The sequence below is a fragment of the Pipistrellus kuhlii genome, unplaced genomic scaffold (genome assembly GCF_014108245.1).
Source record: "Pipistrellus kuhlii isolate mPipKuh1 unplaced genomic scaffold, mPipKuh1.p scaffold_m20_p_17, whole genome shotgun sequence".
In the NCBI taxonomy this organism is placed as follows: Eukaryota; Metazoa; Chordata; class Mammalia; order Chiroptera; family Vespertilionidae; genus Pipistrellus; species Pipistrellus kuhlii.
In genome coordinates, this window is record NW_023425482.1 from 10,223,346 (window position 1) to 10,367,524 (window position 144,179).

The 144,179-nt window shown below is 41.0% G+C and overlaps 2 protein-coding genes and 1 non-coding gene across 6 annotated transcripts; 1 reads left to right on the forward strand and 2 right to left on the reverse strand.

The window, feature by feature from the left end:
• Positions 1-21,085: 21,085 nt before the first annotated feature.
• On the reverse strand, positions 21,086-72,927 carry HSD17B2 (hydroxysteroid 17-beta dehydrogenase 2). Of its 2 annotated transcripts, XM_036440698.2 has the most exons (5): positions 72,577-72,922; positions 41,750-41,962; positions 35,059-35,244; positions 26,488-26,625; positions 21,086-21,520 (listed from the first exon to the last, which is right to left on the reverse strand). In XM_036440698.2, exons 1-5 carry the CDS (start codon positions 72,839-72,841, stop codon positions 21,159-21,161), a joined length of 1,164 nt encoding a protein of 387 aa, XP_036296591.1. In that variant the 5' UTR covers positions 72,842-72,922; the 3' UTR covers positions 21,086-21,158. The 2 variants fall into 2 exon arrangements, with proteins under 2 accessions (XP_036296591.1, XP_045438610.1); XM_045582654.1 differs by lacking the exon at positions 41,750-41,962 and having other exon boundaries at positions 72,577-72,927.
• Positions 72,928-91,478: 18,551 nt separating this feature from the next.
• LOC118721035 lies at positions 91,479-91,611 on the reverse strand. The gene has a single exon (XR_004988607.1). It is a non-coding gene; the product is annotated as a small nucleolar RNA SNORA41 (small nucleolar RNA).
• A 4,587-nt stretch (positions 91,612-96,198) lies between these two features.
• SDR42E1 (short chain dehydrogenase/reductase family 42E, member 1) lies at positions 96,199-125,511 on the forward strand. 3 transcript variants are annotated; one of them, XM_036440692.2, is made up of 4 exons: positions 96,199-96,303; positions 97,816-97,921; positions 115,461-115,554; positions 122,500-125,511. In XM_036440692.2, exons 3-4 carry the CDS (start codon positions 115,487-115,489, stop codon positions 123,608-123,610), a joined length of 1,179 nt encoding a protein of 392 aa, XP_036296585.1. In that variant the 5' UTR covers positions 96,199-96,303; positions 97,816-97,921; positions 115,461-115,486; the 3' UTR covers positions 123,611-125,511. The 3 variants fall into 3 exon arrangements, with proteins under 3 accessions (XP_036296585.1, XP_036296588.1, XP_036296584.1); XM_036440695.2 differs by having other exon boundaries at positions 96,230-96,427; XM_036440691.2 differs by lacking the exons at positions 96,199-96,303; positions 97,816-97,921 and adding an exon at positions 108,211-108,391.
• Positions 125,512-144,179: the final 18,668 nt, after the last annotated feature.

Below are 144,179 nucleotides of genomic sequence, written 5' to 3' on the forward strand. Positions count from 1 at the left end.
ACAGACCTGGTACAGCAAAACAGTCACAGGACACGTTCCCCCTTCCCTGAGGCCTGCCCTGTTTTGCAACCCATGTCCCCTTCTGGCAAACAAAAATTCCTTATGAGCTCCTGAGTTTAGAATCATTGTATCTTCTGGATGTTTCCATAGCCAAGATTTGTTGAGCTTCACTTCCTGAAGTCTGTCTGATTAAAATGTTTGTTTTTTGTGCTTGTTTGTCAAACTGGAAAAAGTCATTTAAAAATCTGCATGCATCTCAGATGGCTTTACTCTTGGCCTTGTGTTTGAGGTATGCTGTCTCCGCCCACCCACATGGGGTTCAGGATTGAGGTTCCAATCAAATACAGGCATCTAATTGACACCCCCACACCCTCCAAGGGCTCCCTGAGCTCATTCCCTGGGGCAGCCAAAACAAAGCACCCACATATCCACTTCCAATCAGTATGTCTTTCCTTCTCTTGCCATATTACCACTTGTTAGGACTTGCAGTTCAAGGTGAAATGCGAGTGGTGAGAGTGAACATCCTTGCCTTATATTCAATCTCAGAAACATGTCTTCTGAAATAGCCAGGACATATCAGCAATGAGAAATAAACCAGAGAACAAGTCTTTTCAGAAAGAAATTTCAAGGGGGAAAACTCATCCCAGAACTTTGGGTTGTTTGCTACATCCTTCCTGCCCAATACACCCTCCATTGACTGTCAGACAGCAACTTGGAAATCAGAGACTGAATAATTTCCAAGTTTTATACATCGCAGCTGGAAAGCAAAATTGAGGAAAACATGAAGTCTTTTTTTCCCCCCCTAATCCTCACTGGATGATATTTTTTCCATTGATTTTTACCAAGGGAGGCAGGGAGGAAAAAAGAGAGGGCAGGAAAGGAGAGAGAGAGAGAGAGAAATAGAGAGAAAGAGAGAGAGAGAGAGAGAGAGAGAGAGAGAGAGAGAGAGAGAGAGAGAGAGAGAGAGAGAGAGAGAGAGAAAGAGAGAGTATGGGAGGTACATTGATTGTTTGCCTCTCACACATGACCTGACTGGGGCCAGTGATTGAAGTTTGCCTCTCACACATGACCTGACTGGGGCCAGTGATTGAACCTGCAACTCAGGTATGTGCCCTTGGTTGGGATTTGAACCCTGACCTTTCAGTGTGCGTGCCAGTGTTCTAACCACTGAGTCACACTGGTCAGAGCTGACGTTTCTTTTTTCATTTTTGTTTTTGTTTTTAATATATTCTTTATTGATTTCATAAAGGAAGACAGAGGGAGAGAGAGATTTAAAAAAAAATCAATGATGAGAGAGAATTATTGATTGGCTGCCTCCTGCACACCCCACACTGGGGATTGACCCCACAATCCAGGCATTGTGCCCTGTCCGGAAATCAAACTGTGACCTCTTGGTTCATACATTGATGCTCAACCACTAAGCTACTCCAGCTGAGTTGAAGTTTCTTTTATAATATTAGTCATAAGATCTTTACTGATTGAAATCTTTTTATCAAAGGTGCTTGCTATTTTGGTATATAGTTTACCAAAATATTATAATTTCATCAGATATAGATATGATATAAACAGACACAGAAGATATAGATACATTTAAGGACATAACTGAAATATGGTAGCAACCATACTTGGGTAAAAACTGCTATTGAATTTTAACCCTTCTAGTCTGGCTCCTGCACCTGATAAAACACAGGATAGTTACCTCAGCTTCCAGGTGAAGACCTGGAGGCTAAGGCAATTGTCCCTTGCCTAGGACCAGAACTACAGGAGATTGATTCCCACTGACTCAGTAGCTTCAGGGGTAGAAACTGTAGATAACCTTTAGAGACTAACCGCTGAACTCTGCTTCTGTATTATCCGCTATCGCAAGATAGGGCCACATTCCAATGTCCAGCAGGATGTTCTCAGCCTTTAGAATTTAGAATTTAGAATTTAGAATTTAGAATTTAGAATTTAGAATTTAGAATTTAGAATTTAGAACAAAGGAAAATTCTTGTGGTTTAGACCTTTAAAAAGACTGCCTACACCTGAAACAGTATGGTTGTGTGGACTCCACCTGCATGTGGTGCTCTCATGGCTGTCCTGGCCAGTTTTTCAATAAATCCTTGCTTACTTTTTTTAATGAATCATCAGCCTCTGGTGGTCTTATTTTGAACCCAGGGTTCGACCCCACAACAATAACCTAACATTTGATTTAGTTAGTGACTCAGGAACTCTCTTAGAATGAAAAAAAATATTTTTGAAAGCCAATAAAGTAAATACAATTCACTCAGTCACAAATATTTTAATATATAATATTTCTGGGTACAAGTATATAATATTTCAGGGTCAAGTAGTTTCCCAAACATTGGCTCTTAATAAGTTTGAAAATAAAAGAAAGGAAAAGAAAGATTTGTTGGATATTTCCCAGACTATTCAGGGCTGAAGACATTACCACATAATTCTCTAGAAACTTCTAGACTGAGGATAGGATGATGGAGAGAATGTGGATGGCTTGTAACACCAGTGCCTTCAAGTGTATCACACAGAGAGGCCTGCTGAATGTGACAGCTCAGCAGAAAACTATGGCCCTAGAACATATATACAAAGTTTTTCAATAGCATCCTTGTACAAACATTTCACATTTGTCAGTGGAATTCCTAGAACAGGAATGTGCTTATTTTTATAAAGCTTTTGAATGATATTACCACATTGACATCCATTATGTTTTTATCAGTATACTTCAAGTCTACTGTATGAATGTTTGATTTTGTTTACAAAAAAAATCACTATTGCCCTCTTTTTCTTTTTTAAGTTTCAAAGAGCATTGGTACTTTATTTGGTGTAGGAACTGTGAATGGTTCTGAAATCACCCATGAAATGGTTACCTGTTGAGCCCGTGTGTAAAACTTTCACATCAACGTAAAGAAGTCTTTTTAATTTCTCCTCATAAATAATCAGAGGTCCAGAGGTTTGTTTTTTAAAACATTAAATAGATTCCAGTGGTTTCAAATACAAAAGAAAACAGTAATCAAAAAGCAAAACAAAACAACAACAAAAAACCCCACAAAACTTTCTTTGAGTGTGAGTTATTTAGGCTGGAACATATTGATTTAAAATTTAAACAGTGAGAATTTGTACTGTATTCAGAAATTTAATTTATTTTAAATTATTCTCAGTACAAAGAATCTAATGTGGTCTAGCTTACTCTATTTTATTGCTGAAAAATAAATAAATAAAATAAAGAAAAGAAAGGGTAGGGAGAAAGGCAGGAAGAAAGGATAAAGAAAGGGAGGGAAAGAAAAAGGGTGGAGAAAAAGTTGAGGGGAGGGAAGGAGAGAATAAAGGAAGTAAACAAGGTGGGGGGTGGGGCATGGAGGAGGGAACCATCAAGAGAGAAACAAAGAAGTCTCATTCCTTCTAGTCTCTCTCTGACCCACAGAATCACAAGAAATATTATGAGGTTACTATTGTACACTCTAAGGTTTGGGACAGTTTGTTGTCTGGGAAATAGCAAAACTAAGAAATGATCTCACAGGGTCTATGCTCTTAACTACTCCAACTAGTCTGCTTCAAGATCCTATGGCTTTTGTCTTGAAAAGAACATCAGGTTGTTCTGGAAACTGGGCCCAGGACGTGAGTATAGCATAGATAAGTTTAACTCACAATCTCAGTAAATCTCCTATGTCAAAGCTGGGCCCTGATAAGGAGGCAGTGGAAAGGGGACATCTGGGTGTGTAACCGGACAACCAAGGAGTCTGGCTGCCTGTCACTTCAGCCAATTAAGTGGAGACAGGGTTGAATCATATATGAGAGTTTATTCCAATAATGCTGATATTATGAGAGAGCAGCAGGTTATCCAAAAAAATCTGCTCTGCACCCCACCATAAGCCAGCTGCTTTTGTTGGGTAGAAGGGCAAGATTACTTGGGAACGTAGGAATTATAGGTATGGGAGTCATTCATGCGGGCTGTGGAGGAGTCACAGAGAGCAGATGCCTCTAGGTGCCCTGAGCCCTGGAGACCAGAATACAGGTAATATCGGGGCTGTGGGTTGGAAAGAGCAGACTCCTCCAGGACTAGATGCCACAAGGTTGTAAATCTTTCTGTAATGATAGGCAGTTCTCAGAAAGAGGATGGGCTGCATTCCAATGTTAGCTCCCAAGTCCCAAGGCGTGTATCTTCCAGCAAGATTAGAATGTGCTTTCTCTAATCAGATCAGGACTATCATGGTTAACAGAGCGTGATTAATATGTCTTAAAATTGTAGCTGGTCTCCAATAGTCTATTTCTGCCCCTAACAGATGTACTTGAGAACATGCTGATTTTCAACTTAAAATGTTAGAAGTTATGCTGTATTTAGACTTGATGTATGCCAAATCACTCTTAGTTCAAAGAAACTAATGTAGCCTAGCTCACTCTTTATTTTCTTGCTAAGAAGAAGGTGAAAAATAAAGAAAGGAGGGCATACAATGGTGCCCCTGGCCCCTTTGAATCTGCAGAATTTATCTATTTATGTTTACTAAGACCCATCTTTGTTTAGAATCTTTCCCTGCCCTATCCTTATTTCTTCACTCCCCCACAGGCTTCCCTGGCAAGTATTCCTAAATAAATCACTTGCACAGGAATCCCATTTCAGTGTTGTGGGGTTGAACCCTGGAGTCAGAATAAGACCACCGCAGGCTGCTGATTGATTAAAAAAAGCAGGCAAGGATTTATTGAACTGGCCAAGATGGCTGCAAGAACACCATGTGCAGGTGGCCACACTCACTACTGCATCGTTCCAGATGTAGGAAGTCCTTTTAGAGGTCTAAAACACAAAAATTTTCCTTTGTTCTAAATTCTAAATTCTTAAGGCTGGGAACAGCCACAGGGTCATTCCCAGCCACATCCTGCTGGACGTTGGAATGTGGCCCTATCTTGCGAAAGCAGATAGTACAAAAGCATAGCTCAGAGGTTAATCTCTAAAGGTTATCTATAGTTTCTACTGAAGCTACTGAGTCAGTGGGAATCAATCTCCTGTGGTCCTGGCCCATAGGCACAGGAAAATTGCCTTAGCCTCCAGGTCTCAATCTGGAAGCTGAGGCAACTACACTTTGGTTTAAGCAAGTAAGCGAGTGCAGAAGCCAGAATAGCAGGGTTAAAATTCAAACAGCGGTTTTTACCTAAGTATGGTTGCTACCATACTTCACTCAGGCTTGGCTTCTGTAGAAATTAATGCTTACGGATCCAGGAATGAAGAGGTCAAAGAAGGAAAAGAGACCCCTCGCTCCATGCCACCAATTCTAAAGACCCACTTTGAGAATGTGTGCTTCCTGTCCTTCAACTCTAGGCTTTCCTGGGCTAGAAGTTCTGGCTCCCAGGTAGAAGACTTCTACTAGGGGTCACAGTAAGTATTCCACTAAACCCAGAGTTACTGCTGCTGGCCTTTGCAAGCTCATCCTGCCTTTGGGCCAGAAGGCAAAGGAAAGGGTTACTATTCTAGCAGGAGAAATTCACAGGGATCATGCCATGAGAAGATAAGGCTGATACGTAACAAGGGCAGGGAGGAGTATGTATGGTACTCTGGGAATTCGATGCGGCTTCTCCTGGTACCTTCATGTCCAGGGAAAATAATAAATGGTAACTTGCACGAACCACTTCCTAACAAGAGCTTGGTAACAAGGATCTCAGAATGTTCAGAGATGATGCTCTGAGTTACTTCACTGGATAATCAACGTAGACAACCAGAAGTGCTGCCAAGTAAAGGGGAATCTAGAATTGGTGTGAGAAAAGAGAAATAATGTATATTCGTTGAATAATCAGACCCAATTGCAGCAGCAGGGTCTCTAACTTGTCTCTCTAATGCTACTAATATAAGTTTTCATTTTGACTGGCCGCCACCGTGAAGAAGTACTGATGGGATGGAGGGAATTAATATGGAGCATGGAAAGTCTGAGTAGTGTAAAGGACAAATTATAGTGCATGCTATTGGTGCCCTGCCCATTTCCCTTAAGTTTTTCCAAAGCATCTTTCCAAATCTGTGGGTGAGCATTCTGACTGGGCACAGCACACTGGAAGTGCCAGAGACTTGACTTCTGGAAGCAGCCCTCAACCAATCAATGGTCAGAATTGATATCAAAACACCCCCTCACCACTCAAGAGTGATTGTTTGGAGTTGTGTGACACTATTTTGCAGAATTTTGCGGAAATTTAGCTCCAGTTGCCCTCAATACTGACTTTTGGTAGCTTTCCTTTCTTCTTACTATCCACCAAGTTTTTCCCTGCACCTCCAAAATAATCTGCTTGCACGAGGATGTCAAATCATATCTGTTTCTGGGGAACTCGAATTCAGATATCAAGTTGGTCCAGGCATTTAAACAATTTTTATTGATAATATAAGAATAGATAGACAGGCAAACAGATAAAAGAGAGATGATAGATAGATAGATAGATAGATAGATAGATAGATAGATAGATAGAGTCGTGGCTGAATGGATAGATGGATAGTTAATACATAAAATCAAGAAAAAACTTATTGGAAAGGACAAGAATGACAGACATTTTATCATAAAAGTTTGTATTTATTAAATTTTCTTTCTGAATGTTTAAAACTTACAAATTGCTTTTGATAACTTTCAAATATTGTTAATGTGAAAAATTTCAAACCTATGTGAAAGTAGATAGAATAATATCAGAAATTCCTATGTACTCATTTTCCATCCTCCATCAATTATTTATTTATAGCCATATTGTCACATTTGTACTTTCACCCACTTGCCCTATTTTATATTATTTTGAATCAAATCCCATATATCATCTCATTTTATCTGGAATATTTTAGTGTATATGTCTAAAAGATAAGAGTTTTTTTTAAAAAAATAACTATTATCACATATAAAGTAATTAACAATTTCTTAAATCATACAATATTCGATCAGTGTTAAATTTTCCAATTATCTAACAAATTTCATGTTGTGTTTGATGTTTTTTTTTTACAATTTGTGTTTTAATTGAGATCCACATAAGGTCTCTCCATTGTGATTGGTGATATTTAAATCCCTTTTTATCTATAGGTTCCCTACTCCAGTGTTTTTCAACCTTTTTTGGGCAAAGGCACACTTGTTTCATGAAAAAAATCACGAGGCACACCACCATTAGAAAATGTTAAAAAATTTATATATATTGACTATATATAAAGTAATTCTCTTGAATAGGAATCAAATAAACACAAAGAAAGTATTTTATAATTACTTTATTATGAAATATTAAGTAAACAAAATAGTGAAAAATTATAAAATTCTTGTCTTGTTTGCACCTACGGCACACCAGGCAACATCTTGCGGCACACTAGTTGAAAAACGCTGCCCTACTCCATCTCCCTCTTTTTCTTGCAATGCCTTTGTTGAATAATTACTTATTTTAATTTAACAAAACATAGCTAAATCTAAAGAAAATTATATTTTTGTTTCCTATGAGTCATGCAATTTATAACCCATGGTTAAGCCAGTGCATTGGCAAGATTTCTTCTTTCCTTCAGACCACTCTTGGAAACTTTTATTTATAATGTGGTAAACATTCTCAAAATGTAAATGCTTGAGGCTGTGGAAACAGACATATGTATATGAAAGTAAAATCAGGGGCTCTCAGAAGCCATATAAGTAAAGAGAATGAGAAAGCCAGCAATAAATGCCAAATTACTTTGCAAACCTAGAAATTGATCATGTCACTTCATTTAAAATGTTTGTATGGTTTTCTACTTCACTGAGAATAAACTCCAAATTCTTATCCTGGTCCCATGTGATTTGGACCTGACTTTGCATCTTCCTATGAGCTCTCCCAATTCCTTAAGATACTACAATCCCAGGGCCTTCTCTCCAAACCTTTCACTATAGTAGGTTTATACATGTGTTATTTTTGCAACCTGGGTAGTGCTATTCCTGACTCTAAATGTGTCTGCTCAAGATGGAGGACTACACAGATGCAGACTACTCCCCACGTTTAAAAACATCTAGCCAAAGCTAAAAACAAGAGACAAAATGTCCCAGCAGCCACCAGGGGAACTTAGCCACAAGAATTACACAGAAATCAAAACTGTGGCCTGGAAACATAAATGGTAAAGCCACTTAGGCAGTTTCTTATGAAATTAAACATACTTTTATCATGTGATCTACCAACCACACTCCTTGGTATTTACCCAAAGGAGATGAAAAATTATGTCCATATAAAATCCTGCACATGGATGTTTATAGCAGCTTTATTCATAGTTGCCAAAACTTGGAAGCAAGCAAGATGTTCTTCAATAGGTGAATGGATAAACTGCGGTACATTCAGACAATGGAATGTTATTCAGCATTAAATAAAAAGAGCTATCACGCTTTGAAAAGACATGAAAGAAACCTAAGTGCATATTACTAAGTGAAAGAAGCCAATCTGAAAAGTCTACATAATCTGTGAGTCCAATTATATGACATTCTGGAAAAGATAATATTATGAAGTCAGTAAATAGATCAGTGGTTTCCAGGGGTAAGGAAAGGGGGGGGTGGTTGGGAAAGAAGGAAGAATAGATGGAACACAGCAGATTTTTAGGGCAGTGAAAATACTCTGTATTAACTGCAATGATGGCATGCACATTTGTCCAAACCCATAGAATATATAAAACTGAGATTGAACACTAAAGTAACCTATGGACTTTGGATGACGTGCCAATGTAAGTTCATCAATTGTACCAAACCTATTGCCATGGTGTGGAATGTTAATATTATAACTGGGTAGGCTGTGTGCTTATGGGGACAAAAGTTATATAGAAAATCTCTATACTTACCTCTCAATTTTGCTGTGAACTTAAAGTCTCTTAAAAAAGTAGTCTTAAAAAAAAACAACCTATGTGGTGCATGTGTGACTCTAAACAAGATAAATCTTTTGAGAACTAGATCTTGAACTCATGGTTAGAAATGGAATCACACTTGATGACAAATAGTTCATTTGAGTATAGAATTTTGGATTGAAATTTGTTTTCACAAACCCAGAGATCAAAAGTTATTATCACTCCCAGAAAGAAGTACTGATGAATGGGCTTAGAAAAATAAAGACAATATTGTCTCATAAGATGAGAATTAGTGAGGTCAGAAGCCAGCAAAAGTTGGTTGGAAAATCTAAATATGAATTGATTGCACATTGTGTAGTTATTTAGAAATTTTAAGTATTTATATATTATAAATAATCTATCAGGTTTTTAAAATAATACAAAAAATAGCATAGAAGGTGGGAAGAGAGCACTTTGAGGGAAGTTAAATTGTGTTAAGGTCCTCATCTTATTCAAGAAGAGACTAGAAATACAAATTTATGTAGATATTATTTTTTAAAATATAACATTAAGTGCATATGTTAAAAATTTGAGTAACCATAGAATATGGACAAGTTAAAACTAGGAAGCAATGTTGTGGGGTCAAACCCTGGAGTCAAAAATAAGACCACTGGAGGCTGCTAATTGATTAAAAAAAAAAAGCAGGCAAGGATTTATTGAACTGGCCAGAATATTCGCGAGAGCACCACAAGCAGGTGGAATCCACACGACCACGCTGTTGCAGGTATAGGCAGTCCTTTTAAAGGTCTAAATCACAAGAATTTTCCTTTGTTCTAAATTCTAAATTCTAAATTCTAAAGGCTGGGAACAGCCTGCAGGGTCATTCCCAGACACATCCTGCTGGACGTTAGAATGTGGACCTATCTTGTGATAGCAGGTAGTACAGAAGCAGACCTGAGCAAACTTAATCTCTAAAGGTTATCTTCAGTTTCAACTCCTGGAGCAACTGAGTCAGTGGGAATCAATCTCTTGTAGTTCTGGTCCACAGGCACAGAAAATTGCCTTAGCCTCCAGGTCTCAATCTGGAAGCTGAGGCAACTATCCTTTTGTTTAAGCAAGTAAGCGAGTGCAGAAGCCAGAATAGCAGGGTTAAAATTCAAACATCAGTTTTTACCTAAGTATGGTTGCTACCATTCTTCAGTAAAACAAACAAACAAACAAACTTAAGCCATCCAACAAGAGACAGAAAAAGAGAAATAAACAAGAAGCATATGGCATTGACATAGCATAGACAGATAATCCAAAAATAGATCCATACCTATATAGTCAATAATTTTTTAAATATATTTTTATTGATTTCATACAAGAAGGGAGAGGGAAGAGAGAGATAAAAACATCAATGATGAGAGAAAATCATTGATCAGCTGTCTCCTGCATGCCCCACACTGAGGATTGAGCCCACAACCCAGGCATGTGCCCTGACCAGGAATCAAACCTTGACCTCCTGGTTCATAGATTGATGCTCAACCACTGAGCCACGCCAGCCAGCGGGGGGGGGGGGGGGGGGGGGACATGACTTAGTCTGGGAAAGACAACTTAGCCTGCAGAAGACAGGAAGGAATGCTGGCTTTCACTGGATTCAGAATTCCTGTAGCATTCAGGACCTTGAGATCCTGGAAGGCAAAGGCAACATGGCCTTGTTTTACAGGCTTCTCTGAGTAGGTCTGAAAAAAAGCAGCCTAAAGACATGAGCCAATTTTCAATCAAAGACCAGTTATCAATGATCAGGGGTACATAAGGGGACAAAACCGATGGATCCAGTGAGCTAAATGTTATAAGAAAATCATTCATAGCCCTGCCTGGCAAGTTGCATCCATTCATTCAGCTTGAACCAGAGATGCCCTCACTCCCTCTTAGGTCTATGCCATCTGGCCTGTGCACAGGTGTCTCAAAACTAATGACCAGCTCTATCAGGTTTTGTTCAGTGGATAGAGCAGTGGCCTGTGGACTGAAAGGTTCTGGGGTCAATTCTGGTTAAGGGGCACGTACCTCGGTTGCAGGCTCAATCTCTGGCCCTGGTTGGGGCATGTGCAGGAGGCAAGCAATTGATGTTTCTCTCTGTATGTCTCTCCTCCTCCCTTCTACTCTCTTTAAAAATCAATGGAAAGCACTAACTGGTTTTGCTCAGTGGATAGAACATCGCCCTGCAGACTGAAGGGGACCGGGTTCAATTCTGGTCAAGGTCACATGTCTGGGTTGCAGGCTCAGTCCCCAATAAGGAGTGTGCAGGAGGTAGCTGATCAATGATTCTCTCTCATCATTGATATTTCTATAATATCTCTCTCTCCCTCTCCTTTCCTCTCTGAAATTAATAAAAATATATTTTAAAAATAAAAATTAAAATCAATGGAAAAATATCCTCAGGTGAGGATTAACAAAAACAAACAGATTTTTTAAAAAATCCAATGACCAAATCAAACAGATTCTGCAGCTTGTCACCTCAAAACACAAGCTCCTCCTGTGATACAGGGCCTGAGGACCTGGGTGCTGCACCCCTATATTGGTGCTGACTTTATGATCAGGCCCAGGAGAACCATGCATTCCTATACTTATTAGAGTGGGGTTGAAGGTGCTTCTGAATAGTCTAGGAAGCGTTAGAGTCAGCTGAACACCCTGCAATGTCAAGCAGTTAGTCAGGGGAGAGCTATTTGCCTTCTTACACCATCGGGTCATAAAGGTTTCTTCTTTACTGGGTTCTTTTAGAAGGACTAGTGCTGGTTTGCTGAGTAGTTGGAGCCCTAGTGAAACAGCTAATCCCAGGAACCCCTTGGATAGGTGTATAAAGATAGTACTTGATAGTACTGAGCATATGTTTATTTTGAAGCATCCATCTTATATAAAAACTGCTGTTTGAAATTTTAACCCTGCCATTTTGGCTTCTGTAAATGCTTGCTTGCTTAAATAATAAGGAAAATAAGGCTACTCCCATTCCAGAAAAGCCATAAACTATGTCCCAGACAGAACTCTGTGCTGGTACCAAGCCAGGCCTTGACATATAGTCTTATGGCCCCTTCCCAGCATGCAGGCCTTCTTTCTCAGAAGGCCCAGAAGTCTCATTCCAAATTTGGGAGACAAAGAATTAGAAAAGTATAAATAGAAGTTCCCTCCATGTTGGGGGGCTCAGGATTTGAAAGACACATTTTTCTCTGGGCCTGCGCCCAGAGAAAATAATTATAATAAATAATTATAATTAAATGTAACTCTCTTTTCTCTAAGCATTGCTTGGTTATTCTCCAATCTTCTGTAACAATATCAAACAACTTTACTTATTTTGCTGCATGTTAATCTTCCCCATTATACTGACAATTCCCAGGAGAACAGGGATCCATCAGTTTTGTCCCCTTATATACCCCTAATATCTAGCACCATGTCTCGTGCAAAACCTTTTAAGTGGGAGAAAGAATTGGAGAAATGAAAGAGAAAACATGAAGTTTGGTGTTGAAACATGACTCCTTTGAACAGTGTGGCTAGGTGGCAAAGTGGCCAGCCATGATCTGGCTTAGCATTTGTACCTTCAGAGCAGATCAGAGAAGGCACTGTGGCCGGGAATCATATCATAGAGCAGAAACATTTGGGGTCCAGTCCAGGTGTGCAGGTTATATAATATATGAATTGTTTCCTCTCTTGAACTCTACTTTGTTGCTACACCAGCTTATGTTTGACTTGTACTTGCATGGTATATCACTTTTGTCTTTTTTTCCCTTCAATCTTGGGGTGTTTCTCTGGTTGAGACTCTCTCGTAATGTCTTTGTAGAGACTGACCCTGAGGTATGTCTTGGTATATTCCCACCACTACCCAGTAACTCATTTCACTTTTATGTAACCATCAAGCAGAAGTCACAGGACACCAAGACACAGAGATGTCACATATTCTACTTTCCTTTTGCTGCATACAAATTACAATGCCAGGTGTTACCTGCTCAGTTTATAGCCTCTGCCTCCTTGTGCTTTCCTTATGCTTTTCCTCAATTGTCTATTCACAGCTGTCCTGACAGGGAAAATGTTCTGGCCCTTCTTATCATTTCACGTAGGACAGAAATGAAAGACCCATGATGACACTAAATTAGTGTTCTTTTACCTTATTTGAAATATTGGTGAGCTATCTTTTCCCCAATTTTGCATAGAAATATAAATGTCAAGTGCAATTTTCAAGGAGGAAATTTTGTTGACAATTTGAAAGCTGTGTAATTATAAGAAATAACATTTCAACAGAGGACATTGGCACACTCACTGCCTCAATCTTCTCTCTCACTACAGATAGACATGCCTTTATGAGAAGAGGCACATAGGGCTTAGTATAGCTCATTTAAGAAACATGTATGGAGTAGTATACCACAAGGCCAGGCCTTATGATCCTTCTAAGGGAGGAGAGATTCTCTGATGGCTTTCAAAAGACTTTGATAAAGCTTGGCACATAATGGATGCCTGGAAATGAATGAAGGATGCTTGTTTCTACTCCTGGGTTCTAATCTTCCAGTTTCTCTTGATTACAACAAGTCCATGTAATGGATGGAGGGACCAGACACTCTATAAGATCACTAAAAGCACCCAGGATAACTAAGAACAAATCTCTCGTCCCTTTGCAAGCTCCTCTCCCATTTAACACACAACTCTCTATATCCAATACAATCAAAACAACCCACTGGAGTAAGCTAAAGGGCTCTGACTTGGGAAAAGCAAGCGAACATCCACCTAGAATAAAAAAATAGAGCTTTCCTTTCCACTTTCTTTGGCCTTTTACTTTCCTTCCATGAGAGATGGCTTCCCTCATGGCTAAGCCAGAGCTTTGACTGAGTCATTGGAATAGCCTCAGCCAGTCACAAGAGAAGCTGTCTAGAACTTCTAAACCAAGCCATGGACATCATTGAGGGCTGGATGACTAATCCCTTTTCTCCCTTGCTTCAGTTTTCATTCATTGGCAATAGCTATGTGGAACACAGTGCTGAAAAATCATCCGAGGTCTCTTCTAGGTTTGATAGAAAAGGATTTTATTGCTTAGAAATCTGTATCTTGGTTTTTATTATAAAAACCATCATCTAAAACTTGGAAATAAGGCAAGAAGATGCCTGTTGTCTTTTTAGTATCAATCCAGAGCACTGTCTAAAAGACTACTCGGGATTACTTAACTCTAAGGAAATGGGACTTTGTTCAACTTACAACTTATATATTAACTAGGACCCAGTAGATAGGAATGTGGAGAAAATGTATAGGGTTCAAATTATTTTTATCCAGTGGAGATGCATTCTAATCAGTAGAGAATGTAAAGCCAAAGAATATAGAGTATTGCTTTATAAGAACCTTGATCAGTTTTGTATCTAATTCTAGCAACCTTTTATTATAAGAGCACTATATTTTACATATCAGTTTCTAAAATCCTCTCTGAAGCCAGCGTTGCATCCTGCTGGCTTTCTCAGTGAGTTAAAGAAAACTTTGATGCATGCTCATTGTGTATTTGCATGAGGTTTCAATATCTTCTGAAAATTATTTCTTGACATGTGAAAGGAGAGGTAAGTGAAGTGGAAGTCATGTGTTTTAGAGACCAGAGGAGGAGAGGGGTTTGAGGATGTTGTCTACACAGGCTTATTTTCTGCAGCTCATCCCAGGCTCTTCATCTACCAGGAAGCCAGCTCTGTCAGTAGAGATGTTCATATATGTTATTAATAGCCTGCTAGGGCCACCCAGTTCTCTAGTGATGAGAGAGGTCATGTTGCCTTTCAACACCAGAGGAAATTTTAGTGATCTGATGAAATCCTACCAACATGTAAATAAGTGATATATCACTTCAAGTCCAACCCAAAGAAGTCAGCTTGAATAAAATGTTATGTAGTCCCAAAACCCCTCCACATCCCAACATCTTTCCTAATGCCCTGTTCTAGCTTCTTTCCCATCATTCCTCCAGCACCCCATAATTACTAGCATGGAACAATAATAACAATGCTTATTGTGTGCCTACTACTTACCAGGTGAGTTCTAAGTACTTATTATACTTTAAATGATTTAATATGATAACCACTCTAGGAAAGAGGCACCATTAGTTACCATCTTCTCCATTTCAGAGGAAGGTGCTGAAGCACTAGGCATAAGTAACTTCCCCAAATCTCATAGCTCATCAATGGCAGAACTGAGATTTGAACCCTGGAAGAATTCATGCTCTTAACCACTACACAATTACTCCTTTTACGAATTAGAAGTTAAACTCAGCTTTAAAAGCTCAATTCTTAGGATGATGAAAAAGTTCTGGAAATGGAGACTGGTGATGGTTGTACAACTTTGTGAATGTATTTAATGCTGCTGACTTGTACACTTAAAAATGGGTAAAATGGTAAATTTAATGTTACATGTATTTTAACTCAATTAAAAAATAACTTTTGGCCTGCACCGGTTTGGCTCAGTGGATAGAGCGTCGGCTTGCGGACTGAAAGGTCCCGGGTTCGATTCCGGTCAAGGGCATGTACCTTGGTTGCGGGCACATCTCCAGTGGGGGGTGTGCAAGAGGCAGCTGGTCAATGACTCTCTCTCATCGATGTTTCTAACTCTCTATCCCTCTCTCTTCCTCTCTGTGAAAAATCAATAAAATAAAAAAAAATAGTTGTGTTTAAAAAACAAACAAACAAAAAAACCAAACTTTTGTTCTACTACATACTGGCCATGTGACTTAGCCTGATTTCTAATCTAAAAATGAAGATGATGAGCTCTGGCCAAGTAGCTCATTGTCCCCGATATGCCTTGATCAGGGCATATATATAATCAACCAATGAATGCATAAAAAAGTAGAACAACAAATTGATGTCATTCTCTCTCTCCCTAAAGTAAATTTTAAAATATTTTTAATAAAACAAAAATTTAAATGGATATGATGATAGCACCTATGCATGAGGTTGCTGTAAGGCTTGAATTGGTTAATCCAAGTAAATTGCTCAGCAAAGTTTCTGGCAGCACATAGGAAGTCATAAATTATTTTTAGATTAAATAAAAGGCAATAGAAATTATTATCAGAAAAAGCAAGAGGTACAAACTTTATTGTTTGCCTGTGAATGACTCCCTATGCTCTCATAGGAGGGAGGGGCATTAGTCAATCAGCAGTGGTAGTCCCCATTTGGGTCAGAGTGTTCTGTAAGTTCTGGCTGCAAAGATTCAGGGCCACACTGGCCTTCCCACCATTGGACTTCAACCTAGAAAGGACATACCAATGTGATCTCGTCTCCACATAAAATGTGCTCAGATACAAAGAAAAAGAAAACATTGATCGTTTCTACAGATATGGGACCCTGCTTCACTGCCAAGCATTATTACTAAATCCTTTGCATCACTATCCCATCTTGTCATCACAACTTTATGAGATTAGCATGACCATTGCCTCTGTTTTTAGAGTAGAAAGAAAAAAGAAAAATAAAAAAAACACCTTAAGATACAGAGAAGTTAAAAATCTTGCTTATGGTCACCCAATTGTTGAACAGAAGACTCAGGATTTGAACCCAAGTCAGTTCTAGCTGGAATAACAAAATAACTTAGACTAGGTGGTTTAAGCAACAACCATTTATTTCTCACAGTGCTTGAGTTTTGGAAGCTCAAGATCAAGGTCCTGGAAGATCTGGCATCTGGTGAGGGGCTGTTTCCTGGTTTGCAAGTGGCCATCTTCTTGTATCCTCACATGGCAGAGAGAAAAGCATGCTCTCTCTCCTTTTGCTTCTTGTAGGGGTTCTAATCTCATCACAAGGGCTCCACACTCATGACCTAATCATTTCCTGAAGGTAACACCTCTTAATACCATCACACCGAGGGTTAAAATTTTAATATATGAGTTTTGGGGGACACATTCAGTTCATAACACTGTGTAACTCCAAAATACCCATGTTATACCACCTTGCTGCTCTGCCACCATGAACGTGATATTTTTGGAGCAAAATTAGCCAGAATTCCAAACACAAAACAAAACACTATGCAGGGGGAGGGGAGAGCAAGCCTTTGGCCTTAAAGCAGGAAGAGATTAGTAGAGTCCACCGAGTTCTTTTTATAAGCCTCTCTGGAAAGTGTTTCCTTGAATAACTTTTTCTCTTTCATTTCTTTTAACCTGTCCAGGTCAAATCTTAGTCTCACCCCTTGGGGCATAGCCCCCAGCCTTCACTCTGAGAGAGGCCACCAAGATCTCTCACACCCTGGGGAATGACTTCCACGTATGAATATCTGGGATTATGAACATGTTTTTCAGTAGAAACAAAAAAGAAGAGATGGACATCCAGGACCTGCCTGGGGCCCCATCCTACTGTGTCCCTATCGGTGAGGCAGAGTCCTAGACAGAGCAAAGAGGAGAAGAGAGCTACTGTGATGGTGCACAGGGAAATGTACTCAGCATCCCTCTCTGTGGAGGATGCATCCTTCTTGGAGCCATTTATATGAATATGTGGGGATGTGTTTCGGGAGTGGATTTGTGTGGTGTGGTGATGAAGATAATATAAATTAGAATGTTGTGGTTGCAAGTAACAGAAATTGAGTTCTGGCTGTCTTTGAACAAAATATGAGTTATTTGAATATATATATTAGAGGCCCACTGCACAAAATTCATGCAAGGGGCTTGACCCTTGAGGCCCCTGCTGCCTTGTGTCTCCCTCCCCTCCTTTCCCCCCAGCCACTGGTTGTTCCAGAAGGTTGTTCTGCCATCCGCTCTAATTAGCATATTAGCTCTTTATTATATAGGATATATGATTCACATAATCAAGGCAAGCCTAGAAGATCAGGCTTGAAAAATTGGATTGTTGGGATCAAGTGTCCCCAAGAAAGAAGAGATATAACAACAACTATTCATGTGAGACTGCCACTAGTACTTTTCATGTCTTTCAGTTGACGTTCCATATTCTAGGAAGATCATACATTTGTTTGTGATGCCCAAATTCTAGAGGCTAAGATATTGAAAGACACGGGATTTAGACCTCTGGCTTCTGTAGTTAGAGGAAAAGCACTGCTTTCCACCAAGATCTCTCACACCCTGGGGAATGACTTCAACATAGGAAGGTAAGTGGATGCTGAACAGAGTCCCCCAAACCTGCCTACCAAATCCAGCATTACAATGCCAGTGACACGTATTGGTCTACCCCTCTTCTGATTTTTCATTCCTGTTTTGCTATTCACCATGGGTATTCAAGATAGAAGTGTGAGTTTTGTGTTGATCAATGGCAATTTCTTGCACAAATATTTGTCTTGCCTAAAAATCATACCCAAATAAATAAAAAATGGCACCTTTTGAGTTAGTACCTTCTCTATGTAGAATCAGTTCATCTTGGATGGTCAGGAGAGAGAACATAGGACAAAGCCAAAGAAAGAGGTTCCATTACATCAAGCAGTGAATAATTGCCTATTATCAAACTAGGAGGAAGAACAGAAAGTGAAGCTAAACAAAAATAAATATGTGGTAAAATTCACCTGGTGACCAGAACACCTTCATACAGATAGAATGACCTGAGAAGAACAAATAGTTTAGGATAAAAGCCTTCAATCGCTTGTTGATTTTCCTGTTTTTCATGGCTGAGATTCTCTCTTTAGTCATCTCCAAGTTTTGCAAGGTGGTAAAAGTTTTTTGATGACTCAAGACTAATTATTCTACCATGCTAGATGCAGTGTACTATACACTGTTATCCTTGCCAAGAATGATTCCAAGAGTCTAGAATTGCCAGAGATCAGCTGAATATTTGGTTTCCACTCTGAGATCATTAAGGATTTTGTTTCACCTTGTTTCAGAAGAGCCATGCTTACAGGCTTTGGGGATAAAGCCCCCAAAGAAATTGCAATTGAAAAAAATGCTAGTCTATAAACTAGGGCTAATGAATAATACTATCACCCACCTTACTATCCCTTTTATTCTTTGGTCTCTTTCTTTCTCCCCTAGGACATTTCTGTCTTGCCTATTTTTTTTCCTGCCAAGCATTTATTTTAGTCTTTATTCTTTATTGAACCCTTCCCTAGAGTGTACATTTGTCAGGAATTAACTCTATTGCAAAAGATTGAAGCCCAATTTAAAATAGTATAAAGGAAAGGTATTGGCTCACACAACAAAAGGGATTTTGCTGATGTGATTAAATTAAGAATTTTAAAATGGGGAAATTATCCTGGATTATCTGGGTGGGCCAATGTCATCACAAGGGTTCTTATAAGAGGGAGGCAGGAGGGTCAGAGTCAGAGGAGATGAGAGGATGGAAGCAGAAGTTGGAGTGATGTAGCCATAAGCAAAGGAATATAGAGGCCTTTGGAAGCTGAAAAAGACAAGAAATGAATTCTCCTCTGGAGCCTCCATAAGGAACAAGCCTTGATGACAATTTGATTTTACCCCAGTGAAACCTTTTTCAGAATTCTGACCTCCAGAACTGTAGCACAATAATTCCACAGACTGAGTTATTGGTAATGTTACAGCAACCAAAGTTAACCTGAAATGCAATAGGGTTGGCCCATGAGAACCTGAATGTCTAATAGGTTCTCAAGTGATGCTGATACTTCAGGTGCATGGACCACACCTTTTTCTTAATTGATTCTAGAGAGAGAAAGGGAGCAAGAGTAAGAGCAAGAGCAAAATCCATGTGTAAAACATGGATCAGCTGCCTCCCACAGGCACCCCTACTGATCAAACCCGCAACCTGGGTATGTGCTCTGATCAGGAATCAAACCCGCCACTTTTGGGTGCATGGAACAACGTTCTAATCAACTGTGCCACACTGGGCAGGGCCCAGCAACCACAGCATCTTCTGCAACACTGGCTAATCATAAAATACACAATTCTCAGTCCTTCTCTAAACTTTAGACTGCAGATTATACACAACCTTCGTCCTCTGTATGTCTGAACTCTGCAAATGGAAGTGTTGGCCTTGACAACTCTTATCTCTATAAAGTGCTTATTTTGGAAATCAATACTTAACTTGACTTTTTTTCTTTTCTTTATGTTTTGTCCTGAAGCAATAGTGGAGAACCACCGAGCAGTTAACATGACCAGCTATTAAAAATGTATTGTATTAGAGAACAGACTATTGTCAGAAGGAATGGGGGTTGGGAGGGCTGGGTAAAATTGGTGAAGAGATCAAGAAGTACAAATCGGTAGTTACAGAACAGTCCCAGGGATGTAAAGCACAGGGATTATACTCAATAATATCATAACAATTATGTATGGGGCTAGATGGGTACTTGAAACATCAAGGGACCACTCTGTAAAATACATGATTTTTCTGACCACATCTGGAACTAGTTCAGAATATTATTAAATGTAAACTGTAATTGAAAAATAAATATATATAATGTATTAATAATTTCCTAACTATTTTTTTCACTATATTGTTATTTATTATTTTCTTTTGGAGAAAATCGCAGAGCACTCTCAGTTTATTTCAAAATCTTCATGAGGATGGAAAATTAAAAAAGAACTTGCATATTCCAGAAAGGAAATGGGCCACAGGGAGTTTACCATGAGCAAGATGTCTGGACCCTTGCATCTCTCATAACACGTTAGTATTTGTTCTAATTCCTTTTATGCCCTCTCTGTTCACCAGATGCTCCCCCTTTGCCTACCCCAGGTGAATTTGGTAATACCTCTTTTAGTATCTGACATTGCTCCCTTCAGCCAGGCTTCTCTAGTAATAAAGCTGGCTTTCCATCCTGGGATGCTCAGATGGAGGTGACAGGTATGGTTACTAGGGACACCACACCAACCATTCACATGTCCTGGGACTGTCAAAAGACCTCTGGGGCTTTGCTTGAGATGGGAGACCTCATCATATTCTCTCTGGGGCTTTTGGTAAAAGAAGAAAGAGGAGCACAGTGCACTGATTATATACAATAAATCTAATATTTTAAATGAAGTAGTTACTGTGGGATATCAGTGCACAGTGATAAAGACTCCATTTGACTATGGTCCTTGCCATTTCATACGTCTCTTGTCTCCCTCCCCCCCCCCCCCCCGCCTTTTTTTTTAAATCGTCACCTCTCTTCCTTCTCTCCTGCCAGACAGTGTAGTCCAATCTGGATTTCAATTCTAGCTCTGCCTTTTGCTAGCTGTGGGACAATGAACTAGGATCTTAACCTCCCTGATCCTTAATTTTCTTACCCATTATGTAGTGGTGAAGATACCTACCTCAGTTCTTTGATGAGAACTAGATGAGAGAATACCTGGAACGTATCTGGTGCAGAGTTGGCACTCAATCAATTCTCTTCATGGTAGTCATTTCTAACCTTCAACCTTCTCACCAGTACATTGGTCGCATTCACCCAACAAAGTTCACAGAAAATGCAAGATAGGAAACCACAACTTTAATGGGAAACTGGCATCTCTTTCATTCCAAGATGATAACATTTTTCACATATTTGCCTACATGGCCTTGTTCTTCTGATCAGGCACGCTTAGTATCCTAGGTGTGCCATTATTAAAGTAACTGATTTTTTTGTTAAAATAATCAAATATGCCAGTTGGGCTAAAAGAAACAAAGCAGAACCACAGGTAAGCCCCTGACCCCGGCGTGTAAAAGGTGAAGGGTCTCTTAGCAGAGATGGCGTGCTGGATGTCCTGGAGCACAGGGGACATGTCAGAGCTGGCGTAAGTAAAGGCTTTGTTCAAAACATTCTTTTGCGCAAGGATATAGTCCAGGCCGTACTCCTCCTTCACGTCAGGGGTCAGGTGGTCCAGGATGTCTTTCTCCAGCTTATCCAGCATTTCTCTCGTGCCTGTGATACCTGAGATGCCAGAGGAAAGGGAGGCTCAGATGCTGCAGGGCCAGACAGGTATGGCCGACCCCCAACAGGAAGCGGGCCCTTGTGAATTGGCTTCTGTTGAGAAGGACCAGCATTCCCAAACAACTTTTCAAATATGTACTTTATAATATTTATTTATTTATCTATTTATTTATTTATTTATTTATTTTACAGAAAACTGCACAGATGACAGGGTTTTCACAAACAGAATAGCCCGTATAACCAGCAATCAGACCAAGAAAAGGACAAACCACCCTATCCGGTTTGACTCAATGGATAGAGCTTCAGCCTGCAGACTGAAGGGTCCCGGGTTGCATTTTAATCAAGGGCACATGCCTGGGTTGCAGGCTCAATTCCCAGTAAGGGGTGGGCCGGAGGCAGCCGATCAATAATTCTCTCTCATCATTGATGTTTCAACCTCTCTCTCCCTCTCTCTGAAATCAATAAAAATATATGGATAAAAAAAAGAGAAAAGGACAAACCATCCTCAAGTCCCTACTCTCAGCCCCCTTCCCAGGAGCCACTGTCCCAATGAACAGAATAGAGTGCCTCATCATATTCTCTCTTGGACATTAGATAAGTGGAATCAATTCTATAAGGAGAGGTTCATCTATGATATTGTGTGGTCATTCTCATAGCTGCAGAGTTTTCCATTGTATAATATGCCATAAATTGCTTATCCATTATACTGTGATGGGTATCTGAGCTGTTTTCAATTTGGAGCGTTTAGAAATTGTGCTGGCACAAACAGTCCAGTATAAACAGTTCATGACTATTATATACAACATATAATATAATGTACAGCCCTGGCCAGTTGTTCGATGGTTAGGCCAAAGGGTCGCAGGTACGATTCCCAGGCAAGGACAAGTACCTCTATTGCAGGTTCCCCAGCCTTAGCAGGGACTCATGGGGGAGGCAACCAATCAATTTCTCTTTCTCCCTCTCTTTCTCTCTTTCTCTCACCCTCTCACCCTCTCTTTCATTCTCTCTAGAAATCAATGGAAAAAATATCCTCAGGTGAGGATTTTAAAAAAAGAAAAAATATATAATGTACACACCATAACATGTACTATATATATATATATATATATATATATATATATATATATATATATATAGCTCTGGCCAGTTTGACTCAGTGGTTGGAGTATTGACCCATGGACCAAAGGGTTGGGTGTTCAATTCCTGGCCAAGGATAGGTATCTCACTCAGTTGCAGGTTTGATCCCTGGCCCCTGTCGGGGCTCATGTGGGAGGCAACCAATTGATATGTCTCTCTCATGTCGATGTTTCTCTTTCTCCCCCTAAGGATCAATGAAAAAAATAGCCTCGGGCAAGAAGGCGTATATGCTTATAAAGTAAATCTCTTGAGGCAACCTATAGTTTTGTGTATCTTTCTACATTTCCCCCTTGTTCATACAAACGTATATACATATAAAAGGCTTTGGGTCAATTCTATTTTATTGAGAATAAACAAAAAAAAAAACAAAAAAGAATTTGTTTTCATGTTTGTTTGCTTGCTTTTGCTTAGTAATAAATCACATTTCTGCCTTCTAAGCAATGGCTATAGATTGAAACCAGAGCAGCAGAATTTCCCATCAAATAGCTTTTCGTCAACCACATCTATAGCAAAGTCCTTCCTAGGTTTCACCATTTTAGGCGGCTCTGCCATAAACTGCCTTGCATATTATATCCTTTTGTATTTCAGCATTTACTTCTGTAGGTTACAGTCCCCAAACTGTGGTCACTTGGTCAAAGGCACATGCATTTTGAATTTTAATTGCTACTGCCAGATTTTTTTCCAGAAAGATTGCTGCAATTCATGCTCCCTCCTGCAAAGTATGTGATTCCTCGGGGATTGCTGTGGGGATGAGCCTTTGTTTGCGAGCTTAGTTGACTCCCCAGTATCAGGACCGTGGGGGGGCCTCACTCTGAAATGTAAGCCAGTGAAATCCAATTACACTCATGGGAATGTAACCAGGGTTTCAATTGCTCATTTCTTTTTATGAAGGCACATGCAGTATTTAAAGAAATGATTACCCTGACAATTATTCTGGAGGTTTCTGAGTCATGAAAAACATGTTTGTGTGAACTATTGTTCCTCCAACTACCTCCCCCGGGTCTCTGCTTTTACAGGCTAGGGGATTCCTCTCCATCTCTACTTCCTTTTTAAATACCTCATGGACTTTCTAGCCACTCTTGTGTGTACTCTATTTTGATTCCCCAAAGCTCTCTTTATTGGTGTCAAAGTCACCAGCCCTTTATTAGCCTTCATCTGCCACTTCTGACAAGCACTCACCCATCCGTTGCAGCTTGGGACTATACACAATGAAATTGTTAAAGCTATCTGGATCCAAAACCCACCTCTGCCTCATATTGCCTCATAACAGCTCTGTGGCTTGGGAAATTCCTTAAATTCTCTGAGCCTCAGTTTTCTTCCTATAAAGTGTGATTATTACAATGCTTGCTTCATAGAATTAAGTGAAATTGTGCATGCCAAGTGCTTAAAACCGGCCATGCATGCAATATGTTTTAGCTGTTTTCATTGCAAGACACTAAAAAAAAAATCTGGTGTGTTTCCTTGAATGTCTTCAGAAGCTCTTTGCATCCCTGAAGATTCTTATTCTTGCTCTCCCCTCTCCTTCAAGCATTATTCTCCAACTTGAGTCCTCAGCCCTCCATTGTCTAGCCTCCTGCCTTCAGAGAGTCCATCAAATATCAGCTTTAAATGGAGGGCAATCTTGCTGAAACCAGTTTGGCTCAGTGGATAGAGCGTTGGCCTGCGGACTGAAATGTCCCAGGTTCAATTCCGGTCAAAGGCAGCTGATTGATGATTCTCTCTAATCAATGTTTCTAACTCTCTATCCCTCTCTTTTCCTCTCTGTAAAAAGTCAATAAAATATATTTTAAAAATAAATAAATAAATAAATAAATAAATAAATAAATAAATAAATAAAAAATAAAATAAACGGAGGGCAATCTGGTAAGAAAGAAAGAATCCAGCACCACATTTATGGATCTGGTTTCAAATTCCCCACCTTCATGGTGTGCCACATACCCATACTGGGTGTATTTTATCCCTCTCACTTCAGTGTCCTCACCTGGAGAATCAGGTCAATTAATAACATGTCCCTTAGAACTATGATGCAGACTAAGACACATAAGACTTATATGGGAAGGGTGAAGCTATACATTGAAACAATATTTTAGAAAACAGTTTGGTATTATCCAGTAAAGTTGAAAATAATTAAACTCTATGATCTGGTCATTCCACTCCTGGGTATGTGTCGTAGGAAAAAAAAAGCCATGTACACATACACCACAGTACAAGTGACAGAAGGTTCATGGAAGAATTCTTCATAATTGTCCAAAGTGACCCAAATATCCCATCAACTATAGAAAAATTGTGGCATATTCACAGAATACTATATAGCAATGAAAATGAATGAATCACAGCTACACACAACTTAGATGAATTGTGGAAACAACATTGAGTGAAAGAAGCCAGACACAATAGAATATAAACATGTTGATTCCATTCAAAGTTCAGGAATGAGTATAGCCAAACTCTGTTGTTTGGTGATGCGTATATGGATATATCATTGTAATGAAAAACAAATAAAATATTACAAAAAGTAAGAGAGCGGGCATGTTTTGGGAATGGGAGAAGGCTATGACTGGAGAGGATCATGTAGGGGCTTCTGGGGGCTGGAAATGTTTTATTTTTTTATCTGGATGTTAAGGACATGAGTTTTTATAATAATTTGTCTGTATGTATGCATGATATATTTCTCAATTTACAAATGAATAAGATCAACAACATCAGGAAAGAATATGTAGAACGTGGCTACTTTCTGAGAAGAACAGCTCCCCCAAAATGTTAGCCATAACAATTTTGGTGAATCCTTACAACTGTAGCTTAGCTGAAGGTTTTCTCTCTGTGTTTTCTCTCTTTGCTGTGCCACCAAACCTTCGATCCTCCTGTCAGATTCAAGGTCAAATTCATCATTTACCCCTTACACTTGCTGTCAGTCAACTTTCTGCTCTTGGTGTCATGTCTTCTATACCAGTCTCTCAGTCTGTCACATTTGGCATTATCTTTAACCCATTCATTTCTCTTCTCCACTCAGAGAATCCCCAACATGGAAAATCCTTTCAATCCTTATTTTTCCTTCATTCATACAGCCCTGATCTACACTTTCGCCACGGGTGGCCCAGGCCTCTTTCTCTCTGTCTCCCTCCCAAAAGAGGCCTTTCCCCAAGTCATGGTCCTCCTGGTTAACATTAAAATCCCTCCCATTTTATGGTCTTTTATTATATGGGCTTTTTAAAGATTAAATGTTTGATGGCTCATAACTAAGCACTGAGCCACGGGGGTGGTCTACATCTGCTCAGAGTTCAGAAATTCAGGAAGAAGAGAGGGGAGGATGGCCATCTCCTCCCAGGGTAGAAAACAAATGGGTCAGAGGGGAGGAGATGGTGTTTATAAAACACATGACATCAAAACGTAACTCCTTCGTGGAAGAATGCAGGGGAGCAACCATAGATTGGAAAAAAGAACCTCGCACTTGCCCCTCTATTCTTTTTCTTTTAAAAAATATATATATTTTATTGATTTTTTTACAGAGAAGAAGAGAGAGGGATAGAAAGTTAGGAACATCAATGAGAGAGAATCATTGATCAGCTGCCTCTTGCACACCCCCTACTGGGGATGTGCCGCAACCAAGGTACATGCCCTTGATGGGAATCGAACCTGGGACCTTTTAGTCCACAGGCTGACACTCTATCCACTGAGCCAAACCGGTTTCGGCCCCTCTATTCTTAAAAGAGGCCCACCAATCCCAATCCCTCTTTAGTTGACCTTTGAGGCATTCAGTTTGAGCAGAACAGAGGACCATTAGCATCCCTCCCAGGAGAACCATTGCAAGGCTCTTAGGCTCAGATACCTACTTGTTCTGAAGCCTCCAGGCTGGATGTTAGAGACTTTAACTTCCCATTTGGAAAGCTCTTGTCTCATGACTGCTGAAAACATGGTCAGAGCTGCCTTGGATGAGCCATAGGCTGCCATCTTTAAAAATGGGACCCCTCCTATGGAAAGAATGGAAGAAAAAAAATAATCAAGTCTGATGTTTTCATTTTATCATCCACTAAGTATTATCTGCTATGGGATCGGGGAGGGAGTAGAAAGGGGGAGAAGGAAGTTTGGGGGAATGATGGACATGCTCACTATCTTGATTGTGTGGTGATGGTTTCCTGAGTACATACATATGTCTAAATTTATCAAATCGTGTACTTTAAATATGAGCAGTTTATTGTATGATATATCAATTATATCTCAATTAAAATATTTTTTAAAGCAACCACCTTGCTTCCAGAGACCATAGACATTTTCAGCAAATGCCAGAGATGACTTCATGGGTATTTTGCTCTGTCTGTAATCCTTAGGACATTTGCACAACTAGCTAGGGTTGGGAGGAGGATCTTACCTTTCCATGCTTTCCAGTTTCTCCAGTTTTCCCAGCTTTGGAGATTCTCACCAAACCAAACATGAGACTAGTTTTGCACATGTGCTTGTCTTTGTTCTCCTAACTTTAGAATTTTGCAAGTGGTTTCTTTCAGTTGGACATATTTTATCCATGGAAGAACATCTTCCTAGCCCCGGGCTGTCTTGCCTGAATCCTACCTCTATCCAAAAGTTAAAGTTTTCAACGGGAGCATTTGAGACTAAAAAATATGTTTCATGCCCATATCTAACATTTATTAAGGATCATTTATTAAGGGATACTTAAGTCAATCCCTTAATTCTGTAGTTGGTAGGACAAACTCTTGTTTCTAAATAGGCTTTCAGCTCCTTCCTGGGCCCCCACAAAACACTGAGCTCATTTCTTCATACAGGGAAAGCATGACTGCAATGACTGTGACCTGGTTTCTTAAAGGGCAATCTTAGTAAAGACATTGTCCATTCCCAGTCACTTAATGAAACCATACTTTGAATTAAACTATCTAACCTTGATCTGAAAAATATCACACAATGCACTTTAAAATATGAGATGATAAAATGTATGAAACCAAATATACACACTATAAGTAAAACTGGAAAAAATATGAATAAAATTGGTGGATGTGCTGATTATAATATTGCACTACGAGAGGCTTGGTGCATGAAATGGCCTGGGGGGGGCGGGGGGGGGCGGGGTGGTCCCTCAGCCTAGCCTGCACCCTCTCGTAGTCTGGGAAGGGGAGTGCACCTAAGCTGGCAGATGGATATCCCTCTCACATTCCGGGGCCCCTCACTCCTCACTGCCTGCTTGCTCGCTGCTCCTTACCTCTTAGCTCACTTTCCTTAATGCTGCTGTGGAGGCAGGAGAGGCTCCGCCACCAGCCACCACCGCTGCACTGGCCAGCTGTGAGCCCAGCTTCTGACTGAGTGGCACTCCCCCTGTGGGAGTGCACTGACCACTAGGGGGCAGCTCCTGCATTGAGCATCTGCCACTGGTGGTCAGTGCGCATCATAGTGACTGGTCATTCTGGTGGTTCCGCTGTAATGGTTGCTTAGGCTTTTATTATATAGATAGTTTTGCAAAAATTTACCATTAGAGGAAACTGGGTAAATGGTACATAAGATCTCTTGTATTCTTCCTTATAACTTAAGTAAACGTACAACAATCTCAGTAAAAAAAAGAGCATAGTGTCTGCACCCCCATATTCATTGAAGCACTATTTACAATAGCCAACACATGGAAACAACCAAAGTATTCATCAACAGATGAGTGGATAAACAAAATGTGGTTTAATATATGCAAAGGAATATGATGTGGCCATTAAACAAAAAGGAAATCCTTCCATTTGCAACATGAGTGAACCTTGAGGATTTTGAGTACATTATACTAAGTTACATAAATCAGACAGAGAAAGACAAATGCTATATGATCTCACATATATGTGGAACCTAAAAACACAAACTCACAGATAAAGAGAACAAATTGATGCTTTCCAGAGGTGGGTAGTAGGAGGTGGCCAAAATGGGTGAAGGTGGTCAAAAGGTATAAACTTCCAGTTATAACATACATAAAATTTGGGGATGTAATATACAGTATGTCCTTACTAACATCATTGATAGGTCTTCAACTGTAAGGAAAAGAGGTATAATGAAACTAATTTTACTATAGGCTAATTGACATGAACATTAGTTAAGTCCCTACAGCATTTCATCACCAATATAATGAAACTAGTTGAATGAAACAATATTATTCAAGAGCCTGCTGTACTGCATGGTAACCATAGTTAATACTGTATTGTATACTTAAAAGGTGCTGAGAGTAAAGTTTTAAAATGTTCTCATCACAAGAAAAAAATTTGTAATTATGTGAGATGATGGATGCTAGCAAAACTAATTGTGGTAATCATTTCATTTTATATATATATATATATATATATATATATATATATATATATATGTGTGTGTGTGTGTGTGTGTGTGTATATATATATATATATATATATATAATTATTTTGTACACTTTAATACAATGTTATATGTGAATTATACCTCAATAAATTTTGGGGTTAGGATGGGGAAGAGCATAGGCATTGAAATAGAAAAACCTAGAATAATGAATGTTAATTATCATTTTTCTTACATTATTATTAAAACTTTGGTATGGTTCACATAATTTCCTTTTAGGAAATACAAGCATATGTCAGTGATATTAAGGGTTTGACTCCAGAACCCCACAATAAAGCAAGTAGCTCAGTAAAACCGGTCATAATATTTTTTGCTGACAGAGAGTCTTGCTTTAAATAAAAAAAAAAATAAATAAAAATAAAAATAAAAATAAAAAAAATCTGGCCCTGCTGGTGTGACTCGGTTGGGCATTATTCCAAATACCAAAAGACTGCCAGTTCAGTTCCTGGTCAGGGCAAATACCTGGGTTTTGGCTTGAATCCCTAGCTGGCTCTCTCTCCTCCTCCCTTCCTCTCTCTCTTCCTCCATTCCTCTCTCTTTGCATGTCCTCGGGTGGGATATTAAAAAAAAAAGGTTGCAGCCTTTGCAGATGTTTCTAAAGCTCTACTTTTGTTACCAGACCCTATTACCAGATGGGTCTAGGCCAGGGGCAGGTCTGCCTAGGGCGTACCGGTAGCTTGTGGGTTATTGACTGTGTGGGAAAGAATACCATTCCAAGTGATTTTGAGAGTATATTTATTGAAGCTCGAGACAGTGAACCAAAGGAAGGACTTAAGGTAGAAGAAGCAACAGGAGAGAGAAAGTCAGAGAAAAGGGGGCCTTGGAGACAGGTTTCGGGGGAAAGCCTGGGTTGAGCTGCCACTGATGACTGTTCCCCTGCTGCAAGTCTCATGGGGTTCCTTAGAGTTTAGGAGAAAATCAGCAAAGATAAAAGGCATGGGCATATTCTAGCAAGAGCACACTGTGGATCCTTTATCTTGAGGCCTTTTTTTTTTTTTTTTTTTTTTTTTTTTTTTTTTTTTAATCTTTCTTTGGCTGACTGGAATCCTAGGGGAGGTCTCAGGAGAGGATCTTTTTTCCCCCTTATTTTCTTTTCCATCACTATTTATCCCCTCTATTCCCTCTTCCACTTCCATCCAGCCCTCAGGAGAGGGTCTTAACCAAATATTCATTAGCTTTTCAGATGTGTCCTTCAATATGCTGATTCATCAAGACATATGTATAAAGGAACCAGGGTTATTTTCTGGTTAGTTTTATTTGTAAAGAACATTATTGAAGAGAGACTGGCCGGTCTGCCTTGGGACAGTCTGGAAAGTGTAAACCATTTGCTCCTAAGTGTCCTTGGTCAGGGAAAATAAAACCTTGTGATTGATTAGCTGGCTGTAAATTGCTCAAATTGTTTGGCCTTGTTTAATTATTTTGGCTCAGTTTCCCTTATTCCACTTGTCAAGGAATTTCCCTAGCTTCTTACTCTCAGCCTTCCAAGAAGGCTTTTTTTTTATATATATATATATATCTTTTAAAATTTCAAATAAGCCAGGCCTTCATTTTTTGGCCTCCCATGCAAAACTTCAAATTTTTTAGTTTTATTTACCAAAACGTTAGGGCCGAAACCGGTTTGGCTCAGTGGATAGAGCATCAGCCTGTGGACTCAAGGGTCCCAGGTTCGATTCCTGTCAAGGGCATGTACCTTGGTTGCGGGCACATCCCCAGTGGGGAGTGTGCAGGAGGCAGCTGATCGATGTTTCTAACTCTCTATCTCTCTCCCTTCCTCTCTGTAAAAAATCAATAAAATATATGTATATAAAAAAGAAAAGTTAGGAGACCTTATGACTTTTGAATGTACAAAGGTCATAAGGTCTCCTAGGTGATTACCTGGGAGCTAGGTAATTCTCCCTCCTTAAGCATGTCTGAAAGGGAGTATTTTTAACTTTTTGTTTGGAAATAATTATAGATTCACAGGAAGTTGCAAAGAAAATGTACTTGATAATCCTGTTTACCCTTAACCCAGCTTCCTCTAATGATAATGTCTTGCATGACAGAGAGAGAGAGAGAGAGAGAGAGAGAGGAGTCAATTACCTCCCATATGGGCCCCCTTTTGATGCACTGAACTATGCTCCAACCAACTGAGCCATCCCACCAGGGCAGTGTTCTGTTTTTTGTTTTTATCATAACCATTCTAGTGGGTATGAAATGTGATCTCATTGTAGTTTTGATTTCTTGTTTTTAAGTATCCCTCCTTGTGATTTTAATGCAAAAGTTGCCTAAGGACAGTAACATTTACTTAGGAACTATTATACAGAGTGTCCCCAAAAAATGTATACACATTTGAACAGCTGATAGCTTGATTTTGAAAATGAAATGTCATTTGAATAAACCTTGCTTTTATAATTATTCAAAGTGTGGGTAAACACTTTTGGGGGACGCTCCATAGAAATCTAGAATCTTAGCCCTACCCCCTTCAGACCTTCCAGTCAAAATCTTCATTTTAACAAAAGATCCCCAGGTGATCACTACACACATTAGTATTTAAGAAGCTTTGATGTAAGAGACAGGCAACCCTAAATTGTTAACACCTCCTAATGATTATTTAAGCACTAAAATCTGTGGTTTTTTGCCCTGTTTACCTGGTTATGTCCTTGTTTGATAGTCTGGAAAACTGAGAGGAACACAGAATTTAGAGTAAAACAAACAGACCAGGTTCCAATCCTGACTCCAGCTTTTACCTGCTGGATAATCCCAGACTAGCGTGTAATTGATATAGAAAAGGATTAATACCTGCATCCTGAAAACCTTGGGATTAAATGACTCCGGGCCTGCAAGGGTCTCATACAATTTAGCGCAGAGGTAGTTGACTCAATCTTGTTCTCTCTTCCTCTTGCCCTACACTAGGCCTGGCTTTTGTATGAGAGTTTCTGGAAAGCAACCCTCAGCTTTGGCTTCCTCTCACATCATGGAGCAGCTGAGGGGCTGGCTGAACGATTTGCCAGATCACTGATTTCCTTACAGCAGCCAGCTCAGCAAGAAAAAATCCACAAATGACTCCACCACCAACTTCTCTGCACTAAGTAAGTCCAGGCTCAAAGCTGGACTCATGAACTCTGCCAGATACCTACAATTTATAGACTTGTAACTATCTCTAAGGCCATTTATTTTTGTATAATGTAATTTTAATACATTTTAACCAGTAACCATGCTAAGTAAGCACTCAGAATCCACAATGCATTTATATCTTTGCATTGTGTCAAGGGCACATTCCCGAGATCAGAGGTTCACAACTGGGAGTGATTTTTTGTGACCCCCTCTTACCAGTGGGCATGTGGCAATCTCTGAAGATTTGTCAGTGCTGAGGGTGGGTGCTACTTGCATCTAGTGGTTTATCACAGATGCTGCTAAAACATCCTACAATGCATCAAACAGCCTTCCCGTGGGGAAAATTAGCTTCTCCCAAATAGCAATAATGCTGAGGTTGTAAGACACCGCCCTAGACTCCTGGACTCAGGTGCTGGATCACCCTCATTAACAGATAATAAAATGGATACATAAGCAAGTGAGGTAACCTGCCCCCAGATCATCCAGCTAATTCTAGAAGAACAGGATTCAAACCACAACTGGCTCAAAAGCCCTGAGGCCCGAGTTGTTTATAAGGCTTGTTTTCAAACATTCTTGTTCAAGTTAAGCTTACAACTGCATGTACATACACAGGTTTTACTCTGCAATTTCTTAAGAAGCAAACTGGCCAGGAAAAGCTTTTATTTATTTATTATTTTTCTTTTTAAATCCTCAGACGATAATATTTTTTCCATTGGTTTTAGAGACAGAGAGAGAGAAGGGAAGACAGAGAGAAACATCGATATGAGAGAAACTCATTGATTAGTTGCCTCCCGCATGTACCCCACCAGGGAGGAGTCTGCAATTGAGGTAGATATGTGCCCTTGACCGGAATCAAATCCTGGACCCATAGGTCCACAGGCCAACGCTTCATCCACCGAGCCAAACTGGCTAGCACCAGAAAAAGCTTTTAAACCTCTCAAACATAAAGATTTTTCAAGTGCCCTTTGTACAATCAGTCTAACAATTACCTCCCAGTTCCTTTCTTCCTTGGTTAAATATTTAGCTAACTGCTCTGCAAGGATTTGGGTTAAAGAGCTATTATTGTGTTTCCATGGTAAGGATGGTAAACATGATTATAACAGATAAAATTCTACCAGAGAAGGTATGGTCAAATCTAAAAGTAGTAAGTGACAGGGAACAGCAGGACGTACAGCAACTCATTGCCTCAATCAGGGGTGGTGATGCAGCAGCTGGCAGGATAAAAAACCACAGATGCATATATTAATAGACCCAGCCTCTTCCCTATTGTCATGGTGGATGGCTTTTGAGTCTCTAACTCACTACATGCTTAATTAAACACTTGTCATATTACCTCATCTCACCATGACCCTAAGAAGAAGCAATGATTAGCCCCTTGGTAAAATGAGGAGGCTGCAGCTCAGGCATTCAGGACTTTGTCCTAAGTCACTCAGGTGTCAGTGGTAAAGATAGGTTCACAACCTGGACAGTTTATCTCCACTTTGCTTGGCTGGCTTTCCTCTCCCTTTTGAAACTGATGCCAACTGTATAGTTACATGACATCTCTGTCGTTCTGTTTCAAGGTCCTTCCTGTAGGAATGGGAAATGTGCAAGAAAAGGATCTATAATAATAAAAGCATAATATGCTAATTAGACCAGACAGCTGAACAACCTTCCAGACATCATTTCTGGACGAAGCTGTGGCAGGGGGGGCTGAGGCAGAGGCAGTTAGGTGTGATCAGGCAGGCAGGACAAGGAATACAGGAGGCTTCTAGAAGCTACCAAAGTCAATAAAATTGATTCTTAGAGACTCAGGAAGGAACGCAGCCCTGCTGACACCTTGATTCTAGCCCAGTGAGACCTCTCGCATCCAAAACTGTAAGATAAATTTGTATTAGTTAGCCATTAAATTTGTGGTTGTCGCTGAAGCCGGTTTGGCTAAGTGGATAGAGCGCTGGCCTGCAGACTCGAGGATCCCAGGTTCAATTCCGGTCAAGGGCATATACCTTGGTTGCAGGCACATTCCCTGTGGGGGGTGTGCAGGAGGCAGCTGATCAATGTTTCTCATCGATGTTTCTAGCTCTCTATTCCTCTCCCTTTCTCTCTGTAAAAAATCAATAAAATGTATATTTTTTAAAAATTTTGTGGCTGTCTGTCATAACAACAGTAGTAAAGTAATATACTTTGGTTGAGGGTGCATCTATGCTTCCTCCTTGCCTTCTATTCCCATCTCTCTCTCCAAAAAAATAAATAAATAAATAAAACAACTGTGGGGATTGACCTTAATATCCAACATGGGCTTCCATACTGAGGCTCATTCTGCCCCAAATTCTCCAAGCACTCCTAGATAACATTTTTTTATCACACTTATGTGATATCACACACAGGGCATTGTTTATGAAAGGGAGATTATTAAACTCCCAATTCAAGTTGTTGACTGCCTGTTCTTGGATATGGAGAGAAATGAATCATCAAATATCTTACTTTGTTCCAATTGTGAAGATTGCAAAATGAAGAGAGGGATCTTATGGAAAACACTAGTAGGCAGCCAACTGAGAAATGGGACTCTGAAGTGCCAACAGAATGAAGCCATTTGTCTACTCATCTTACAGGGAACAAAAGAGTATGCCAAGTTCAGGGAGGATTGAAAGCAGGTTACCTGTACTGCTCACTTTAACTGTACGCAGAACTTTCTGTTCAGATCTAGGAAGCTTGTGCATTGGCTTGTGCCAATGTGAAAATATGCAACAACCCTCAATTCCCAGCAATGAATAGATGAGTTAGAAGGTCTGTTAGAGCTTGTACATAAAAATGTTTTAAAGGAGATAAAGGTTTCATTATTTTAGAATCAATAGTAAATATACAATGTGACTAATCATGACCCAGCCCTACATAAGCATGTCATACCTTCTTATTCAGCCCACAAAGACCGCACGTCTTGCATAATGGGCACTGCACAACCTTGTGGGGAAAGGCCAACTCACCCGCCATGCTGCTGATGTTCACCAGCCTCCCCTTGGATTTCCTAAGAAGAGGCAAAAATGCCTTTGTGACTTCCACAGCCCCGAAGAAGTTCACGTCCATACATCGTTTGTAGTGGATCATAGGAATGAGCTCCCCATCAGCGGGTAAGCCAATAATCCCAGCATTGTTGACCACAGCCCACAGTCCTGAGAACAGAAAGGAACAGCATTGAGGTTGAGCCAGACTAGACAGCAGGACAATTTTTAACACATTAAGTTCTAGAGTCAAAAGGGCCGCTTTGAGATTAAGGACAAATCACTTATACTCTCCAAACTCAGTGTCTTTGAATACCTACAACCACCTGCCCTGAGGGGTTATGTGGGGAGTAAATTTGTGAAATATCAAGCAATATTTTTGGAGGTATTTTCCTTTGCTTCAGAGCACTTTTCTACATCCATGCAGTTTGATAAGAGTCTACCTCATGCTTCTCCCTCCAAGGAATGTGTAGAGACGGTATGGTATCTTTAGGTCAATGCAGGATGACATAAGAGCTTATCTGTCCTTTTCCTTAGACAAGATCTCCTAGTTCTAGGAAACAGGGAAACTAGAGAACAAGTTCCAAGAGCTAAGAAGACTGCAAAGACCCTGAATCCTATTCTTTCTCCCAACCAGCCTGATCCCTTTCATAAGAATTACCAGAAGGCCCTAGGCTGTTTGGCTTAGTGGATAGAGCATCAGCCCTCAGACTGAAGAGTCTCAGGTTTGATGCCAGTCTAGGGCACGTACCTCGGTTGCAAGCTCGATCCCTGGCCCCAACCTGGGTCTATTATGGGAGGCAACCAATTGATGTGTCTCTCTCCCATTGATATTTCTTTTTCTATCTCTCCCCCTCCCTTCCACTCTCTCTAAAAATTAATGGAGAAAATATCCTCCAGTGAAGATTAACAACACACACACACACACACACACACACACACACACACGGAAAAAAAGAAGAAAAAAATAATCACTAGAAGGGCTTATTCAAACACATTGCTGGTCTCTTCCCCCTCCCCTCCCCCCCCCCCCCCCCCCCCCCCCCCCCCCAGATTCTGATTTGGGATGCCTGGAAACTTTAGAATCTACATTTCCAACGAGTTCTCAGGCAACGCTGATGCTAGCCTGGACCACACTTGAAGAACCACTGTCCACAGCTAGTGGTTTTCAACCTTGACCGCACATGAGACTCACTTGGGAGGCTTTTAAAAGCCCTAATGCCCAGGCCATATCCCAACCAACTAGAACAGGATCCTTAAATGAGGAAGAAAGGGGACCTTCAAAATAGTACTTTAAAAATTTTCCCAGGTGCTGAAACCGGTTTGGCTCAGTGGATAGAGCCTCAGCCTGCGGACTGAAAGGTCCCGGGTTCGAGTCTGGTCAAGGGCATGTACCTTGGTTGCGGACGCATCCCCAGTGGGGGGTGTGCAAGAGGCGGCTGATCGATGATTCTCTCTCATCGATGTTTCTAACTCTCTATCCCTCTCTCTTCCTCTCTGTAAAAAATCAATAAAATATATATTTTAAAAAAATTTTTCCCAGGTGATTCCAATACACAAGTTTGAGAACCATTGCCATAAATAGTAGTAGAGAGGTATCAGAAAAACTCCAGATGTTTTTTGGGGATGAGGGATCCAAAGCAGAAGTGAGTGACCTGGGTCCTCTTTATCTGAGAGAAAAAGAGATGGCAGGACCTAACATATGTTTAGATTGATGGGCCTGAAGCAGAATCTCTGAGTTCCCTGAACCTTGGCATGATTTAGAACAGTGGCTCTCAAAATGTAGTCTAGAATCAGCAGCATCTTATCAACTGGGCCTTTGTTAGAAACTCCAATCTGGAACCCCACCTCACACCTGGTGGATCAGAAACTGCCTATCAGAAATTGTTGAATCTCAGCACCTAATACAACCTGCCTTCTGGGTGATCCTGCAGCACGCTCAAGTGATAGAACCTGCATTATGTATAGGAGATAAACCAGCCTCAGTGCTGGCAGAGTGCAGAAATGGCAGGAGGCACCAACCCTAGCATCTAGGAAGAAGGTATGTGAGGACTGGATGGAGCCTCGGACATCTCCACAGGGGCCAACATGAAGCATTGACAATCCAAGATGAAATGTCCCATCCCCAGGAATGTAGATGCCACTACCCCAGGGAAATGAGATGAAGTTGAAAATGACAGAAATGCTTTTTGCCACATGTCAGAAAGATTGCTCAAAATAGAAATTGAGTTGAGTTGTAGAAAATAAAGTTACATGTCTTGCACACCTGAGTTGGTGACATTTCACACATCATAATGTTAGGAAAATCCAGAGAGAGGGTGCCTGGCATGTATTGTAGCAAGAGCTCAACAGCTATTAGGATGGTGAGGGGTGATGAGGATGCCTCCACCAGTGTCCTCTCACTCAGTGAGGGTTTTAATTCATTCAGCCTGTTGCACACCTTTAACCAGTCAACATGCAGATTCGGCTTGAGAATGCCCTTGAACAGGGCTCAGCAAACTTTTTATATAAAAGGCTAGATAGTAAATATTTTAGTGTTGCAGGTCCTACTGTCTCAACTCTTCCATTATTATGTGAGAGCAATCAGATTATATGTAAGTGAGTGGGCATGGCTGGGTGTCAATAAAACTCATGTATAGACATTGACATTTGAATTCCATATAATTTATGTGTCAAAAAAATTCTTCCGATTTCTTTTAACTATTTAAAAATGTAAAAATAAAAAAAATCCTTAGCTCACAGGCTACGCAAAAATAGGTGGCAGAGCTACATAATAGACTTTAAATGATAAAGTTAAAGAGAGAGAAAACAGATGAGTTATTGTCAGGAATTAAGGATGAGAATATGGCTCTAAAAGGTAGCCTGGTATTGATGAAACAGTTCTGCATCTTGATTGTGGTAATTTTAGCACAAGCCTACACATTATGATATTGCAGAGCTACACACACACACACACACACACACATACTTGCACATATGAAATCTGAATAAACTCTGGATAATATTAATGCCAATTTCCTAATTTTTCTATTGTACTATAGTTGTGCAAGATGTTGATACTGAGAGAGGCTTGGCAGATGGTGCTTAATATTTCCCTGTACATTTTTTGCAACTTTCTGTGAATCTACAATTATTTCTAAATAAAATGCTAAACAAAACAACAACAACAATTTAAAAAAAAAAAAACAGGTAGAGCCATAGTTTGGCAACTCCTGTCATAGAACTCCAAACTGGCCATTATGCCCTTTATACCTATAGGACTTTAAAATAATTAATATTCATTAATAATTAACCATATGCTAACACCAAGTTAATAATATATTGTATAGGGACACAGCTCAGCTGCTGGCCCTCATCCAGGAGCATCAGTTTTCCAGAGGGTTCTTTAGCAAACATCATTCTTTCTGATTTTAAACTCTCCTGTTTCACTGCTCCTCATTCTCTTTGATTTGAGAGGCTGAAGTTGAAAGAGACCCCTGGGAAAACAGGCAATGATATATTGGTAGTTCTGTCTCAGAAGAGGATTGCCCTCTATAATGCTGGCTCCCAAACATCAGGGGCTCATACCTTGTAAAATGCACTCACCACATCCCTTCCTCCCTGGACACTGGCATGGTATTTCTCCCTACTTTATTGGCCAGTATTGCTCCTCTGGCCTCACTAGACGGATCTGTATAGAATATCTCCTTGAATAAGATATCATGAAATCAAACTTACTAGAGGAATAAGCTCAAACTGGTAAGATAGCAAAAGAACAGGGCTGGAAAAAGGTACCTTTTTATAAAATGATAGCACATTGCTAAACTTGCTGAAAATTGATTCCTGGTAACGAACAATCTATTTTTCTCTCATCCTCTCATTTCTTGGATGTTTGTTGAATATTTTCTATATGACTGGGACTGTCCTTAATATTGAATGAATGAAAACTAAGAGCCCTAACTGAATGCTTTCCTCATATCAGGGACTCTTCTCAGTGCTCTCTTTGTAATAACTACTAGAGGCCTGATGCACAAAATTCGTGCAAGGGGCTCAACCCTGATAGCCCTGGCTTTATCTGAAAGATGGTCCTGAAGGTTGTTCAGCTGTCTGGTCTAATTAACATATTATATTTTTATTATTATAGATTACTTCAAATAGCAAATGAAACAGATAACATTACTCTCTTGGTGCTGTAAAGAGAAGTGTTTGAGGCTTCCATTGAAAGCCCTATATTAAAACCAACACAGGAGAAATCAGAGCTAAGAAATAGGGACTGAGTCCTGATGACATTGCTTAAGTTCCCGGATCCAGATATGCCTGAGGCCAACTGGTCTTCTCAATCACATGAGCAAATACATTCCCTTTATGTTTCAACAATTTTAAAAAATATTTTTATTGATTTTAGTGAGGAGGGGGGAGAGAGATAGAAACATTAATGTTGAGAGAGAATCATTGATTGGCTGCCTCCTGCATGCCCCCTTACTGGGGATTGAGCCTGCAACTCAGGCATGTGCCCTTGACTGAAATCAACCTTGGACCTTTCAGTCCACAGACTGATGCTCTATCTACTGAGCCAAACTTGGTCAGGGCTGCTTCAGCAAATTTGAATTGGGTTGTGTCATTTGCATCTCAAAGAATCCTGGTGAAAACATAGTTCTGGTTCTCAAGGAACCTAATGGTGAGGAGTGGTAGATGGACAGATATTTATAATAATGCGGTGATACAAATGTCTGCAAAGTATAATGAGTAAGTGTCCAGAAAAGGAAGTGAATGATGTAGCCTAGATTATCAGAAAGGTCGTGCAAGAGAGGTTGTTTGGGCCAGGACTTCTGTGGGAGTAGAGTCTGCAGTTGGATAAAGGCAAGAGCCTTAGAGAAAGGAAGTGGAGGCCAGAAGAGAATTTTGGCAAGAGGAAGCAGAACATGCAAAGATACAAACTAGCAAATTCTATTCTGGAAACCATTCAGAATTAAGACTTTGGCAGGGGCCACTATACTGAAAGGCCTTAAGGTATTTAGGTTTTATTAGAGAACCACTGAACTATGGAATAACACATAGCAAAACACCTACCACAAAGCTGGCTCATGGGAGGAACCCAAGACAGGAAAACCCTGTATGTCAAGGGATTTTTAGATGACATTGTAAGATGTGCACATTATAAAGATTACCCTCCATTTGGAAAGTAATGGGAAAGGTAAATGAAGAGGGGTCATTGTGGGAGCCCAAGTGAAAGATGAGGGCCTTCACTAAGCCATAGATGCCTAGAGATGGTTGGAAGGTCTGGGATGATAAAGATCTAGGGGGTATGATTGACAGGGCTCCAGACCAATAAGATGCAGGGATTACAGGTAGACACAGGTTTAAGGGACACCCCCAGGTTGCTGGCTTGAATGTGGCAGTGCTAACACCTGAGCCAAGGGGTACAGAGGATAAACTGGTTTGCAGACTGGCAGCAGAGGTCAGATTTTGACAAATCAAGTTGGGATGTCTGCTAGATAATTTTATATACATGTAGTTTTGGATATTGAAAAGAGGGCTAGGTTGGTAATACAGATTTGGAAGTTACTTAAATCACAGTTGGTTCAATCTCAGTGTTTCTAAACTCAGGCAGAATATTAGCATCGCCTGGGAGCTTTAAAATATACTGATACCTAAGACCCTGCATAAAATCTTCTTTACAGCTGACATTCCCAGTAAAAGGATAAAAACATTTCCAGCCTCGTAGCTGAAGGATTAGCTGAGTTATTGTAGATAGATATTGATGTGGTTGGTTGGGGGAGGGGTTCTCAGGCTGGGTGGGTATCCAGAGTGTTAGACCGGTGCTTCAGAAGGGCTTCAGGCTTGGTTGAATTCCCTGCTGGGACCATTTAAAGTCTTAATCATTTTTTAGACTAAAAGGGACTCACATAATTTTCATTTTGCACTGCCCACCCTCCCCCCAACATATGTAGCCCATCCTGGGACCAAACTTGGATATTTTCAAAACACTCTCTGATGCAAATTCCTGATATAGGGAAAGAACAATATAGCCCAAAAAATGTGAACTGAGAAGTTTGGGATAGATCCTCAGTAACATTCACATTTATGGACAGGATTAAGGGGTAGAAGTAAAGGCTCAGATAGATGCAGAAAGAATGATCAGCGAACTACAAGGGCAATAGGGGTCTGGTGACACCAAAGCAGGGGAGGGTGATCGCCACATTTAAACACTGCAGAAGAGTTAAGAGGTTGTAGTTTAGGATAATTCTGATTAGCTTGGCCAGATCTGGGTAGGGTTCCAAAGAGCTTGGCTTTGGCCATGAAGGAAGGGAACAAGAAAGGACAGTGGCTAAGGAAGGACCATGATTATGAAGCTTTTTAAAAATCGAATACATGTTAGTTAATATTGGTGTAAGGAGAGACATGAGGAAGGGGTGAGAGGCAGTGATTGATGGAAGAGTGACTGAGCAGATGTTGGAGGAACCAGGATAAAGAATTCTATAAGTACTGTGAAGACAGACAATGCCCGACTCATTCCTAACGCACTCATGTCTGCGAGAGGCCCCTGCACGTGGCAGCTGCTCCGTAGAGGTGCCTTCAGATGTGGTCAGCAGCCAGAATGGACTAGAGGGAAGCAGTAATTAGAGGCTGGAACCCATATTGGGCATTTGCAAGGAGGTGGAGGGCAATGCAGGGCATGGGTGGCTGAAGGCAGTACCTCTGTTCTTCACCTTCTGCACCACTTTGCTGTAGGCATCTTTTATCTGCTGTGAGTCGGTGACATCCATCTGGAGCACAGAGAAGCGCTTGGAGCAGGTTCTTCGCAATTCTTCTGCTCCTGATCCATTTTCATTCAGAACTCCAGCAAACACAGTAAAGCCCAGCTGGTCCAGATACTTGGACAGAGCATGACCAATCCCAGAATCGCTACCTGCAAGGGGTCAAAGCAAGACAAAGTTGCTCTGGAGAAAATATTTAATAAGGAAACATACCACATGCTATTTATAATGGTCCATATTCTCTGGACAGAGTGGATCTTGAGGAATTTTCTTCATCTAAGCGGGAAATAGGCAGAGAACCCAAAAATAGATTATTTTTTCTGTATATAAAAAGGGAAATGAGGGAGAATTTGGGGTAGGAGAAAAGCTGATGGGAGGATGTCCAGGAGTAGCTGGTGGCAAAAGAACTTAGAAGGGAATAAAACTTCTCTTTACTAATTCTGGATTTGTTTTTGTTCAGATTATTATAGTTGTTCCTCTTTCCTCCTCTCCCCTCTCCCCCCGCCATAGCTCTCTTCCTCCCACCTCTGCTCTTCCCTCCCCCCCTCACTGTCCTCATCCATAGGTGTACATTTTTGTCCAGTCTCTTTCCATACCCCACACCCATTCCCCCCGAGAATTGTCAGTCCACTCCCTTCTTTGGCCCTGATTCTATTATATTCACCAGTTTATTCTGTTCATCAGATTTTTTATTCACTTATTTTTAGATTCACTTGTTGTTTTTTAATTTCTTTATTGATTAAGGTATCACATATGTGTCCTCAATCCCCATTCTCATCATCCACCCTTCCCCACTTAGATTCACTTGTTGTTTGATTTGTATTTGTTGTCACTTTGTTGTTCATAATTTTTATCTTTACCTTTTTCTTCTTCATCCTCTTCTTAAAGAATACATTTTAGCATTTCATATAATACTGGTTTGGCAGTGATGAACTCCTTTAGCTTTTTCTTATCTGTGAAGCTCTTTATCTGACCTTCAATTCTAAATGACAGCTTTGCTGGGAGAGTAATCTTTGTTGTAGTTTTTTTCTATTCCTCACTTTGAATATTTCTTGCCACTTCGTCTGGCCTGCATAGTTTCTGTTAAGAAATCAGCTGACAATCATATGGGTACTCCCTTGTAGATAATTGTTTTTCTCTTGCTGCTTTTAATATTCTCTTTTTGTCTTTTGCCCTTAGCATTTTAATTATGATGTGTCTTGGTGTGGTCCTCTTTGGATTCCTTTTGTTTGGGGTTCTCTGTGCTTCTTGGACTTGTAAGTCTATTTCTTTCACCAGGTCGGGAAAGTTTTCTGTCACTATTTCTTCAAATAGGTTTTCAATAACTGGAGTTCAGAGCAATGGGGAGCTTGTGTCTCCCTCTCAATTGAAAAAGACAACAACGTACTTAGTTGCCAGCCCCTTTCCTCTCGCGTTCCTCTATACCTCTGCACTTCACTTCTGCACCTCTTCACTTCTTCCGAGTCTCAGTGTGCTTTTCTCCTTCCTTCTAGAACACATGTGTCAAACACAAGGCCCGCGGGCCAAATTCGTCCCGCTAGGCCTTGCAATGTGGCCCGAACCGCGCTGTCATCACTGCACTCCGCTGCGTTTCCATCACAATGACAGTTTATGACTGTTCAGTAAACCATTCGGCCCGCGATTTAGGCTGGATTTTAGATTTTGGCCCCTTCTCTGATTGAGTTCGACACCCCTATAATCTAGAAGATGTATAATTTCTACTAAGACAGCCTTCCTGTGGTTCTGGATGATATCCATTTTGTCTTTTAATTATAGTTTTGAAGTGTTTGTGTGAATCAGTAAAGCCAAAGTTGAAAGGAGGCCATCTCCTCCATTTGCTTGTACTTACTTATGAGGAAGAATAACTTAGAGGCCTGAATGTGAGCTTGACTCCCAATTCCTACCTGTGCAACCTTGGTCAGGTTATTTTACCTTTCCATGCCTCAACTTCATCATTTGTAATAATGCTGCCTACACCAGTTAATATTTTGATGTGCTTAACAGTGTCTGTTTCAAGTAATTATCATATAGGTGTTTTTTGTGTGTGTGTTTTTAACAAAACTATGCCATCCTTCCTGATTTTCAAGCCTTTACATGCACAATATTGGTAGATTGGGATTTTGCCTCAACCAACAGTTAGCTAACATATCTGGATTAAGATTTAAACTCCTTGATTCTGCCACTTCCATGTCTGAGCCTTGTGAAATTTTATATATAGCTCTTTTGAAACTCCACTTCCTCATCTGGGAAGTGGGATTATAATAGTATCTCCCTCCTGAGCTGAGCTTGAAAGTCAACAAGACAAAGGGTATTTTTGCACAAGGTCCAACATGTCACGTGTGGCTGTTATCAGTCTAGTGGCTCTAACCCAGACATGATTTCTGATTTACAGTGTTAGAGATAAGGCTGTGTTAGCCCTGGTGTCGCAAGGCTGTGCGTTTGTGCAGGGTCAGAGGGCCTTGGGAAAGTATGTGGCTGGAGAGCCACTCCCTGCCTGGTAGGATAACCTTGTGCATTCCAGAAATCCAAAAACAAGGCTGGCGCCTCTGTGAAAAGGCAAGGTGTTTCATCAGAGTTATTCAAAATGTAGTAGCCTCTGAAAATAATCATGCCTGATACCAACTGAATGCTCACCAGCTTCCAGCCAGCTTCAGATATATCAACTCATGGAATCTTTCGAACCAACCCTTAGAGGAGGAAACTGAGACACCGGAGGATTAAGTCATTCGGTTGGGACATGGCAGAGGTTGGGTTTGAGATATAAACATTTCAGGCATGAACTATTCACTTCTTCCTGAGCACAAGGCTTAACGTAAAAGGTGGTCACTAAAAGGTATGTGTTGACTAAATAGGCATTTAAGAGGGCACTAAATGTGAGTTCCTTAAGGAGAGAGAGAGAGAGAGAGAGAGAGAGAGAGGGAGAGAGAGTCCTAGTTCACTGGTGTTAAAAGTACATGACTCAAAGTAAGTGTTCAGCAAACTGCTGAGCTGGATGTCTACCCCAATAGGGGAAAAGCTGGGGTTGGTTTTAAGCTGTACCTTTTGAGATCATTCTATCTGTGGTGGCCTGGAAATCCATCAACTTGGAGTAAGCAATTAGGACTAGAATCCCATTCATGCAAGATTGGAGTGAATTTAAAGTAGTGATTCATTCAGATTTATGTGCAAAATGGAAACAATGTAAATCACTTTAATTCAAAAGACTTAATAATTGTATAGTTTCAAAGCTGGTGGGTTAATTGTAAGTTGATTTATGCCGTAGCCACGTCAGGGTGCCATATTAGCTGGTGAACAGAAATACGTCTCCTCATTTGCTGGGTCAAATCTTTAATTAGGTGAGTTGTGAATAATTAGATCTCAGGAGTTCTTCAGGGGTAGGTCCCTTGCAAGCAACACACCCAACCTGCAAAAATAAGATTGTATGTGCAATTTTGGACACAAGGTGGAAGCTACATTCAGAAAAAGAGATGAAGGTAGGGTCGAAGAAGAAGAGGGAATGCAAACCTATAAATGGTCTAGTCATTATTAAAACATCATATAAGAAAAAAAACTGTATGATCAGCAATGAAATAAATAGAAGAAATTATCCATAAGCTCACCAATCTAGTATAACTTCTATAATTTTCATGTTTTTCTTCTATTCTTTTTCTATACACTGCTTGACAACTAATTTTAAGCTAATATTATATAAACCAATTTTGCATGTTCCACATAATCCTCAAAATCATAAAATTCTCCTCATTAAAATGTAGCAAAAAGAAATGGTGAGAGCCTGGATTCTGGAGCCAAGACACCTGAGTTCAAATCCTGACTGCCATTTACCAGTTGTGTGACTTTAGACAATCAGTAAACTCTCCGTTTCTCAGTTTCTTCATCTATAAAGTAAAGTGATAGTAGGATCTGCCTCATATGGTTGTTAGAGAATGCAATGATTTGATATATTAAAGTAACAGGGCCTTGTACATGGCAGTTGCTACCAAGGTATTTATTAGGTTTTTATTTACCTTTTTAAACATTCTTTTATTGGTTACTTCTAGTTCCTGCAATCAGAAGGGCTTCAGTTCAGTCTGGATCTCTGAAGGTCATCACAGCTGTTCTAACTATACAATGATGAACTAGCCAAGGACCACAGTTCTGCTTCCTGCCAGTGATCCCCTCTTTCCAGACCCTGTCCCTAAATTCCTCTAAGTCTCCACTTTGGGTACGCTGTATTCAACAAATAGCAGCTTAAAGCAGAGCTTCATAGCAGGTGGGCATCTTCTGAGGTACCAAGGCCCTTTCTCATAGTGGAATTTCACTTCTGATAGTAGAATGAATAAATAAAAATTGAGGACCAACTATGTATTATTAAGAAGACACATTTGGAATATGCGTTTTTCATGGCCCACACTGTGTACTTTGTAAAATTTAAATACTTCAAATAGGGTGATTTCACATGAAATTCCAGGCCTTTTATTTTTCTTGATTAAACAGGAAATGGGCCAACTCTGGGCCTACATTCCTACAAAGAACCCATGTACTGAAGCTGAGAATCCCAATGGCTGCCCCTTAGATAAGCCATTCTCTCAGAAAAAAACTCATGCTCCATTGTTTGCACCCACATTTTTATTGCCAGCACTCCTCATTAATATGACCTGCCCCACCCCTGTAGCCTTTGAGCCCAAGACCCTTGACATACTTTCCCATTTGCACATGTCCTCTGGCTCAAAAGTTGTTTACCTGGAAATCTGTGGAAAAGTAAGGAGAGAAGGACTTTCCTCTCCCTTATTTAAGACTGAAGCAATAAATCAGGATTGAAACTCCCAGGTTGACACTGCTTGTTCTCTATAAAGTATATTAAGTTATGATAAAACTAGAGGCCTGGTGCATGGATTTGTGCACTAGTGGTGTCCCTCGGCATAGCCTGTGGGGATCAGGCTGAAACCAGAGTCCAATGCTGTCTGCCACTCCTGCCTCCCACTGCACCTGCCACAACTGCCCCTCAGTACACTCGCTGCTGCTTCACTACAGTCTCTGGGCTATGTTGTACTCCCACTGTGGGAGTGCACTGGCCACCAGGGGGCAGCTCCTACACTGAGCATCAGCCCCCCTGGTGGTCAGTGCATGACAGAGCAACTGGTTGGCCAGTCATATGGTTGCTTAGGCTTTTATATATATAGACTAGAAGCCTGATGCACAAAATTCATGCAGGTGTAGGCCTTCACAGCTATGACTGCCTCAGCCCTCACAGCCCTGGCTTCATCTGGAAAGTCATCTGGATGGTTGTTCTGCTGTTCAGCCGTTCAGTCGATTTGCATATTATACTTTTATTATTATAGATGATAGATGGATAATATAAAACTGTAGTGCACTTCAGACTTCTCCAAGGGCTGTGTAAAACTCGGCTCCTAATTCAGGAAAAGCAAGTCCTTGACAATTGTACAACCAACACCCCATGTCCCTTGCCCATGGCAATCTAAAAGGACAGTAATTATTGTAGTAAAGTCCTGAGAAATAGCTAGCTAGATCTTCCTTGTCAATTTTTAAATAGAAATCAATACTTTTTCCTGGAATATAACCTTCATGAATCTTTCTCCCATACTATTTTCATTCCTAAGTGAAGATAGGCAACTGAAATGCCAAGATATTAAATACTTGTTCAAAGATTCACAGGTGGGATGTTCTAGAATCGGGTCTCAAAAACCAGATTTGCTCTTTCTAAAGCATGTTTTTTTACTGCTATGATTCACTGTCTCTTTCAGCACTTGAGCAGATAGAAAGGAGATAGACAAACTGGAGACACCAATGATGGGAGCTCTCTGCTGAAGAGAGGTCCCCATCACTGGTGCCAGCTCCCTTCACAGAGGATGGACTCCCATCATCCATGAAACAGCACAAACTAATTGCAACTGCTCTTCCAAGAGGGGAAATGCAATAAATGGATTTGTTCTTAGTGGTATACAATGAAACAACTCCTAGTCTTCCTGAAAAGTAAGCAACCATTCAAAGCAGCCCTCTGGGTTTGAACAATGGCTGGATTCCCACACCATAGTCCATTCCTGATGACTCTTCTGAACTACACCTGTTTCCACCCAAGCTCAAGCACAATTCATCACCAATTGCCCTCAATTACTTCCTCCTGTAATTCCTTTTTCTCTTAAATGGCATTTCTCTTTCCAACACCTTCTCTCCCAATCTTCATCTCCATTCAGTATCCACACTTTCCATCCCAAGATTTTGACATCTAGCTCTGCACTGAGTGGTCAGATTATTATGATCTCTGAATGCATAATAATCTGGCCACTCAGTGTATGTATGTATGTGTATATATATATATATATATTTAATTTTTTTAGAGGCCTGGTGCATGAATTCGTGCATGGGTGGGGTCATGGGCATTTGGCCAGCCTGCCTGCTGATCAAACTCCTGGTCAAGGGGAAAATTTTAATATTAGTCTTTTATTTTGTAGGATATACAATAAGAGGCCAGATTATTATGCATTCAGAGATCATAATAATCTGGCCACTCAGTGTATATTCCTTTTCTGAACACATGATATTAAAACTCAGCTCAACTCAACTCAGCCTGCCATCACATTGCCAACAAATTGGGGATGTACATTCTCAGGGAATTCTCAGCAGAAAATGACATCATAATTATCCAAAATTTCATATTACATCTGTTGAGAATATTCCAGTTAAGAAACATTGGAAATGATTCTCAATACTAACATCCTAAAATTAATGCCGATGGGGATGATATGCAGTCAGCTGTTATGGCCAGAATTTCACAAATCTTCAGCCAATAGATCATTAGAAAGAGGTGAGATAAGTATTCAGAAAACTCTCTTTGGACAGAACTTAAGAGACTCGTCCAAGATTCCTCAGCCCCTTTTCCTCTATGGGTATCTTTGCAGATACTTGGAATACTTTTTTAAAGTCTATTAAATGCCCACCCCAACAAAAAGAAACAAAATGGTAAGAGTCTATCCAATAGTTGGTATCTATGACCATAAGAAAAGGTGGTGCTCTGGCTTTCCCCTAATGCCTCTTTCAACTTCTGACACTTCTTCCTGTCTCTTTTCATATTCATTTGTTCATGCATTTATTCATTTATTCATTCATTCAGGAATCACTGTGTTAGGTCACAAAAATATCACCAGTGCCCAAACCTGCCCTCAGAGTCTTGTTTGGTTTGTCTGGATGGAGCCAAGTATTGGCAACAGTTTCCAAAGCTCTCTAAGTGATTCCATTGTGTGGACAGGGTTGAGAAACACTGATCTAAGACAAGGATCTCAACCAGGGGTTATTTTGTCCCCCAGAATATTTATCAATGTTTGGAGATATTTTGGTTTTCACAACTCTGAGAGGGTTATTGGCATCTAAGGTGTAGATGCCAGGGACATTGCCAAACACCCTACAGTTTACAAGGGAGTCTCCACCACAAAAAACCATCCCGTCCCAAATGGCAGTAGTGCTGAGGTTGAGTAACCCTGGTCTAGGGAAAAGACAGATATTTTAAAAACATTTTAATAGTGAAGAATGTTATAAATAGAAAAATTCTAAGAACTAAGGGCCATAATTTCTTTACAGAGCACTCAAGTTCCATCCTTTAGTGAATACTCCATGGAGGAAAATACGAGCAGGAAAGGGAAGGAACTAGGTCATTTCCAACAGGGTATAGACTTTATTGGGTTGTCTAGTTTAATGTCTATCCCCTTTGCCTAAAACAGTTCTGGGTAGTTGCTCAGTAAATTCTTGTCCAATGACAAAATGTCCAGCTGATTAAATGAAAGTCTCCTAGTCCAGGCACCATCATGTTTCTCGTCACCTTGCACTACACTGATCTCCTGGACTCACTGTTTCCCCTCCCTGAGATGCCTGCCCTACCCTGCCATCTATCTGGTCCCTAGTGCCTCATTCTGCATCTCAAGGGTCTTTCAAAGTCTACTTTTTTCTCTGCTCCACAGACTCAGAAGTTTTCATTGACCCTGGGTTAAACTTCAAGTTCTTAAGTCTGGTATCAAAGGATGCATGATGAGATTCTAATCTCCGTTTCCAGATGTATCTCCCACTGTCTTTCTACTGCTCTCCTGAATGCCACTCACCACCATACCTAAAGTTTCTTTTGTGCTTCCTTACCCACATCTTTGGTCACTCAGATTTTCTACCTAGAATGCTCTCTCATATCCCTTTAGCCATTCCTCACCATTTTAACTTTCTTTGTTGTTGTTAGTCCTCACCCAAGCATATTTTGTCCATTGATTCTTTTAGAGAGAGTGGGAGGGAGGGAGGAGAGAGAAACATCAATGTGTGAGAAACACGTCGATAAGGTTATCCGTTAAATGCACCCTGGTGCTAAGGTTCAAACCGGCAATCCAGATAAGTGCCTTTGACCAGGAATCCATGCCTTTGACCTGTCAATATGCAGGCTGATACTCTAACCACTGAGAAACACGAGCCAGAGCCATTTTAATATTTTAAAAACTATTTTCCATAAGAGATCAGAGGACTCTGTAATGAATTATCAACATTTTATTTCTTCTATTTCCTCCACAGACACTTCTTCTTTTTTTATTGTATTTTAAATCATACCCCACAGTTAATTACATGTTAGCCATAAATCTGTAAATATGCATCAGTATACACCAATAAGAAATAAGAACTTTTTAAGCCTGACTATATTGTCATTATAAACCTGACAAGATGAGCAATTCTTTAATGTCATCTAATACCAAGGAGGCATTCAAATTTCTTAGTTTATTTCAGAAATGTCTTCTGACAGTTAATTTGACTCAAGGTATAAACAAGTTTTATACCTCACATTTGGTTTCCATGTCTCTTAAGACTCATTTATTACATAAAATTCTATTCTCTCCATTTTTATGCCACTTATTTGTTGAAGATGCTAAGGCATTTATTTGTCCTTTAAATTATCCCACATCCTGAATTTGACAAATGGCTTCCTTGTGCTGCCAACTTGCTCCTCTGTCCTCTGTATTTCCAGTAAAGTTGGATTTAAAGGCTTACCGTATTTTTCGGGGTATAAAACAACCCCCCTAATTTTTACAGTTAAAACCTAGGTTTAGGCCTATATTCGCTGTATAAGACTACCTCCCACTTCTGAGGCAACACCAGTTTTTTTTTAATAGACCGCCTCTCTGACTCTGGCCAATCTGAGCAGGCTTTTTACTAGGATACAGTGTAGCTTTGGATACAGAACATGTATTCTAGTAAAAAGCCTGCTCAGATTGGCCAAAGTCAGAGAGGCGGTCTATTAAAAAAAGAACTGGTATTGCCTCGGAAGTGGGGGGTAGTCTTATACAGCGAATATAGACCTAAACCTAGGTTTTAACTGTAAAAATTAGGGGGTCGTCTTATATGCGGAAAATAAGGTAGTTATATATAGGCTCTTTATCTCAAGGCAGCCTGATAGGCAGCGCTGGGTGCTTCCTGTTGCATGATGCCAGGAGGTATAAGGCTGAGTCATGCTCCACTTTAATAATGTCAATCAGCTATCCTATATAACAAAGAGGTAATATGTGAGCCCTTGCATCACAAGATGGCCACCCCCACATTGTCACAAGATAGTCACCCCACATTGTCGCAAGATGGCCAGCAGTGGAGGGCAGTTGGGGCGATCAGGTTGGCAGGGGAGCAGTTAGGTGTCAATTAGGTCAACAGGGGAGTGGTTAGGTAGTGATCAGGCTGCCAGGCAGTAGCAGTTAGGGACAATCAGGCAGGCAAGCAGGCAAGTTGTCAGGAGCCAGCAGTCCCGGACTGTGAGAGGGATGTCCTACTGCCGGACATATGCAAATTGACCCTTGTAGGATCCAAACTAAACAGGCAGTCAGACATCCTCCAAGGAGTCCCAGATTAGAGAGGGTGCAGGCTGGGCTGAGGGATAACCCCCCCCCCCCATTGCACAAATTTTGTGCACCAGGCCTCTAGTTAAATGTAATGTTCTCCATTGATGTTTCACATGAGATTTATTTTTAGTTTTTTTAATATATTTTATTGATTTTTTACAGAGAGAAAAGTGAGGGATAGAGAGAGTTAGAAACATCTATGAGAGAGTCATCGATCAGTTGCCTCTTGCAAACCCCCTACTGGGGATATGCTCACAACCAAGATACATGCCCTTGACCGGAATCGAACTTGGGACCTTTCAGTCCGCAGACCTACGCTCTACCACTGAGCCCAACCAGTTTTGGCAGCCAAACTGGTTTCAGCTCACATGAGATTTAAACTACATTAATGACCATTAATGACATGGTTGTTGCCTCCATTCATATTTCATTCGACTCAAAATTAATATTTTTTCTACTTCTATAATTTATTCTGCATTTATTAACTAACATTGTGAAGAGTGACAAAATTTAAACTGCATTCATTGTTAGTAATATTATTGTTGTTGTAGCCCTCGCCTGTTTTGCTTAGTGGTTAGATCATTGGTCCAAGGACTGAAGGATTATGGGGTCTAATCTGGTCAAGGTCACATACCTCAGTCAGGATGTATGAGGGAGACAATCAATCAATGTGTCTCTCTTACATCAATGTTTCTCTCTCTGTCTCTCCCCGCCCTTCTACTCTCACCAAAAAATCAATGGAGAAAAAATATCCTCAGGTAAGGATTAACAACAACAAAAAATATTATTGTTGTTGTAAATATTATTATTTTGAACTGTCAAATGTATATAGAAAGTAAAGCAAATGTTAACAACATTGAAGACCAAAATTTTTTAGCCTAATGGAAAAGAGGGACAAGTCTAAAGTTGAAGAAGTAAAAGTCCTGTCATCTTCAATTTGAATTCAAAGTATCAATATGAATTCATGACTTATTTTCCTCCTAGACATCACATATTCCCTAGTTCTGAGCCCTGAAAAGGCCTAGAAGCAGTGATAATGCCCAAAATTCATAAATTGAAACTCTAATCCTGAGGCGATGGCATTAAGAACTTGGACCTTCAGGAGGTGATTAGATCATGAGGGTGGAGCCTTATAAATGGGATTAGTGGCTTTAATCAGCCATAGAGGTCTTCTCTCTTTCTGCCCTGAGGATACAAGGAAAAGTTGGCATTAAGCAACCTGGAAGGGCTCTCACCAGAAGTGAACTGTGCTGGTAACAGAACTGTGAGAAATACATTTGTTAGTTAAAAGCTGTCCAGCCTATAGCATTTTGGGCTAAGACAACTTTTAAGGTTTCAGTGGTTTAATAATCAGCTTCAAAAAATCCTGCATATTCAACAATTCACTCTGTAGAACCTGTACAACACAACACCAGTACACCACTGGAAACATACAGCAGTTTGAGGAAACATGAAGTTAGTGCAAGTGGTTCATATCTGAGGTATCAAGTATTAAATTCATCCCTACCTCAGGACCTTTGCACATATAATACTTTATCTTTTCTTTGCCTTGCCAGCTCATTCTCATGTTACCACCCCAGAGAGACATTTCTGATTATTGTTTAAAGTAGATGTTCCTGTTCGCACAGTGGACATCTCTGTGATGTACCACCCAGACACTTTTCAAGGACGGATTTGCCCCATATGCTAGGAGTGCTGTCAGCAGACATCTTTCAGAAGTCAGCTCCTCCAGGAATTGTCTCAGCTTTAGAGAGCCACTGACCTCAAATGTGGCCCACATCCAATACTGATCAATACAGGACCACAAAGGTCTGACTGTTTCAGACCAACTTGGAAGAAATCAGAAGGGTCATTCCAGTCTGAGAGCTCCCACAGGGTGCTCCCTTCCACGGGTGCATATCCCAGAGCACTCCTTAATAAGCACCTTACATGCCTAACTCTGACTCAGAATCTGTTTCCCACCGGACACAACCTGCAACATTCCCCATCCCAAATCTCATACCTAATTATTCTTCATCTCAGCCTTTTGGTTGTTTCTTCAACCCAAAAAGTAGTGTATTTATTAATCAAATTGCTTTTTACTTATTTTTCTAGTAGAATATAATCATATATGTATAACACTATTTTTGGTCTTATATTTTCTATGCTATCATAATGCTTGACTTATAACAGGTATTCAATACACTTTTAAAATAAATTAAAATTCCAGAAAGTCACCCTGGCAGAAAGCCAGGCAGGTGTAGGGCTCACCTCATATGTTTCCCTTCCCTCGAGGATTATGCTTCTGCTTTACCTTTGTTCAGGTCAAAAGCAGTTCCCCACACATTTTGTCTAAATTCACTGCTGTTAACTATGGGAGAGTTAACAACTATGGTTAACTATGGGAGAGTTCCCTACCAATTGCTTTGCCATAGTCAGAAGCAGAAGCTCTGTGTTTATTTTATTTACCTTCACCTCCTCCATCATTACTGGACAGTGAGGTCTTTGAGTGCATGGACTGCAGCTTATTATCTTTATAATCCCTGATAGGCCCTCAGTAAATAAAAGAATCATTTCCCATTGTTGACCTTCTTAGCAGCCTTTGATAGTTAATTTTAATAAAATGTTAATCAAGTAAATAAATAAATAAATAAATAAATAAATAAAATAAAATTCTCAAAATATAGGCAATGTTGCAATGATGGGCCACAAACAGATAAAATTCAGATCCTCTTTTAATGACCACATTTATCCATTCATTTTTTACATGCACCTAACTTACTAAAAGTTTCTCAGACTTTATATTTGCAAATGAAACTAGAGTACACAGATGACTGCTTCACTCAGCATCCCATTGAGATCCAGTTCCCATGAAAATGTGCATTTTCCTTAGGGCACGTGACAATCAACACAGAGCTTATATGGAAATGGGTGGGATAGGTATGTGCTAACAAACTTTGCCCTCTATAAGGGAACTAGGTTCCAAAAGTTTAAGATCCTGGTGCTTATTGTTTGTAGTACTTCATTTCATGCCAGTGGTCTCAAGGTAAAATGAGTCTTTTTTTTTTTTTTTTAAGATTTTTAATTTTTTACAACAGTTTTAGATTCTCAGAAAAAGTATAGTTTCCATATGCCAACATACAGTTTTCCATTATTAACATCTTACATTAGTATGCTACATTTCTTACAATTAATGAACCAAAATTGCTACATTGTTATTAACCAAATTCCATATTTGATTCAGAATTCTGTACTTTCTACTTAACATGCTGTTTCTGTTAAGCACGTGACTATAACACATTACATTTAGTAATCATGTCTCCTTGGGCTTCTCTTAGCTATGACAGTTTCTAAGAATTTTCCTTGCTTTTGCTAACTTTAATAGTAAAAGACTACTGTTCAGGTATTTAGTAGGATGCGCCTTTGTTGGGATTTGTCGGATGTTTTTCTTATTATTAGACTGGTAGACTGGGGATGTGTGTTTCAGGGAGGAAATCACAGAGGTGAGGTCAAGTGTTATTTCCGTCACATTATGTAAGACTACATACATGATTAATGATTGTTGACATTGCCCTTCACCTAGATGAAGTGATATTATCAGGTTTCTCCACTGTAAAGTTCTTCCCCTCCCCCTTCCAAACTGTACTTTTTGGAAGGAAATCTCTGCCTAGTTCACACTTGAGCGAGGAGTTATCTTCTCCTCCTTTAGAATGGAGTATCTACATAAATTATTTGGATTTCCTTTGCATGGAAACTTTCTCTTCTCCCTTGTTTATTAATTTATTCAATCATTGACTCATATCATTATGGACTCATGAATATTAATTTTATATTTTGGGTTATAATCCAATACTACTGTATTTTATTGCTCAAATCGTTTCAGCTTTGGCCATTTGAAGCTCTTTCAGTTAGCTCTTATAAAAGTAAGTACATCTTTTTATTTTCATTTTGCAAATGAAAGACTATAAATTTTCAAAGAATCTAAAGTTTCCACTGTCACTTAATGAGCAAGAGGAGAAGTGTAATTAGAATCATAAGGTTGTAAAGCACACATTTGGGAGTGTTTCCTACTCAACAAGTTCTATCTGAATATACTCAATCTTTGTAAATCAACAACTAATGTGTGTTTTGCATGATGGTTATCTAAACTTCCTTCATTATTTTTTATTTATTACTAGAGGCCTGATACACAAAATTCATGCAAGGGGCTTGGCCCTGGTCACTGCAGCTTTCTTTGGAAGGTTGTCAGGAAGGACGTCTGGAAGGATGTCTGGTCTAATTAGCATATTATGCTTTTATTATTGTAGATTATTATCGATAATATACACCACAGAGTAAATCCACTCATGCAGCCAGCACTCAGACCAAGAAACATCAGCTCAACAGAAATCTCTCTTGTGCCTCCTCCCAGTCATCCCCACCCATAGGTTATCACCAGCCTGACTTCTAACAAATGGGTCAGTTGTGCCTGATTTTTACTTTAAATAAATAAAATCATACATTTGTACTTTTTGAGGCTGGATTCTTTTGATCACTCTCATGTTTTCCATGTGTTTGGAAAATTTTTTAAAAGTTTAAACCATATATTTTACAGGAAGGTTTACAAGCAAAGTAACACTTGTAAAAACATGTTCAGCAACTACATAAAAGAACCACACACCTCACTGCTATATAAAAAGTAAGTTTACTTAAGATGAACATAACACAAAGACAAGGAAACCTCCTAGAAATGTAGTTAAATTGTCTCATTATCCTTAAGTGGCTTAGTTCTTCCTCCCTATTATTATCTGTAGTTTCATCTACAAAGAGCTGCCTTAAGAATGTCTCTGTGGGTCTTTTTCATAGAAAAGTGGTTCCTGGCCAACAGGAAGTCATTCTTGCCAACATATAGCCAAACACTTGGTTGCTTCTAACATACAACGGTGCAAGACGCTACGTAGCCTGTCAAATTTGACTGAAGTACTGCCCGGAAATCCAAGAGAGCTCTGTTTTACAAAAGTTCTCTATTTTCCATTTCCTTAGTAATCCCTGCTAGTGATAGTTAATCTGATCTGGCTCCTTTCAACAGGGATGGCAAACGCTTGACACACCTGTTACCAAACACTTCTGATGTCACCGTGAGCATTGTTCAAACACAGCATTCTCTCCCTCAGAACCTACCTGCCCCAACACTTCTAACCAAAAAGAGATGGCACAAGGGAGGAAACCATCCCACACAACCACAAAACATTGTTATTTTTTTTTATTGGATCCAAGTTTCCACTGCATTGTTTTCTAGTTGGACTCAGGCTTCTCATTTCAACTCCTCCCCTACACTATCATTCCCCCACTCCTGAACCTACTCTGGCTCTCACCTGTCCATAGGTAATGGATGAAGTTCCCTACCTGGGTTTCAACAATCTCGATAACTTGTTCACACCCAGCCAAGCCCAACTTCAGGATCTGCTTTTCATTCCAGTCAGGCCGGTTTCTTCATTATCTCACACATGTCCTGCCTTTTCCATCCTGTGTCTTCCTGTCAGTTCTCCTAATAATCATATATTTATGAATTCTTTCATCCAACAGCTATCTATTAACCAACTACTATGTACTATGCACTCCTCTAGATCATGGTGACAGAGCAGTGCACAGAACCATCAAAGTCTCTGTCCATGGAGCTTACATTGTAGAGGGAGATTAGATACATTCAAAGGACAAACAAATGCATATAGTGTCAAGTAGTGTTGAGACAGAATAATGACGGGAAGGAGGATTCCATGTCCTTTATGGAGGTCATGGATGGCAACTCTGAGCAGGGAGCAGCTGATTAGATATCCCAGGGAAGTCTGCACCAGGCACAGAGCAGGTACAAAGGCTCTCAGACAGATACATAATTGTTAGAGGAAGAACAAGGAGGCCATTTTTGACCGGAGCAGAGTAAGGGAGGAAGAGAATAATAGGAGGCAAATCAGAGCAGTAATTCAAGGCTAGTTCATGTAGGGCCTTTAAGCCAATGGTTTTCAACTCAGGAGATTTTGTCTCCTAGGGGACCTCTAACAAGATAAAGAGACACTTTTGGTTGTCACAAGTTGGGTGGTGCTACTGGCATCTAGTGTGTAGTGTATAAAAATGCTGCTTAACATCTTAACATTGCACAGGACAGCCCCACAACAAGCAGTTATTCAGTCCCAATGTCAACAGTGCCAAGGTTGAGAAACCCTGCTTGAAACGATAGTGAAGTGCTTTTTATTCTAAGTGTAATGAGATGTCATTAGAAAGTTTAAGGGGGGTCCATAGGAGAACAGGAGGGACATATGTAATACTTTCAACAATAAAGATTTATTTTTTAAAAAAACAAAGAAAGTTTGAACACAGCCCAGCTGGTGTGGATTAGTGATTGAGCATTGACCTATGACCCAGGAGGTCATGGTTCAATTCTGGTCAGGGCACATGCCCACGATGCAGGCTCGATCCTTAGTAGGGGGCGTGTAGGAGGCATCCGATCAATGATTCTCATCATTGATATTTCCATCTCTTCTCCCTTCCTCTCAAATATATAGATAGATAGATAGATAGATAGATAGATAGATAGATAGAGAGAGAGAGATTGAACACAATGACATGAACTGACTTAGATTTTTTTATTGATTTCAGAGAGGAAGGGAGAGGGAGAGAGAGATAGAACATCCATGATGAGAGAGAATTATGGATTGGCTTCCTTTTGCATGCCCCCTACTGGAGATTGAGCCTGCAACCTGGGCATGTGCCCTGACTGGGAATCGAACCTGGGACCCTTCAGTGTGGCTCAATGGTTGAGCATCGAGTCGTTTACCCAGAGGTTGGGTTTGATTCCCAGTCCTGGCACATGCTGGGTTGCTGGCTCAATCCCCAGTGGGAACCTGCAGGAGGCTGCTGATCAATGTTGATGTTTCTCTCTCATCAACATTTCTCTCTCTCCCTTCCTTCCTTCCTTCCTTCCTTCCTTTCTTCCTTCCTTCCTTCCTTCCTTCCTTCCTCCTTTCTTTCTTTTCTTTTCTTTCCTTTCTTTCTAAAATCAATAAAAATATATTTTTAAAAATATTAGTATAATGAAATATGCCTCACTAATAACTTTTATACTGATTATATGTTGAAATAATAACATTTTGAACATATTGTGTTAAATTAATTAGTCAAATTAATTTTACCTGTTTTGTTTATACTTTTTAAAATGTGACTACCAGCAAAATTTAAATTATTTATGTGGCTCAGCACTGCTGTTTACTATTCCCTCCTGCTAAAAACACTAATGGGGAAGGAGAAAGGGTAACACCCCAAAGAGATGAAGTGGCACGGGGAGGGGGTGGTGCTGAAAAGCATCGTGTCTAGACTTGGGAAGTCAAGTTGGCAAAAATGACTGACACTTTAAGAATAGGGCAGCCTACTAATGGTTACAGGTTTCTTTTGGGGGTGATCAAATTTGGGATTAGATAAAGGTGACAGTTGCATAACCTTACGGATATGCTAAAAAAACACTGAATTGTAAACTTTAAAGGGTGAATTTCATGGTATGAGAAATATATTCCAATGAAAAGTAACACACAAAAATGAATAGGGCAGTCTAAAATCTACATCATCTGCTATAATAGAAGACCCCTGAATGTCTTCCAAAAAGGTTACTGCTTTCAGCTGATCTATATACCTAGCTTGTAGGGGCAAGGAGAAGGTTGAGGGTAACTAAAAAAAAGGGGGGGGGGCTATTATATGTTTTGACTAAAAGTAGATGGATAAGAGTTCACCTTCACTAGAAATCAGACCTGGAGAAAGATGAGCTTGGGAACTGACAACCATGTGTAGGGCATGGATAGACCTCTTACTAGTACAAGGCATATAACAGGGACTCAAGCATATGGTATCTTGACCTAATGGGGCAGGGTGACCCTTTTCTGATATCCGAATTATTTTGATTATCAGAAACAACTGATAAATTAAAATAAAAATGTGAACTTCTATCTATGATTATGAGTTCTGGGTTAGAACCCCCTTTGCATAATCCAAGGGGATACCCTGCTCATCAGGCATTCTCCATCTAGCCTGGTGCTGGTTCCCCAGGAGCAGCCTGAGGTGAAGCTTCCTCTCTGCAGGCAACAGCGCCTCAGGTCCTTTTCTCTGTGCACAGTGTCAGAGTTGAAGTAGAACATCTTTAGAAACCAGCCCCAACCAAAGTACCTCACTAGTGAATTCACTCAGCTTCTCTCTGCTCCATCCTGAGCTGGGTTCTGGGAGTAAAGTACTCTTTGTTAGAATGATTTTGAAGTCATGAAGATTCCCTTTTCTGGTGAAGGAGGAAGCAGGGAGCATTTTTGCTCACACTAGGTACCCTAAGACATTGGGACAATATCATCATCAAATTTATTATTTGCCAAGCCCAGAGAAGGAGGAGGAAACAGAGAGGTCAGAGGACCTTGGCACACTTTCCTGTTTTCTGCAAGAAGCCAGAATTCCCACCTGAACATAGGCTCACCACAGGCAAAGGGAGGGGTGAGCACAGCCGCCTTGCCCCTACAAGCCAGTCTCATAACCCACCAAGGAGGGCCTGGATTGGTCATTTACTTCCCAGGGTCTGGCCCCACAAGAATCATCTCAGCTCACCAGCCACGGTGCTGTCATTCAAGTACAGACAAGGGCAATTTGGCCCCTGGTCACTGCACAGAGGTCATTGGCTGAGCATCTCTGATTGGCACCAAGTAAGACACTGAGGGTACAGTGTTGATTCCTGTCCTTGGTGAGGGTGAGCTCTGGTGGAGACCTGCACCAGGTGTCAAAGGAAGGGCTACAGGAGAGAGCAGGGAGGATTACACACTCCTGAATAGTACCCCCATTTTGCAGGTGATTAAATTAGGCCCTGAGACTGTCCCAGGACACAGAGCTAGAAAGCCAGAACTCATTGACTTCTGCTGTGCTAGATAACCTCTCACCCTGGAGGACAGTACCGCAGGCCCCACAGTCCCCAGCTCCATGCATGCATTTGTTCAGTGCATGTTCATTTAGTATCTCCTGCATGCCAGCAGCTGTGTCAGAAAGGAGTGAAAGAGTCCAAGTAGTCTAGGGTGGAAGGGACCACAGCTACTTACTAGGTAAATAAATGTATATTAATTTCAAGGTGAGAAACATGCTATGAGAGTAACAGATAAGATAGGGAGACTGAGAATAATAGCTGGAGACGTAAAGTCTGGACACCAGGGAACATCTGCTCAAAAAGGTAATATTTAAACTAGTAGTATTTCAACTGTCCAGCGATGTTGCAACCATAGGACATTTGACAATGTCTGGACGTTTTTTGGGTTATCACACCTGGGGGGTGGGGAGAGTGCTGTCAGCATTTAGTGAGGAGAGGCCATGTTTTCTGCTAAACACCCTACAATGCACAGAAGAGCCCCAACAACAAAAAAATTTCTACTCTGAAATGTTAATGGTGTCAAGACTGAGATATGAAGGTGAAGAAGAAACCAATCATGTGAAGGAGCTCCACCCCCCCTTCAAGCATTCCAGATAAAAGGAACAGCATGTACTAAGGCTATCATTGCCAGGAAAAGGTGTGAGATGAGAGGGACAGATCCTTCAGGGCCTCAGGTCTTGGGCAAACTTGGAGTTTTTTATTCTCTACAGTGGAAAGCATTTGAAGGGTCTTAAGCCAAAAAGGGGCACCCTGGTTACCCTTCGGAGAATGGGTGGAGTGTCAAGAGTAAAATCCTGGAGGCCAGAGCAACCCAGGAAGAAATGGCAGCAGCTTTGACTAGAGCAGAGGTAGTGAGGAAGCGGAGAAGTGGGTGTAACAAGATGCATTCTGAAAGTAGCAGCTACATACAGCACAGCGGGGGAGAAGGAGAAATGGGGATCAAGGCAACTCTCAGGATTCTGATCACACAGTGCTAGGCAGGGTGGCTCACCAAGATGCGGAAGACTGAGCCAGGGATAGGTAGGACAGGGTCCCAGATCAGGAGCTTAGATTCAGACATGTAAAGTCTGTAACAGACTATGGAATTGGGTAAGTTGGTGTGGAAGAGAGGAATTGGTTATGCAAGGCATTGAGCTGTGGTTGACTTTCAATGTTGAGCTATGCATTAGCTTCACCTGGGAAGGGAGTACTCTAAAGATACACCAACACCCAAGTCACATGTCTTAGAGTAGGTAAAATTGAGACCTGGAAGTGGACTCCTAAGCATCAATAAGTTTTGAAAGGTGTCCAGGTGATTCTAATGGACAGTGATGGTTGACATCTACCACACTCAAGGTGCTCGCCCAACGAAGGGGCCTCTGTGTGCATGGCAGCCCACAGTGGGCTGAGAAGCCTCACCTTTGTGCATTACCAAAGAAGCTCTCATTGCTGTTAATTTAACATCTGTCTCTGCTTTTTCCGGGGTTGGCTGAATTCTGTCTGTCAAAACAATGAACTGCTCCTAGTCTTGGGTGTTCTTGTGTTACCTGCAGTTCCAGACCTTTTGTTCTGAAGCTCACTTGTTTACAGAAATATTGGTCTCCTGGGGAAGCCCCATGGCTCCTGTCTCTTCCATCCCTTTAGGGATAGAATATTTTCAATCTCCTTTGTGAACTTTGTTCCCAAACAACTCCCAGCATCCTCTGCCTCTGTGTACTCAAAGTGAAAGAAAAATACATTCAGACTTGTATATTAAGATCCAGCTTAATTCCTACTTCCTTTTATTATTTTTGGGCACCCATCATATAACTGGAACTTGGGCATATCATGATCAATGAGAATGATATGGCCCCTGAGGTAAAGAATTCAAACCCTAGGGCAGAGTGTCTCAACCTCAGCGCTATTGACATTTGAGATGAGGTAATTCTTTATTTGAGAGACTGTCCTATGCACTATAGGGTGCTTAGCAGCATCCATGGCTTCTGCACACAAGATGCTAGCAGCCTGTTTCAGTGGCCCCAATTATCACAACCCAAAATATCTGGCAGGTATGGCTCAGTTGGTTGGAGCATCCTCCTGTGCACAGAGGGATAGCTGGTTCGATTCCCAGTCAGGACATATATCCAGGTGGCAGGTTCAACTCCCAGCCTGTGTACATGCGGGAGACAACTGACTGATGTTTCTCACATCTCTCTCTCTCTCTCTCTGTCTCTCTGTCTCTGTTCCTCTCTCTCTCTCTCTCTCTCTCTCTCTCTCTCTCTCTCTCTCTCTCTCTCTCTCTCTCTCTCTCTCTCTCATTGTATGTATATACATATCTTTAGGCATTGCTAAAATGTTCCCTGGGAAGCAAAATTGATCTCAGTCATGAACCACTGCTTTAAGAGGAAGGAGACATTAAACAAATACCCATAAAGGATGATAAAGGTGATGAAAGGAGATCTAATTTAACTTGGCAAGAACAAAGAAATAAGAGCTCATAATGGAGACTACCTGTTCCAGCTCAGAAAATAGCTGGCATTATTTCCATCATCATGCTCTCTCTGATTACTGTAATGTCTTTTGTCTTCTCCAATGTCTTACAGCAGCATTCACCAATTGTGTACTATTCAACCAGGCATGGTGTTAAGCATTTGGCATGCCTTATTTCATTTTATTCTCATAACTACCCCTATAACCATAACTGGCACCCCAGACCATTGAAGATTCTCTATATAAGTAAATTGCCTTTTTAATCAATAGCTTTGCATATTAGGCTTGTGAAATAACTAGAACGGAAAAGCTGAGCCATGCAATGGCTTCTACTTTTTCTTAATCCCTTGGACAATAATAGCCTCTTATTTCATCAATGACCACATACTTTTGGTACTGAAAATGCCTTCAGATTTAATTTCACCTCATTCATTGCAGTCTGGTTTGTACTGCTCAGATCAAGATGGCACACAATGTTAAATCTGAATCCACATCTCAAAGGAATGTCAAGAAACTAAAAATAGTCCAGAGGACACTTAAAAGAATGATAAAAATTCTGGAAAGCAGGTCACGGGAGGGATGAGAATGTTTAGTTCAAGGCAAATTTACTGGTATATGATGCAGTCTTTTCATTTTTCAAGGGCCATCTTACAAAAGAGTGCTTTCTTTATATCAGGTGACTTCCAAGGGCAGAAGTAATGCGTCAATAATTGTCAGGGAGGCCTATTTGGGCACAATATAAGGAAGATATTTACAACTGTTAACATTGTATAAAAGTGGAAAGATTTCCCTGAAAAGGTAGTGAGCTTTCCATCATTGGTGTTATTTTAAAAAAAACCCACTAGATAAAATAGATAATCCTGGAAAGGGTATTCAGGCATTGGGTTAAAATAAAGTTCATCAATAACTATGTAACCCCCAAAGTGGCAGAATGAGATGTCTTTTCCCCCTCACTACTTTTCCCTCAATATCACAACTGACCTGTAACAAGTGGAGTGGGCCAGGGGAGATCTGTGCATGAGGCCAGGCCCTGCGTGGAGAGCAGGATGCAATGAAACCCCAACCCCTGCACCTTTGTCCCTACCACAATGTTCCCCTAAGATGACTCTCTGGTTATTTCTGAGTGAACACCAACTTCTTATGGCTTATTATAGAAGCTTCTCTCAAACTTTAAGTGGAAAAAGGTGTGGGTGTTGGATGGGAGAATTCTGAGAAAGTAACTCCCTCCATATTCCAGAGCTTATTATAATCATGCTCAAAATCCTCTTTCAAGAGTTGGGGGCTTTTTTTTTTAGTAATCACATCTTCTGACTGCCTACCACCCCCATGCTGCTCTGTTTGGCTAGGAATGGAAGGTACCATCTAAGATGACCTTTATGTGTGTTATTTCATTCCATCCTGGCAACAATCCCAGGGAGATCTATATAATGATTATCTCCATTTTACAGAGAAGGAGTCTGAGGTTCAGACAGGTTAATTAGCTTGCCCTGGGTCAGAAAGCTAATGAGTAGCAAGGCAGGAGCTGGTAGCCTGATGAGTCATTGTCCTCAATGTGTGGTCTTAACCCCCACACCTTCCTTCCCACCCTGAATGACAGAAGCCAGACCTCACTTCGATGCACATATGTTGCAGCCTTGTTTCCAGAGAGGAACGCAGTTTTGGTTTTGTTTTTAATCCCCTTCTTGATGCCCAGGTTTGGTTTGACTCTCAAGGCCACGAGATCTCAGTAGACATGAATCATTAGAAATAGGTTTAATTAGAACCAGTTGACTCATAAAAGTGGAATTTGGGTTCTATTTGACCTAAGACAGTGTTGGGCACTGCCTCAAATTAAAATGTATCTGGCCCAGTCCCTGGACCTTGAGTCCTCTGTACAACTACTGTTCAGAGGGGGAAAATATCTTCAGGTGAGGATTAACAAAAATAAATAAATAAATAAATAAATAAATAAATAAATAAATAAATAAATAAATAAAGGAGGGAAGAGATTCAAAAGGTAGAGAAAACTCACTGAGTTATGAATAAATGACTGGTTGGATGAGGCAATGAAAGAAGAGAGTCAAGGGCTCTTAAGTTCGTGATTGGGGCTAACTGAGCAGAGGATTCAAAGATGGCTGTGGCATCTCTGACTTGGGCAGATGAGGTAGACAGTGTCATCAACAAGGTAGAGAGTACTGGGCCTATGACAGAATCTAAGGGAAAGTTAGAGAGTGCAGTCTGGGACATGTGGATCCTGGGACATTCAGGAAGCAATGGGTAGGTAGTCCAGAGTGCAGGCAACAAGTCTGGGTGAGGCATTAAAAATTGATCATCACCAGAACAGGAGGCAGGAGATGCCATACCTGGAAACAAGAGCGCTTCACCAGAGTGTGAGGAATGTAAACATATCCTAAAGAAAAACACAGAGAATTGGGGCATGGGAGAAGAGATGAGGAATACTGGCATCAGGAGGGTAAAAAGCAGAAGATCAACCAATAAAGAAATCATCAATAAGGGACCAAAAGAACCTATGGAAAGTGGCTGGCATAAAGAAGTGGAAGGAGGGATGAGAAAGGAAGGGAATAGACAGAATTTGGGGAAAGGTGAGAACCAGGAAAGTTAAGAAAAGAAAAAGGATTTGGAGGGAGGATAAGCTTGTCTTAGAAATTCCAAGTTTAAAGTTTTCAAAAATATGAGTCAGAAGTCAAAAGACTGTCAGGTCTACAAAACTTCAGACCTGCCTGTCCTCATGTAGTTCCCTCAGGAGCAGGAGGGATTTAAATGGTAGATAATGTGGCAAGATAAGGGAGTTAAGGATGGAGCCATCTTGGGGATGGGTAGGAAGAAAAACCGGATAATCAAGGGACAAAGAAGTGGGAGAAACACGTGGAAATGCAATCTCCTGGAAGGTAGAGGAGGCCATGTCAGAAAGGAAAATACGGTCAGCAGTGCCGAGGTGGAAGTCTCACTCTGGTGGCTAGGAGGGTGCGGTGACCCATGGGAGAGCAGTTGCAGCAGCCTGCTGGGCACAGAGGATGTTCTGTTTGTGCCACATCCTGGGCATGCAGAAGCACTCTCAGAACCAAGTCTTCACAAAGCCCTGTGCAGAGCAAGCCAACAAGTTAGTCACCGCAGAACAATGGGCCTGGACAGCTCAGCCAAGTCACTCTGCCCTTTCTACACAGGTGACCTCAGCGAAAAGCACCAGCAGAAATAAGTACCTAAGGAAGTGGGCAGATTGGGCAATGACCAAGTTTTGTGCAGCCTGTGACCAAAAACGGGGGGAGAACACATCACTCACTGGCTTGGTTCATTTACTCAGGGCTCACACACTCATTAACACTGTGCTGGGACTAATGTGCTCAGAGCCTGTGAAAGGGGGACAGGGTCCTAAAAAAAAACCTAGTCCCTGCCTTCAAATAGCTTACAATATACAGCGGGTGCCTTTTCATTCCAGGGGAATTTTCCCAACCCAAAAACTGAAACGCACAGTCACAGACGACAGCATAGCAGTTACCAGAGGAAAGGTGGGGAGAGGGGTAGTAAAAGGTAAAAGGGACCACATATATGGTGACGGAAGATGATTTGACTTTGGGTGGTAGGCACACAATGCAAAATACAGATCATGTATCATAGAATTGTATACTTGAAACCTATATAATCAATATCACCCTAATACATGTAATTAAAAAAAAATCCCACCTAAAATGCCTAATAAAATCACCATTCAAACTTTTACAAAATGACCCGGGTTAACATCAACCATTTTATGATTCTCTGCAAAGACCTAGGTAAATCTTAAACTGAATGGAAAATAAAAAGAAAGAAAGAAAGAAAGAAAGAAAAAAAAAAAGAGGATATGTACTCATTAAAAAAAAATTCTGATAGACTGGCTGGATTATAGGCTTACTATGGACTTATATTGATTATTATATACTTCAAGGACCTCTTTCCTCTCAACATTACCCATCACTTTGTTCCTTGTGTTTCTCCAGTCTTTTCCTCCAAATTAACCAGTGTCTGCTTCTCTATTTCCACCTGCCCATGACTTTCCACCTATACTGCCCCCTTACTGCCCTCAAAAATCAAACCTGAAGTCACACTCACCATATGGCATAGCTCAGATCATCATCCCTACCCCCTGTCCACAGCACTTCCATTTTCTCTCCTCTCACCTGCATCTCATCCAATCACCAAGTTCTGTATCAGCAAAGTCTATGCACATAATACAGGGTAGGGCAAAAGTAGGTCTACAGTTGTTTACATGAAAAATAATGTAATAATTAATAAATAATAATACAAGAATAAATTATATTTTGCATACTCACAACTGTAAACCTACTTTTGTTTCACTCTGTATATGTTCAACATGCACTTGCCCATTTCATGGACAAATTTCATATCCTGGACACCTTTATAGGCTACTAGTAACCATGGCTATGACACTAATAATTACAGTGGTTAAGAGCATGCCTTTGGGTGGTAGATGGGTCTAAACTGGGTTTAGTCCCATCTTTGCTATTTATTAGTTCAGTGACTTTAGATACATAGTTTATTTTTTTTAATATTTTTATTCATTTCAGAGAGAAAAGAAGGGGGGAAAAGAGATAGAAACATCAATGATGAGAGAGAATCATTGATTGACCCTCCTACAAGCCCCCTACTGGGGATGGAGCCCATAACCTGGGCGAGTGCCCTGACCAGGAATCAAACCTCCTCCCTTCCCTTCCTCCTCTCTTTCTTCTTTGTCTCTCATCCACTAACTCCATCTATAAGAGAGAAAGAGGGTGTGTGTTATCATTTCCAGTTTACAGAGGAGAAAACAAAAGTTCAAAAGTCCAAATCTGGATGCCAAAGATCGCGCCGCTAGGAAGAGGTATGTGCCAGATAAAGTCATATTGCCCCAGATCCCTCGGCCATTTTTGTGCTCTCTAAGCAATAGCGTGCTTCACACCCAGCACTAGCCCCTGCAACTTTGTCCAAGGGCTGTCTCAGGGTGCTGGAGCTCACGCTGCTAGTTGCCAAGGAGAGCCAGAAGCTTCTGGAGTTTAAGCCTCCCCTCATCACCACCCAGGGATATGGGGTTAACAGCCCTTAACTAATGACTGACAGGTGTGAGTGTATAAAAACCACAGCTCCCTGACCCACAGTGGGGACAGCTCTCATGTGTGACCCCACTGACTCCAGATCTGCCCCAATGGTAAAGCCAAGTGACCTTGATGCTGCACTTCACATGGCCTCCTCCTCTTCCTGCCCATCTTCCCTACTTGGAAACTTTCCCAATAAATCCCTTTCATGCTATAGGGGGTCAGTATAAGCTTCCCCAAAATGCTTTCCCACTTTAGCATGTGAATTATTGTGAGCTGAAGGCAATCAAGATTCTGCAGGCTCACAAGAAACAGTTACCTCACCCTTAAAGAATTTTCATTAGGGACCTTGCCCATAGTAAGAATTGTCACCAAAAAATAATGTTTTATGACCTAATCTATAGAACAGGGAAATTACAGAATTACTGGACATCCATTATACTTACTGCCATGGAATGACCTTCCTCTCCTCAGAAGCCTCCAAGGCACCCTACCTGATCCTTAGCTCAAAATGTCATATCTACTTTATTTAAGGTTTCTGTCCCTGAACCTCCTATGTGTGTGGGTTCCCAATGTACCAGGTAAATTTGGTTATTGTCTCTTGTAAACCTGTCTCATGTAGATTGATCCTTAGGCTAGCCAAAAGAACATTGAACTATAAAGGGGGGAAGAGGGGGTTCTTCCTTCCCCACAACATAAATCCTCATCTTGAGCGCTGCCCTAAAAAACCCAGCCAAAGGCAAGCCTGTCAGACTTCAAAGTGTTTTCCACTGTATTGTGCCCAAGATGCTATTGCAATCATGTGGGCCTGCTCATTATTAATTTTAGAGTCATTTTATTTCATTTTAAAATACATTTTTATTGATTTCATAGAGGAAGCAAGAGAGCAAAAGAGATAGAAACATCAATGATGAAAGAGAAACACTGGTCGGCTGCCTCCTGAGTCCCCACACTGGGAATTGAGCTTACAACTCAGACTTATGGCCTGACCAGGAATCAAACTGTGACCTCCTGATTCATATGTTAAGGCTCAACCTCTGATCCATGCTGGCCAAGCCAATTTTAGAGTCATTTTAAAAATTAAATAGCCCCTATAGCTTCAGGTATCTTGAAGACAAATATGTGTTCAAACACTCTGTGCTTGCTTATTTCTTCTTTATACTATAATTACATGTTTCTGAGACAAAAGACCTTTGAATATCTTAGAGAAATGAAATAACTCAAAGAAAAGAAAGTTGTTTTTTAACTTGTCTTAGTAATTGTCCTACAACTGGGTCCATAGATAAATGGACTTAATCTTTTGAATGTTATCCCTTTTAAAAACAATTAGCTAGTCAGAGAGAGACAAATACCATATGATTTTACTAATATATGGAATCTAATGAGCAAAATAAAACAAAAAATAGAAGCAGACTCAGAGAACAGACTGACAGCTGTCAGAGTGGAGGCAGGTTGGGGGACTGGGTGAAAAAAATGAAGGGACTAAGCAAAAACAAAACAAAACAAAAAACACACCTTATAGACACAGACCAGATGGAAAGGGAGGTGGGGGAAGGTAGAAGAAGGTAAAGAGGGAATAAATGGTGAGGAAGAATACTTGACTTGGGGTGGTGAACACACCAAATGATATACAGTGATGTATTAGAGAATTGTATAGCTAAAACCTATATAATTTTATTAAACAATGTCACCCCAATACATTTAATAAAATTGTTTAAAAGGGAAATATATATTACTGTTTAAGTACTATAACTAATTAGAGAAATTTTAGGGGAAATATCTAGAGAAAAAAGCATCCAAGTACTCTAATCCAAACATTACAAATCATTTCCTTCCAGTTTTTTGTTGTTGCTGTTTTGTGTGTGTGTGTGTGTGTGTGTGTGTGTGTGTGTGTTTTAATTCATATGACATGGTTGCAATCTTGTTCAAACACCTGGATCTCCTGCATGTTTTTCTTTAGCCTCTTTTTCCATGTTATAACACAGTCCTGTGGTTGTTATTTTTAAATGTTACCCACTTTTCTACCTAGAAGATATACTACAATTTGTCAACATTTTTATTGCTTTTGATACTTCTCTGTTGCCAATAAGACTGCACTGGACAACTTTGTGAATCTGACAATCTGTTTGGCATCTACTCTTTTTTATGTATTTCAGATTATCCCTGTAAAAGAAATTTCCAAATCTTAAATTATCAAATAAAGGTATAAAACTTATGTGCATTGCCACATTTCTCCCAGTCACTAAAATGTTTACCAATTTGCAAGCCATCCTGAAACAAAATGTATTCCAAGTTATGGTGAGTTATTTTTTTTTTTTTTTAGTAAGTTCTGAGCTAACTAAACTAATTCATTTTAAATTTCTCCATTTAATATAAAGGTCTTGAAATCTTTAGAATTATATTTAACCTATGGTACTCCTCATGACAAAAACATTTCAAAGGGATGTTCCAATCCCCCAAAAACAAGGGTGGGGAACGTGTGGCCCACGGGCAGTATAAAGCCCGAGAAATCATTTGATCTGGCCCTGCCAAGGCATTACAGATTAGTTAATTAAATGTTTGATGAAATACAGCAGGCTGATTTTTCAGTTGAGAATGTGTATGGCCCACAAATGATGTTATAAATGTCCAAATTGTCCTTGGCAGAAAAAAAATGTTCCCCACCCCAGCCCTAAAATGTATGTCCTTCCTTTATTAATTCTCCGTTTTCTAATTGTTAAGCATTTCATTGAGGGATTAGTCATTGGGCTTGAGTTGCCTAATTGAATCAGTCATTTTCCAAACCACTAAACACAAGTCAGGACATTTCAGTATTTTGTGAGCTTTTCTGCTTGCCTACTTCTGCAAAAGTAGAGGGTAAAAGAATGATGACAAGATAATGAAGCCAAGAGAATTCCTGTTTTCTGTTTCCTTGAAGTTTGCCTGGGGGTATCCTAAGGTTTAGCATTCTTATTTATTCACCTCAGAAGCCCCGCTCCCTGAAACTGATTTCCCCAGAATGTTTGGACCTCCAGAAGGTCATGTCCCATTAGTGTCAACTGCAGCGTGGCTATTACTTTTTTAGCATGCTTAATTGCTGTCTTCTTTCACACAGTGGAAAAAAGTACAACAAATAAATTCGACCTGGAATTAGTCTGAAGACCTTGGGTACTTGCTATTGCGCACAGAATGGGAGGATTGACTGTTATTATATCTTTCCCCAGCCCCCTCCAAGGGAATGCTAGTGAAAATGTAGAAAATGCAGTCAGTCTTCTAGATGCATGATTCCAGGTGATACCGGACATTCATGTAAACATCCCATTGATCCACTGAGTTTTCTACCTTTGAATTGTCTGAGGTTTTTAGTTTTGTTTAGTTTTTGAAGAAACTTGTTTTCCGCCACTTCAAAACGCCAACAAGTGCCAACTTGCGTTACATGTTAAGGGAGAATTTCATCATTGGATTAAAGTAAAAGACAATATAGACAAGCCACTTTAGAGGCTATTTTTCTGTGAATTGGGAAAACCTCTATTTACTTCCATCCACACCCTGTGTTTGCCTTCACCCCTAGCTGGTGTAGCCACAGGGTGTGGGTGATGACATCCCAGCAAATGATTCTGTAGCTAATGTTCGTTGTTGGCAGGGTTTTTTCTGGGTTAGGATAATGCTGGGTAATCCCAAGTAAAGCCCTGTCCAAGCTCAAACTTCTCTACCAAACAAACCAGTTTTACAAACCACAAGGGTTTAATTCGGACTCACACTTGCAGCAGAAAAAGAAAAGACAAATGAAGAAAAAAGCTGGCAGCCCAGCTAACACACAACTGCCTTCAGACACACTGCCAGCTTAATCCAATTGAGAAGCACTAGCGGTCTAATGACAAATATAAAGTCAAACGCTTAGATGAGACAAGGTTCTTGACAGCAGTCCATCAAACTGCCAACTTGCCAGCCTTAGTAAGTCTCTTCTATACAGGGGTGGGCGAGAGTAGGTTTACAGTGGTTTGTATGGGGGGGAAAAACAAAACAAAAAAACATGCAGGTTATGATTCTTACAATATCTCTAGTAACTCAAAAGAATGTCACAATGCAATTGTAAACTTATTTTTGCCCACCTCTGTATTCAAAAGGGAAAAAACAAAACACAGCAAAGCTAAGGAATAACAGCCAAAATCTAGAGCACAGCCGAACATTAATCTCAGAGCAAAATTGTGTTTAAGCCTAAAGAAGCCTAGGGGACTTCCCTGGCTACAACGAAACAGATGAAATGCCATGGATTTGCTTATTAATATTTATCCCGGGAAATTAACAAAAGCATGGCTTAGATGTACTTCATCTTCCCAGACCCTCTATGAGTACACCTCCTGAAGAAAACAAACCAAAACACAGTGTCTCGAAAACCACTTGGAGATGTCCCTTCATTTACTCCACACCAAGCATTCTCTCTTTAAACCGACTCCGAAAACATCTCTCTAAGGCAAAGCAAGTGCCAGATTCTGCCCTGAGTGAGAATCGCAGTGTCATCCACTTACCTGTGATTAGCACAGCCTTTTGGTCCACAGGTAACAATTCTTGGCCAGATAAGTAAATATACAGGAGGAAGCATGACAAGGAGAACAGGATCAAACTCCAGAAGAGGGACAGGCTTAACAGGCAAGCCCCTCCCCAGAGGACCACCAGGCAGACCACCTTCCTCCCCACCTGTCCTGGACTCTTGAGTTTGCAAAGAACTAGTCCTCCCAGGGCTGCCGTGACAGCCAGGCAGAGCCACGCTGTCTCAGAGGAGAACGTGCTCATTCTCAGAGATTCCGCTGCACCTTTTCGCGCTCAGGACAAGTGGAGAAAAGCTGGCTGGAGGCAGCCTGGGTTATATGAACGGAGAGCCAAGAAGGGAGGGGGGAGAGAAAGCCCTGACACATTTTGAATGAGCCTGGATTAATCATACTCATACAGACACATATTTCCTAGTGGGTAATTTAAACCAGCATACAGTTGGATATAAATGCCAGAGCACTTCCTATTTGATTGCTCCACACACACACCCACTGTGTGCATGACATCTGCACGTTCACACCCACAACAAACACGCATTCGTTTTTTAATGATCTCTGGAGAGATAGCTAGTTGGATAATTATTGACAAAATTCAGTCTGAATGGTGAATTACAAAACCTCTAGCACCTGGAAAAATATGCTTCTCCAGGAGCCTGTGATGTGTCTGTTTGTCCAGCTCTTTTCCTGACTCGTGTGTGTGTGTGTGTGTGTGTGTGTGTGTGTGAGAGAGAGAGAGAGAGAGAGAGAGAGAGAGAGAGAGAGAGAGAGAGCGAGAGAGAGAGAGAGAGAAATAAATCCAGACAACCAGTGAAGTTTGGAAAATGAACCCTGGAAGGGGAAGGTATCACTGCCATCTGTCCATGTCCCTGCCATCTCCCACCTGAGTCAGGCTGAGGGTGGATGGAGAGGAAATAAAAACTAGAAAAAAGAGATTCATGGCAGAGGAGAGATATGCCTGGGTGAGATAATGACAATGATAATACAAATAATAATGGCCCATACATTCATATCAGTATGTATTTATGCCAGGGATCATATTTAGCTATTTATCCATTCATCCTTTTAAATATATATATATATATATATATATATATATATATATATATATATATATATATATATATATATATATTTAACATATATTATATAAATGATGAGAGAGAATCATTGATCAGCTCCTACTGGGGATCGAGTCTGCAATCCGGACATGTGCCCTTGACAGGAATTGAACCCGTCACCCTTCATTCCACAGCTGACACTCTATTCACTGAGCCAAACTGGCTAGGGCTTATTCATTCATTTTATTGAGACCCTATTCTCTGCCATGCACTGACTGTTCCAGGCATTGGCATTCAAACAGTCAAAATGTTCAGTGTTTTTGAATATAATATCCTCATGATGGTAGATTCTTTTATTGTAGTGATTTTACAGGGAGAACACCGAGGCACAGAGAGGTTAAGAGACTTGCCCAATATCACACAACATTGGAGTCCTGCAGCCTTTTTTTTTTTTTTTTTAATATATTTTATTGATTTTGTACAGAAAGGAAGGGAGAGAGATAGAGAGTTAGAAACATCAATGAGAGAGAGTCATCGATCAGCTGCCTCTTACACACCCCCTACTGGGGATATGCCCGCAACCAAGGTACATGCCTTTGACCGGAATCGAACCCGGGACCTTTCAGTCCCCAAGCTGACGCTCTATCCATTGAGCCAAACCGGTTTTGACTGCAGCCTTGTTTCAGAAGTGTATGTTCTTCCCTACTCTCCTGTACTTCTCATCTTAGGTAACAAATAAAAGGTAGTATGTAATGTACTAGTGCTTCCTTACCTTGGCCTCATTCTAACCTTAGGAAACATTTCAAGGTGGATAGTATTGCCCCCATTTTACAAAGAGGAAACCGAGGCTGGGAGAGGATTAACAGTGGGTCTGGGCTCAGACACCTTACTGACCACCAGCAACAGCACTGACTGCCCCAAGAGGGCGCCGAACACCTGAGCTTATGGCATGCCTTGTGTGTTCCAGGCACCAGAGTTCCCACAAAGGCTGGGCATTGCTATATTGGGAGAGACAAGAAAATTTCTCACTCAGAGGTCAGATTACTTATATTCAAATCCAATTTTAGCTCTGCTGAGATAGGGTATGTGGCAGAATAGCTGCAATCAATAAAACCCACGGGAGCTGTCAAGAAGATAGTAAGACACAAGCCCATCTCACACCCTCCACACACACACTCCGAGTTTATGGCTTAAAACCAACAGAGACCAGCTCAATCCAATATGGCAACTAATTTCACCTAATGGTAACCCGTAGTCTTATTATATGCTTATTATAGTGCATTAGCATGCTAAACAAGACACCCAGAGTTGCCATGATCAGAAATAAAAAATCCTTAGAAGAGCACAAAATGACCTTTGAGCTATGGCCAGTGTGGCTAAGTTGGTTGGGCATCCTCTCGGGCACCAAAACGTTGCTGGTTGGATTCTGGGTCAGGGCACGTGCCCGGGTTGTGGGCTCAACCCCCAGTAGGAAGCATGTAGGAGGCAATCAATCGGTTGTCAGATGTTTTTCTTTCTCCCTCTCCCTTCCTCTCTCTCTAAAAATCAATTTAAAGTTTTTATAATTGGTTGATGAAACTCCTCTGAGATTTCTCAGAGGAGAAATCTCCTTTTCCTGGAAGACCCTAAATATTCCTCCCCCTCATTGAATACCGCCCTCCTCTTCCCCCCATTAAATGAACCTCAAAAAGGAAGCAAATTCCACTAAGGGGATCTGAGGAGTAGCCCATTCTCTGTCTCACTGTTTCACTAATAAACTCGCTTTCACTGTAACCTCTATGCTGGCTCAAATTTGAATTATTTCCAATGGGAAGCCAAGAACACAGTGGGTCACGGACACTCAAATCCCTGGACACCCCCCCCCCCCCCCCGGACCCCTGCATCACTGCTACTTACTATCTAGGTCATCTTGGGTAGGTAACATCACCTCCTTATACCCCTGCCCCTCAGCTGTAAAGTAATAAAAATATCAAGATAAAGCACTTAGCAGATCCTGCTTGGAACACCAGGAGTTTCATAAATGCTGGTAATTTGTGTTTTTTAAACAGGACAGTGTAGGGGAGGAAAAAATAAAATTTGCTCCCACCTTTCTAAGTTCTTCTGACTAGACTATTAATCAAATTAACATGAGACAGATTAACAGAAGAAAATAACCAAATGTATTACATATACACATTTTGGGGTTCTTTAAGAATACGAGACCCCGGCCAAAACCGGTTTGGCTCAGTGGATGGAGCATTGGCCTGCGAACTGAAGGGTCCCAGGTTCGATTTCTTCGTTGTGAGCATATCCCCAGTGGGGGGTGTGCAGGAGGCAGATGATCGATGTATCTCTCTCATTGGTGTTTCTAACTATCTCTCTCCCTTCCTCTCTGTAGAAAAATTAATAAAATATAGATATATATATATTTTTAAATATGAGACTCTGGGACAAATCAGGTAGTTGAGACTTATATGCCATCTCAGCTAAGGAAAGCTGTGGAGGGGGGAGGGTACTGATTTGGGACTTCAAAGGGGAGGAAGGCAATTCACATGGAGATGGAAAAGCAAAGGTTTGGGAAATAAATGTTTAATGGACCATCTTTAAGAATGGAACACAGAGAGAACTTCGATCAAATAGGCTAAAGAGCAATCTAGGTCCCCCCGTTTCTAGTTCACCTTAAACTGTAGTTATCTGTGATACCTCCCTTCTTGGAGCAGGTCCTCTAAATTCTTTTAGGTAGTCAGGGTGGTCAGGGAGTCTTCTGTTTCTTGAGAATTACAAGAATCAATGTCCCAAAAGCATATTTTGGGGTGGTAAACTCTAGTTTCCCTCACAGGAAGAATGAGAAGAATACCCAATGGGATGTTGACTTGTCCCCAAATATGGACGAAGTTGGCAAATGTTGAGGGGCAGGAAGGAGAAAGGGATTCCAACAATGGATGATCCAGGGGAGGCAGGGCTATGGAGAAAATGTACCCAGCTGCCTATCATGTGAGAAGGTCCAGAGCACTTTGGACAGGGAGCCTGGGAAGCTGGCTCTGGTCTCAGATGAGCCTTTGGTGAGTCACTGTCCTTGGCCAGCTCAGCTGTAAAAGGAGCCTACCTGGGATCAGGGCTATCTCCAGACCCAAGGAAGACCAGGTATGACACATATTATGTACTGGGATGGCGAGGTATGATGACAAAGTCATTTTGGGGGTCTCACATGAGCCATGACACCTCTTGTCTGCCCGTCCCGCCACTTGGACACCTGAGGTGGGGAGATGTTGCCAATTCCAGGTCAGGAAGCTTAGGGGAAAGGATCTGGAATTCCCTTTGGGTAAACCTCATATTGTCCCCCTCCACACACCCTGTTTACTCCTCTCCGTCCTGGGCACACCCACTCCAGGTGCAGGTACCACTCTCAGGCTTCTTGGCCCCCCCAGCCAGGAGGATTCAGACAAGCTAGCTCTCATGTCAGATGGTTTTCCAGGGGAAGATATAGGATGGTTCCTGCTCCTTACAGGGGGGCTTGGCACTTCGTCAGCGGCTCCCACACTAAAGCTGGGCCAAACGCCCAGGTGAGTACCCTGATGGGTGCAAGCCACTGGAGATGAAGTGAATCTTCTCCTGGTGGCAGCCCATGTGGCTTCCCAGCTGCTCAGTTCTGGAACTCCCAAGGAGAGGACAAGCACTCCTGTGACAGGAAAGTCCAGGTGATCCTTGCCTTCTGATGTGGAAGGAGATGCATAGTACTAATAATATGGGCTTGAAAATCTCACAGAACTGAATTTGAATCCTGACTCTGCCTCTTACTAGCTGTGAGGCACTGAGCAAGTTACCTGCCTTTCATGAACTCAGTTTCCTTCTCTTCATAAAGGAAGCCCAGCTTCCCAGTGTTGTTTTTAAAAGTGAACGACATAATTCTTGCATGGTGCCTGGCAATGACAGGATGATGGCCACTTGGCTCACTGTTTAGGAACATGCACTGCTTTAGGAGGGCTCTGGGGCAGATGGAGGGTTCTTGCCAGCCACCACCTTATTCATTTATTTCTTCATTCAGTTCATCACACACTTATTCCCCCTGTCATCCTACCTGAATATCTTCTGTCACCACACCCTATTTATTCATTCTCTTCACTGCACTTAGTTCAATTTGTAATTCGGTACTTCATTCATTTTTAGGATTTTTCTATCTCCACTACTAGGCCACAAACGATTTGGGCAAGAACTATATCTGTTTTGTTGTTGTTTATTCACTCTGCACAAAATAGTGCCTGGGACATTGCATGTACTTAATATTTGTTGAGTGAATATCCAGTTCCTGACCTTGGGGAGCTGAAGGAGGGGCTGCCACCTGAGCAGTGACTAGTGGGAATAGATGGTGGTATAAAGGAAGGCTTTCTACCAATTAAGAACACAAATGGAGCTGCAAAATTTCAAGGTAAGAATTAGCCCCTTCTTAACAGCATATCTCTGCCTCCCTTTGATAAAGGACTGCAGGGTCTAGTCCACGTAAGAGCTGTTCTGCCTCTGAATGAAGACTTCCTCCATATGACTGAGCTGGATTGTGTCTCTTCTTTGTCCCCATCGTTTTGTCCTAGAGCTATCCTTGAGGCCATCCTTGCTGGCCAGTCTCCCATTTCTGGCAAGCCTTTTCTTAGCTTTCCAAGGAGGAGCCAACTGGAAAGTGAAAGAGAGAGGGGAAGACAGAAAAATATCGATTTGAGAGAAACACATAGATAGGTTGCCTCTTGGATGTGCCCCAACCAGGGCCCAGGCTAGGGAGGAGCCTACCACTGAGGTAAGTGCCCTTGACCAGAATCAAAACCAGGACTCTTCAGTTCACAGGCTGATGCTTTATTCACTGAGCCAATCAAGCTAGGGCGGTATACTCGTTCTTCCTCGTGATGCCAGTGAGCCCATGTGAGGCTTCCTCCCTTTTTGAAGGCAGCTTCTGAAGACAAGATATTTTACCCAAAATAGGGAATTTCCCAACCTGGGCAAAAATAAAAAAATAAATGCTGAGAATCCTAGAATGTAGATTTTTCTTAGAATCCTTGGCTTTTGGAAAAGAATTTGAAGAAGTACCTTTCTATCTGAAATGGAGTTTCTCTCTGTAACATCTCCACCAAGTGGTCATCTTGTCTACTGCCAGTTCACATGACTTTCCAGGTCATGATAGCTTGGCAAACTAGAAAGCTCTGCTCTAGAAAAAGCTTGCTTGTGGCATTTGTCCTTCCTGTCCCATTTGGAGTCACTCAGACCACATCTTATTTCTTTCAGATATCTAAAGATTATTATTACGTCTTACCTTCTGCAGGCTAGTCGTCCTAGACTCTCTGCGTTGCCCCATATGTACAGTAAAATATGGTTCCTCTGGTGCTAAGTGCCTGAAACAGTAACATTTTTAAGAGTTCAAACATTTTAAAAATCATGTTTTTGCAGTAACCAAAGAATATGTTGTTATGATGAGTGTAGCATGGTGATAGCATAATTCACTAAGTAGAGAATGACCATGTGTTGATGTCACGGTGACCCAAACTTTAAGATATGGACAGGGCGGTACGGGTCATAACAGATAATCTCAGGGATATCAGGGTGGTCTTTCTGGTAACACAGTTTTATAATGTTTTTCAAGATTTGAGGTGATAACTAATATTTTAAATGTTAAATTGTAATTGAGTAAGTATTGCATATGTCATTCTTTATTTCATACATTCGGGGGAGGGTTGGGGTGGGAGGTGAGCAGGAGAAAATAACCAGAAGTTAGGGTTGGATCAAGTTGTTTTACTGTCATTGAAGTGTTTGAGGGTAAATATATCTAAACTCCGTAATTATCTGGTGGAGTCAGATTCTAAATAGATCAGATTTCATTTATTGTACATAGGTTTTAAAAAATCCTTCATGTGGATGGAAAAGAGATTCTATATAAGGTAACCTCACAGGGTTATATGATCATAAATCCCTAACTGGGCAGGTCTTGGTGGATAGCCACTCCTTGAGGCATATACCCTTTTAGAGAAAGGAGCCCTGTCCCTTGATTTTGTGCATCTAGATTAACACACCTTCGAAATAAGAGGGCACATAATCTTGTTAACTGTCCTGTAACCCAATATCCACCTCACTGTCTTCCAACTTCATATAATCTTCCTTATGTTTTCTCCTTATTTCCAAATGGATGAAAGAAACTGCAAACTTATTCTTGGAAGCATTTGAGATCTTGCTTACAGTAACTGCCATCAGTTTGGGCTCAAATAAACTCATAAAAATTCTCTACAGATTTGGACATTTTTATATCAACATAGAAGCCTGGCCTTCTTAGAATGAGATTCAATTATTTATATCTCCCCTGGAGAGGTAGGGTCCAGAGGGAGCACAGTATTTTCAGTAAAATTCTATATAATAAAAGCCTAATATGCTAAGTGTCCAGTCGGTCATTTAACCAATCAAAGTGTAATATGCTAATGATATGCTAAGGCTGCTCAACTGCTCGCTATGATGTGCACTGATCACTAGAGGTTAGCTTGCTGCTGGGGTCCAGCCTATCAGGACTGATAGAGAGGGGCTGGACAAGTCCTGGAGCCCTCCCCAGCTGGCCAACCTCCTGCATCCCTCTCCAGCTCCAATTGTATACTAGTAGGGTTCCTTGGCCTGGCCTGAACCATCTCGAAATCTGGAACCCCTCGGGATATGTTGGAGAGCCAGTTTCAGCCTGATGGCAGAATGACTAGTCAGTATGATGCACACTGACCACCAGAGGGCAGACAATCAATGCAGGAGCTGCCCCCTGGTGTTCACTACACTCCCAAAGAGGAACAATGCTCAGCCAGAAGCTGGGTTCATAGCGGAGGGCTAGCAGAGTGGTGGTGTCAGGAGTTCCCTGCAGGCCTATGCTGTCAGTCAGACATCCCCCGAGGGCTCCCAGACTGTGAAAGGGCACAGGCCAGGCTGAGGGACCCCCACTGAGTGCACAAATGTTGTGCACTGGGCCTCTAGTATTATATATTTGTTTCTATCCCTTTCTCTTTTCAGCACTGACACAGCAAGGGGCAATAACCATAATAAGAATGAAAAGGTCAAATGCACACACACACACACACCTTTCTTTAAATTCAATAAGTATGTTTAAGCACAAATTACAAGATAGTTCTCTAAGGAGGTTTATAATCTCAGTAAAACAACAACAACAACAACAACAACAACAACAACAAAACACACACACACACACACACACACACACACATTTAAATATTGGCCTAGCTGGTTTGGCTCAGTGGATAGAGTGTTGGCCTCAGGACTGAAGGGTCCCAGGTTTGATTCCAATCAAGAGCACATATATAAAAAATACATTTTAAAAAAAACATTTAAATATTCATCTATTACCCTGGCGGCTTTATGTAGACATAGATAAATGACCAGAATACTCACAAGTCTTTGGCTTTCTGGGGCTTTTCTTCTCTCTCATAATGTTACCAGAAAGGAGAACCAGCCAGGTGCAAGTCTGCCTAGGGCCAGCCAGTAGAGTGTGGGTGCTTGACTTGGACAGGAAAGATTTCACAACACAAGTCCAAGTGGTTGTGAGAGTACTATGTTTATTAAAGTTGAAATCAGTGAGACAAGGAGGGGCTTAGGATAGAAGAAGCAACAAGAGAGAGAGATGGGGTTAGGGGTGATGCTTTGTCTCTCTAGAAACATTATAGGAAAGAAGTAAGTCAAGGTGGGCCTGTTGTCAGCTCACTGGAGAGTCAGAGAAAAGGGTGCCTTAGGGACAGGTTCACGGGGTTAGCCTGGGACCAGCTGCTGCTGCCCATTGCTCCCTGGGTTACAAGTCTTGTGAGGTCCCTTAGAGTTTAGGAGATGCTTGCTTATAGGGGCAGATGAAGAAGAAGGAAAAGGTGTGAATGTGCTCCTAGAAGGGAGAGTGAGCACTGGATCCTTGTCTTGAGGTTTTTACGGGCTAGGGCTTTAGGGGAGGGCTTAGGGGCGGATCTTAATAGCATATTCATCAGCTTTATGCTGATGCGTCAAAATGAGATTTTTTTCGCCCAATGTCAGATGTCATAGTCCTTGGGTGTGGTTGGCACGAATGGTACTACAGTGGAACCTGGGTTCTCAAACTTAATTTGTTCTGGTAGGCTGTTTGAGAAGTGATTTGTTTAAAAACAGAGTCATTTTTTTCCATTAGACATAATTTAAGTTGAATTAATTCCTTCCAGACCCCCAAATGATTTCGTTTTAACCTTCCTTATATACAGTACATGTCTAATGTACTGTTTAATCTATAAACAAGAAATTTTCTTAAATTTATTGAACTACTCCTTACTATCCTTAAAGAAACATTTTCACATTCGTTCCATGAGTGTCTTTCAGGAGGTCAGTGTGCAGCATCTGCACTCTTTCCCATGTCACTGCCTCTGAAATGCTGTCGCCAGCTAACTGCTTTTCCTTTATCCAAATCAACAACAGTTGTTTTTTTTACCTCTGCAGTGGTCTGTGATGTTTCTTTTGCACAATTAGCAACATTAACACTCTCGAAAGCCTCTTTATGTTTTAAAATTGTGTTAATCTCGCCAGGAACGAACAAACAAACAAACAAAGAACTTCCAAAGTATTCACAGCACAATTTCTTGAGATGTTTACAACATGAGGTTTAGGAGTAATATGACTCATACTGGTACATTCTCTCCTTTGTTTGTGGCCTGAGAGATGCTTTTTGTCATGCTGATACATTAGAAAGGGTTGACAAGTCCAGAACCAAAGTTTGTTTAACTGTGGCATTTTTTTTTTTTTTTCAGTGAACAACTTGATAAAGAACCAAATTGTGAAGTTTAAGAACCAAGGTTTGACTGTAATTGGATTTCTGCTATCTTCTGTCTTCTGAGCAGGGTTATTAAAACTAGTTACCTTCTAGTTGGGGAGGGAAAGTGGAGAATTAAAATATTTTTTCCTATCTGAATGATGGCCATGGGATATCACAGTTTAGTTGTTGTTTCTATTTTGATACTCTTACTTTGCAAATTTAAAAATTGGCGCATCTATACATCTCCCCAAATTGTGATCTGAAATCTTACTGTGGTAAGCAGTTAGACAGACCTGAGCAGAACAAGGACAATTGGCCAGCTACAGAGGGTCACCTGGCTGGAAAGCCCCAGGTATCCAGCAAAGGACAATTGTAAGGTAAGACCTGATCCTAGGATGAACTTTTCTTCACTTAGCATATTGCTGTTCATGCAGTTTGGATAGTTAAAAATAATGACCAAACAGTTGACACCCTTTAGTAAATTACAAAATTCCATCTTCCCTAACCAAGGATATCTATAAGTAAGTGATTTACACCTCTCCCCTCCTCCCCCATCGGGGGATACTTAGCTTAAATCACTATACTCAGGGAAATAAGTCACAAAGATCCCATTAGTGCCATTTGTGCCAACCACACCCAAGCACTATTAAGTCAGTGGAATAAATTTCATTTTGGTATATCAGCATCAAGCTGATGAAATTCTATTGAAAACCTCACCTAAGTCCTATCCTAAAATTCCCGCCTTTAAGAAACAGATAAGAACCCTCAAGACAAAGACCCAGCGTGGGCTCTCTCTGGAGCACACAGACCTTTCATCTTTCTTAGGCTTACATCTCCACTTTTCTCTCCTAAAGTCTTAGGGTCTCTGAGAGTTGCAACCAGCAGAGCAATGGACAGTGGCAACTCATCAGGCTAATCCCCTGAACCTGTCTCCAAGGCCGCCTCTTCACTGACTTTTCAGCAGCCCCGCCATGGCTCACTTCTTCCCTCTAATGTTTTAAGAGAGCCAAAGCAGAGCATGGCCCAGGCTCTCTCCCATTGCTTCTTCTGTCTGAAGCCCTTCCTTTAACAAAACTGTACTTTACTGTCCCCACCTTTAACAAACATGCTCTCAACATCACCTGGACCTGTGTTGTGAATTATTTCTTGCACAAAATCAAAAACCCACACACGACCAGATGGCCGGAGGCAGACCTACTTCAGGTCCAGTTTCTTGCCAGCAACATTCTTACCAATATTGCGGCAATAATGGATACTGATTATGAAGATAACCTATTTAAATGGGGGCATATCAGAGTTTTCAATGACAGTCATTATCACAAGAATTATTTTGGTCTCAATGAAAACTCCTGCAATGTAATTCTTTCAGTTTTTGTCCCTTCTTCTGGGGACTACAAATTGAGAAATAGGAACTGAAGGCAACCCATGCACAATTTGGCATGGCTTCTCTCTGATAGTTATGACTCCCAGCCTGAAGGCTCACAGAAGGAAACACACTTGCATCTGTATTTGTAGAAGGGAGGTTAAGTCTAGGATTAGTCTATTAGAAAGAAGACATTCAAAATTTGGGTGCACAGCTGAATACGAAAAATAAATTGCACTATATGCCAGATGTTCCAAGAACTTCCTCTCTATTTTTTTTCCTGAAGGAAAATTCTAATTCATAAAGACAACAATGAGCAGAAATTGCTATTGCAAAATTGTTCATTATTATTTAAAATGAGCCCATTTGAAAATAATCAAAGATGTGTACAATGATTTATAGAGAAACTTGTTCATTTCAGTGTTATTTATCATATGTAAAACATAGAAACATTCTAAATGGCTTAGCATAAGGATTTGTTATATAAATTACAGTACTTTCATTTGATGGACTGCCATACAAACATTAAAAATCATGTTGTTGAAGAATATTTAATGACTTGAAAACCTGTTTGCAATATTTTCTGAGCTAGGAGAGCAGGTTAAAAAATAGATTTTGTAGTATGATCATATTTTATGTCATTATGACTCAGATATCAGCTGGAACTTTCTAAAACTTTGGGATTCAGATAAGATTAACTCAAATTACCAACCCCATGGCCTGGGGACATCAAAGCTTTGCAAAGATTTCTTTAAGATCCTAGGAATGCAGTTTCTTCTGCCCCTTGTCAGTCACCACTTTTGTCTCTCATTTTGAACTCTGTGTGAAGCTCAACCTCACTTTTCTCTTTGCAAAGCAAACGTTATAGCATCAAAGTCAATGTTATCAAAGTTCCTCCTACCTTTCATGATTTGGGAGTTGGGGTAAAGAGATGGAGAGAATGGAAGAAACATAGTAAGATAAATAGTGACCCCAAAAAGATATGTCCATATCCTAACCCCATGAATCTATGAAGGTGACATTATTTGATAGGAATAAAAGAGAGTCTTTGCAGATATAATTAAGTTGAGAATCTCTTAACTAGAAGGGATCATCCTGAATTAGCATGGACCTTTAATCCAATGATAGGTGTACTTATTCTATATAATAAAAGGTTAATATGCAAATAGACCAAGCAGCGGAACGACCAGTTGCTATGACATGCATTGACCACAAGGGGGCAGACACGTAACACAGGAGCTGCCCCTGGTGGTCAGTGCACTCCCACTGGGAGAACACCACTCAGCCAGAAGCCCTGAGCCAGGTTCACTGTTGGCAAGTACAACAGTCATGGCAGGAGCCTCTCCCATGGGGAGTGGGCCTAAGCCAGCAGTTGGACATCCATTGAGGGCTTCTGGACTGTGAGAGGGCACAGGCTGGGCTGAGGACAACCCCCCCTCCGCCCCCGCCAAGCTCACAAATTTCGTGCACCAGGCCTTTAGTTTTATATAATAAAGAAGTAATATGCAAATTGACCCTGACACCCTCACAAGATGGCCACACCATGCTGTCACAAGATGGCTGCCCTCATAGTGTCACAAGATGGCCAGCAGAGGAGGGTAGTTGGGGGTGATTGGGCTAGCAAGGGAGCAGTTAAGTGTCAATAAGGCTGTCAGGGAAGGGGTTAGGGGATGATCAGGATGGCAGGGAGAAACGGGTTAGGGGCAATCAGGCAGACAGGCAAGTGGATTGTGAAAGGGATGTCTGGCAAGGGGTCTCAGATTGGAGAGAATGCAGGCTGGGCTGAGGGACAACCCCACCTCAGTGCACGAATTTCATGCACCAGGCTTCTAGTAAGAGATTAAAAAAAAAAAAAAAAAAAAAAAAAGGATAGAGGGAAGCATAAGGGAAAAGTCATGTAAAAATGGTAGCAGAAATTAGATTTATGACACAGCCAAGGAACACATGGAGCTACCAGAAGCTGGAGGAAGCAAGCAAAGGTCCTCTCCTAGAAACTTCAGAAGGCACATGGCCTTGACACATCCTAACATCAGACTTCTGGCCTCCACAACTATGAGAAAATAAATTTCTGTTGTTTAAACCACAAAGTTTGTGGTAATTTTGTTATAGCAGCCCCAGGAAACTAATGTAATCATTGAAGAGCATATAACATTAAATCAAACAAAAACCCTTGACTTACTAACATGGCCTTTTATTGCCTCCCACTGCTGCCACTATGGAGTTTGCCAATCTTATCGATGTTTCCTTGAGCTTTTTTTTTTTTTTTTTTTTAAATCCTCACCTGAGAACATGCTTTTGTTGACTTTAGACAGAAAGGAAAGGAGAGAGAGAGAAGGAGAGAAACTTTGATGTCTGAGAGAAACATTGATTTATTGCTTCCCACACACAGCATGACTAGGGACCTGCAATCTGGGCATGTGCCCTGACCAGGAATCAAACCTCTGACCCTTTAGCACTTGAGACGATGCTCCAAGCAACTGAGCTACACTGACCAGGGCTCTCACTCTCTCTTACATTCCTCCTCTTCTTATTGTCCCATGAGCTCTAACTTTTCTTCCACCTATCCTACAGAGCTATCAGCTCACAGCTCACTCTTCCCCAACTTACATGTTCCAAACTTACTTTACCCACAGCTTTCCCCATCTCGGTGAGGGCAACTTCATCCTTCTAAGAGCACATCCTACAAACACTGAACTCCCCTTGTCTCTGCTATTGACTCAATCCACATCCAATCCATCAAGAAATTGTGTGGGCTCTACATTCAGACTTGACTACTCCACTGCTACTAACTTGGTCCAAGCTACCATCACCTCCTACCTGAATGGCAGCAAAAGCCTTCTAATAGGTCCTTCTGATTCCATTTGTCTCCCTACTGTTCATTCTCAACCTGACTCCAGAGAAATCCTTTTATAAACATAGTTTTTTCACATCACCCATTTGCTAAAAATCAGGCAAAGGCTTCCCATATCATCCAAAATAAAAGCCAAAATCTTTAAATGGCTTCAAGTCTAGATGATCTGGCCCCTGTAGCTCTTAGTCCACAGACACACCTGCTCTAGCTTTTCCCTCTGTCTGGAATCCTCTTGTTTACTTGACCAATTCCCTGAACTCCTTTAATTTCCTACTCAAATGTGTTCTGCTCAGTGCACCCCAGTCCCTTTTCTTCCTCTTTAACATGCTCTGAATTTTCCAATAAAAATAATCTAAGTAAAAAAACTCATGGCAGCAATAAGAAATTCCACAATCAATTAGTCAATCTACCTACCAAACATGAACTAGTTGTCATAAAGGTGTTATTATATTTATGTGAACTGAAATATGAAGTCATATTTTTTCTAACAGCTAATCATTAAATACAATTTGAAGCATAGAATTAAAAAAGAATTCAAATCATTTGATCTGGCTGATTGATTTGAAAATGTGAACTAGCTGGGTCAAGTATATGATAAATATTTTCCATAAGTTGCATGAGGTAAACCTTTAGTTATGAAGTTGTTTGAAAATATATTTAAGATCCATGATAGCCCTCGCTGATTTGGCTCAGTGACTGGAGTGTTGGCCCATGGACTGAAGGGTTCCGGGTTGGATTCCCAGTAAACGGCAAATACCTCAGTTGCAGGTTCTATCCCCGGCCTCAGTCAGGGCATGTGTGGAAGGCAAGCAATTTATGTGTCTTTCTCATGTCAATGTTTCTCTCTTTCTCCCCCTCCTTCCTTCTACTCTCTCTAAAAATGGGGGGGGGGGGGAAATATCTTCAGATGAGGATTTTTTTTTTTCAAGATACACTATAATATTAAAGAATTCTAGTAAAAAATACTGGATTCACAATACTGTATTTGTATTGAAATTAACAATTTGACCAAATTTTGAGTACATGTAGCTAAACAAGATGCCTCTAAGGGAAAGAATAACAGCCATTCTACAGGGCCACCCCACCAATAGAAAGGAAATCTTTCTGCTGGCATTTCTCTCTCTTCTTCTTCCACATTCCTAAGGCTTTGAGGTCCACATTGTGTGTTTGGACCCCCCATACCCTCCCCTGCATTGCCCCAGTTCATGACCTCTTATTTAAGGCTCTCTCTCAGCTTCATCCCATTCCACAGGACTTAAGGGAGTGGTGCAGGGATGAAGCTTCTTTGGAGCCTGGGAGTTGAAGAAACAAGTGGCCACAGATTGGATTGTTTTAGAGATTATCAAACCTTACAGAATTGCCAAGATTAACTTGCTGACCCTCTTGGGTATTACTCTAGTCAGAAGGCTATAAAAAACAACAACAACAACAACAACAAAATCCCAGAGTGAAAGCAGAGGAATAGAAAAAAGAGTGAGTGAGTCCAAGAGGCTTTGCCAAGGCAAAAATTAAACTAATATGAGAATGAAGGGAAATAAGGGAGGCCAAAGCTAGGTATTACTGGAGATAAGAAATCCACTTCTGGGCATTAGGTTAAGATAAATGGGCCATCCCCATAAATAAATCCCAGTGGCAGATTCATATATATATATATATATATATATATATATATATATATATATATATATATATATTTAGGAATCATCAACTCATGGTTCAGAGTTCAAACCAAGAGAACTGAAGAGTTCTTTTAGGTGAAGGATGTAGACAGTGGAAGAAAAGAAGGCTGAAGGTAGAATTCTGAGTTTTATCTAATTAGGAGCTCCAAAGAAAATTAAGGAGGTGGGGGTGGGGAAGGAGCCAAAGAAAGGAAATGGAGAGGAGGGATGAAGTAAAAGGGAAAAGAGGAAGAGGGGGAGAAGGTAGAGAAGAGCATAAATATGTAAGTGCTCGGTAAAAGAGAAGGGATTCCACAGGGTCCTGTCAGTGACAGAAATTCAAACACACAGCTAAAGAGAAGAGGTTTTCTGCAAAAAGGAAAATCTAAACAAATGCTATTAATTTGTCTTACCTAACTGAATCCCTAATGAAACATCTGTGCCAGAATTGCATTCAATACATATCATGAACTCATAGCAGTCACAGCACTATCTTTCGTTTCTTCGATTCATCTGAATGGCATACGTGTTGCTTTTCAAGAAACACCACCAAAATGTTCCTTCCAAATAAGGATGGAGAAATTAAAGCAGCTTCATCTCTGTACAGCGTGCCACCTATTCATTTTATACTGCTCTGCCAATGGTCTCTGAGGGGGGGAAACATTTGGGTACTCTGTGGGTTAGGTAAACACCAATAAATATTGATGCATGCATAATTAGAATGACTAGAATAATCCTGGCATATAATTACCCTTTTGCAATTAGAGGAGAAACAAAATAAATACAAGTCAACTCTCAATTTTCAATGCAGCAAATTGAAAACCATTTATTATTCAAAGCTCACTTTCTCTCCTGGTTTGTACCTTTTTCTTCTTCACCTGAGAAAGTGAAAGGAGAGTCCCAGGGGCAAAGCAGTCAGACTGAGATGGTGGAGCAAGAGAATTATGCTTTTTTTTTTTTTTAAGACAGTGGCTCCTAAACTTTACCTATATTGGTTTTGCCAACTATGACACAAGTTCCTTAGGCTATCCTATCCCCTTCCCACTCAAAATACATTGAAATTACAATGGCAGGTTGCTCTTGTTAATCCTCACCTGAGAATATATATTTTTTTTTTTTGAGAGAGAGAGAGAGAGAGAGAGAGAGAGAGAGAGAGAGAGAGAGAGAGAGAGAGAAAAGGAGGGAGGGAAAAGGTGAGGTAATGGGGAAGGAGAGAGAGAGGCACATGGATTTGAGAACGACTCATCGATTGGTCGCCTCCACATGCAACCTGACCAGGGCCAGGAATAGAACCTGTAACCCAGGTGCATGCCCTTAACTGGGAATCAAACCCAAGATCCTTGGATGTGTAGGCCACCGCTCTAACCACTGAGCATACCAGCCAGGGCAAAATGACATTTTTAATAACAAATTTATCAAGATATAATTAACATATCATGCAGTTTACACACTTAAAGTATACAAATCAATAGTCTTTAGTGTTCACAGAGTTGTGCAACCATCACTACATTTCATCACCCCATTAGCTGTCACCCAATTTCGCCTCAAACCCTCATGCCACTGGCAACCACCAATCTGCTTTCCGTGTCTATGGATTTGCCAATTCAGGACATTTTATAGAAATGAAATCATGTAACATGCTGTTGCCAATAACTGGCTTGTGAAACTGGCTGATAAAAATATGAGCTTATTGTTTTCTAGGCCCATCCATTGTTGTAACATGTATTACACCTCATTGATTTTTATGGCTGATTAATACCAACATGTATGGATATATCACAGTTTATTTATCCATTCATTCAGTGGTGGACATTTGGGCTGTTTCTTCTTTATAGCTATTATGAATAATGCTGCTGTGAACATTCCTGTACAAGTTTTGCATTTGTAATATTTAAAAAAATATTTCTTTTATTGATTTCAAAAAAGAAAGGAGAAGGATACAGAGAAACATCAATCAGCTGCCTCCTGCACACCCCTCACTGGAGATCAAGCTCACAACCCTGGGCATGTGCCTTCCAACCTGGAATCGTATCATGACCTCTGGTTCATAGGTCAACACTCAATCCCAGAGCCACACCGGCAGGTGTGCACATGTAATCTTAATATTGATCTCTAACAAATGCAGCTAACACTGCCCAGGGAATGTCAGTGAGGGACAAAGGCATCATCTTATTTCATCATTTAGAAATCTTTTGTGCAAAACCAGGGTTCAAATCTTTATTGCTCCTACTCCAAAATCCATGCTTCTAGTCTCCTTGCGATGCTTCCTCTAAGTATAAAGATTAGAAAGGTAAGTCATTCGCTAGCTCAAGTTAATTACTATACCACAGATAAGACATTAATTAAGACAACTCTTAGGTAATCATAGCACATCCTATTAAAAAGCCACCACCCCTAGAAGTGTGGCTCCCTGGAGAAATTATCTTCAGGGGTGAAAGGAGCTCCTTAAAATATATGAGGACAGTATTTTCAGATACTGCAGTTCCCCATCACCCCAGCAGAGCTCTAAAGAAGTTTCCAGAAGTCATCAAGTGAGTTAATCTGAGAAAAAGGATATGTCAGGGAAGGGGTGGAGAATGGGGATCCATCCACATCATGCCTTCTCCTTCCCGTAGACTTGGTCCATCTTGCTGCAGTGTACTACACAGCCCCAACACATAGACAAGGTCTTCTTCAAATTAATTCTTCTGAGCAGTACACAGAATGGTATCTCCTTTTTCCTCCCAGCACCTCTTCACCCCTCAGACACATGGCACTCAATTCTGACTCTATGCTTTTGCCCATGAATTCTTCCACCAAAAGGTGTGCTTCTTCTCTTCTCTCTGGAAAACTTCTATGCATTCCATAGGACTCATGTCACAAGCCCAAGCCACTTCCTCAATAGAAATTTCAGGAGTTGTGCCCTAGGAAATGCCTGGGATAAGAGAGTCACCGGATAATAAGTTCAATATAAAGAATCCTTAAAAGGCAAAGCTTTATAGGATTTTGTATGTATCAGATGATACTGGTGCCCCATTGACATCTCCTTTCTCCTGCCACATTGGTGTCTTCCTGCCCTACTTCCAATTGCCAACATCTGCATTGTTTTTGCATTGCTCTGTTATGGGAAGACCGGCAGTGATAGGGAATAAATACACCCACACACCAGGCCCATAACATATTCTTTTTTTTAATTTTTTTTATTTTCTCATGTTTGTCACATATATGCCCACTTTCTATTTTGCTAAGAAAGAGGTGTTTGATCATGTAACAATTTCTTTCCCACAGAGGAATGCCACAGCTGCCACCAGGAGAACAGCTGCAGACCAGTAGCTGTGGAACATAACATATTCTTAACAAATAATCAAAGGGTGGCCCTGGTGGGTTTGGCTCAGTGGCTAGAGTGTCAGCCTGTGGACTGAAGGGTCCCAGGTTTGATTCCGGTCAAGGGCATATACTTTGGTTGTGGGCACATCCCAATATGGGGTGTGCAGGAGACAGCTGATTGATGTTTCTCTCTCATCGATGTTTCTAACTCTCTATTCCTCTCCCTTCCTCTCTGTGAAAAAAAAAATCAATAAAATATATTAAAAAAATAATTGAAGGGTGTTAGTAAGTATCGAGCTGCCTTGCTCCTACCCCCCACCCCAAGTGAGATGCCTGAGAACATTGTTTACACTGGGTTTCAGACTTTTCCCAAAAGGAGTAAGTAAAAGTTATCCTAGGAAGAACTGGATTTCTTTTCCTTCCATGTCTGATTTCCTCACTTCCCTACTAGTATTTCCTGAGGTTACTTCCCAAATAAACTACTTCCACTTGACTCCTTGCCTCAAGGTCTGCTTCAGGGGGAGCGAAAAATAGAATGTAGTGGTTTTCTTTTACAATTCAATCAGCAGAATTCCTTGCAAAGCCTATTCTCAGTTATATCGCCCCACCTAAGAGGAGGCCCCCACACAAGGAAGTTAGTGGGCTTTGCTCTTCATTTTTCTGATGGAGGTTCAAAAGAAGTAGCTCTGGAGCAGATCCGCTGGAGGATCCAGCCATTGTGAAGATGAGTGTCTTTTATATCCAGGTTGCTGCATAGCAATAGGAAGTAGGCAATAGAACAAATTCCTGCTGCATGATAAACATACCCACCTGGGCTGTCATTTGCATTGCTTCAAACTTGACATGATGCTTGGTACCCAGCCAGTGCCTAATACATGCTGACTATCACGTAATAAGATATTATTTCCAGATAAGGAATGCAAAGAATATGGCCCAATCAACAGAATATGCGGATATGCACAAGACAAGGAAACAAATTATCTTCTAGAATCTCAAAGATAACAGACCTGCCAACACCTTGACTTTCACCTAGTGAAATTTATTTCAGATACATTTCAATATCCCCTGCCTTTGAATACATCATTCTTTCTTGGCATGTGTTTTTCAACTGTCTTGTATTAGTATAAAGGCTCAGCTGCTGAAAAAATAAAGCAAACCCTCAAATCATAGTAGCCTGATACATAAACTTACACATGAAAAAAACTGTAAAGAACAAATACATAAAATACACATAAACACAAATGAGTACATATAAAATTGAGGAAATCTGAATATGATTTGTGGGTTTTAAACTGTCAATATCTTGATTGTGGTATTGTACTATAGTTTTGCAAAATGTTACATGTAAATCTATAATTCTCATAAGAAAATATTAATTAAAATGTATAGTGACGTCAATAAGTTATAGTGCAGCTAATCTAGATTGGTGAAATCTATTCCACAAGGACATTCAGGGACCCAGGTTCCTTCTGTCTTATAGCTCCAACATCCCATAGTGCACCATCCTAACCCACTGGTTGAAGCTGAGTTACTGACCAAACTGAGTTATAGTCTACACAGGAAGGGAGAAAAGAGGGCAAAAAAAATTCTTTTAAGCATGTGATGCAGCAACTGGACACACCATTTCCATTCATACTGTATTGGAAAAAACTTAGCCACATGGGCACATCTAGCTTCAGGGGTTAAATATAGTTTTTATTCTGGTTGGTCATGTGCTAATAAAACACTGTTATTAAGAAAGAAGGGAAAAATGTATTTTCAATAACAACTAGCAGTGTTCCACAAAGCATATATTGGTTTTGTTGGTTGCTTGGTTATTGGTTGCTTGGTATGCTCTTTGGTTATAAAGAATCCTTTCTTTTGAGCAAATGTGCAAGACACCTGATATGTTCTATAATAATTTTTCTTTATGCAATGGTTTGGTGGGACTGGATCCCATCTTTGGTAGGCTAAATATTGACCCCCAAATATATCCTTGTTCTAATCCCTGGAACCTATGAATGTTACCTTCCACATCTGAAAGGGCTCTGTAGGTGTGATTAAGTTAAGGATCTTGAGATAAGAAAATCATTCTGTATTATGCAGGTGGGCCCTAAATGTAACTCAAGTTTCTTTACAAGAGGGAGGCAAAGAAAGATTAAACTATAGGTCACAGAGCAGGCCATGTGACAACAATGTAAACAAAGAGAGACTTAAAGCTGCTATGTTACTGATTTTGAAGATGAAGAAACAGGCTATTAGACAAGAAATTCAAAGAATATAGATCATTAACTGCAAAAAACAAGGAAATAATTTCTCTTCTAGAGCCTCCATAAGGAACCAGACCCACCTACACCTTGATTTTACCCTAATAAAATTGATTTTAGATCTGTAGCGTCTAGAACTGTAAGAGAATAAATGTGTGATTTTTAAGCTACCATGTTTGTGGCAATTTGTTACAGCAGCCAGAGGAAACTAATGTGCTATGTCGGGTAAATAATAATCCAGTCTCAGTCAATCAGAATATATCATCTTCCAGCTATGGTGTTTGGTTAAGAGATGGTCACAATACTCCTAACTGTCCAATCAGAGTCTTCCCTGAGACTTCTGATGGAAGTAACAGAAAAAAAACTCAGTCTTTCTCAAGGATCCCATATATTAGGAAGTTGTTGACTTTGACTGCCAATGATCCTATATTGCCACAGGAAGATTACTAACCAAACAATAGCATGAGGAGATGAGAGATGAAGAGACAGAGCTCTGATGATGTTTGAAGCCCTAAAGCTAAAGCTACCTTTTGGGCTTCCAGTTATAGGAGCCAATGATTCCTACCAATAATTTATCTATAGTGCATGTATTTCTATGATTTGAAACCCAAGGAGATCTAACTAACACACTTGGTATCCACACTTTTCAATCTCTGAAAACAGTAAAGAACAAAAGGAGCAGAGGTAAGCTTTACTATTTCAGCAGATTCTTTGTGTCCTTCTAAGAAATCTTCCATGCTTGAGTTCTGAACAGAAAGCCTTTGGCCAAGATACTCAAAATAACATTTAGTTTTAACCAGCATTACTTAAACACTTAGTTTAATCAGTTACTGAGAAAGACATGGGTCATAATAATGAGATATCTCAAAAATTTTTATTAAATGAAACAGGAAAAGCATTGACCCAAATATGATGCTTGATAATTCTGAATCAGTGCTACAAATAATTATAAAAGAATATTAAGATGCTTAATTGCTGAGTAAATGAAATATAAACATTCATTTTGTTACTTGAAGAGTTCTTTAATGTGTAATGGGGAAAACATTTTATCAAATGCACTATAAGTGATAAATACTAGTTTCTCTTTCTAAAACAAATCTTGAAACCATTAACCACCAATTAAGTGTAACTTTAATTTTTTTTATTTATTTCTCCCTTTTATTTATTTTTTTCACTAATGGAAGAAAACATATTTAACCAGAAAATAGAGCAACATAATGGAAGGATTGTGGAGGATAGAGGGATTTGGAGTTAGAAACCTTGGCGTCTGTCAATTAGTGACTTGCTCTGTGACCTTGAGCAAGTCACTTAAAATCATTTGGCTTTTCAGTGTAGCATATGGCAACTATTAATATAAGGAATCTCTTACCCACCTCTCATCAGTTGTAGTAGTAAACACCTTTTAGGGCAATATCACTCAGCCTTTACTATATTAGTACATAGGAATTCCCTGGGTAATTTTACATTTTGCTAGAATTTTACAGATTCTTATTAGGTTTGGAGTAGAACCTGAGATCTGTATCTACACCAGTGGTTCTCAACCTTTCTTATGCCGCGACCCTTTAATACAGTTCCTCATATTGTGGTGACCCCTAACCATAAAATTATTTCTGTTGCTACTTCATAACTGTAATTTTGCTACTGAATCATAATGTGAATATCTGTATTTTCCACTGGTCTTAGGCAACCCTGCTAGCGGTTCTCAACCTGTGGGTCACACGCCCACAACTTTTAAGCAAATTACCACACAGAGCCTAAAATTTTCCATAGAACCAGACTCCTGATCAGGAGACAAAAGATGGGCCTCTCAGGAAAACCTCTGAATGAGGATACCAACCTTCCTTTTTACATGGGTTTTTGTTTCCTTCAGCAACAAAGGTTAGTCTTGGCCTTATTGCCTGCTCAGTGACCAGAAGTGGAACTGGGGGGGGGGGGGGGGGGGGTAGTGAAAATCAGGAACACGGGAAAACATGAGCACACAATCAATGTGGGAACTCGGAGATAAATATAAACTTTAAAAGATACATGGAGACTAAAATATTTAGGAGTGTCGTAGAGCCTCATCCACCCTCCACCCATCCATCCATCCAAATCTGACTGAGCTGAGCCAGGGGCAGGGAGACACAGAAATGGAGATGGAACTCTCAAAGCAGGAACTGGAGGTGGGGATAGCCGTAGATGTGACTCTGTAAGGGCTCCCACAACGCTGAAGTAGAGGAATCGGGCACGCCGGAGAGATTCATGGAGTGAGTGAACCTGTAGCCCCAACACACAGGTGAGGGTGGACCAGAACCCTGCGCATCATAGAGATTCCAGGACCTCCGGGCTTCCTAGAGAGGCCAGGAAGTGGCTCTTGGAGGCCCGTTGGAAGGCTTGGGAGCCGTCGAGACGGGCTGATACCCGGCACACTTGAGGTCTGCCCTCCCCGTTCTCGCTGTCGCGGCGCCTTCTGCCGTCGCTGTGAGTGGGCCGGGGTCGAGAGGGCCGCCCCTGCGCGGGGACCCGGCCGGCCGGCCGAGCTGGCGGGAGCGCCGCGGCTCCAACGCGCGCGGGGGCCGCCGAGGGCGACCCTGGCTGATCCTGGGTGGGTGGCCGCCCAGGGACCGAGCCCCTGGCAGAGGGTCCACAGCGCGGGGCGAGCAGCGCAGACCGGGAGGAGGGGGGAGGGGGGGGGCCGGGAAACCCTTCCCTTTTCAGTTCTTTAGGATTCCAGAGGTCCTGGTCAGCGTGGCTTTCTAGAAAGTCTCAGAGACCTGAAACTCTGGATAGCCGCTGTTTTCTTTTTTTTCTTACTCTTCTTTCTTAACAGCAGCCCCAAAGTTCAGAGCTTTCAACAGGTTCTGTGTCTAGCTAGACTTCACTCACATCTTTTCCTTTTCTTCTCACTTTTTTTGGGGGGAAAGATTACTCACTCTATGACAAATGATAGTGATTTCCCATGTAAGTGGCAGCATAAAGTTTCCATTTAACGTGGATGTATTTTTGTGAAAAGGCAGAAGGTTTAAATAAAACATAATCGGTAAGTCATAGTGCCAGAGATACCAGGAGTGACAGAAATTGTGAAAAGTGCCAAAGCGAACACCACTGCGTTGCATTAGCCCAACCCACGTGGGAGGCCCACAGACCTGGCCTCAAGCCCTGGGAAGCTCAGCCACCTTAAAGGTGTCATTTGTGAGCTAGTTTCCTTTATTTTTATTTTTTTCTACCAGCTTTATAGAAATACTAGAGGTCCACTGCACGATATTCGTGCACAGGTAGGCTCTCTAGGGGCCTCTGGCCAGGGCCTGCATTCTGCACCTCCCCCTGGTGGTCAACGCATGTCATAATGAGCAATTGAACTGGTCTGTTGAACTCATGAATTAGGCTTAGATAGATAGATAGTTGGCATGTAACCTGTAATTTTAAGCTGTACATTGTGATGATATATACATGCATATATTTTAAAATGATAAGGTTAATACCTGCATAACCTCCCATAATTAGAATTTTTGGTTGTGGTGAGAACATTAAAGATGTCTTTTGGCAATTTTAAATAATATAAAACAGTATTGTTAACTGTAGTCACCATTTTGAATATTAGATCCCCAGAACTTATTCTGTTTATATAATTGAAAGTTTGTACCCTTTGACCAACATCTCATCTCTCATCCTGACCCTCCACCCCCCAATCCTGGTAACCATTATTCTAGTGTTTCTATGAGTTCAACTTTTATATATGTAAGTGACACATAGTATTTGTCTTTCTCTGTCTTATTTCAACTAACATAATGCCATAATGTTGTGTTCTCTCAAATGGGAGGATTTCCTTTTTGTGGCTGAATAATATCCCATTGTGTGTTTTTGTTTATTTATTCATCTATTGATAGACACTTAGGGACACTTAGGTTGTTCCCATGTCCAGACTATTGTGAATAATGCAGTGAATGTGGGAATATAGATACCTTTTTAAGATAGTGATTTCATTTACTTCAGATACATGTATGGGCAAGTTTCTTATCCTTCAAGCCTTTATCCTCAACTGAAAAGCTGAAGATCATACTAATAACTACCACAGAAGACTGTTCCTGAGGCTTCAATGGTAAATCTTTGTGTGTGTGTGTGTGTGTGTGTGTGTGTGTGTTAATCCTCACCCTAGGATATTTTTCTATTGATTTTTAGAGAGAGTGGAAGGGAGGGATAGAGACAGAAACATTGATGTGAGAGACACATCCATTGGTTGCCTCCCACATGCACTCCGACCAGGGCTGGGGATCAAACCTGCTACCAAGGTCTGTGCCCTTCGCCAGAATCCAACCCAGGACTTCAGTCTGTAGGCTGACGCTCTATTCACTGAGCCGTGATAAATCTTTAAAGCCTCTATCCTATAAAAAACAAGAACTGTAGCTATTGTTGTTGTTCGTTTCATTTCAGCAAAGAAGAAATAGGATCAGAGAGATTAGTGACCGCTTAGAGTCACACAGGGAATTGGTGGGAGAGTCAAGTCTACAATCTAGGTTTTCTAATTTTCAACCTGCATCCTCATTACCTCTGTCTCATGGGTGGGAATGGGGCACCTCTTCCCTCCCCTCCAGGAAATGGAGGGGCTCCTATGAGGTTGCAGATTATGTCAACTGTGAAAGCCTCCACAGGACTCAAGTCAGTAAATTCGGAATTAACAAATTAGTATTCATCATTAGGAGAAATAATTCCTAGAAAGGGCTTAATACAATGCCTGACACACAGTCTATGCTTAATAAATGGCAGTAGGTATTCCTTGGATATGTAATTCAAGTAATCCAGACATCCTGAGCTAGAGAGGGAAGTACAAGGGTAGTAGTACTCTGCAGATCTGACAGAAAGGGGCATTTGGAAGGGTCGCAGAGCACTTGTTCCATTTGGATTTATTGGGCCTGTGATCTGCCAAAAACCCCTTGTCCCTGCAAATACTTCTGTAGAAATGGCCTGTGCCCACATGGAGATTGGGAATCAGATGGGGAAAATTGTAAAATTATGTCATTACTTTTGTCATAAGCATTATGAAGAATTGCAAGAATCTTGCGAAACAAATAATTGAGAAAAAGGAGTTTGAGGGGATGGCTTGACACGGAGATTTGATACACCTAAACTGATAAGAATTAGCTGCCTTGACACCTTCGGTTATATTCAAAACAGTGTGTGCAAATACCCCTATTTTTTATGAGTATGTCGACTTTTTACTTGATGTTGTGTCCTTAGTTAATTTCCTCTCAAATGTGTTTGGCCTTTTTTGTTTTACACCTCAAATCCCTTTGACCTGCATCAGGGTTACTCTCCTTATTGATCTCTAACGACTTCTTTAGTGCTTCGGCTGCTTTATATTAAATACAAATAATTTTCAGTTCAGGCATGGAATTTGAACAGCACCATTTTTAAGCCCTCTAGCCTCAGTGTATTTTCCTGCTCTCAATACAGGAAGAACAGTTACCTTTTGCCTCTAATCAGTACGTAGGCAATCATTTAAAACACATCATCAACCCTGACCAGATAGTTCAGTTGGTAAGCAGATCATCCCAACACGCCAAGACCGTGGGTTTGATCCCAGGTCAGGTCACATATAAGAAACAACCAATGCATGCATAAGTAAGTAGGACAACAAATAGCTCTCTCCATCTCCTTTCCTCTCTAAAATAAATAAAATATTTAAAAAATAAAACATTATCATAGGGTTAAACTACCTGACAATATTTTTATCTTCCTTAAAATAAATTTAGTACATTTTTATTGTTAAGAAAGCAGTCTTCAATTCTCTCTGTTCCGTACTCTAGTGGCACCTAGATTTGTATATTGCATCATAATACCAGAGGGTTAGTAACATCATCTTGAACTCAAGGAATGAAGGAACTGTGTGTATAATCTAAGGTTCTTATTACTGATCCTTAGTATTTAATTAGGTCTTTGTAAATCTAAAGCACTCGTAGTCATTTTTATGAGTTTCTTCTCCTAACTTTCCTGTGAGATGTCAACTTTATTACCCTCATTTTATCTTCACATTATCAGGAGGTCAGGCAGGCTTTAAATTTCTTTTCCCCCTCCTCTTTGTAATTAAGATTCCTTTTTCTTGATCATGTATTTAACTTTAACTTGTATCTGCTGAAATGACTTCTCCAGTCAGATGTGACACTCCCCCGCCACCCAGAGGAAAGCAATTACTGAACACAGCCACGTTTGGAAGAGCCTTAAAGCAATTGTGATTATCAACGCCAATGAGTGCCCAGCCCCTAGGAGGAATTAGATGGAAATGAATTAATGAAACAGAATCCATAAAGTATATAAAATCAGGCAGCTGATGGGAGAAAAACTGTATACTCTATTTACCCCTTTTGGTTAGTTATGGGAATTACTTGTGGCTTTCTGCAAAATGTGTTTGCTGCCGTTTTTCTGTGCTTACTGATGTAGCCAGCCAGCAAGGGAGAAAGTGGCTCCTGGGTGCACCATTAAAGCTGGTAATCCAAAATCTAAGGAGGTTTTACTGACCTGATGGATAGGCTGCTTTTCATTGTCCTTTGTCCTGCTAACGCATCTATCCTTCCTTACTCCTTGCAACCTTTCTCTTCTGACCCTCCTGATCAGGTTAGTTATACAAATTCTTGCCTCAGATCATGCTGGGATTAGTTGAAAGGTAATGAGGAGTAGCATGAATAGATCTGGCAGGTACTCTGAAGCATTAATAATTTGAACTTGTACATCCCCAGCGTGATTAATGTGCACATGAGCCATGATTGACCCACTGGTCTTGTGACTGGCCTGGAATGTGCCGTTTTAAAAACAAAGAATAATTAGAGATTAAGAAGAATTCCTGTTGGAATTTTTTTAATTGGACTCTTTGGGCCCTTATCCATTTTTGGAATCCCTTACAGTGGAATTCCTGTGGAGAGATTAACAATATCTTAAACTTTGTTATCTTGCATCCTTTTAATCAAAACTCAATTAATTAGGCGGCATTTCTAAAAACCTGTGTGTGCTTTTTCTTAGATTTGCAAAGACCTAATTAAATGCTAAGGTGGTCATACTTTCCTCAAACTTCACCTGGGCACTGCCTGCTCCTGCCTCATTCAGGTGCTTGCCAGCCCTCATCCTCAGTTCAGCTGAACACATGCATTTGTCCTCACAATAACCTTCTAGCCCAGTGGTTCCAACTTTTCTAATGCTGTGACCCTTTAATACAGTTCTCATGTTGTGGTGACCCCCAACCATAAAATTATTTTCATTGCTACTTCATAACTGTAATCTTGCTACTGTTATGAATTGTAATGTAAATATCTGTGTTTTCCAATAGTCTTAGGCAACCTTGCTAGCGGTTCTCAACCCACTGCTGCTGTAGAGCCTAAGACCAACTGTAATTTTGCTACTGTTAATGAATCATAATGTACCGTATTTTTCGGACCATAAGATGCTCCGGACCATAAGACGCACCAGTTTTTAGAGAAGGGAAATGAAGAAAAAAAGATTCTGAAACAAATAGTGTCCTAAAATATTTTATGTGCATTAAAACCCAACATCACAGTCATAAACACATGTAATCAACCCTGTAAAGTAAACAGCAGCATTTAGAACCATTTTAGAGCCGGGCAAGCACACAGAGACCACACAGAGCTGGGCAAGTAAAAAACCTTTTTTTTTAAAGTATATGTGTAGGCTATATTTAGACCATAAGACGCAGGGACTTTTTCCCCCCACTTCTGGGGGAAAAAAAGTGTGTCTTATGGTCCGAAAAATACGGTAAATACCTGTGTTTTCCCTATGGTCTTAGGCTCTACAACAGTAGGATCGCCTAAGACCATCGGGAAAACACAGATATTTACATTACAATTCATAACAATAGCAAAATTACAGTTATGAAGTAGCAATGAAAATAATTTTATGGTTGAGGGTCACCACAACATGAGGAACTGTATTAAAGGGTCATGGCATTAGAAAGGTTGAGAACCACTGCTCTAGCCCAAGCATGCCAAACTCAAAGACTAACACGGGCCAAGTAAACAAGGTTTAAGTTTATGTGGGCCGCAAAAACACAAAAGCTTCAATTTTCATAGAAAGATAGGTTTATTTCAATAGAAACATGCTGAATACAAGGGGCTGAAATAAATGAGTAATTGTTAACATAGAACAATAGAACATTTTAATAAAAATTAATATCTTTATTGAACATTAACTTACCAGAGGCTGAATAACTGCACAAATTAATAAGCATAACACATAAACCTATTTTGTTCTCCAAAGCAAAGTATTTCCTGTTGTACACACCAAACAAGTCAGTCCAAGACTAATGACATGGCAATCGAATGCTAAAATATTTGCTGCTAGTATTAGTGGAGAGAAATTCTGTAAGGGAAATGAATGCAACATCATTATAGTAATTAGTAATTAGTGAGCGTGGTAGTTCGTTATTAATAACTAGAGTCCCAGTGCATGGATTCGTGCACCGGTGGGGTCCCTCAGCCTGACCTGCACCCTCTTGCAATCCAGAACCCCTCAGGGGATGTTGGAGTGCCAGGATCGGGCTGAAACCCGCAGTTCCGACATCCCTCGAGGGATGTAGTAGTGCACAAAGTGGTGGCTGGGGAGGAGCCCAAGCCCAGGCTGGGCGCTGTGCCATTCCTTCTCATCCCGGCCCGGCCCTGGCCCTGCTGTGCCTCCTGCCACCACCTGGTAGTGCTACTGCAAAAGCAGGAGGGGCTCACACCACCACAGCTGTGCTCCTCGGCTGTGAGCCTGGCCTCTGGTGCCCCTGGGTCAGCTGAGTGGCACTCCTGCTGTGGGAGCGCACTGACCATCACAGGGTAACTCCTGCATTGAGCATCATAGCAACCAGTTGTTCAGTCACTTAGGGTTATATATATATATCAGAGGCCCAGTGCACAAAATTTGTGTGTGGGGCGGGGGTGGGAGGGCGGGGGTGGGGGGAGGGCATGTGTCCTTCAGCCCAGCCTGCACCCTCTCTAATCTGGGGATCCCTCGAGGGATGTCTGACTGCCTGGTGGGATCGGGCCTAAACGGGCAGTCGGACATCCCTCTTACAATCCAGGACTTCTGGCTCCCAACCACTTGCCTGCCTGATGCCCCTAACCGCTTCTGCCTGCCAGCCTGATCACTCCCTAATCACTCCCCTGCCAGTTTGATTGACGTCTAACTGCTCCCCTGCTGGCCCGATTGGCCCCAACTGCCGTCCCCTGCTGGCCTGGTAACCCTCAACTGCCCTCCTCTGCAGGCTGGTTTCCCTAACCACCTTCCCCTACAGGCCTGGTCTCCCCCAACTGCCCTTCTCTGCTGGCCTGGTTGCCCTTAACTTCTCTCCTTTGCTAGCCTGGTTACCCCTAACTGCCCTCCCCTATGGCATGGTCACCCCTAACTGTCCTCCCCTGCTGGCCTGGTCGCCCCTAACTACTCTCTCCTGCAGGCCTAGTTACTCCCAACTGTCCTCCTCTGCTGGCCCAGTCACCCCTAACTGCCCTTGGTTGCCAGCCTGGGCCCCCCCCCCCCCCCAACTGTCCTCCCTTGCAGGTCTGGTCGCCCCTAACTGCCCTTCATGCTGGCCTGGTCACCCCCAATCATCTTCCTCTGCTGGCCTGATTGCTCCTAACTGCCCTCCTTTGCCATTCTGGTCACCCCTAACTTCCCTCCCCTGTTGGCCTGACCTCCCCTGTAGGTCATCTTGTGGTGGCCATCTTTGACCACATGGGGGTGGCCATCTTATGTGTTGGAGTGATGGTCAATTTGCATATTACTCTTTTATTAGATAGGATGGACTAGAGGCCCAATGCATGAAATTTGTGCATGGATAGGGTCCATAGGCCTGGCCAATGATCAGGGTTGATCTGTGGGGCAATTGGCGGGGTGATCGGGATCCCTGCTGGCACCTTCCTTGGCCAGCCTGGCATTGCCCACTTGCTGGCCCATGGCCAGCTTCACCCCCCAATTGCCCCAGCAGGGTGTTCAAGAGGTGTTTGGGGGGCGGCCCGCTCACTGGCTGGCCCCATGCCCTGCCCTGCCATTGCTGCCAGTAGCCTCCCTCTGCAGGGCTGTCATTATTTCTTCAAATAGGTTCTTAATATCTTGCTCTCTCTCTTCTTCTGGCACCCCACAATGCAAATGTTGTATGCTTAAAGTTGTCCCAGAGGCTCCTTACACTATCTTCATATTTTTGGATTATTCTTTTCTGCTCTTCTCATTGGATATCTTTTGCTTCCTCATATTTCAAATTATTAATTTGATTCCGGGAATCCTCTACTGTTGAATCCCTATAAATTATTCTTTATTTCAGTTAGCATATGCTTAATTTCTGACTGGTCCTTTTCCATGTCTTTGGCATTCTCACTAAGATACTTCAAAGTCTCACTAAGTCCCTTGAAGCTCTCATGGAGATCCTTGAGTAACCTTATAACCATGATTTTGAACTGTATCCATTAGTTTTCTTTCTTCATTTCTTTCATTTGTGACATGTTTTGTGGGGTTTTTTTCCTCTGCATTTTGGCTGATTCCCTCTGTTTGGGTCTATGTATTGGGTTGAGCTGCTATGTCTTCTGGAATTGGTAGTGTGGTCTTGTGTATGTGTCCTGTAGGGCCCAGTGGCTCAACCTCACCAGTCACCCAAGCTGGGCACTCTAGGTGTGCCCCATTGTGGGCTGTGTGCAAATCTTATTGTAATTGAGACTTGATTGCTGTAGGTGTCGCTGGAAGAATTGACCTCCAGGAAAACGGCTGTGAGGACCAGCTGTGATTATAGCGGGAGATCTGCTGTGCAGGAAAAACCCCTATGAAGTAGGACGTGCTTCAGTAGGGCTTTGGTGCTCACTGAGTCTGCCCCTTGAGTGTCTCACTTGTTGATGTGTAGAGTTGTAATCTGATATGGTCTGAAGCTGTCCACCAGGTGCACTGGCTTTTAGGTCTCCAGAGAGGTGCCAAGTCAGCCACTGCCTGGGGCCACCCAGCAGGAGCAACAGAGAGATCTGTATATTACTCATTTTTGTCTTGGGTTTGAAGTGCCCAGGTGAGGCCCAGCTGTGAAGTAAGGCAAGCTGGTTCTTGGGCCTTTTATTGATAGGTTTGGGGCATGCTGTAGCTTGTTTGAGAGATTTTAGCAAAGTCTGAAGTCTGAGCCAGGACAGGCCATTCATATGGAAAATCTACTGTAAACAGATTGGATAGGGCTGCAAATTGGATGGGGTGGGGTCTCTGGGAACCACTAGGGTGGAACAAACTGTGTGCTCCAGTTTGATGGGGCCTCAGATATGGTTGCCAGTCATCCCTGGGATAAGGGAGGTCTTGGCATAGGAACAGTGACCCCTGTGAGCACCTCCTTGTAGAGAGCCGCCCCCAAATTCCTGCCCCAATACCAGGCAAACCAGTTCCTCCCCATTTGTGTCTTGGTCCCCCAATGCTTCCTGCTTCCTGGCACTGGAACTCAGTGGAAGTGAGTCCGAGTAAGTTCATGCCCAGCCCGTTAAGAAGGACACCTGGGTTTCTGACAGTCTCTGTGTCCCTTAGCCACAATCCCCACTGAATTTTACAGCCTGAATTTATGGGGACTTCTCTACCCAGCTCTGGGACCCTGGATGGGGGAGAGGGGAGTCTGGTATGAGGCTGAGACCCTTTGCTTTTCACTGAGGCCTCCACAAAGACAATCTTCCTCCTGATTAAAAAAATGGCCCGCATGAGTGCCAGACCAGCCTATTCTGTGCCTCCACCCTTCCTACCATTCTCAATGTGCTTTCTTCTTTACTTCTGTAGTGGTACGACTTCCATTCGATCAGCTTTCATGTTGTTCTGAATGATGGTTGTTCGGTATTTTAGTTGTAATTTTGATGTGGTTGTGGGAGGTCCCAAGTGCTATGTTTACCTATGCTGCCGTATTGGTTCCTCAAAGGTCTGTTTTCCTAAATTGGATGTTTTTCATGGTTTAAAATCATCCACAAACTCAACAAATATTTGTGTAACATTTACCATGATCTACATTCTGGTGGGGACACACTAAAGAAAAAGGCCAATGGTCTGTGTTCTCATGGAACTTACATTATATTGGAAGGAGATGAATAATTAAAAATACAAACAAGCCAAAACCTGTTTGGCTCAGTGGATAGAGCATCAGCCTTCGGACTGAAGGGTCCCAAGTTCGATTCCAGTCAGGGGCATGTGCCTTGGTTGTGGGCACATCCCAGGTGGGAGGTGTGCAGGAGGCGGCTGATTGACGTCTCTCTCTCATCGATGTTTCTAACTCTCTATCCCTCTCCCTTCCTCTCTGTAAAAAATCAATAAAGTATATATTTTTTAAAATACAAACAAGCCCTGGATAGTTTATCTCAGTGATTGGAGTATTGACCTGGGCATTTGAAGGGTCATCAGTTCAGGTCAAGGACATATGCTTGGGTTGCACATTGGATCCCCTACCTAGTCCAGCCCATGTAAGAAGCAACCAATTGATGTTTCTCTTTCTCCCACTCCCTCTCCCTCTCCCACTTTATCCCTTCCTTCCCTTCTCTTTATCCTCTCTCTCTCTCTCTCTCCCTCCCTCCCTCCCTCCCTCCCTCCCTCCCTCCCTCCCTCCCTCCCTCCTTCCCTCCTTCCCTCCTTCCCTCCCTCCCTCCTTCTCTTTCTCTCTCTCTCTCTCACACTCCCTCGCTTTCACTCTCTCTAAAAATCAATGGGAAAAATATCCTCCTCAAGTGAGGTTTAACAAAAAACAAGTAAATTATTTTAGATAGTGAAATGTGCCATGAAGAAAATAAGCAGCATTTATGGTAAGGGAGGCTATTTTAGATGAGATGACCAGAGAAGCTGAGTGTGTAACATTTGAACAGACCTAAGTATTGAGAAAAATGCAGCTATGCCATGGCAGTGACACTGAGGTGAAACAGGAAGTGAGCCTCAAGGCACAACTGAGCTTGTCATCTTTATAGAAAGAAAAGAAAGTCCAGGTTGTTGGAGGGTGAAGTACTAATGGCGGAAGAGTGTGAAGTGAAGTTGGAGAGGGAGATTGCCACCAGTTCTTGCAGTGAAGGTAAGAAGTCTGGATTGAAAGGTCTGTGTACTGTGTTTTGAATCAGCATCTGTAACAAAGTCATGTGGCTATGTTATATACTAAAATTGACTATGTTTAGTTTTATGGCTACTCCAAATCCAAAAGAGAGTGTTCTGCATTGAAAAAATAGAATCCTAAGGCCATTGTTAAGTGGATTAAAGGAATGCCAGCACATCCATTTTTTTTTTCTCCCCATGACTTTTCTTGTAAGCACAGCTGTGGCAATTGCTTAATCAAACCTTTGGAATCTATCAGCCATCCTCCATACCATTTTGCTCAGTTTTTCTAATATCTCTCATTCTTCTCTTCTGCATACCCTCAAGCCTTTGAGACAATCACTTGCTGAAACTTGTCTTCTGCTGTCATAACAACTGAGTTCTGCATGAATGATCTGATAACTTTCCTGGCAATCTAATCCACTCAGTACACTTATTCAGAAGAACCTATGCTTTTGAGAGACCTAATTATGATATGTGGGAGTATAATAGAATAATCAAATCTCCAAACTCTAGAGCTTAAAGAAAAGGAAATTTAAGAAATTACATCATAGAGCTTCCATATTAAGCCAGACATTTTGCTGGGCATTTTTTATGCACTATCCCATTCAGTTTTCATAAGCCTGTGAGCTTATTATGAGCTCCACTTTTTAAGTGGAGCAACAGGCTCAGAGGGATAAACTTGTCCAAGTGGTAGGGTTCTTAGTTGTTTGCAGTCTCCTGCCTAATCACATCTCTCAGTGTAACACTGGGATATTATAACCCACCCTACCATTATTTTGACATGATTTCTGTAAATGCTGACTCAAATACATAGTTTGTAGATAAATAGCATGTATAAGAATCCTAGGAACTGCCCTAGCCAGTTTTGCTTGGTGAGTAGAGCATCAGCCTTTGAAATGAAGGGTTGCAGGTTCAATTCAGGTCAAAGGCATATATCTTGGTTGCAGGCTCCATCCCTGGCCCTGATTGGGACACATGTGGGAGGCACGTTGTTAATCTCTCACTTCCATGTTTCTTTCTGTGTGTCTCTCTTCCTGCCTTCCACTCTCTCTAAAAATCAATTTTAAAAAAATATCCTCCTCTGAGGATTAGCAACAACAAAAAAACAAATTCTAGGAACTAACTTCAGAAGATACCTTTGCGTCATCCCAGTTGCAGGACATTTGTTGACCTTCCAACGTAGAACCAGGATGACACAAACCATGATTCGTATCAGACGGTCACTTAACCAGTTTCAAGATCCTATCTGAATAGATTTTGCTGGCCTACATGTAGAGAACTTTTCAACTCCTCCCCCTTTTTTTTTTTTTTTTTCTCTCTGCTTTCCCTCTCCTTATAAAAACCTCTGTCTGCACTGAGATGTTGAGATGGACTTTGTGACAATAGTCCTCCATCTCCTCAGGTGACCAGCCTTTGAATAAAACCTCTTTCCTTTTTTCACCAGCATCTGTCTAACAAGTCTGATTTTTTACCAGCAGGCAGCCAAACTTGGGTTCCAGTGTCTCTAATTACTTGAGTGAGTATGTGTGTATTCCCATTGCATCTGAGGTCCTTCATGCCTCATGCCTATTTCATCTCTTCTTAAGTAGGAAGAGTTGAGTCACCCACTTTTTGCTTATTGTCTTGTTCTTGTCAGAATGGGGCCTTGAAGCCATGAGAAAATATTACAGGTATTTTTAATAAGCTATAATTTATATAATAATTATTATTTTAGCATAGATGAGAAGGGAGGGAGAAGTAAGACCCCAATAGGCCTTGAGCAATTGCATACTTATGGATCTCCTGGGCTGGGGAATGTGTTTTGCTATATGAAGATAATTTTTGCCCCTTATTTAAAAATTTATATATATATATATATATATATATATATATATATATATATAATTTTTATTTTTTTAAATAAATCTTTATTGTTCAGATTATTACAAATGTTCCTCTTCCCCTCCCCCCAATTGCTCCCCTCCACCCGGTTCCCACCCCACCCTCTGCCCTTTCTCCACCTTCCATTGTCCTCATCCATAGGTGCACAGTTTTTATTCAGTCCCTTCCCACACCTCCCACTCCCCTTTTCCCCGAGAATCGTCAGTCCACTCCCCTTCCATACCTCTGATTTTATTATATTCACCAGTTAATATTGTTCATCAGATTTTTTAATTCCCTTGGATTTTAGTTTCACTTGTTGATAGTTACGTATTTGTTTTTCATAATTTTTATCTTTATCTTCTTCCTCTTCCTAAAGAACCCCCTTCAGCAATTCATATAATTCTGGTTTAGGGGGTGATGAACTCGTTTACCTTTTTTTTGTATTTGTGAAGCTCTTTATCTGGCCTTTGATTCTGAGTGATAGCTTTGCTGGGTAGAGTATTTTTGGCTGTAGGTTCTTGTTATTCCATCACCTTGAATATTTCTTGCTGTTCCCATCTGGCCTACCTGGTTTCTGTTGAGAAATCAGCTGATAATCATATGGGTGCTCCTTTATAGGTAACTTTTTCTTGCTGCTTTTAATATTCTCTCTTTGTCTTTTGCTCTTGGAATTTTAATTATGATATGTCTTGATGTGGTCCTCTTTGGATTCCTTTTGTATGGGGTTCTGTGTGTTTCCTGGACTTGTAAGACTATTTCTTTCACCATGTGGGGGAAGATTTCTGGCACTATTTCTTCCAATATTCTTTCGGTATCTTGCTCTCTCTCTCCTTCTGGCACCCCCATAATTCTGATGTTGGTTTGCTTGAAATTGTTCCAGAGGTTTCTTACACTATCCTCAACTTCCTGGATTCTCTTATCTTCTTGCTTCTGCAGAGAAGTGTCCTCTGGCTCTTTGTGTTCCAAATCTTTGTCTTGATTCTTGTGATCTTCCAGTCTGTTTTTAGGACTCTGTGTAATATTTTTTATTTCAGACAATATTTTCTTTATTTCTAGTTTATCCCTTTTTATTTCTAGTTGATCCCTTTTCATATCCTCATAGGTCTCATTTATTTTATCGGTCTTTTTATGAAAATTCCTGAAAAGCCTTATAACTGTAGTTTTGAACTCAATGTCCATTCTTTTCTTTTCCTCCATCTCCTTCCTTTGTGTCCTGCCTCTTCTCTGCATTTTAGTTGTTTCCCTGATTTGATGGAATAGTTTTGTGTGCTAGTGTTCTGGTAGAGCCCTGTAGCACAGCCTTTCTAGTTACCTGAGGTGGACAGTCTTGGTGTAGCCCTTTGTAGGCTGTGTGTGCAGTCTTGTTGTTAAGCCTTGCTTATTGTTGGTATCACTGGGAAGCGTTGATCTCCAAGCCAATTGGTTGTGAGGATCAGCAGTGTCTCAGCTAGGAGGGCTTCTGTACCGCTTGGATTTGGGGGGAGTCTCAGGGTGGCGCAGACAAGCTTTGGTGAGTCCCGCAAGCTTGGTTGCAGGCGCATGCACCTCTTTGGTATAGGCACAGGCAAGCTTTGGATTTGTCCCTCCTTAGGAGAGTCCTATTTGTGGCGAACAAGAAAGCCAGCCTCCAGGAGGGCTTCTGTGTCCGTTTGGATGGGATGGATTCTCGGGGAGGCGCTGACAAGCTTTGGTTTCTCGTCGGCCCTTCCCTGAGTCCCACAGTAATGGCCACTGGCTTCACACACCTCCAAGAGATCTCTGCCCACTGCCTGACAGTCTGGCCTCTCCCTGACTAGGGCCGTCTATCAGAGCAATAGGGTGGTTCTGTTTTCCTTGTGAACAAGAAAGCCAGCCGCATATTAGCTGTCTGCCCTCTCTGTGTGCCTGGAGTAACCAGTAGTGAACTCAGCCTGCCCTCTCCTCTCCCCGCGAGTAAGCCAGCAGCGAACTCGGGCCGCCTTTTCTCAAGCACAGATCTCCGCACCTTTACAGTTCTCGAGGCTCAGCGTGCCTTCTCTCTCTTCTTCCTGGATGGTAGAGCCTCCTCTCAGCCAGTTGTCTGGCACTTCAAGGCGATGATTCCCCTGTTTTCCAACTCTAAATTCAAAATTGTTGTGGAAGGCTGCATTCAGGTGTTTATCCTATGCTGCCATCTTGGTTTCTCTCTATATATTTATATATTTTTTTATATTTTTTATATTTTATTTTATTTAAATTTTTAATATATTATATATTTTTATTTTATTTTATTTTAATATATTTTATTATAATATACTTATATTATAATACAGTAGTATTAAACCATGCTGCAAGTGTGCTATTTTGTTTATTTGTTTATTTTAATCTTTATTGTTGAGAGTATTACAGATGTCCCCCTTTCCTCCCCATTCCTTCTCCCTACAGCTGATTTCCATCCTGCCCCACTTCAGACCTCCACCACCTTATTGTCTGTGTCCATAGGTAACATATTTGGTTAATCTCTTCCCACCCCTCTTCCTCCATTCCCTCTCAGATTCCTCAGTCTGTTCCATGTTTACATCCTCTGATTCTTTATTTCATGTAATAGTGGTTTAGTGGTGATGAACTCCTTGAGCTTTTTCTTGTCTGTGAGGCTCTTTTTCTGACCTTCAATTCTAAATGATAGTTTTTCTAGGTAGAGTAATCTTGGTTGTATTCAACACTTTGAATATTGCTATTCATCATTTTGAATATTTCTTGCCACTCCCTTCTGGCCTGCAAAGTTTCTGTTGAGAAATCAGCTGACAGTCGTATGGGTACTCCCTTGTAGGTAACAAACTGCTTTTCTCTTGCTGCTTTTAAGATCCTCTCTTTGTCTTTAACCCTTGGCATTTTAATTCTGCTCTGTATTGGTGTGGAATTCTTTGGGTTCCTTTTGTTTGGGATTCTCTGTGCTTTCTGGACTTGTAAGTCTATTTCTTTCACCAGGTAGGGGACTTTTTTGTCATTATTTCTTCAGATAGATTTTCAATATCTTGCTCTCTCTCTCTCTTCTAGTTTCTGGCACCCCCATAATGCTAATGTTGGTATGCTTGAAGTCCCAGAGGCTCCTTACACTATCTTCATTTTTAAAAAATATTTTTTGTTGTTGTTATTGTTAATTTTCATCCAAGAATATTTTTCCATTGATTGATTAGAGAGAGTTGAAGAAATAGAAAGACAAGGAGAAACATCAATGTGAGAGAAACACATCAATTGGTTGCCTCCTGCATTCACCCTGACCAGGGCACTGGATGAGCCTGCAACCAAGGTATGTGCCCTTGACCAGAATCAAACCTGGGACCATTTGGTCTTCAGGCTAACGCTCTATCCACTGAGCCAAACTGGCTAAGGCTCTTCATATTTTTTTATTCTTTTTTCTTTCTCAACTTCTGATTGGGTGTTTTTTGCTTCCTCATATTCCAAATAATTGATTTGATTCTCAGAATTCTCTATTCTATTGTTGAAACCCTGTAAATTATTCTTTATTTCAGTCAGTGTGTTTAATTTCTGATTGGTCCTTTTTTGTGTCTTTGGCATTCTCACTAAGATACTTGAAAGTCTCACAAAGTCTCTTGACACTCTCATATAGATCCTTGAGTAATTTTATAAGCATGGGTTTGAACTCTGTACCTAGTAGTTTGCTTGCTTCATTTGTGACATATTTCTTTGTCTCCCGCATTTTGACTGTTTCCCTGTGCTTTGTTTCTATGTATTAAGTAGAGCTGTTATGTATCCTGGAATTGATAGAGTGGCCTTGTGTAATAAGTGGCCTATGGGAGTCAGTGGCAACAAATTGATGTATCTCAACCTCCCCAGTCATCTGAGCTGGGCACTCTAGGTGCACCCCTGTGTGGGCCATGTACACAGTCTTGTAGTTGAGCCTTGATTGTTGTTGTCATTTGGAGGAATTGACCTCCAAGCAAATTGGCTATGAGGACCAGCTGTGACTATAGTGGGAGAGCTGCTGTGCAGGAAAAAATCGTATGAAGTAGGCCTTCCTTCATTGGGGCTTTGATGCTCATTGAGTCTGCACCTTGAGTGTGTAGCTTATAGATGTGTACAGTTGTAACCTGCTATGGTCTGAAGCTATCCACCAGGTGAACTGGCTCTTTTTGGTCTCCAGAGAGGTACAAAATCAGCCATTGCCTAGGGTCACCTTGCAAAAGCTACAGAGAAATCTTCAGAAGGCTGCTATTTGTACTGGGCTAAGAAGTGCCCAGGTGAGACCCAGCTATGAAGTAGGGCATGCTGGTGCTAGTGCCGTGTTTTGGGCCTTTTATTGATAGGTTTGGTTCATACTGACACCAGCTATAGCTCCTTTGAGATTTTAGGAAGTCTAAAGCCTGAGCAAGATAGGCCATTCATATGGAAAAGCTGCTGCAATCAGCTTAGGTGGGGCAGGGTCTCAGGGAATCACCAGGGTGGAGCAAACAGTGTGAGCCACTCTGATGGAATCTCAGATAAGCCTCTGTCAGTTAGCTCTGTAGCAGGGGAGGTCCCAACAGTAGAACTATTACCTCTGCATCTGTGAGAAAGCTGTCCCTGAGTTCCTGCCCCTTGCCAGACAATATACCGTGTTTCCCCGAAAATAAGTCATCCTCTGAAAATAAGACCTAGCGCATGGAAAGATAAGGCATCCCCTGAAAATAAGACGTAGCGCAACTTTGGGAGAAAAAATTAATATAAGACACTGTCTTATTTTCAGGGAAACAGGGTAGGTCCTCCCCATATATGTCTGGGTCCCTCAAAGCTGCCCAGCATAGGAGCTCAGAGGAATGGAGTCCACGAAAGTTCATGCTCCGGCCCGTTAGAAGAAACACCTTGGTCTCTAGCAGCCTCTGTGTTACTCATCTACAATCCCCACTGGTGTTTACAGCTCTTAGTTATGGGAACTTCTCTTCCCAGCTATGGAACATGGGCTGGAGGTCTGGTGTGAGGCTGGGACCTCTGCAGAGATGATCTTCCTCCTGATGCAAAAAACGGATATGTGGGTGTCTGACCAGCTCGTTTTGCAGCTCTGCCCCCGCTACTAGTCTCAATGTCCTTTCTTCTTTACTTCTCTAGTGGTAGGACTTCCATTCAGCCAGCTTTTGGGTGGCTCTAAATGATGGTTCTTCTGTATTTTAGTTGTAATTTTGATGTGGTTGTGGGAGGTTGCAATACTAGCATTTACCTACACCACTATCTTGATTCTTTCCAAGTATGCTATTTCATTTTTATTTTATTTTATTATTTTATTTTATTTTTTAAGCCTCAACAGTGGATAGTTTTATATTGATATTTTTAGAGAGAGTGTAAGAGACAGAGAAAGAAAGAAATATCAATGTGAGAGAAATACATTGATTGGTTGCCTCCTGCATGCACCCCAACCAAGGCCCGGGCTCAGGAGGAGCCTGCAACCAGATTACATGCCCTCAACCAGAATGGAGCTCAGGACCTTTCAGTCTGCAGGCTGATGCTTTATCCCACATGTGTCAAACACAAGGCCCGCGGGCCAAATCCGTCCCGCCAGGCCTTGCAATGTGGCCCGCACCGCGCTGTCATCACTGCACTCCGCTGCGTTTCCATCACAATGACAGTTTATGACTGTTCAGTAAACCATTCGGCCCGCGATTTAGGCTGGATTTTAGATTTTGGCCCCTTCTCTGATTGAGTTCGACACCCCTACTTTATCCTATGAGCCAACCAGCTAGGGCCATGTGTGCTATCTCTATATATAAAAACCTAAGCCACCTTTATGACCATAGAATGTCCGGTTGACCAATCACTATGATGTGCCCTGACCACCAGGGAGCAGATGCTCAACTCAGGAGCTGCCCCCTGGTGGTCAGTGCACTCCATAGCCAACCTCCTGTGGCCAATCAAACTCCGTGGTCCCTCCCACCTGCCGGCCAACCTCCCAGCCCATGATCAGCCTGATCAGGACTGGGGGAGGCAGACCCTGATTGGCCCTGATCATCAGCACGAACTCATGCACTGGGCCTCACGTTTTAAATAAAAGATGTTAGAAATTGGCTTTAAACTTCTTTTGTGTGTAGGGGGTTGTTTTTGTTTTGAATCCTCACCTAAGGATATTTTTTTCCATTGGAATTTTTGGAAAGAATGGAAGGGAGGGAGAAAGACACAGAGAGAAACATTGATGTGAGAGAGACATACCAATTGTTTGCCTCATGCATGTGCCCCAACTAGGACCAGGAACTGAACCTGCAATTGAATTATGTGTCCTAGACCAGAATTGAATCTAAGGCAGTTCAGTCTGCAGGTAAATGCTCTAACCACTAAGCATAGTGGCTAGGGCTAGAGTTCTTTTCTTGCTTTTTCTGGTACATGGGAGAAAATGGTTCTCCTTGCCAAATTTGAATGAGTTCTTTCCAAAAAGGCTCTAGTTTTTTCCCCAATGATTAAGAATAATGCCTTACATTTGGAAAAATGTTGCAGTTTCCAAAGCACTCCCAGGAAATTATGTTATTGAACCTTCACATTGACCTTGTCAGGCAGACAGGGAAGATGTTTCTGTCCTTATATTGCATAGGAAGAAATTTGAAGCACAAGGAATGAAGGGAGGAGGAATTGGCTAACTTCACACAGCCATAACTAGAACCTAGGTCTTAGCTTTTCTTTCTACTAGAGCATACTGCCTTTTTGTTTTTGTTAGCCCCAAATTAGGGACAATCGTATTTGCATTTGGATCAGTAACAGTGTTGCATACTTCTTTCTTATAGGTCCAGTTTTCGTTTTATTGCCACATATGGACTCCCAAAAATCTCCGAAGGAAACTGTCCTCATTACAGGAGGAGGTGGCTATTTTGGTTTCCGGTCAGTGCATCTGTAAAATATGTCTATGAATTATTTTACTGGTGGTTGCTGATAAAAAGTATAGCTCTCAGCTCTGACATTATTACAGTATATACTTTTACTTCTTTGTATAGTGTTAAGCCAGGAATGAACTATTTTGCCCTCTACTCAGATACTAAAATTGAGAGATACAGATATATTCCGTGTTAAGAAAAATTATTTTTTAAATGAAATCTTTATTGCTGAAAGTATTACATATGTTCCTCCTCCCCCCTCCCCCCCCCCCCCCGCCATTAACCTATTGTAGCCCACCCATGCCTCTTGCCCAGGCCTTCACCACCCTATTGACTGTGTCCATGGGTTATGCCTATATGCGTACAAGTTCTTTGGCTAATCTCTTCCCACCCACCCACCCACCTCTGCCTTCCCTCTGAAATGCCACACTCTGTTCTATGCTTCTGTGTCTCTGGATCTATTTTGTTCATCAGTTTATTTTGTTCAATAGATTCTACATATGAGTGAGATCATGTGATTCTTGTCTTTCTCTGACTGACTTATTTCATTTAGCATAATATTCTCTAGGTTCCTTCATCCTGTCTCAAAGGTTAAGAGATCCTTCTTTGTCACTGCTGCATAGTATTATTCCATAGTGTAAATGTACCACAGCTTTTTTATCCACTTATGCAGTGATGGGTGCTTGGGTTATTTCCAGATCTTAGCTATTATAATTGTGCTGCTATGAACATAGGGGTGCATACATTCTTTCTAATTGGTGTTTCAGGTCTCCTAGGACATATTCCTAGAAGTGGGATCACTGGGTCAAATGGCAGTTCCATATTTAATTTTTTGAGGAAACTCCATACTGTTTTCCACAATGATTGTACCAGTCTGCATCCCACCAACAGTGTGTTCTAGGGTTCCCTTTTCTCCACATTCTCACCAGCATTGTCCTTTGTTTATTTGCTGATGGTAGCCACTCTGACAGGTATGAGATGATACTTGTCATTTTAATTTGCATCTCTTTGGTGATCAGTGACTGAGCATGTTTTCATATCTCTCTTGGCCATCTGTATGTCTGCTTTGGAGAAGTGTCTATTTAGTCACTTTGCCCATTTTTTTAATTGAATTGTTTGCTTTCCTTTTGTTAAGTTTATGAATTCCTTATATATTTTGGGATATTAACCCTTTATTAGTTGTATCATTGTCAGATATGTTCTTCCATGCAATGGGCTCCCTTTTTGTTTTGTTGATGGTTTATTTTGCTGTTCAGAAGCTTTTTATTTTCACGTAGTTCCATTTGTTTATTTTCTCCTTAGTTTCCTTTGCCCTAGGATATGTATCTATAACCATATTGAAATGAGAGATGTCTGAGATTTTGCTGCCTATGGTTTCTTCTATGATTTTTATGGTTTCATGACTTATATTTAAGTCTTTTATCCATTTTGAGTTTATTCTTATGTATAGTGTAAGTTGGTTGTCATTTTTTTGGGTGTATCTGTCCAATTTTCCCAACACCATTTATTGAAGAGATTGTCTTGACTCCATTGTATACTCTTGCCTCCTTTCTAAAATATTGAGTGTAATGCCTTGGGTCAATTTCTGGGTTCTCTGTTCTGTTCCATTGATTTATTAATATATGCCTGTTTATGTACTAGGCTGTTTAGATTACAGTGGTTTTGTAGTATAAGTTGATACCTGGTAATATTATCCCTTCAACTTTGTTCTTTCTCAAGATTGCTGTGGCTATTTGGGTCTTTTTTTGGTTCCATATAGATTTTTGGAGTATTTGTTCTAGATCTGTGAAATGTGCTGTTGGTAGTTTAATAGGGATTACATTGAATCTGTAGATTGCTTTGAGTAGTATGAATATTTTATTTATGTTAATTCTACCAGTCCATAAACACAGCATATTCTTCCTTTGTTTATATCTTTTTCTATCTCTTTTTTCAACATCTTATAGTTTTCTGAGTACAATTCTTTTAAGTTTGTTCCTGAGTATCTTAATTTTTGTTGTTGTGATGGTAAATGGGATTATTGTCTGTGCAGTTTCTCTTTCTGATAATTCATTATTGGTGTATTAAAATGCCATTGATTTTTGGGGGGTTGATTTTGTATCCTGTTAAATTGCCAAATTCATTTATTAAATCTAGTAGTGTTTTAGTAGAGTCTTTATCATGTCATCTAATAATGAGAGTTTTACTTCCTCCTCTTGAATTCGGATGCCTTTTATTTCTTCTTCTTGCCTGATTGTTGTGGTTGGGATTTCCATTACTATGTTGAATAACAGTGGTGAAAGTGGACATCCATGTTTTTTCCTCTTCTTATGGGAAATGGTCTTAGTTTTTGCCCATTGAGTATGATATTGGTTGTAGGTTTGTCATATATTGCCTTTATTATGTTGAGGTGTGATACCTCTATTCCCATTTTGCTAAGAGTTTTTATCAAAAATGAGTGTTGGATTTAGTTGAATGCTTTTTCTGTGTCTATTGATATGATCATGTGATTTTTATCTTTCAGATTATTTATGTGATGTATCACATTTATTGATTTGCAAATATTGTACCAGCTTTGCATCCCTGAAATAAATCCCATTTGATCATGGTATATGATCTTTTTAATAAATTGCTGGATCTGGTTTGCTAAGACTTTGTTGAGGATTTTAGCATCTATGTTTATCAGGGATATTTACCTGTGATTTTCTTTGCAGTGTATTTGTCTGGTTTTGGAATTGGGATAATGCTGGACTCATAAAAAGAGCTTGAAAGTGTTCTTGGATTTTTTGAAATAGTTTGAGGAGTATAGGTGTTAGTTCTGCTTTGGATGTTAGATAAAACTTTCATGTGAAACCATTAGGATCTGGGCTTTTGTTTGCTGGGAGTTTTTTAATAACTGCTTCTATTTCATCAGTTGTTATTAGCCTATTCAGATTTTCTATTCTTTCTGATTCAGTTTTTGAAGATAGAATTTTTCTAGGAATTTGTCCATTTCATTCACATTGTCCAGCTTGTTGGCATATAGTGATTCATAGTATTTTCTTATGATCCTTTGCCTTTCTGTGGTGTCAATTGTTAGTTATCCACTGCTGTTTCTGATTTTATCTATTTGGATCCTCTCTTTTTGTTTCTTGATGAGTCTGGCTAACAGTTCATCAGTTTTGTTTATCTTTTCAAAGAACCAGCTCTTGGTTTCATTCATCTTTTATATTATTTTTTGTGTGTCTATGTCATTTATTTATGCTCTAATCATTATTATTTTATTGTTGTTTTCTTTCTAATTCTTTAAGTTGTAGGGTTAAATAGGCTATTACTAACTATTCTTATTTTTTAGGTAGGCCAGTAGTGCTATGAACTTAGCTCTCAGGACTGCTTTCATTGTGACCCATAGATTTTGTTTTGTTGTGTGTTCAATTTTATTTATTTTCAGTAAGTTTTTTATTTCTTTCTTGATCTCATTGGTAACCCATTCATTGTTTAATAACATGCTATTTAGCTTCCAAGTGTTTTTGAGTGTTCTTACTGTAGTTGATTTCTAATTTTATTCCATTGTGATCTGAGAAGATGTTTGATATGATTTCAGTCTTCTTGAACTTGCAGAGACTTGTTTTGTGTCCTAATATATGGCCTGTCCCATGAGCACTTAAGAAGAATGTATATTCTGCATCTTTGGGTGAAATGTTCTCTAAATGTCAATTAAACCCATTGATCCAGTGTGCCATTTAAAATAAATGTTTCCTTGTTCATTTTTTTTGTCTGGAGGATCTATCTAGTTAAGTCAGTGGGGTGTTAAAGTCCCCTACTATCACTGTATGTCTGTAGATTTCTCCTTTAAAATCCTGTTGGAAGTTCTTTATATAAAATAACATATATGCACCCAATATAAGTGCTCTTATATTGGATGCATATTTGTTTACCAGGGTTATACCCTTGTTGGATCAATCCCTTTAGTATTATGTAGTGACCTTTACTGTATCTTGTGATGGCCTTCATATTGAAGTCTATTGTGTCAGATATGAGTATTGCTACCCCAACTTTTCTTTTCTTTTTTTTTCGTTTCCATTTGCATGGAAAATTTTTTTCTTTCCTTCACTCTTATCCTGTATGAGTCTTTTGTTCTGAGGTGAGTCTCTTGTAGACAGCATATAATTGGGTCATGTTGTCGTATTTATTCAACTATCCTATTTTTTATTGGAGCCTTTAATCCATTTACATTTAAAGTTATTATTGATAAGTACTTATTTATTGCCATTTTAACTATTTATGCCTATGTTTCTGTCTATTTCTTCTTCTCATTACAGCAATCTCTTTAGCATTTCTTGCAGTGCTGGTTTAGCAGTAATAAAGTCCTTTAGCCTTTTTGGGGGGGGGGAGCGGGGCAAGGAGGGCGGGTCTAGGAAGCTCTTTATTTTACCATTTATTTTGAATAATAGCCTTGCTGGATATAGTAATCTTGGTTTAAGATCCTTGCTTTTCATTACCTTGAATGATTCATGCTATTTCTTTCTGGCCTATAGAATTCTGATAAAAAATCATTTGGTAGCCTTATGGGAGCTCCTTTTAGGTAACAAATTGCTTTTCTCTTGCTGTCTTTATAATTCTCTCTTTGTCTTTATTTTTGGCATTTTAATTATGATTTGTTTGGGCATGGGCATTTTTGGGTTCTTATAGTTTGGAACTTTCTGTGCTTCCTGAACTTGTGTGACTTTTTGCTTCACCAGGTTAGGGAAGTTTCTTACCATTATTTCTTTAAAGATGTTATCTATCCCTTGTTCCCTGTCTTCCCTTTCTGGCATATCTATTATGTGAATATTGTTACATTTCATGTTGTCCCACAGCACCCTTAAGCCATCCTTCTGGTGTTTTTTGTTTGTTTGTTTTGTTTTGTTGTTTGTTTTTTAGTTGTTTTTTTCTTTTTTGTTCTCTGGTTGAGTGATTTTTTTCTACCCAGTCTTCTAATTCACTGACCTGATCCTTGACTTCCCTTACTATGCTGTGTATTCCTTCCACTGTGTTCTTTATTAGTGCTTTGTAATTCTTCATAGTTACTGTATCTTTTCTCATGCTCTTAAGCATCTTTATCATCATTATTCTCAACTCTATGTCTTAGAAATTTCTTATCTCCATTTCATTTAGCTCTTTCTCTGGATAATTCTCTCATTCTTTCATTTGGGGTTTGTTCTTTTGTCTCCCCATTTGGGCTTCCTGTTTGGGTTTGTGTCTGTGTATTAGTTAGATTTACTATGACTTTCCGTCTCTAATGCAGGACAATGTCAGATGCTGTTTGTGACTGGCTCTGAATACCCTGTTTGGAGGTATCATTAATCCACAGCTTTTGCCTCTCTCTGCTGGGGCTGGGTCCCTTTGGGAAGGACAAAGATGTGCATCAGAGTCTGCTTTTCTTATCCCTGGGCCTAGGATTAGGTCAGGCAAATACTAAAAGCCTCCAGAGACCCACCTCTGCCTGCAATCCCATTGACCCTGTCTTAACTAACTGTAGGCTATCGACATAAAGTGGAGTGAAAGGTCTTCCAATAGGGTGGGGTAACTGCCTTCCCCCCAGGTGAAAATCTCCTGGACAACAAAGGTCCACCAGGAAAAGATGTCCTTTACAGTGTGTTGGGATAAAACTCAGCACAGGAAACTAGGGTGGCTGCCCTCCAAGCTCCAACCTCAGAACCCCTAGTCCTGGTTTCTGCCCTTTAAGAGGATCCCTGTATTTCAAGCAACCCAGCTACTTTTCACATCCAGATGTTATGTGGGCATCTTTCTCAGTTCTGGTGCTCTGGCTTGGGGAGCCCAACTTGGTGTTTAGACCCCAGAATTCTGAGTGGGAATCCCCCCATAGCTGAGATATCTGCCCCTTCCCCCTTGGAATTTCAGCTTCTATCTGTGGGAACTTGCTTAGCTCTTTCATCCCTCTGCACTTCCTATCAGTCTCTATGAGGTCTCCACTTTCTGTCCTTGCTTATAAGGTTCTGTCCAGCTAGTCTCCAGTTGGTTTTTCAGAGTGGGGTTTTTTTTTTCTTCTGTATTTTAGTTGTATCTCCAGTTTGGGAGAGTGTCAATGTGGCTTCCACTTACTCTGCTGCCAGTTTGGAATCCTCTAAGCACTATCATCCACATATTGTCCGTTTTGTCAAGAAAATACTTTTATAAAACCATTAAATTGTGAAAGGGAGATATTCACATCACTAAACAATTTTAAATAATAGCAATTCTTTCCTAGTTGGTACTTCTCTGTGGTTGAGTATCAACTCATGCATCAAGAGGTGGTTGGTTCCGCCAAAACCAGTTTGGCTCAGTGGATAGAGCATCAACCTGCAGACTGAAAGGTCCCGGGTTTGATTCCAGTCAAGGGCATGTACCTTGGTTGTGGGCACATCCCCAGTAGGAGGTGTGCAAGAGGCAACTTATTGATGATTCTCTCTCATCGATGTTTCTAACTCTCTATCCCTCTCTCTTCCTCTCTGTAAAAAGTCAATAAAATATATTAAAAAAAAAAAAAAAAAAAAGAGGTGACTGGTTCCATTGCTGGTCAGGGCACATACCTGGGTTTCAGGTTTGATTCCCAGTAGAGGGCACACAGGCAGCTGATCAATATTTTTCTTTCATCAATATTTCTTTCTCTCTTTTCATTCGTCCTCTCTCTCTAAATGTAAATTTTAAAAAATTAATAATAGCAATTGTTTCAGTTATTATTCATAAATATTCCCAAGAATGGATGGTAGGTCCTAGAACATGGGATGGGGGGATGGGAGGGATGTAGCATGTAGATGCCACCATCTCATTATAATTTAAGTAGATGTGAGTATTCTCATTTTTAAAATATTTGCATAAGACTTGCCCCAGTGAACATGTAAGGTGTAGGATTCAGATTGAGTCAAGAAGTCTTGGTAAATTATTTTACACACTTTTCCTAGACATAGCTTAATAAGTGATTTGATCTAATTTTTACTCTTTATTATTTCAGCCTGGGCTGTGCTCTGAACAAGAAGGGAGTCCATGTGATTCTGTTAGATATCAGCAGCCCTACTCAGACCATTCCAGAAGGAATCAAGTTTATACACGGAGACATCCGCCACCTCTCTGATATAGAGAAAGCCTTCCAGGATGTGGACATAACTTGTGTGTTCCATATTGCCTCTTATGGTATGTCAGGGCGGGAGCAACTAAATCGAAAGCTGATCGAAGAAGTCAATGTCAGGGGCACAGAAAACATCCTCCAGGCTTGCTGGAGGAGAGGGGTGCCAAGTTTAGTTTACACTAGCACTTTCAATGTTGTGTTTGGAGGTCAAGTTATCAAAAATGGAGATGAATCTCTCCCTTACGTTCCTCTTCACCTCCATCCTGATCACTATTCTCGGACCAAATCTATTGCAGAAAAGAAGGTGCTAGAAGCCAATGGTACATCCCTGGAAAAAAGCAATGGTGTCTTAAGAACTTGTGCTCTGAGGTCAGCTGGCATTTATGGGCCTGGAGAACAAAGGCACCTTCCTAGAGTAGTGAGCTATATTGAGAGGGGTCTGTTCAAGTTTGTGTTCGGGGATCCCAAGAGCCTGGTTGAATTTGTCCATGTGGATAACTTGGTGCAGGCTCACATTCTGGCCTCAGAGGCCCTGAAAGCTAACAAGGGCTACATTGCCTCTGGAAAGCCCTACTTCATCTCAGATGGCATACCCATAAACAACTTTGAGTTCTTCCGGCCTTTGGTTGAGGGCCTGGGCTACTCATTCCCATCCATTCGCCTACCCATGAAGCTCATCTACTGTTTTGCTTTCCTAACAGAGATGGCTTACTTTGTTTTAGGTCAACTCTACAACTTCCAGCCCTTCCTCACCCGCACAGAAGTTAATAAAACTAGCATCACACATTACTTTAGCCTAGAGAAGGCCAAAAAGGAGCTAGGTTATGAGCCTCAGCCATTTGACCTCCAGGAAATAGTAGAATGGTTTAAAGCCCGTGGTCATGGCAGAAGTCCTGGGAATCGTGACTCTGAGAGTCTTATTTGGGTTGGGGTGTTGGTCTTACTCTTGGTTGTAGCAGCTTCTATGTTGCTTTCTTTTGTGGGTTTGTCACTGTGAAGGATGAGTTAAAAATAAGGAGCTGACCACACTTGCTGAGATGCTTTCAAAGGAGGACTTCTTAAATATAGATGGATCAGTATAGATATCTGGTGTCAAATTTTGGTTCTTCAAATTGCTACTTAAGAATAGATTATTGGATTAAGTCTTAATTTCTTCCCTCCTTGTACTAATCCTGATGGGAGAAAAAAGAAGCAGATAAACTTGGAAAATTGGTTGTGTGTGTGTGTGCGTGTGTGTGTGTGTGTGTGTGTGTGTCCTCCCTCTTTAGATAGATGCAGTAGTAGTCATTTTGGAGCCATGGAGCTAAACTTATTTAGATTATAAATGCCTTACCTGAATTTGTCAGAAGCCAAAATTGTACTTATTTTCATTCCATACACTCTGATTCTACTTAAAAGGAACTAAAACGCACACTGATACAGGAATGACAAACTGCTAACAGGCTTAAGATGTATGAAAAACTCCAAATTGAGCCAGATCCCTAAAGACCAACACTCTGGGGAGATGATGGGTGTTTGTAGGGAAGGCATTAGCTATTCATATCATATGTTTTGGGAATTAGTCTTTGCCTGTTGTGACATAAGCACATTACAGCTGTGTGACTATGTGCTAATGTTTGATGTTTAAACTAATAGACTTTTATCTCACCTCCTAAGATTCTTTTGAGGATTAAATTAGTCACAGGATATAAAGTTCCACTCAACAAAGTTAAGCCATTATTTTTAATAGTGTTACTATATATTCCTTATGAGGGTTTTCTTACTCAGGGTATTCTGTTGAAAAGGTGGTGTTGCTACTAACCTTTCTGGAATGCCCTCAGAGTCTGTACAAATGTGTTTGAACTCTGAGAACAGCTTGAAGTTTAGGAAGCAGCTAAAAATCTGATGATTAAGGAAGATGAGTAAGCTAATGATGCCATTTATAATAAAAAAGAAAGGATAACTAATAGATTGGTTTTCTTACTGGGAAGAATTTTTAGTTCTCTGAAGGCAATTTCCAATGAGGAATGTTTTAAACATTATCTAGCCACCCATGGGGACTTCATTGGAAGATACTAAAGTTGTACCATGGCATAGGAGCCAAAGTAGAAAGATAGAGAGTCTTACCTATTTCATAGTTCAAGCTACAGAAAAAACAGTATTAAAATATTAGAAAACAGATTTCTGTGGAAAATAATGTTAGAGTTGTCCTGAGAGTATTTGTAGAAGAAGAATGCTAGATAAACAGTTCCTGGTGAGCGCTGCCTGGATGTTTTGGATAAAGTGTTCAACCTCATACCAGAAGGCCTGCAATTATAAATATTTTATGTGGTCTTAGCCAAGTAACTGAAGCCTCTTATGTCTTAGTTTTCTCATTTGGTAAATGGGAATGATGTATGATCATTTATAATCAAGTTTATAACCATCTTTCTATAAACCCACCTATCTACCTCATAGGGTTGTTGTGAGCATAAAATAAGATGTGGTAAAAATACTTTTAGTACATCAATTGCAACATAACTGTGGTAGCAAAGGTTGTTTTTGGTAAAATATTTTTGGAGTTTTCTGAGATGCTTTTGCTTTTTAGTCCCATGGTAACGTGCATGAGCGCCTAGGTATATCTATATCTCTAAGTGCTATGAAGCAGGTTGCCCTTCACAGTCTTACAGTCTAGTAATGACATGGTGTGAACATATGAGAAGGTCACTGGGAGACCAGATAAGCACAGTAAACCATTTGTTCATTGCCATTGAGAGGTATCACAGACTTTCAAAGCATGTTTTTAAATGAAATCTTTCAAAAGATTGATAGATATTTCTCAGTTTGCTCAAGCCAAGTATATGGAGCATAATGGGGTTACACTTGTTTTTAAAATGTTTTTGTTTTGTTCCCACACTCAATAAATCTAAATGAAATTCAGAATTGATATGTGGACTTTATTGTCATCCAGGTATGAGACATTTGGCCTTTTCACATATTTGACATAGTTATCTACTCTATCCTTGAAACATAGTTTATTTACTTTCCACAAACTCACACTCTTCTGGTCTTTCTCCTTGTATTAATGATCTAGTGCTACATAATAAATTATCCTAAGACATCCTATCTAATAAAAGAGTAATATGCAAATTGACATACCTCCACTACACCCACAAGCCACATCCACCAGCCAATCAGGAGCAGGTATGCAAATTAACCCAACCAAGATGGCTGCAGCCACAGAGAGAGCAGGAGGCTTGGGTTTTCTCAGCAATGAAGGAAGCCAAGCTTTCTGCACACCCTGGCAAGCCCAGGTCTCTACTCAAGGCTTCAAAGTTTCAATTATAGAAGATAAATAAATCCCAACAAAAATGGCTGCAGCCACAGTGGTGGAGAGAGCAGGAGGCATGAGTTGCCCCCAATAATGGAGGAAGCCAAGGTTCCTGGCTGACCTAAGCCTGCGCTCAAGGCTACAAAGTTTCAATCATAGAAAATAAATAAGTCCCATATACCAGGGCCTCCACTTGGGTTGCTGGGCAGTGTGGCAGGCCTGCAAACCACCACAGGTCCCTCACGCAGGCCACCTCATATCCCAAGTGAATCCCCACCCTCATCCAGGACACCCTTCAGTGTAAATCAGCTGGCCCCCACCTGTGCACCAGGCCTCTATCCTATCTAATAAAAGAATAATATGCAAATTGACTGTCACTCCAACACACAAGATGGCTGCCCCCATGTGGATACAAGATGACCACCACAAGATGGCCAGCAAAGAAAGGCAGTTGGGAGGGACCAGGCCTGCAAGGGAGGGCAGTGGGGTGATCAAGCCTGCAGGGGAGGGCAGTTGGGGGGGAAATTAGTAACCATGTGGCAGAGGGGAGGAAGTTGAGGGTGACTGGGCCTGCAGGGAAGGACAATTGTGGTAGACCCAGGCCTGCAGGGGAGAGCAGTTTGGGGGGACCCAGGCCTGCAAGGGAGGGCAGTTAGGTGTGACCAGGCCTGCAGGGGAGGGCAGTTAGGGGTGACCAGGGCAGCAGGGGAGGGCAATTAGGGGCAAACAGGCTGGCAGGGGAGCAGTTAGGCATCAATCAGGCTGGCAGTGGAGTGGTTAGGGGGTGATCAGGCTGGCAGACAGAAGCGATTAGGGGGGCAATCAGAAAGACAAGCAAGCAGTTGGGAGCCAGCAGTCCTGCATTGTTAAAGGGATGTCCAACTGCCCATTTAGATCCAATCCAGTTTGGCCCGATTGATCAAGCTTAAATGGCAGTTGGACATCCCTAGAGGGATCCCAGGTTGGAGAGGGTGCAGTCTGGGCTGAGGGACACACACCCCCATGCATGAATCTTGTGCACCAAGATTTAATCATCTTAAAGCAACAAACAATGCCTCCTAGTTTCTATGAGTCAGGTATTTGGGTATGCCAACTCTTGCTTAGAATCTTTCATGAGAGTAATCTCATTGTATTGGATGGCACTGCAGTCATCTGCATGATTTACTAACGCTAGAGTATCCACTTCTAGGATGGTCCATCCACATGACTGTTGGCAGGAAACCTCAGTTCCATACCATGTGGGCATCTCTATAAGATTGCTTGAATGTCCTCATGACATGGCAACTGGTTTGCCTCAGAGCAGGTAATCCAAGAGAGCCGGATAGGAGCTGCAATGTCATTCATGACTTATCCTGAAAAATCACACACAGTAACTCCCCAATGTACTGGTTACATAGATTAATACTATTCAGTGTGGGAGGAAATTACCCAGTGATGTAAATGCAGAAGATGGGGAATGTTGAGGGCCACCTTAGAGTCTTGGCTCTGGCTCCATCCTCTGAGTCATCCTTTTCTATGAAAAGTAGCCCATTTTTACAGCTATATAGTTTTCTCATTCTGCTCCCACCCAGGAGAAATTAGGGGTGGAGGGAGGGAGGGTGTCCAAAAGCATCTTTAGATTTTATACTGTATCTCTTTCACTTCAAAATGATAGTGTTACTGTGAATAAAATTATTTTGAACACTGTGTCTCCCTCTGAGTCTTATTTGCAGTTGTCTCCAATAGAAAAAAAGCTATACCCACAAATTTCTTTGAGATAAGTCCTTCTCTATTTTGGGTTTCTGCTCCTTAAGATTCTTATTGTCAGTACAGCTCTTGGATGCACCACTACACGTCTCTCTGAGATCTCAAAAGGTTTTATGCCCATAACCTTGGCCATCCACTGTCATTTCTAAAATATATTATCTACTTAGGTGAAATTAGCTAAATTCCATGTGGGAGGAGACCACACAAGGACATGAATACCAGAAGATGGGGATCATTGGAGTTTGCTGCCACACACCTGCATCTCAGCAGTTTTCATATCTCCTCCCCTCCCATTTAAAATGGTAAGTTTCCTCAGTGCTCAGAGCTAGGCCCTCTTCTAATACAATAATTTTTCCCTAAGTGATCTTGTCCAAATCCCTGACTTTAATTTACATATCTATTTCAGATACATAGTTCTAAATTTATATTTCCAGCCCAGACCATTCTTCTGAGTACCAGACCCATCTATCCACCTATCTCTGCATCTTCACCTGAGCATCTCATATGTACCTTTCAGTCAGCATCCAAATGGAATTCACAATCCCTTCAAATTCTTACAAGCTTTCTTCCCCTGGTAAATGTCACCATTACCTATTGAATTTCTCATGCCAGAAATTTCTCAGTCTCTGATCCCTGCCTCCCCTTAACTTGGCACATCTAACCCACCTTTAAGCCCATTGATTCTACATTCTGTCATGCTCAAAACTGACCAGTATACAGGTATTATCTCTCTCCCATATACTCCAACAAGAAAACAATAATCTCTTTTCTCTCCCACCTACATCTATTCCTCCCTCTCTTCAACCCATTCTCCATATGCCAGGCAGAGTGATGCTATAAAGATGTAAATCTTAAAAAAAAAAAAAAAAAGGAAAGCTGTTACTTCTCTACTCAAAACCATGGTGCAGGTTGAATATCTTTATTGTAACCCAAAAGGCATTGTCCGATCTGGCTCCTATCTACTGCTCCATACTCATCTCACACCATACTTCTCTGCCCTCACTGCATCCATTACTGCAGGTTTGTAAGTTCAAGTTCCTCATGCCCCCACTCTTCCCCCCCTCCCCCCGTAATGTTTATTTCATGCCTTAGCTTAAGTCTCTTCTTCCAGAGGCCTTCCATGTCTCCAACAAATTTGGTCTGGTCCTGCCACAAGCTCTTATAGCACCCTGCTTGTCTTCTGTAGTCTTTATCACAACTATAATAGTTTTAAATTATTTGTCTAATGCTTTTAAGTTCCGTGAGGGCAGGACCATTGTCTTGCTTACTACTGTATCCCTACTGTCTAGCACAAAACAGGAGTTCAATAAGTATTCCTTGAATGAATGCTATTTCCCCCCTTTGGCACATATAATAATTTACTGTTTCTAATCTGTTGAGGACTGGGAAAAATAGTCAATGTACTATGATTGTTTGTAAACTAAATCAAGACTAGATAAGGTCCAGTAAATAAGTGAAGTCATTCAGCATGTGATATGGTGGAGCTTTTAAATGCTGAAAGTTATTTAGAGAAGGGGGAGGAATGTGGGCGGAGTGGAGAGTTATTTGTGATCACTCCAAATCTCAGCTGAAAACTGACCACTTGAAAGAACTCAATTTATTATATGAAAGGTAACTCCTTTCCTAAGGTCAAGAGGTAATGATTCCATTAATTCTAGGGTTCCCAGCTGCACTCACCTTCCCTCAATCTTTGATTGAATCCCCAAAAGTGCATAAAGCTAGGGAACAGTGCTCACATGTGTGCATGAGGGGCACAGCTAGATACCTGGGCATAAACCACCCAGCACTGCCAACCCAAAGTGACACTTCCAAGGAGTAGGTGGGCAATTTTCCATTAGCCTGTTGGAAGATCACATTGGACTGTTGTGCCAAGATTTTGTGATCCCCAAGGACCACCAGGGAGCCAAGTCCGATGCAATAAACAAAAGAGCCTCTTCCATGTTAGCATGGGCTCTGTCCCACTCATGCTGACAGCATGGCGGAGGAGAGACCCAACTTTTGACAAGTCAAGGGGTTTTATACGTCTGGTGATGTCACTGCTTTGGCTGACCCTGATTGGTTGGGTGAGGGCTAGTGTCCAGTTACACAAAATGGAGGATAGCTCCGCCCTGCCCTCTCAGGACAAAGAGCCCTGTAGTTGAACCCAACAGCGATGCAAAAACTCATGTTTGGAGGCCAAATGACTAATTCTGGCATCAGATTACCGAGGCTATAATATTTCTCAAGCCTGCAGCAGAGGCCAGAGATTCTTTTCAAGAAAAGGTTTTATTTCACCTCACATGGTAATTATTAGAAAGCCAATATTGCTTTGTCATAGTTTCAATAAGTTTATTTGCAACTGTAGGGGTGTCCCCTGCTTTCTGTTCAAAATTCCTACCAGTTCAGCGAGCCTTACAGCAGGGTAGGCATAGCCTGTAGAAGTCTACTCTCAGCACGACCCAGCTGTGAACCCTAGGGCTAATGGCCTGGCCCCCTGGTTAGCTGGCCCTGGCAGCCAACACTAGCAGTTAGTGTCTTATTAAACTTGTCACTGTTTGCTAACATCCCTTTGCTTTAGACTCTAAAGTTTAGAGACTGATACCCCATTCCCTTTTTTTATTGGAGAAACCCATTCCTAGCCCTCCCATAGGGCTGACCGCCAATTGCAAGGCCTGGCCAATCAGAAGCCTGGCGTAAGTTTTGACGGCAAGCACTTGGACACGGAGGCCCAATCCGCGAGCTCTTCTCAGCTTTTCTCCGGTGTGGTTTGGAGAAACTCTCTGTGGGGGGCTGTTTCCTCGGGAGGTTAGGCTTTGGGGCTGCCCTGGACTCTGCTGCCCCAATGGAGAAACGGAGCTCTGATAATTTTGTGTGGGTTCCTGGCGGCAGCTGCGAGTCAAGGACACCAGGGAACTCAGAGAAAACGGGGCCTTGAAAATATCACTGGTGCTCTGCCACCCAGGCAAGCCCAAGGCTAGCTAACTTCATCCTGGATCACCCCATCACGTAAGTTTCGGAACATTTTCTTTTCTGCTTAAAGTCTTTAGAATTAATTGGGAAAGTTCTTCACTTATAGTCTCCACAGTCCACTCCTGGACACAGGTGACCATACTCTGTGGGTTCCTAAGGTACTCACTCTCCTGTCTGCACCCTTCCTTACAGAGGAGCTCACTTTTAGACCCTGGGGAACCCAACGTTTGCTGGTGTTCTTCCTCCAGAATCCGACTGATTTTCTTTTTGAGAATCATGTATAGTTGGGCTGGACCCACCTGTAAGTAGTCTAGTTCAAACTCTCCTGCTCTCTGGTAAGAAACTTTAACCAAGTGATTTGCTCCCCCAGAATTTTGGCGTCCAGTGAGGGCAAGGACCATGTGCTTTGTCGATGTCTATATCCAGAGACACAGAAATTATTTGCCCAATAAGTGCTTGTTGGTTGGCCGAATGCATTGATCAGCCAGATGGTTTTATCTGAGATTCCGACTGATCTCCCAGTTACCCCTTACTTTAAATCTGTGACTTCCAAGCCCTACCTGAAAATAAAAACACTGGAGGCCCAAGATAAAAAAAAAAGGGGGGGGGGGGTATTCAATACAGTATAATTAATTACAATCATCATGTGGTTTATCCTCTAGATTTATTTCAGGTGCTCTCATCAAAAAAGAAGTAACTATGTAAGGAGAAGTGTAAATTAGTTTGACTCTGTAGTAATCATTTCACTTTCTACATGTATATTAAATTATCATGGTGTCCACCTCAAATATATACACTTTTTATTTAAAAAATAAATTCCAGAGGAGTGATGTTATGCAGAACAGCAGAATGGGAAACCTTAGGGGTCAGTCCTTACATCCACAACAACCAGTAAACTGGTGCCAGGTGTGTGTGTGTGGAGGGAGGGGGGGCAGGGGGGTGATTAGAATCAACAATTTCAGAACTTTTGATGTTGTTTACCACAATACAAAATACAGTGTCCCAAAAAATGTATACACTACTAAAAGTTGATAACTCAATTGATGCTTCTTTCTTCTCAGTTTTAACCCATTGGAATTAATAATTATTCAAAGTGTATATACATTTTGGTGGGACACCCTATATTAAGGTGACCAGACGTCCCACTTCTGGTGGGACAGCCCCAATTTTTAACAATTTGTCCCACGTCCCCCGGCGTTCCAAAAATCGGGACTTTTTTAAAACGCCGCGGGACAAATTGTTAAAAATCGGGACTGTCCCGCTTTTATATATATACACACATACTCCAAACTCTTCCCCTGGTTGTTCTGATTCACAAGGCCTGTGTGGGCTGCGAATCCTCGATTCAGGTGTTTCTTTTCTCCCAACAAGGAGGTGAAATGCTGCCAGATGCCAAACACCTGCTCCCTTTGCAACATGCTAAGCAAGAGGCTCCTGGGTTCTCCATTGCTCTCCCCTTCCCAGTGCTTTGCTACAGCAGGTACTCCACATACCTTTGCTGAGTAAAAATCTAATGTTTTTAAAAGGACCTCCCTCCTCCTCCTTTCTGCAGACCCAATCGTTGTTTGTTGACTGACAAATAGTGCCACATCTCAGCACTGACTTCTTCACCTGCCTGCAACCTACTTCCTTTGACCAAAGGGCTCCTATTGGGAACCATCCAACAGGGCCTGGTCACCTGATCTTTTAACACCAAAAAGCCATTTGCTGTTGAAAATCTTACCTGAAATGGAATCATTGAGACCGCAGCATCTCTAAGCTGGACACACTCATATAATGTTACCCTCCTGTATTCTTAGGTCTCTTGCACCAGGAAAGATACTTGTGACTTAGGCAAAATCTAGCTTATATCAAAGAAATAATTATAGCAAAGTGACCTGGGAAAATGTCTTTCAGCCAACAAGGGGTTCATCTGCAGTATTTTGTAATATTTATTTTAACAGAGCTGGTTGAGGTATAGTAATTTTTAAATTTTGCATTACAAATATGGAGGATTTTAATCCTGACAAATATTTTAAGTATCTTTTTCCCCCAGTCACCCAGGGTTGTCTATTGCAGATCTAAAAATAAAATACTTCTTTACCAATGTATATTTAAATTTGTCTTCAAGGCACATGTAATTTATTTTTTAATGTTTTTTTTGATTTTTTTAAAGAGAGGAAGGAGAGAAAAAGATCGAGAAACATCTATTGGTTGCTGCAATGCAATTGTCCTAATCAGCATTGGAATCCACCACCTTTTGGTGTAATGGATGCCACTTCAACCAGCTGAGCCACACTGGCCAGGGTGAGGCACATTTAATTTAATATCAAGAGTGCGCTGCAAGAGGTCCAAATACAATGAAGGAACACATTCCCCTGTTAACACCAACAACAGTGCTCTTTCAACATGAGCCTGTTGAATGAAATGGGGATTTAATAAATTTCACTACTAACAAAATAACACGGTGAGTCTTATCATAGCCAATATCCTTATACAGTCTAGTTTTGAATTGAATGTTTATAATGCTTCAGTTTACACCTGAAATTTGATATCACTCCTTCACGTTTGTACAGTGTTCAATGAGATTATCTACAGTATTAACAACCATTCAAAGAACAATTGATTAAAACCACTCATTCAAGTAAATGAAATGGTTAAGTATATAAACTACTTATACTGACATCTATTATTTGATTCTCTCATAACTGTCACATTTTCTTAGCAAACAAACCCTTTAAAGACAGAAATCACTTCATTTGAGTTCTGACCCAGAAATTTAATGACAAAATCCAGTCTTACTGGCACAGCGGAGATAGAGTGTCTCTAAGTCACTGTGCTCAAGGTTAAGAGTGTTGCATATCCCATTTTTACATTTTATTGGAACTTTACAAGTTCAGTTCATGATTTTAATTCTCCAGGTTTTCATTCCTCCAAACTCTCTGAAGACACTGAAACATTTCTCAAGTGTCCAGGTGTTCTAGAAGGCACCTGTCCAGAGGTGGCCATTTCTTTGGAATAGTCCGACGCCATCAGGCCTCTGAAGCAAGGGGAAGAGCAAAAAGCTGAAGAAGCACAACGTTCATCAGGTAAGTGTTACATTAACTATTACAAAGCGGATAGCATAAGAATGTGGCTTTTTTTTTTTTTTTTTTTTTCTCAAAAAATTTGAGTCTTGGTGTGGAAATTAGTTCTTGGCTGTCTACAACTGCTTTCTCGGAATGGGACTGTCAGGGAAGTCTTGGCTGAGGAGTGTGATTTGTCTGCCTATCAGGTGTAAACTTCCAGACACTCAGTACATTTTGGGCTTGTTTCAGTTTGTCTTTAGTCTGTTCCAGTTCAACTTTCATTTTTAGGGAAATGAGTTGATTGCTATCATTGTGGAATCTCAGCTGGGCAGCACTGGGCGGCAGGACTTGCTGGAGAAACTGGATTGGAGGAGTACACTCTGGCATCGTTTGCTCCTTGGTTGCTAGTCAAATTGCAAGCATGTTAGACCTTGTGCAGACTCTGGCTGCTGTTGCTTTTGTTTTTCTTCCAGCTTCCTTAAGCCCGCTAAGTCACTGGAGTTCAGATTTGTGCAATTTGCCCTCCAAAGCTTGTAATATGCTTCATACCATTTCCATTTTAAAATCAACTCATCTTGTTCTTTTTGGGAAGAGGTTGCTCATTGGTCATCTTGAATCCCCTCCAGACAGAGGATGCAGGTGTGTGGGTGCCCCCCAGTTACATTGATAGAGGCCACACAGACTGCCCAGGCCAGCTGACCTGCTGCTGGCCCTGCTTCTTCCGCTTTAGCCCTACACTCCTCTTTATTTTGGGGTCTTGCCACCACAAACGGCACTGAAGGAGAAAGCGAGGCTGCCACCCTTGTATTTTTAAATTGTTACGAGGATGAGTCATCTTGTGCTCCTAACCATCCTTCCTGTCCTGAATAGCGAATATGGGTCTGAAATGCTCCCCAGCTTTAAAGAGGAATGATTTGCTGTGTTGCTGGGGTAACTGCAACATCCCCACTGGGTGTGCTCAAGTAACTGCTACTGAGATTTTGCTTCTAGATCTGCTCAACATTGGGATAATGATTGATATTAACCCTCAGTGACTAAATTACTCAAAGATGATCATTCTTAAGAGTTAATTGTAACTATATGTTGTGTTTGGGTACTATGTGCAAGGCTATTTCTTAAGCTCATATGGTTCTCTTATTGGCTTTAAGAAGTATGTATATGTATTTCCAGTTTACATGTGAAGAAATGGAGGTTTAGGGAAGTAAAGAATCTTGCTCAAGATCACCCAAAATCACTCTGCTAGGAATTGAAAAAGCTTGGATTTGAGCCAGGTTCACTGAACCCAGACACCAAATTCTTGACTACATGGCTGAGGTGGCTTCATGGTTTTAGCATGACAGTATTCAAGGCCAAACATCACCCAAATTGCATTTGCAATGAAAAATAAATTATTTTATTTGCTGCTAAAAACATGTAACTATACACAGTGACTTTTGCTGCACAAATACTTAAGGTACATTAAAAAAAAAAATCAAAGCATTATTTTACCATTTGAATGTGTGTGGAGTGGGGCTGAAGTGTGTGTGTGTGTGTGTGTGTACACACGTTTGTGTTAATGTATTAAAATTCAACTTATTTAAAGTAAAGAGTATGAGGTGTTAGCACTAATAACCTATAGGACATCCTCCAAGAAGAGCTGATTTGCTTTTGTATCTCATAATGTACTGACATTGGTCATATTACACATGTCCTAATATCCTCTCACTGAGTCAGCTTTCTAAAGCAGTATCTTGAGAATAGAGCTCACATACTATTTAGCTGGCTAGTTCTTGCCTTCCCTGAAGAGTCTCTTGCATCATGCTTTATTAGGCACAGAGCATGGGCCTAATAAAAAAATCTGCCAAAGTAATAAAAATGCAAAAGCCCAACTTGTAGAGATACCCTTAGATGTTTGAATTTTCCCACAGGAAGGTAGACTTTTTCAAAGCACTTCAAGTTTCTCTAAGCACTGGGAGCGCTTAGCCCTTTGGCCCAAGTGGAAACCAGTTCTTTGGTGGTGAATGATCATGGCTCCTTGGTGCTCAAGGGACTCATGCTAATGCTTCACTTCCTTAGGCAGGATCTGTGTCTTATTTGCAATTCAACTTCGGGCAAATCTGCCCCTCCTCTGAAAAGTGGAGCTAATGCACTATCTCACTGGGAGCTTGTGTGGATGAAATGGCACGGAGGCCCTTTTGTAGCCTGCAAAGAACGAATGCATGAAGATCTTTACTTAATGGTGGTTCTGCTGGGAAAGGCCAAAGGATTTGGAAGAGTAAGCTGGTATGTGCAGGAAGAAATGTGACATGTGCTGGTTGAGATTGAAGCATTTGAGTGGAATGCTCAGTGAGAATGTAGGGCTGGAGTCTGAATGCAAACTGGTTGTTTATATGGCGGGGGTCTCCCTTATCCGCATCTAGCATGGAAAGAGAGATGAACTGGTTCTGAGTGGAGGTGGCTGGGGATTGAGAAATGAAAGAAAGAGATAATAGAAGGAAAAGGCTGGGACCTGTTGGGACCACCATCCTCTCTGATGGAGGGACAGGGACCCAGAACCCACACAGCTGTTTATTTATAGTCCCAAATACCAGGAAGTATAACCAAAAGTTAGGATCAAAGGAGATCATTTGCATTCTTGAGTAGGCCCGAGCATTCCTAGTGTTTGACTGGATTTACATCTCAAAGTCCCACTCCCTGACACCTGAGCTGAAATGAAGGCCAAGCTGATAACACTCTTGCCTTTTTGGCAAAGCGAGTTCCCAGGGTGCAGTGCTGCCTGTCCCCCTGAGTTCAGCTGACAGTAATTAAATGCTCATGTGCCTTCCCAGGAGGGCCCTTTACAGTTTACATAGTGGTGGTGGTAATGAAACCGTTTCATTGATTCACTGCTGTAGAACAGGTGTTTGTTTGTTTACTGCAGCTTTAAATACCTCAATTTGAGCTCCAAACTGAAAATGGGAGGGCTTTTTTTTTTTTTAAGTAACAGAGTAGATTACACCATACTAGAAGAAAAAATGCCACTGTACTTTCAATTTTGATGTATTTAAAAACTCATCATGGTGTGTGTTGGTTTCAATCACGTGGGCCTGAAAAGCTAGCTCAAAATGACATACAGTCAAGCTCTTAATTCTATCCACTCAGAATACTTTTCTTCAATTTTAAAAGTAACTATACAACTAACGCATGAATACATTTTTATTGTAAGAAGTTAAAACATTGCAAATAAAGACAAAGAAAATCTTTTACAATGTGTCCTAAATTCTGTGTGTGTGTGTGCGTGTGTGTGTGTGTGTGTATCTATCTATCTATCTATCTATCTATAAATAGATAGATAGATAGATAGATAGATAGATATTTGTATAGAGAATAGGTCTGGAGTGTTCATTTGTCTCATACTATTGTCCCCTGCCCCACATTTCCTTCTTCTACTTGTGTTTCTCACTTAAATAGTACATCATGAGGGCCTACCAATAATAGTGTGTAGGTATATATTAATATACTAGAGGCCCACTGCACAAAATTCGGGCACGGGGAGGGAGTCCCACAGCCCAGCCTGCACCATCTCCAATCTGGGATCAGGCCTAAATGGGCAGTCAGACATCCCTCTCACAATCTAGGACTGCTGACACCCAACTGCTTGCCTGCCTGCCTTCCTGATTGCCCCCATAACTGCTTCTGCCTGCCAGCCTGATCACCTCCTAACCACTCTCCTGCCAGCCTGATTGATGCCTCACTGCTCCCTTGCCAGCCTGTTTGCCCCTAACTGCCCTCCCCTGCTGGCTTGGTCACCCCTAACTGCCCTTTCCTACAGGCCTGGTGCCTCCCAACTGCTCTCCCTTGCAGGCCTGGGTCCACCACAACTGCCCTCCCCTACAAGCTTGATCACCACCAACTGTCCTTCCTTGCAGGCCTGGTCCCTCCCAACTGCCCTCCCCTGCTAACCATCTTGTGGTGGCCATCTTGTGTCCACAATGGGGCAGCCATCTTGTGTATTGGAGTGATGGTTAATTTGCATATTACTCTTTTATTAGATAGGATAGAGGCCTGGTGCACGGGTGAGGACTGGCTGGTTTGCCCTGAAAGGTGTCCCAGAATGGGGTGGGGGTTCCCTTGGGGTGTGGGGAGGCCTGGGTGAGGAGCCTGTGGAGGTTTGCAGGCTGGCCATGCCCCCTCGTGACCCAAGTGGAGGCCCTGGTATCTGGGGTTTATTTATCTTCTACAATTGAAACTTTGTAGCCTGGAGCAGAGCCAAGCCTCCTGCTTGCTCTGTGGCGGCAGCCATTTCTGTTGGGATTTATGTATTTTCTATAATTGAAATTTTGTAGCCGAAGCCTGGGCTGTCCAGGGTCATATGGAAAGCTTGGCTTCCTCCACCGCCAAGGAAAACTCGAGCCTCCTGCTCTTTCCAGCTCTGTGGTTGCTGCCATTTCTATTTGGATTTATGTATTTTTCTATCATTGAAACTTTGTAGCCTTGAGTGGAGGCCCAGGCTGGCAAGGGCAGGTGGAAAGCTTGGCTTCCTCCATTGCCTGGGAAACCCAAGTCTCCCTCCTGCTCTCTGTGGCTTTAGCCATCATGGTTGGGTTTATTTGCATATCACTCCTGATTGGCTGGTGGGCATGGCTTGTGGGTGTGGTGGAGTGATGATTAATTTGCATATTACTCTTTTATTAGAAAGGATTAGTATTCCTTATTTGCTGACGTAGGTATGCTGGTATATAAATATGGTGATTGTATGTCCCAATTTGCCCAGGACCATTTCAATTTTATGTCTGTAGCCCCATCCTAATTTTTTAAAAATATGTTTTTATTGATTTCAGAGAGGAAGGGAGAAGGAGAGAAAGATAAGGACATCAATAATGAGAGAGAATCATTGATTGTGCATGCCCCACACTGGGGATCGAGCCTGCAACTGGGGCATGTGCTCTGACTGGGAATCAAACCATGATCTGGTTCATAGGTCGATGCTCAACTAATGAGCCACACTAGCTGGGCCCATCCTAATTTTTAATAGTGTCCTTATCACTCTCAAATGTGTCCCCTTTGCATAAGCTAAATGGTCACATATTAAATACATATGTACTATTATAATTACATAAACAATTAAGTATTTTTCATAATCTATGTGTTAGAAGTTATTAGAAAGTGGTTGTGAGGAGAAAATGTCATTTTTACCTATGTATAGTAAGGAAATCCTAAATTCTGAAAATGTGGCAATATTCTACCAACACTGAAATATCAGTATAAAATTATCTAGCTAAAGAACATTTTATGTATATATGTTTGTCAGTGATTCTTTCATGTAGCTAGCAGCAAAACACATGTCCTGGTGGAAGAGAAGGTACTCTGACATATGGGTAGTATAACAGCACACACTGGCACTCAATTTTATTGAATGCTGGTAACTAAGAAAAGAAAGCCATGATGTAAAAATATAGTCAAAGGAACTCCTTTATAGTGCATGCAAAATAAAACAAATATCAGTCAAAATTGGTAAAGCCATGTAGTAAATAATGATAATATATTTGAATAAACTCCTTTGCCAGTAACCATTGTGCATGGGAATGAATAAATACTTCAGTAAATATTGATAGAAATTACGCAGCACAATGGTACCCTTAAAAGAATTCTAATATCAACCTTGTGGATGCAGGAAAAAAAAACAACCTCAGAGAATACTGTAGTATTCAAACAACAAGGAAAATATTTCAATGAATTCAAATGCAACTTGGTAGTTCAGTAAATAGAGCAACCGTTAAGTCCAAAAGTATTTGTAAAATGCATCATACTCTTCATTCTCGCAAAACCTAAAAAGCCTGAGTATAGGTAATTCTCCATATAATTGGCCAACACTGCAGTAATATTAGCAGTAGAGTCAATAATAGCTTCAAACCATGCATTGTTTTGATATGTGGTAATGGTCCCAGTAATTCTGCCTGAAACTTGTGAAACAATAAAGCGCATCCTGGTGGGGCCAGCCCTTAGGAGCAGAGGTGTTCGGAGCAGGTGGAACCGTTGGCCCCGCTCCCAGCACAGGCCGCTCTGGAAGCCTGTAACTCCCCAGGTGTGGGATCATTCTTGCTTTCGGTGCATATCCGAACTTTCCTAACTCTGGTTGTCCATCTACATCTGGTGGCGGCGGCACATCTCTCTCTCCCTCCTCCTGCCAGACTCCCAAAGCTGAGTCATCTTCCTCTAAGGGTGAAGTCTACAAACCGGGACAGGCCCTCCTGGACTGCCTTTCTGCTCCTGAGCCGGCACGAACGCTGCGCTGCAGCCTGGCTCCAAGGGCCATGTGAACGTGGTGGCCCCAGCCTGGGAGGGTGATACTTTTTATTTATTTATTTATTTAAGATTTTTAGAGAGAGAAGAAGGGAGGGGGAGAGAGAGAAACATCACTGTAAGAGCGCAATATCCATTGGCTGCCTCCTGCACACCCCCTACCAGGGATCAAGCCCACAATTTTGGTATGTGCCCTGACCAGAAATCGAACCACAACCTTGCAGTTAATGGGACAACACCCAAGCATCTGAGTCACACTGGCCAGGGCAGGAAGGGTGATACTTTTTGATACCATGATGGCATGGAATATGTTTTCTTTATAATCATCAAATAAGATAGATATACCTAATTCTTTTTTTTTTTTTTAATAAATTACTGATTTTAAAGAAAGAGTAAGGAGAGAAAGAGAAACATTGATTTGTTGTTCTACTTATTTATGCATTCGTCGGTTGATTCTTGTATGTGGTCTGGCCAGGGATCGAACCTGTAACGTTGGCATATTAGAACGACACTAACCAACTGAGCTACCCGGCCAGGACACTATAATTAATTCTTTATCAACAGCTGCATGACATTCCATAATATAAATGCTCTACCACTGATTTAGCCATTTCCTTTACTTTTTTCTATAATAGCTTGCTACTTTGTCAAACAGTACAGCCATGAATGTTCTAATACCCATCTCCAAATGAGTCTGAATGGTAGACACCCAGAAGTGGAATTGGAATTTTAATAGGTTCTACTGTATCAAACATGCACTTACCTACTCAGTTAAAAAATTCTCCTCAGAGTAGCTTAAAGAAATGGGGGTTTTTGTTCTCATGTAACAAGAGGTCCAGAAGTCAGCAAACCTGAGACAGGGACATCAGCGACCATTCTTTCGTTCTAATGATTCTCACCTCATGGGCCTGAGAAGGTGGCTGCACTTCTAGACATCAATGCAGGCAAGAGGAAAAGAGGAGATAAGCAAGATCAACTGAATGCCAGCTGTTTCTGTTCCTTTCACAAAGCTTTCCTGAAAGCCTGCCTCCCCACTGATTTCTTCTTATACCCATTGGCCAGAACTGAGACCCGTAGCTTACCCCTAGACCAACTCCAAAAGGGAGATAGAGTTATGGGTGGGCCACCTTGTTTATTTGCTTTCTGCAATGGCTGTACAAATACTCTTCCATTAGCCCTTGCTGGTTTGGCTCAATGGATAGAGCATTGGCCTGTGAACGCAAGGGTTTCAGGTTTGATTCCAGTCAAGGGCATGTGCCTGGGTTGCAGGCTCCTCCCCAGCCCAGCTCCTGGCAGGGTGCATGCAGGAGGCAACCAATCGATGTGTTTCTCTCACATCACTATTTCTCTGTCTTTCCCTTTCTCTTCCACTCTCTCCAAAAATCAATGGAAAAAATATCTTTGGGTGAGCATTAAAAAAAAAAAATTCTTCCGCTAGAGTCCTTTTTCCCCTCATACAGCTGCCAGGACTTTCTCACATTAAAAATGTTTGCCAATCTGATGAGTAAAACTGGCATATCATTTTTTAAAATGTGTACATCTCTGCCTAACTGGTTTGGCTCAGTGGATAGAGCGTTGGCCAGCCTGCTGAGCAAAGGATCCCGGGATTGATTCCAGTCAAGGGCGTGTGACTGGGCTCTGGTTGGGGTATGTGTAAGAGGCAACCAACTGATGCATTTCTCTCACATTGATATTTCTCTCTGTCTTTCCCTCTCTCTTCCACTTTCTCTGAAAATCAATGGGAAAATGTCCTCAGGTGAGGATTAAAAAATAAAATGTGCACTTCTCTAATTACTGCTTCGGGTAACATCTTATATATCACTTTTTAAAATGTAGTTCTCTGATGACTGGGTTTCCTCTCCAGTGAACTGCATGGGCATGCTTTAACCCACTTCGCTCAGTTGCTCATCTCCTTTGTATAGATTTAGGGGATGTAAGACATGGATAGTTTCTCAAACACTTACCTTTTAACTTTGTGTCAGTTGTCTTTTAACTTCATGGTGCCTTTTTAGCTATATTTTTCTTTTTTTAAGTTTTTTTTTTTCAATTACATTCAATACTATATTATATTAGTTTCAGGTATACAGCATAGTTATTAGACAACTAGAGGCCTGGTGCATGAAATTCGTGCATGAGGTGGGAGGGAGTGTCCCTCAGTCCAGCCTTCACTCTCTCCAATCTGGGACCACAACCCAGGACTGCCAGCTCCCAACAGCTTGCTTGCCTGCCTTTCTGATTGCCCCTAACTACTTCTGCCTGCCAGCTTGATCATCCCCTAACCACTCCCCTGCCAGCCTGATTGATGTCTAACTGCTCCCCTGCCAGCCTGTTTGCTTCCAACTGCTCTCCCCTGTTGGCTTGATCACCCTTAACTGCCCTCCCCTGCAGGGTTGATTGCCCCCAATTGTCTCCCCCACTTCCAGGCTTGGTCCCTCTCAACTGCCCTCCCCTGCTGGCCATCTTGTGGTGGCCATTTTTTGTCCAGATGGGGGCAGCCATCTTGTGTGTTGGAGTGATGGTCAATCTGTATATTACTCTTTTATTAGATAGGATAGAGGCCTGGTGCATGGGTGGGGGCTGGCTGATTTGCCCAGAAGGGTGTCCTGGATCAGGGTGGGGGTTCCCTTGGGGCATGGGGTGGCCTGAACAAGGGGCCTGTGGTGGTTTGCAGGCCAGCCATGCCCCCTGGTGACCCAATTGGAGGCCCTGGTATCTGGGATTTATATATTTTCTACAATTGAAACTTTGTAGCCTGGAGTGGAGCCAAGCCTTCTGCTTGCTCCGTGTGGTGGCAGCCATTTCTGTTGGGATTTATGTATCTTCATCTTCTATAATTAAAATTTTGTAGCCTTAAGCAGAGGCCTGAACTGGCCAGGGAGTGTGGAAAGCTTGGCTTCCTCCATCACCAGGGAAACCCAAGCCTCCCTTCTGCTCCCTCAGTGACCTACAGCCATCTTGGCTGCATTAATTTGCATATTCATTCCTGATTGGCTGGTGGGTGTGGCTTGTGGGGGTGGCTTGTAGCTATAGCAGAGTGATGGTTAATTTGCATATTACTCTTTTATTAGTTAGAATTATATATTTTACAAAGTGTCCCTCCCCCCTGATATTTCCAGTACCTACATGGCACAATACATAGTTATTACAATATTATCAACTATATTCCCTATGCTCTATTTTACATCTCTGTGACTATTTCGTTACTAGCAATTTGTACTTCTCAACCCTTGATCTTTTTAATTAGAGTGTACTTCTATTTTGATGTCAAATTAATTCATCTTTTCTGTTATTTTTTCTTTTAATAATTGTGTATGAAAGTCTTTTTCATTCTGAAGAAAAAATATTGAATGATTTCTTCTAATAACTTAAAGTTCTGTTTTTTACCCTTTTACCTTTAACTGGTATTTAGTTTTGTGAAGGATGTAAGGTTCTAACTTTGTATTTTCTAAGTGAACAGGCAATTGTCTCAACATAATTGGATTACTCATTCTCCTGCCAAATGCAAATACGCTCTTTTTCTTTCACCCCTCTTTCAAATTGATCTATTTATATCTTTCACCATGAAAATAGCATAGTTTAAATTATTAAAGATTTACAAGTCTTTTATATTTGTTAGGACCTATGTCTTCCCTCTACTTTTTTTCTTCAAAATTGTCAGGCTATTTATATCCATTATTCATGTGACTTTTAGAATCAGCTTATAAAGTTCAATGAAAATCTTGTTTTTAAAATTAGGGTTGCTTTAATAGTATAGTTTAGATATCACTGACATATACAGTTTTGAGATATTTCCTTAAAAAACATGGTATATCTTTCCATTTATTTTTGTGTGTCCTTTTGCAAAGTTTCAGTTTTCTATATTAAAGTCTTGAACAGTTTTTAATGTCTATTCTAAGCAACTTAAAAGTTCCTATTTCTGCAGTTGTGAAATAGAAAAAATAAATCTAAAATGTATATGGAACCTCAAAGGAACATATTAAAAAAAACTATAGCAATCAAAGCATTATTTAGTATTAGCCTAAAGACAGACATTTAGAGCAAGTGAATAAAATACAGAGCCCAGAAATAAACCTATGTATATACACTCAACTGATCTTTGACAAGGGTGCCAAAAATACCCAATGGGGAAGGAATAGTCTTTTGGAATTTTTTCCCCATTTTTAAAAATTACAGTTGAAATTCAATATTGTATCAGTTTTAGGTGTAGAATGTAATGGTTGGACATTTATACAATATAATGTATGAAGTGGTTTCTCTGATAGATCTAGTACCCA

Excerpts from the sequence above, each read along its gene's own strand:
- HSD17B2 (XM_036440698.2), bottom strand. The coding sequence starts at position 72,841 with ATGAGCACGTTCTCCTCTGAGACAGCGTGGCTCTGCCTGGCTGTCACG. Across the intron at positions 41,963-72,576 it reads AAAGGCTGTGCTAATCACAG|GTAGCGATTCTGGGATTGGT; the intron begins GTAAGTGGATGA and ends GACCCCTTGCAG. Across the intron at positions 21,521-26,487 it reads GCCTGGAGGCTTCAGAACAA|GTATCACAGGCACGAGAGAA; the intron begins GTAGGTATCTGA and ends CTGGCATCTCAG.
- SDR42E1 (XM_036440692.2), top strand. The coding sequence starts at position 115,487 with ATGGACTCCCAAAAATCTCCGAAGGAAACTGTCCTCATTACAGGAGGA. Across the intron at positions 115,555-122,499 it reads GGTGGCTATTTTGGTTTCCG|CCTGGGCTGTGCTCTGAACA; the intron begins GTCAGTGCATCT and ends TTATTATTTCAG.